The 134,746-nt window shown below is 51.1% G+C and overlaps 11 protein-coding genes across 21 annotated transcripts; 7 read left to right on the top strand and 4 right to left on the bottom strand.

Moving 5' to 3' along the window:
• The first annotated feature begins 24,275 nt into the window (after positions 1-24,275).
• Ier3 (immediate early response 3) lies at positions 24,276-25,527 on the top strand. Its single transcript, XM_075979366.1, has 2 exons — positions 24,276-24,516; positions 24,627-25,527. Exons 1-2 carry the CDS (start codon positions 24,307-24,309, stop codon positions 24,897-24,899), a joined length of 483 nt encoding a protein of 160 aa, XP_075835481.1. The 5' UTR covers positions 24,276-24,306; the 3' UTR covers positions 24,900-25,527.
• Positions 25,528-25,883: 356 nt separating this feature from the next.
• Flot1 (flotillin 1) lies at positions 25,884-34,609 on the top strand. Its single transcript, XM_075979344.1, has 13 exons — positions 25,884-26,117; positions 26,408-26,464; positions 26,709-26,784; positions 26,863-26,953; positions 27,118-27,261; positions 27,365-27,484; positions 27,793-27,888; positions 28,055-28,207; positions 31,743-31,924; positions 32,013-32,058; positions 32,454-32,591; positions 32,719-32,883; positions 34,339-34,609. Exons 2-13 carry the CDS (start codon positions 26,422-26,424, stop codon positions 34,366-34,368), a joined length of 1,284 nt encoding a protein of 427 aa, XP_075835459.1. The 5' UTR covers positions 25,884-26,117; positions 26,408-26,421; the 3' UTR covers positions 34,369-34,609.
• A 1,527-nt stretch (positions 34,610-36,136) lies between these two features.
• Positions 36,137-39,625, bottom strand: Tubb (tubulin beta class I). Its single transcript, XM_075979343.1, has 4 exons — positions 39,401-39,625; positions 37,985-38,093; positions 37,513-37,623; positions 36,137-37,381 (listed from the first exon to the last, which is right to left on the bottom strand). The coding sequence occupies exons 1-4, from the start codon at positions 39,455-39,457 to the stop codon at positions 36,324-36,326; spliced, it is 1,335 nt and encodes a 444-aa protein (XP_075835458.1). The 5' UTR covers positions 39,458-39,625; the 3' UTR covers positions 36,137-36,323.
• A 3,115-nt stretch (positions 39,626-42,740) lies between these two features.
• Mdc1 (mediator of DNA damage checkpoint 1) lies at positions 42,741-59,162 on the top strand. Of its 3 annotated transcripts, none has more exons than XM_075979302.1 (15): positions 42,746-42,813; positions 46,352-46,487; positions 48,225-48,605; positions 48,689-48,764; positions 49,277-49,968; positions 50,555-50,620; positions 50,740-50,829; positions 52,972-53,691; positions 53,797-53,840; positions 54,889-56,601; positions 56,670-56,792; positions 56,869-57,051; positions 57,309-57,434; positions 57,528-57,638; positions 58,700-59,162. In XM_075979302.1, exons 2-15 carry the CDS (start codon positions 46,355-46,357, stop codon positions 58,865-58,867), a joined length of 4,626 nt encoding a protein of 1,541 aa, XP_075835417.1. In that variant the 5' UTR covers positions 42,746-42,813; positions 46,352-46,354; the 3' UTR covers positions 58,868-59,162. The 3 variants fall into 3 exon arrangements, with proteins under 3 accessions (XP_075835419.1, XP_075835417.1, XP_075835418.1); XM_075979303.1 differs by lacking the exon at positions 42,746-42,813 and adding an exon at positions 42,958-43,113; XM_075979304.1 differs by lacking the exon at positions 50,740-50,829 and having other exon boundaries at positions 42,741-42,813.
• A 3,337-nt stretch (positions 59,163-62,499) lies between these two features.
• Positions 62,500-66,132, top strand: Nrm (nurim). The gene is made up of 4 exons (XM_075979365.1): positions 62,500-62,699; positions 64,127-64,323; positions 64,944-65,120; positions 65,288-66,132. Exons 1-4 carry the CDS (start codon positions 62,567-62,569, stop codon positions 65,567-65,569), a joined length of 789 nt encoding a protein of 262 aa, XP_075835480.1. The 5' UTR covers positions 62,500-62,566; the 3' UTR covers positions 65,570-66,132.
• Positions 66,133-66,536: 404 nt separating this feature from the next.
• On the top strand, positions 66,537-76,696 carry Ppp1r18 (protein phosphatase 1 regulatory subunit 18). Of its 2 annotated transcripts, XM_075979331.1 has the most exons (4): positions 66,537-66,937; positions 67,936-69,506; positions 74,321-74,534; positions 75,820-76,696. In XM_075979331.1, exons 2-4 carry the CDS (start codon positions 67,941-67,943, stop codon positions 75,837-75,839), a joined length of 1,800 nt encoding a protein of 599 aa, XP_075835446.1. In that variant the 5' UTR covers positions 66,537-66,937; positions 67,936-67,940; the 3' UTR covers positions 75,840-76,696. The 2 variants fall into 2 exon arrangements, with proteins under 2 accessions (XP_075835446.1, XP_075835445.1); XM_075979330.1 differs by lacking the exon at positions 66,537-66,937 and having other exon boundaries at positions 67,319-69,506.
• A 2,415-nt stretch (positions 76,697-79,111) lies between these two features.
• On the top strand, positions 79,112-91,079 carry Dhx16 (DEAH-box helicase 16). The gene is made up of 20 exons (XM_075979306.1): positions 79,112-79,472; positions 80,946-81,190; positions 81,292-81,457; positions 81,705-81,761; positions 82,156-82,410; positions 82,504-82,707; positions 82,784-82,978; positions 83,264-83,374; positions 83,504-83,619; positions 84,947-85,157; positions 85,327-85,425; positions 85,535-85,687; positions 87,213-87,353; positions 87,493-87,655; positions 87,859-87,977; positions 88,113-88,180; positions 88,507-88,669; positions 88,936-89,097; positions 89,459-89,632; positions 90,863-91,079. The coding sequence occupies exons 1-20, from the start codon at positions 79,266-79,268 to the stop codon at positions 90,989-90,991; spliced, it is 3,138 nt and encodes a 1,045-aa protein (XP_075835421.1). The 5' UTR covers positions 79,112-79,265; the 3' UTR covers positions 90,992-91,079.
• Positions 91,080-91,126: 47 nt separating this feature from the next.
• C7H6orf136 (chromosome 7 C6orf136 homolog) lies at positions 91,127-96,483 on the bottom strand. The gene is made up of 6 exons (XM_075979359.1): positions 96,277-96,483; positions 94,739-95,143; positions 94,361-94,449; positions 93,988-94,188; positions 91,499-91,568; positions 91,127-91,418 (listed from the first exon to the last, which is right to left on the bottom strand). Exons 1-6 carry the CDS (start codon positions 96,346-96,348, stop codon positions 91,305-91,307), a joined length of 951 nt encoding a protein of 316 aa, XP_075835474.1. The 5' UTR covers positions 96,349-96,483; the 3' UTR covers positions 91,127-91,304.
• Positions 96,484-96,679: 196 nt separating this feature from the next.
• On the bottom strand, positions 96,680-110,334 carry Atat1 (alpha tubulin acetyltransferase 1). Of its 6 annotated transcripts, XM_075979334.1 has the most exons (13): positions 109,850-110,334; positions 109,396-109,456; positions 109,225-109,316; positions 109,048-109,108; positions 108,821-108,934; positions 108,605-108,706; positions 102,748-102,793; positions 102,565-102,633; positions 100,400-100,471; positions 99,974-100,217; positions 97,471-97,550; positions 97,342-97,384; positions 96,680-97,044 (listed from the first exon to the last, which is right to left on the bottom strand). In XM_075979334.1, exons 1-13 carry the CDS (start codon positions 110,095-110,097, stop codon positions 96,861-96,863), a joined length of 1,416 nt encoding a protein of 471 aa, XP_075835449.1. In that variant the 5' UTR covers positions 110,098-110,334; the 3' UTR covers positions 96,680-96,860. The 6 variants fall into 6 exon arrangements, with proteins under 6 accessions (XP_075835449.1, XP_075835451.1, XP_075835450.1 ...); XM_075979336.1 differs by lacking the exon at positions 97,342-97,384; XM_075979335.1 differs by lacking the exon at positions 102,565-102,633.
• A 40-nt stretch (positions 110,335-110,374) lies between these two features.
• Positions 110,375-116,443, bottom strand: Mrps18b (mitochondrial ribosomal protein S18B). Of its 2 annotated transcripts, XM_075979360.1 has the most exons (7): positions 116,314-116,443; positions 115,120-115,228; positions 114,914-115,011; positions 114,729-114,797; positions 112,215-112,281; positions 111,410-111,469; positions 110,375-110,873 (listed from the first exon to the last, which is right to left on the bottom strand). In XM_075979360.1, exons 1-7 carry the CDS (start codon positions 116,434-116,436, stop codon positions 110,584-110,586), a joined length of 816 nt encoding a protein of 271 aa, XP_075835475.1. In that variant the 5' UTR covers positions 116,437-116,443; the 3' UTR covers positions 110,375-110,583. The 2 variants fall into 2 exon arrangements, with proteins under 2 accessions (XP_075835475.1, XP_075835476.1); XM_075979361.1 differs by lacking the exons at positions 111,410-111,469; positions 112,215-112,281.
• A 144-nt stretch (positions 116,444-116,587) lies between these two features.
• Ppp1r10 (protein phosphatase 1 regulatory subunit 10) lies at positions 116,588-131,649 on the top strand. Of its 2 annotated transcripts, none has more exons than XM_075979307.1 (20): positions 116,588-116,720; positions 117,249-117,763; positions 123,375-123,492; positions 124,084-124,170; positions 124,298-124,433; positions 125,168-125,219; positions 125,988-126,065; positions 126,206-126,379; positions 126,552-126,657; positions 126,745-126,857; positions 127,250-127,350; positions 127,635-127,782; positions 127,882-128,040; positions 128,127-128,373; positions 128,505-128,568; positions 128,668-128,862; positions 129,129-129,204; positions 129,449-129,562; positions 129,700-130,464; positions 130,604-131,649. In XM_075979307.1, exons 3-20 carry the CDS (start codon positions 123,386-123,388, stop codon positions 130,711-130,713), a joined length of 2,832 nt encoding a protein of 943 aa, XP_075835422.1. In that variant the 5' UTR covers positions 116,588-116,720; positions 117,249-117,763; positions 123,375-123,385; the 3' UTR covers positions 130,714-131,649. The 2 variants fall into 2 exon arrangements, with proteins under 2 accessions (XP_075835422.1, XP_075835423.1); XM_075979308.1 differs by lacking the exon at positions 116,588-116,720 and adding an exon at positions 116,811-117,039.
• The last annotated feature ends 3,097 nt before the right edge of the window (positions 131,650-134,746 follow it).

Genomic DNA, 134,746 nt, shown 5'->3' with positions numbered 1-134,746 from the left:
TCCTCAGACCAACAGCCCCTGAAGCAAACATATACACATAAAATAAATGAACCAAGCATCACCTATCCAAGAAGACTCTGCGGGGTTGGTGTCGTACGGGCATCAGGAACACGGATCAAGCAAGAGGGTGCCCTCCTTGGTACATCAAAGGAGAAGAAAGCCCTCTGCCTTCAGTCCCCACGTGAGAAGTGGAAGTTGTGGTTTGAAAACCCCTCCCTGATCTCTAATCTCCAAACGAAATCTAGCCTGGGACATTTCTAAGAGATACAGTCAAAGATTGCTTGGGGAGGGAGAAGGGCACCAGCAAGATTTAGAAACTGAAGCTTGATACAAGTCCCAAGATCTGTCCTAGCCTTCCTCTGGATGAGATAAGCGTCCACTCCACTGCGTCCTCAGCACCCACCCACTGCACCCTCAGCACCCACCCACTGCGTCCTCAGCATCCACCCACTGCATCCTCAGCACCCACCCACTGCATCCTCAGCACCCACCCACTGCATCCTCAGCATCCACCCACTGCACCCTCAGCACCCATCCACTGCACCCTCAGCACCCATCCACTACATCCTCAGCACCCACCCACTGCACCCTCAGCACCCACCCACTGCACCCTCAGCACCCATCCACTGCATCCTCAGCATCCACCCACTGCGTCCTCAGCACCCATCCACTGCGTCCTCAGCACCCACCCACTGCGTCCTCAGCACCCGTCCACTGCACCCTCAGCACCCACCCACTGCGTCCTCAGCACCCACCCACTGCGTCCTCAGCACCCACCCACTGTGTCCTCAGCACCCACCCACTGCATCCTCAGCACCCATCCACTGCATCCTCAGCACCCACCCACTGCACCCTCAGCACCCGTCCACTGCATCCTCAGCATCCATCCACTGCATCCTCAGCACCCATCCACTGCATCCTCAGCACCCATCCACTGCTGCGTCCTCAGCATCCATCCACTGCGTCCTCAGCACCCATCCACTGCATCCTCAGCATCCATCTACTGCATCCTCAGCACCCATCCACTGCATCCTCAGCACCCACCCACTGCATCCTCAGCACCCACCCACTGCATCCTCAGCACCCACCCACTGCACCCTCAGCACCCATCCACTACATCCTCAGCACCCATCCACTGCATCCTCAGCACCCATCCACTACATCCTCAGCACCCATCCACTGCATCCTCAGCACCCATCCACTGCATCCTCAGCACCCATCCACTGCATCCTCAGCACCCATCCACTGCATCCTCAGCACCCATTCACTGCATCCTCAGCACCCACCCACTGCATCCTCAGCACCCACCCACTGCACCCTCAGCACCCACCCACTGCACCCTCAGCACCCACCCACTGCGTCCTCAGCACCCACCCACTGCATCCTCAGCACCCATCCACTGCATCCTCAGCACCCACCCACTGCACCCTCAGCACCCACCCACTGCACCCTCAGCACCCACCCACTGCACCCTCAGCACCCACCCACTGCATCCTCAGCACCCATCCACTGCACCCTCAGCACCCACCCACTGCATCCTCAGCACCCATCCACTGCATCCTCAGCACCCACCCACTGCACCCTCAGCACCCACCCACTGCATCCTCAGCACCCATCCACTGCACCCTCAGCACCCACCCACTGCATCCTCAGCACCCACCCACTGCATCCTCAGCACCCACCCACTGCATCCTCAGCACCCGTCCACTGTGTCCTCAGCACCCACCCACTGCATCCTCAGCACCCACCCACTGCATCCTCAGCACCCATCCACTGCACCCTCAGCACCCACCCACTGCATCCTCAGCACCCTCAGCACCCACCCACTGCATCCTCAGCACCCACCCACTGCATCCTCAGCACCCACCCACTGCGTCCTCAGCACCCACCCACTGCGTCCTCCACAGGATTTCTCTCCGGAGAGGACTGAGTTGTTTAGGGCTGAGATGTAACTTGGGAAGGGGACAGCTGACTCCCCTTGGTCCCTCGGAGTTGGACCTACAGGAACTGCCCCAGCCACTCCCTGCTTTTGCTTCCCCTTCCCCTGTGCAGATCTGGGCCTGGTGACTCCACCTGCACTGTCCGGGGAAGATCCCACTTCCCACCTCATGTCCCTCGCTCATCAACCAGGACCCTGAGATGTGGTTGGAGGAGGCTTCCTCCTGATCTTTCTGATTCAGACGCTGAACCCAGAGTGAAATTCTGTTGTAGGAAATCATAAAAGTCTTCATTTCAAAATCACCTGATACTGGAGAGATGGCTCAGTGATGAAGAGCATTGTCTTCCTCTTTAGAAGAATTAGTTTGGGCTCCCAGAACCCCATAACTCACAGCCACCTATAACTGGAGTTCTAAGGGATCTGTCCCCATTTTCTGGCTTCTGACACCAGACATGCACATGGTACAGAGACATACATGGAGGCAAAACACCCATACACATAAAACAACAGCTGGGTGTTGGTGGCCCACGCCTTTAAACCCATCACTCAGGAGGCAGAGGCAGGCGGATCTCTGAGTTTAAGTCCAGGCTGGCTTACAGAGCGAATTCCTGGATAGTTGAGACTACACAGAGAAACCCTGTCTCAGAATAAATAAATAAATACAAGTGAATAATAAAATATTTTAAACAAGTAAACTAAGTCACTATGCATCTAAAATGTAGAGCCAGTCAACAAGGGTCCCAGGGGCTCCCCTACACCCCTGTGGTGGCCCCGGACTGATGTGGGGAAGAAGGAGACATTACCCTAAAGAAACAGCTCCAGACTGGAAGTAGCGCTTTCTCAGGAAGATGAACACGCACCTAGAGACCTGGGTTCCTGCCACAGCTGAACTCTTGGACCTGAACCTGGGCCAAACCACTTTTCCCCTGAGTCCCTTTCGCTGAAATCCTCTCGATAGCCAGTTTAGAGCAAATCACACAGTTTATGTGAGAAGGAGATGCTGGACCAGAAAGCATCCTTCCTTTCACGGACATCTACAGTAGTAACCCTATCCATGTTTTCACTCGGGTTCCAGCTGCCCCTGAAAACAATAGATGGAAAATTCCAGCGATAAACAATTCACACGTTCTGCTGCTTTGAGTGGCGTGATGAAATCTGGTGCTGTCCCACCCAGGATGTGATTCATCTCTGGTTCAGTGGATCCATCCTCTATACGCTGCCTACCCTGCATCATCACGGTCCTGTGACCCAGGGTCCCCTCGGGGAGAGGAGCCTTCTGACACGTCAAACGGTCAACAGTAGCCAGTGCTGTCACAATGCCTGCATCAAGCACCTCAATTCATCACGTCACCGTAAACGCCAGGATGAGTATGACACAGTGGGCTACCTTTTTTTTCAAGTCAGGGTTTCTCTGTGTAGCCCCAGCTGTCCTGGAACTCACTCTGTAGAGCAGGCTGGCCTTGAACTCAGAGATCTGCATGCCTCTGCCTTCCGAGTGCTGGGATTAAAGGCATGTGCCACCACAGCCCGGTCACAGTAAGCTATTTCAAGAGACTACATCACATAATTTTTTCCTACACTATTACAATAACTATACTATTTATTGCACTTATTATTCATCTATCTGTGCCTCACTTATGAGTTAAACTTCATCATGGGTACACACATATAAGAAAACGTATATTTTGTGGATTCGGCACCAGTTTAGACATACATGGGAGGTCGTGGAACATGTCCCTCTACCGTAAGGGGCAACTACAGCATTTTCCAAAGACAGCCCCTGCTACAGGCTCTCCTGGGCACGTGACTGACACTCTGCTGTGGGGGCCCATTCTGACCAATGGGGTGTGAGGAAAGTGATACAGTTATTTAAAAAGGGATGCTATCAGGCTGGGAGGATGGTTTGGTAGGCGAAGGCACTTGTCACCAAGCTTGACACTAGAGGTGGATACGATTCCTCTCTGACCTCCATTGATACGCATTGATATTCAATGTAATAGTAAGTAAATCAATGTAATAAAAAGCTGGAGAAGAGGAGGAGGAGGTTGTTAAAAGGCAGGGAGGGTGTAGTTCCAGCACCCAGGAGGAGGCAGAGGCAGGTGGCTCGCTGTGAGCTCCAGGCCAGCCAGAAGCTATGTGGAGAGACATAGAGAGACACTATCTGTCTCAAAAACAGGAAGAAAACGTCAGCCTGATTCAGAGGCGACAGCTCCACCCCAACTGAGTCTGACCCCCAAAACCCACAGTGCAAGGACACAACCAACTTTACAGAGAAAAAGTTGTTGCCGGACACCTTTTTTTTGGTTTTTGGTTTTTCGAGACAGGGTTTCTCTGTAGCTTTGGAGCCTGTCCTGGAACTAGCTCAGTAGACCAGGCCAGCCTCGAACTCACAGAGATCTGCCTGCCTCTGCCTCCCGAGTGCTGGGATTAAAGGCGTGCGCCACCACCACCGGACACCTTTAATGGCAGCACTCAGGACCCAGAGCTGGCAGATCTCGGTGATTTCAAGGCCGGTCCATTCTACTTAGCAAGCTCCAGGACAGCCAGAGCACACCCAGAAGGACCCTGTCTCAGAAACAAACATAAGAGTTGTTTAAGGCATTCTTGGTTATTGAGCAAGTTCAAGGCCAGTCTGGGATATATGAGACCCCATCTCAAAAAGAGGTGGGGTGTCACTGGGTGCCTTTATTTGTTCTGCTTCCTAATGTGACCATAACAACGAATAAATCTCCTTTTTCTGCTTTTACTTTAAAAAAAAAATGGGACTAGAGGGACAGCTGAGCAGTGAAGAGAACTCGTTCCAAACACCTGCACTAGGCAGCTCACAACCACCTGGAACTCCAGCCTCTCTGGGCACTCAGATCCACACATTCGCATACACAGACATTCTCACATAAATATTATTTTTTTAAATATTTATTTATTTATTATGTATACAATGTTCTGTCTGCCTGCAGGCCAGAAGAGGGCACCGGGTCTCATTACAGATGGTTGTGAGCCACCATGTGGTTGCTGGGAATTGAACTCAGGACCTTTGGAAGAGCAGGCAATGCTCTTAACCACTGGGCCATCTCTCCAGCCCTCACATTAATATTATTAAAAATAAAATAAGTATTTAAAGTGACATCAACCATGGGGCTGAGGTGCAGCTCGGTGGTAGAGCATCTGCACAGGTAACATGAGGCTTGGGTTTGAGCCCCAGTACTGGAGGGCGGGGTGCTGTGCCTCGTCTCTTAGCAACCAGCCAGCATGCAAGAGAAATGCAAAGTAAAACAAACCAGACCCATTTCTCTTTGTTTTGATTTTTGATTTATTTAACTTTATTTTATGTGCATTGGTGTGAAGGTGTCAGATCCCCTGGAACTGGATCTTCTGACAGTTATGAGCTGCCATGTGGGTGCTGGGAATTGAACCCGGGTCCTCTGGGAGAGCAGTCAGTGCTCTTAACCACTGAGCCATCTCTCCAGCCCCTTGTTTTGATTTTTGAGACAGGGTTTCTCAGTAGGTATGGAACCAGACCTGGAACTCGCTATGTAGACCAGGCTGGCCTCGAATTCACAGAGATCTGCCTGCTTCTGCCTCTGCCTCCCAAGCGCTGGGATCAAAGGTGTGTTCCACCACCAGCAAAGCCCGAGCTAGCAAAAACACCTCAAAGCCTTCTCCACGCTCCTTGTCCTTCAACATAGCCCCTCAGTTTCCAGTCCTAATCAGAGCCCAGTTACCACAGTGGAGACCTGAGGCCCCACAACAATAGCCAGAACCCAGTACCCACTAGGGTGGAGGAGGTTGTGGGTGGTCCCAGTTGCTCATGGCAGGGGCAAGCCTGGCCCTACCGTTCCGCTCTAGTGCCACACCTGCAGGATGGCAAAGCCCGTCGGATGCCGCTAAGTTGGGGTGGTTTGCTGGGTGCATGGTGCCACCAGACCATGAAGTAGTTTTAGGTCAGTTGAACAACTTGTGAATTTCATCTAAAGGTTCCCTTGAGAGTGGGGCTGTAACCCCAGCTACTTGGGAGGTTAAGGCAGATGGCAAGTTCAAGGCCTGCCTGGGCTACAGAGTGAGCTCAAGACAAGCCTGGGCAGCTTAGTAAGACCTTGTCCCAAAATTTTAAAGAGTGTGCTGGACGGATGGCTCAGCAGTGAAGAGCACTGGCTGCTCTTACAGAGGATCCGGGTCCAGAGAATCTAATGCCTTTTCTGGCCTCTCCAGGCACTGCACGCACTTAGTGCACACACATCTATGCAGGTAAACACGCACACACACCTAAAATAAAAGTAAACTTAAAAAAAAAAACTGTAAGAAGCTGAAACTACAGCTCAGGGGAAGAGCTCTTGTCTAACATGTGTGAGCCCAAAGTTCAGCCCCAGCCCCAAAAAGGAACAGAAAATAAAGCGCCCTGGGGAAGGTTCGAGTTTATCATAATGTCAGGCCACGGACCAGACCGTGAGCTCACTGCGGCCTCTCACCCAGTTTGCCTCAAGCTCTTCTCTCAAAGGCCAACCACTGAAGAAAAACACTTCGACCTTTTCTCCCACTCAGCCTCCCTCAACATCATCCTAACAAAGAGCCGCTCACCACACAGCATGCTTCCCCTACCAGCCTTTTCTTCCACCGCGTCAACGTCTTTTGAAAGGAGCACCCTCTGTCCGTCTGTGACCTTCTAAGAGCTCCAAGATCGTTCGAAACGTCACCTGTGTGCCATGGTCCCCCAGTCCAACCTGGGCATCTATTTCCATTCTTCAGATGTGAACCCTGACCTTGGGCCTCCGGGTTCACATTAGCCATTGCCAATCGTCTGCTTCCTTACGACCTCAAATCCAACACAGGCTGTAAGGGTGAGCTTCACTGCTGCCACATGGGCCAAGATCCTGTTCCCAGCACTCAGCCACCTCTTGTTGGCAGCCTCCCTGGAACACACCTCATACACACACACACACACACAGCCCTTGCACCAAGGTGAACCTAACTCCTGACCCTCTGATGCAGTTTAAGTGTGCACCAGCTTAGCTTTCTCCCCTTTACCATCCCATTTCCCTCAGTTTCTCACTCCTGACAGCGCTCTCCAGTGAATCCCTCGAACACAAGTCCCTGCTGATAGTTGTGCTTCTAGGTAACTCAGTCTCAAACACCTACCAAGTCATGTTCTTTTCCCTTTCTTCTCGGGAGCCTGGCCCTCAAGCCCCATAACTGGAAGTTCGTTATGAGACCATCCATCCATCCCAATGCGTCTCCTAGCAACGGCTTCTCACTTCTCATCCATTCCCTGCTACTTCCTGTGTCTCTTCCTCCTCCACCAGGTTCAGCACGCATGTGTGTCAGATTAAAATTCCAAAATGCCTCTGCCAGTTTGTCTCCATGCAGAAAAGTTCACTGCCTTGAGGAACGAAATGGCAAGAGATGAAAGGTTTTTCTGTGTCCTTTCCAAGATCCTCACAGAGAGCAGGCCTCCGCCTTATTTACTTAACCTCATTTGTCAATGTTCCTGTCTCTCTTCCAGTTAGCTCCTTTAAAGCACAAACTCCCCTTCTTCCTGGCAGACCAGCTTGCCTTTCCCTCTCCCACAGGTTTACAAGTACTGCTCCTTTGTGGGTGGGGTGGCTGCCTGCCCAAGCCATCCCAGGATCCACCTTCTCCTCCCAGGTCCCACAGGACACAAGGTCAACTCCGTCTTCTCTAGACCTCCACCTGCAGCCAGACGGGCTCGGGACTTCACTGCAACCCGCTCAAAGTACACACACCTGTGAGCTTCTTCTGTCAAGGGTCTTAATAGGAGTGTGTCCCCCCACCCCATTGGCAAGAGGATGGAGCTACCAGAGTCAATACTAAATTGCCAGGGGTTGCCAGGATAATTCTGACGGCCACTTGCCACCAAACCTGATAACCTGAGTTTAATTCCTGGACCACACACACAGAATTAATTATTCATGTGCATACTGTGGTACACATGGGAGCACACATGGGAGCATCCACAGGAGCACACACGGGAGCACACACGGGAGCACACATGGGAGCACACACGGGAGCATCCACAGGAGCACACACAGGAGCACACACACTCAAATAAACATAAAAAAATGACGAAGCAGGAGAGATGGCTCCAGGGCTAAGAGGACTGGGGCATGGTTCCCCAGCTCCACATTCAGCTCACACTGCCTGCAATCCCAGTCCCCTGACCTCCCTAGGCACCAAGCATGTATGTGCACATGCATCTCAGACACACGTAAACACGCATGAAAATAAACACACCCTTAGAAACAGTAACTAAAAGAACTGTAAGTCCAACATGGTATCCCCTGGCCCTGGGGACAGCAGCAAGGGCTAGAAGACAGACGGCTAATTCAGTTCACCACGCACAGGCCCCGTAACAAACACGTCCCAGCCAGGGCCTCCTTATCCTTACGTTCAGTACTGAGAGGAAGAAAAGCCAAAACTGTTTAGCCATTCGTCTTCTTAGGAAAAATCCAGCACAAAGGGCTGGAGAGATAGCTTAGTGGTTAAGAGCAGTGGCTGCTCTTCAAGTCCCAGCAACCACATGGTGGCTCACAGCTCTCTCTATCTCCAGTTCCAGGGGATCCAATGCCCTCTTCTGCAGGATCCTGAATTCATGTGAGGCACATAAGGTCCCACACGCATAAAAATAAAAGATAAATAAATAACTTTTAAAAAATCCAACACAGATAGGTTTATTTTTATGTATCTTTTTAAACAACTTTGGGCCTGGTGGTGGTGGAGCACGCCTTTAATACCAGCACTTGGGAGGCAGAGGCAGGTTCTGAGTTCAAGGACAGAGTGAGTTCCAGGATAGCCAGGGTTACAGAGAAAGACCTTGTCTCAACAACAACAACAACAACAAAAAACCTTTGGTAGATTCATTGGCTACCCCTAGCAGGGGTGGGGGTGGGAATGCTGTGTGTGTTCTCTGAGTTCCGGCCATCCTACACCCATTCTCTCCTCCTCTGGTAACAGTGGTGTCCTTGTGAGGCGTTACCTGTGTGCACTGCCCGTAATTCTAGTGGAGAAAAGGTAGGAGGATCATGACTTCAAAGTCCGTGAGTTCCAGGCCAGCCTGAGTTTCATAAGACCCTGTCTCAAAACACCAAAACTATTGCTGCCCATGGTGGTTCACACCTTGATCCCAGCCCTGGAGAGGCAGAGGATCGCTGTCACTTTGAGGCCTGTTTTACATACCAAATTTCAGGCCACGCATGTTGCATAGTAAGAACCTGTCTCAAAATCAGCAGCTACCGCAAAAGCCAGGCATGGCGGCACATTCCTTAAATCTCGAAACCTGAGAGGAGCGGGAAGATTGGAACCTCACGTTCAGGCTGAGCTATAAGAGATCCTGCCTCAAAACAAAAACAAAACGCCAGAGAGCTGTTAATTAATGTGTCCTTTTCCAATTATTTTGGATTTTGCTTTATTGAAATGGTGTCTCAAGTACCCAGGCCATCCTTGAGTTACTCACCCCCTGCGTCCACCTCTGTAGTGTGAGGATTATCGGCTTGCTGTAGCTTTTCTGAGACAAGGGCTATCCTGCAGCCTAGCCTACAAGGGCTATCCTGCAGCCTAGCCTGGACTTGAACTCAGTGTGCTGGGATCACAGGCCTTGCAAGCACTCCTGGTAGGCGTCTTCTCCTTTTTACCCTGTCCTGACCTCAGATGACCAGAGACTCCTGAGGCTTTAAATGGTCACCACGAACCGAATACCACACTGAACACTGGGTGGGTTGTGGGGAATTGCTGCAAGTTAGAAGCCAATGTGGGCTACACAGTGAGTTCCACTGCAGCCTGGATTACAGAATGAGACTCTGTCTGTCTCCAAAATGCCAAAAAATCAGGCCTGGAGAGAGGGCTTGCTGCTCTTGTAGAGGACCTGGTTCGGATGCCTAACATCCATGTGAGGTGGCTCACAATCTCCCGTAACTCCAGGTCCAGGGGATCGGACACCTTCTTCTGGCCTCCATGGGCACCCACACATGTGGCATACCTTCACACAAACACAGATAGATAGACAGACAGACAGATGATAGATAGATAGATAGATAGATAGATAGATAGATAGATAGATAGATAGATTTTTCAGATTAAAATCTTTTAAAATGTTTTATTACTTTGTTATTTTCTGTTTGAGTGTTTTGCCTGAATGTATGTCTGTACACATATGTGTGCCTGGTGCCCTGAAAGACCAGGAGAGGTTGTCAGACCCCACAGAACTGGAGTTTCAGACAGCTGTGAGCTACCATGTGGGTGCTGGGAATTGAACCTGAGTTCCGTGGAAGAGCAGCCAGTGCTCTCAACAAATGAGCATCTTTCCAATTCACTAAATAAAATCAATTAATTAGATATGCTAGTACACTCCTTTAGTCTCTGCACTTGGGAGGCAGAGGCAGGTGGATCTCTGTGAAAGAAAGAAAGAGAGAGAGAGAGAGAGAGAGAGAGAGAGAGAGAGAGAGAGAAAGAAAGAAAGAAAGAAAGAAAGAAAGAAAGAAAGAAAAAGAGAAAACCATGATTGGGCACCTGGCCACCCCCTTGCAATCTCAGTGCTGAGGAAGTGGAGACAGACTCATGTCTGGGACAGGATGCCAGCCAATCTTGCCCAATGCCTAAGTTCCAGGCCTCAGTAAAAGTTCCTGTTTCAAAGAAAAACGAGGGTGTGGAGGGTGAGGAGGGTGGACAGAAGTTGACCTCTGGCCTGCGCAGGCTCACACAGAGAAAGAAGAAAAGTAAAAGCATTGGGAAAATATAAGGAAGCTGAGGTGAGAGGCTCAGAACCTCAGGATCTTTCCTAATCCCTACTGGCAAGAAAGTGGCTGTGTACCAGGCTGGGCAAGCCTGCTCGGAGGGTGAGGCTGGGCTTCTTGTGTTCCTCGCAGCAGGAGCTGAGGGCAGAGCTGGAATTATATAACCGTGTTGGGTTGGGTGCTGGTACAGGCCAGTGGAAACTCATCGTGGATAGGGTTATGAAATAAAGGCAGCTCGTGCTCTATTGCAGCTGGGTGTCCAAACCACTGTGTCGAGAGTTCTGTGAATGCATGGGGAGGGGGCAGTGCTGGATTTGTTTTTAATATGCTGATCATTTAGATGGAGAGAAAAGAGACCACTAAGTATTGTCAATCTGAATTTTATCTTCTAGAAATTAAAATAGATTTTTCAATTATCTCCTTAAAAACTACAAGGGAAGCTGGGCTGTGGTGGCGCACACCTTTGATCCCAGCCCTCGGGAGGCAGAGGCAGGTGGATCTCTGTGAGTCTGAGGCCAGCCTGGTCTATAGAGCAAGTTCTAGAACAGCCAGGGATACACAGAAAAACCCTGTCTCGGAAAACAAAACAAAAAACACCAAAAAGAAAAAAAAAGGAAGAAAAGAAAAGAAACTCTAAGGGAAAAAATGGGCAAGTTTTATTTTCAGTAAGAGAGCAAGGAGTCTCATCCAGGTTGGTGTCACAGTGACCCTCTTGCTGACTCTGCTTCACCCAAGACCCTGTGCCATGGTCCGGGAATTCCGGGACATTTGCTTTCTGCCTTAGCATTCCAATCACGCTCAGCCAGCTCTGTCACGGGCTCCATCTCCCTTTTTTGTTCTGTGGGGAGTGTGTGTAGGGGGTGAGACAAGGTCTCACTGCGGAGAACAAGCTGACCTCATATGTGTAACAATTCCCCTGCCTCAGCTTCCAAGCTCTGGGATTCATAGGCACTGGCCCTCATGCCTAGCTCTGTTGCATCATCATAGGGGGAGAAAAGTACTTGTTAGGGTCTAATATCCGAAATAATGTTCGTTACTATGTGTGAGATGGACGCACACGGAAATATAGAACACTTTTATGTAGATATTCTTATCACTTATAATCCCTTAACTAGGTTAGAATTTTATTTTTATTTTTTATTTTTTTTTTATTTTTTCAAGACAGGGTTTCTCTGTACTGTTGGAGCCTGTCCTGGGGCTAGTTCTATAGATTAGGCTGGCCTCAAACTCACAGAGATCTGCTTGCCTTTCCTCCTGAATACTGGGATTAAAGGCATGCGCCACCACTGCCCGACCTATAAACATTTTTTTAAAAGACAGTCTCACTATGTAGCCCTAAATTGGCTTGGAACTTGATACACAGACTAGGCTGACCTCAAACTTCTTCTAACTCCCCAGTGCTATATTTAAAGGTGTGTGCCCTATAACTGGTCCAGGAGCCGTATTTCACGTCCTAACCTCCCTATGCTCTTAGTTGAGAGGCATTGACAGTCAGTCTGCGAGTGTGGAGTTCACAGCACAAATAGCCACCCTGGGGCCTGCAGCCTTGTCCTCCGCCACACGCCTGTGTCCTCTAGGGCTGCTGGGAGGATTGCGGCGCTCACGAGCTCAGAACGCTCTGGACTAGTTGATTTTCCAGATGGCCAGTGAGAATGGGAACTCAGTGGCCTGGGTTCCCTTTCGCACTCTGGGCTTCCTTTCCATAGAAGTGTGGTCATGGATGTGACCGTAAGTGTGTTTCCCTTTCTTCAGAGATTTCTTAGGAAGTGGTTTCCAGACTCTTGAATAGTCAGTGGAAGAAAAGAAAAGAGAGGGGATGAACCTGACTCTTGGAAGAAGCAGAAAAAAAGAAAAGAAAAGAGGAGAGGGGATGAACCTGACTCTCGGAAGAAGCAGAAGAGCTGGGGATGAGGCGTGATGGCGCCGTACATCGCTTGCTTGGCGCGTCTCTCTCTGGGCTTATCCTCAGCAAGGCACACAAAATTAACCCCATTGGTTTGCACCCATGTATTCCCAGGTCCTCTCCAGCCTCGTGTCAGTACCACGTCTTTCTGTGAGATGGGAATGCTGTGTCTCTGCTCTTTCCTGCCAGGTCACCAGCACACTTGCTGATTGATCATTATTGGCTCTAATCTTTTTGTGTTTAGACTAATTGGTTTTGTTTGTTGTTGGTTTTATTTTTTTTTAAAGACAGGTCTCCTGTAGTCCAGGGTGACCTTGAACTCATGATTCTTCTGCCTTTGCCTTCTGGCGCTATGCCCTCTCCCATGGCTGCAAATGGTCCTCTGAAATGATCTCGAGACCTGTAAGAGTCTCACCTCAGTTGAAGGAAAGTTCATACTCACTGGCTGTCTTGCCCCCCAAACCAGGACCCAAGCTAGGGGTACTGACTTCTCCCCAAGGGCTGGCACTGGGTCAGAATAACCAACCGGATAACTGTAGCCCAGGGAGTTATATACACGACCTTTGAGACTAAGCCTTTAGAGAGGCACAAACCACCAAACCTCAGCCTGAGGGCAGTGAGCAGCACGCTGCAAGTCTGAGGGCCTCAGAGAGGCAGGAAAGCAAGAGCATAGTGTAGTTTTGTTCCTGAAGCCAATGTTCCTGGGAGCCAAATCCAGCTTGCCTCAACCAGCTCTTCAGTGCCTCCAGGGCCCTCTCCCAAAAAATGCCAACAGAGGGCCAACCTTACCTTCTCCAGAGCTCACTGGAAAAGGAAATGGGTTAAAACGTGGAAGTGGACCATAGTGAACCGGTTCTAGCCTCCATCTCCATCCTACCCTGCTGCAGCCCATGTGCCAAAACAGGGAGACCTGGATTCAAACCGACACCCACTGTGTGGATGTATAGTCTTGAGAAAGTCCATCAACCACGAAACAAAGACATAGACAGTAACTGTGGGGGCGAGGTTAGATTTCAGCCCTTAGCTCCGTGCCTTTACGCAGGGCGTCGTGTGCGCTGCAGGACCTGGGCTGGTAACGTCACACACACCCAGCACTGGTGTGAAGCCAATGGGGAGAGGCTGGTGCTGAAGCTGCTGTGAGCTCCCAGGATGTGCAGGTCTGAAGAAGCTTCTGGTAACATGCCAGCCCATTTCTGTCCCCTGAGGTAACCCAGGTAGGAACCTGTCTTTGACAAAGAAAATGCTTTGGCTTGTATTTTTAAAGCAAGACTTTACCTCGGGGACATTTCAACGCCATCTCTTTAACAGTCTTGCAAAACTGGGCGTGGCGATTGCAACCTTGCCCGTCATCAGGCGAAAGCAGAAAGTTCGAGACCTGAAACGCAAAGTAAGGCCTAGCTCAAGAACCAAACCACTTTGGGAAAAAACAGTTGACAATTTTCCTGAAGTTAAAAATATACCAGTAAGCTGGATTTGTGGCTCAGTGGTGTGATGTTTTCCTACTAAACAAACAAAAATAAGGGCCCCAGAGAAACCAGAGGTTAAGAGCACTTGCTGCCCTTGCGGAGGACCAGGCTTGGATTCCCGGCACCCACAGGTCAGCTCACAAACACTTGTTACTTCAGTTCTAGGGAATCCAGCGCCCTTTTCTGACCTCCGCTCACTAACCACATGATGTACATACATATAGACACTCACACATAAGATACACATTAGATGAAAATAAATACATCTTTTTACACAAAAAGAGAGTAGGCCAGGTGGTGGTGGCACACACCTTTAATCCCAACACTTGTGATGTAGAAACAGGTAGATCTTTGTGAGTTCGAGGCCAGCCTGGTCTACAGAGCAAGTTCCAGGACAGGATCCAAAGCTACAGAGAAACCCTGTCTCAAAAAAAAAAAATCAAATAATAAAAAAGAGAATAATAGCTGGGTGATGGTGGCGCACACCTTTAATCCCAGCACTCAGGAGGCAAAGGCAGGTGGATCTCTGTGAGTTCGGGGCCAGCTTTGTTTACAAGAGCTAGTTCCAGGACAGCCAGGACTGCACCGAGAAACCATGTCTCAACCCCCCCCCCCCCCGCAAGAGAGAGAGAGAGAGAGAGAGAGAGAGAGAGAGAGAGAGAGAGAGAGAGTAACAAAACAGGGACTGGAGAGATGGTCTTATTAAGAGCACTGACTGGAGAGATGGTCTTATTAAGAGCACTGACTGCTCTTGCAGAGGACCCATCTATAATTCTTAGTACCCTTATCTGTGGATCACAACCTTCTGCAACTCCAGTTCCAGGGAATCCAGCACCTTCTTCTAGCATCCATGAGCACTAGACATGTATAAGGTGTATTTACATACTGCAGGTGAAAGATTTATACACACACACACAAATAAATCTCTTAAAGAATAAATTAGATCTAAAGAGATGGCTCCGCAATTCTAGGCACCCACACGGCGGCTCACAACCACCTGTAACTCCAGTTCCAGAGGATCTGATGCATCCTTTTGACCTACGTGGGTACCAGACATGCATATGGCTGGAAAACACTCAGACACATAAAATAAGTAAATCTTTTCTTAAAGCTTTTAGGACAAAAAGTATCCCAAGAGAGAAAATAAAAAAATATCCAATTATTCAGTTTGCGGGAGTCAGTTGTCTCCTTTACCGTGTGGGCCGTGGCAGGATTGGCAGCCAGCTCTTCCACCCTCCGAGCCATCTCGATGGCTCAATGGTTTCTTAAAAATCATCATTACAGTGCATTTATGTATTTAGTGTGCTGTGTATAGGTGCATGCACGAGAAAGAGGGAAGTAGACAGGAAACTCTAAGAACTGATTCTCTCCTTCCATCATGTGGGACCTGGACGAAATCAGGTTTTTTAGGCTTGGAGGCAAAGTACCTTTGGGCACTGAGGCATTTCTTCTGTCATTGTTTTTTTTGTTTTTTTGAAACAGTGTCTTGCTATGTCATCCTGAGTGGCCCAAGGCTCTATACTTAAATCAGACTGGCCTAGAACTCAGAATGAGCTTCCTGCCTCAGTCGGCCAGGTGATTACCAACACTTAGCTTTTGTCTTTTGAGTCAGGGTCTTGTGTAGCCTCGTAGACTTCAAGCTCACACTACACACACACCTGGATTTCGGAAGGTTCTTTGTGGCCCATCACTGTCCTCATTTCTGGTAGTGAATAGTTCTGAATACCAACATCATTAGGTAAGTTGGTCTCGGCTGAGATTCAGCAGTTCCAAGTGTGGCTCAGCTGCGCGGGAATGTGGGAGCCCCTGTTTTCTTTTCTGAACTGCGGAATGTAGCTATACAACCACTCCTATATTCTGGGGTTCATCTTGAGATTCAGCAGACAGGAGCAACTCTAAATGTGCAGGCATCATCCAGGGAGGGAGTTCAGCGCTGACCAAGAGAAAAGCGCATGCTGTCCTCCACGTTCCCCTTGTGAGCCACCCACCCACCGTGCTGGGTGAGGCAGGGAAAGTCGGCTCGGCTCGGGAGCCAGGATGACGGCAGCTTCAGGCCCAGACACTCTAGGGAAACTGTGAGGCGGGGAGAGAAAACCCGAAGGGGAAACAAAGCTACATCCAGTCTACCCGGCCCAGCTTCCTCTTTCATGAGGTCACAGCCAAAGCCAAACTGGGGCGGCAGGGTGCCAGGGATTTAGTGAGGTTGTTTTTTCCCTAACTTGGTTCTGAGTCACATGGCATCTACTCTTCCCAGAAAACCACGCCAGGGCTCACCCTTGGCAGCAGATCAAGCCTGTCCTAACACGCGATCCCCGCTGGCATCTGGCCAGCCCTCTACGGAGCATCACCTCTGGCCCCAGGCCTCCCTGGGAGGGGACATTCCCTTCGAACCTTTAAAGAAAAGGGCCTTTGGCGGTTGTTGTGAAAGGGGGAGGGAGGCACGTCTGACTTTCGGGGATCTGTGAGAGATGCTGCTGAATCATGGGGCTTCGGAAATAGACCTCGGCTGGCGGCTGGCGAGCCTTCGGTGAAAGGCCTTCGACTGTAGAGGTCAGTCGCCAGTAAATACAGGGTGCCGGAAAAGGCAAGAGACGACTTTATTCCTTGTACCTTTCCCCCATGATTATATTTTGATCACGTCTCAAAAAGGTGTGCGGGGGTGGGGGAGGCTGTGGCTCAGCGGGAGAGTGCCCCCTAGGTTCAGCCCCCTCTCCAATGGCTGACGTGGGAGTAGTGAAGGGAGCGGCAGACGGACTCCCACATGATTCGGTCTCTAGCTCAGTCCCTGTTGACGCCCAGCTCTAGGGGGCTGCGGTGTGGCTCACTGGGAAAAGTGCTGGCCAAGCTGTGTAAGGCACTGGGTTGAATCCCACCCCACCCACCAGGGGGAGCTTTAAAATTTCAGTTAAGCCGAGTGAGGAACACTCAGGAGGCATAGGCAGGGAGGTGAGGGAGCATCACTATCACTCTTTGGCCTTTTGGCTAAAATCAAGAAGAACTGGAAGCCAAGCTGAGCTACAAAGCAAGAACTGTGTCAGAGAGCTGTGTGAGGCCTTGTAGAGTAGTTGGTAGAGTGCTGGCCTAGCATACAGGAGGCCCTCAGTTCAAAGTCCAGTACCCCATAAACTGGGCATGGTGGTCACACTTGCCTGTAACCCTAGCATTCAGAAGGTAGAGGCTGGAGGGTCAATCAGTTCAAGGTCATCCTCAGCCCTGTCAGAGTTCAAGGTCAACTTGGTCTACACTAGTCCCTGCCTTTTTTTTTAAACTCGTGTGAGCGTGTGTGTGTGTGTGTGTGTGTGTGTGTGTGTGTGTGTGTGTAAACATTCCTGCCACAGTATGTGAGTGGAAATCAGAAGACCATCTGTGGGAGTTGGTCCTCCCCTTCTACCATATTCCCACTATTCCTGGGAACAGGAAAATTGGAAACAGCAGCCAACAAAATGGACAAGTCAACCTTCATAGAAGGATAATCTGGTGCCGGACTGTGGTGGCACACGCCTTTAATCCCAGCATTCCGGAGGGAGAGACAGGCAGATCTCTGTGAGTTCGAGGCCAGCCTGGTCTACAGAGTGAGTTCTAGGACAGGATCTAAAGCTGCAGAGAAACCCTGTCTTGAAAAAAAACAAACCAAAGTAAACAAACAAACAAAAGAATTATAATCTGGCAAGAAAGAAACTGAGAGTCAAAGAGAAAACCTAGTCCTGAAAGCTGGTTTGGGAAGGCTGCCATGGTGGGAGAGCAGGGGTGTGGAGAGTTGGATCTCGGTAGACTCCAGCTCACCTGAGATGCAGCTGGACAGAACTGGGCTGGGCCAGGCAGAGCTGCGTCATGGAGCAGGTGGTCCACTTACTGCCGCAGCTCGCCCGGTGCTCCAGGCACACTTGCTTCGCTTTTACATCATAGGAAATTGCCAGGGCCTGGTCGAAGCTAACAGTCGGCTTCAGGGGTCATTTATTAACTGCCTAAGACACACGCTGTGCTCTACTCCTGTCAGGGAGTGTACGCCTCTGGCCAGAATTGTTCCTGCTGGACTGTGTGCGCAAGGGTTGAGCGTGTAAAATCGCTTGCATTAGCTGAGCAAGAAGCAGGAATGCAGAAGCCTCCTTTCTCGGTGATAAACAAAGAACCACAAAAACTGCCTGAGATAGACAGCGAGGGGAAGGGAGAAGGAACTGCAGATTGCGTCTCCTAGAATCTTACCGAGTTAGGCTGCTTTCCTGCTGGAGCCCGCTCACAGTGCCCATCTTTGCTCCCAAAAGCTCCTGCCCCCAGACTCACAACAATGGCTGCTACCCAAGTTTATTTATTATTTTTGGCTCTTTCTTCGGGGGTGAATAGGGTCACTAGCCTCCTTCCTCTGTCCTTTTATTTTTTGCTTTTTAGTCGGGGTCTGTCCATGTAGACCTGGCTATCCAGGAACTTGCTATGTCAATAGGTTGATTCCAACTCACAGAGACCACCTAGCATTAAAGGCGTGTGCCGGCGTACTCAATTCATTTTTTTTTCTAAGATTCATTTTATCTTTAATTCTGTGACTGTATGTGTGGCTATTGGGGTGTATACACACATGAATGCAGGTGCCCCTACGATCAGAAGAGGCCACTGGGTGTCGAGCTGGAGTAAGCTTGTGTGAGTTGCTGGTTATGGGTGCTAGAGACCTCTGGAAGAGCAGCAAACGCACATGACCACTGAGCCAGCGCCTTGGTTATTTTTAATAGTGTGCATTCATTGTCTAGAGGGAAGGGTTTTGTTTTATTACGGCATTATCTGTATCGTATGCTTTGCTCAGATTCACCTTCCTCCTCCTCGTCTTCCCACTGGCTCCTTTCTCTCAGTGAATCCCTGTTTCTTCTTTCATTTTCTTTTTTAGGTTTTATGATCTCGATAGCAAATGTGAGAGAAAGCATGCAGCATACCTTGTAACGTGATGATAACTTGTGCACCAAGCATTTAATCTCTGCCTAACTGAAAGACCAGTCCGCCCACTTGCTAATTGAGGAAACAGGTTTTCAAAGAGTAACCGGCCTAGCATGGCATGGTTAACAAATAACAGAACCGGATTTCCTCAGTGCCACTAGCTTGTAATATGTTCCTTTTGCCTCCCTTGGTTACCGCCTCAAACTTGTCTCGGTCAGCAACATATCGACATGCCGTGCGAGTAGGAGCCTTTGGCTGTCCTTCTCAGCCCCCAAATCTCTGGCTGCGTCTCTCTGCCCTGCTTCTCTATCTCAGAAGCACACACTTTCAAAGGTCTACTGTTCCCCTCTTCTGTCTGCAGCCATTTCCCAGGTCCCTGGGTTGCCTTTAGGCTATGGAAAGCCACATTGTGGCACTCCAGGTGGGATGCAACCCTGGCCTAGTCCTGGTGAAGGAGAAGGTAGGGGCTTCTTTATCTGCAGGAGGGGCAGATGAACCTGAGCCACAGCTGAGTAGACCCCAACTTCTACTTGGAAGAGGAAGCGCAAGCAAGGTTCTGAAGGGATAAACCTGGACAAACACCGGAATGAAGTTTGGAAGGGACAGACTGGAAACCATGTGTTCAGGGCTGGAGCAATGGCTCCGTACGTACGAGAGCTAGCTATTCTTCCGAAGGACCCTCATCAGATCCACAACACCCACAGAAGCTCACAACCTTCCGTAATTCTAATCCCAGGGGATTGGCACTGCCTTCTGCCCCCAAGGGCACTGCACATGGTGTATAGACCCACATACAGGCCAAACATCCATACACACGAAACAAGTGGGGTTCTTTGTTTTTCGAAGGTAAAACTTTGTATTAACCCCATCGAGGCACCAGGCCAGCTACTGAGGATACCAGGGAGCCGCATGGAGGTGAAGAGCGTGTGTGACTTGTCCACTCCTGAAGATGAGATTAGACCCAGCCTTGGGGTGTAGTTCAGAGGTGGAGTACAGGGTGAGCATTCAACAAGTTCTGGGTTCAATCTCCAGCACCAAAAGAATTATTAAAGACGTAAACCAAGATATAAAATTTTTTTCCAACTACTTTTGTTGGTTTGTGAAGTAAAACAAGAGGCTGAGAAGGGGGTGCTGGTGGGAGACAAGACCCCAGGTCAGAGGGAGGAAATGAAGGAGCACGCTGGCCTGGGAGAGGAAGGGAAGCCAGGGGCCTGTGTCTCTAGGATGAGAGCACTGGGCACTGGCCCAGCTCATGTTCTCAGCCTCTGGTACTTCCTGGCTTTAACTCCCCCCAGCCCCCACTCCCACGCCTCCTCCTTGGTTTAATGACTCACTCTCTACCTTCCCCAGCTTCCTGGGTGGCAGATTCCAGAGTCTCCAGAGACTCTGGACAATGGGATGAGACTGAGGGAGAAGGAACCGCAACAAGCTGGGTTCTCTGGGTCATCTCGCCACCCCGTGCTGCTACAGCCACAAGAAATGTCCCTGTTTGGGGAGGACGGTAAAGCTAACTAGGCCCAGCTGGAGCCAGAATTCAGATGTGGGAGTTTGTGTTGAAACCTGAACCCGAGGTCTCTTTTCTTTCCCCTCCCTGACTGAAGCCCTGAAGAAATTTTCCATCACAAACAAGTGAAGCATTCCTAACCTGGGGGGCTCCCCCTCTCCCCCACCAAACAGTTTCCTCTCATCCTCTCCATGTGTGAGTTACCCGGGAGGAGAGTGTGGGCAGGTGGGCAGTAGCCTCCGCTCAGGTGCAAACCTGGGGACACTGGCCGATAGGCAAGGCAGATATGAGAAGGAGGGTTGTTTCCCCTACAGGAAGAGGTGTATGTGATGTGGGAGCTGTCCCCCGTGTTTAGATGGGGATACTAATCCCAGGAAACCGTCACATACCCAGCAGTGAAACCTCTACTTATAGCACAGGTGTGAGGCTTATGTGCTTTCCTAAGCATCCTTGGTTGAAAAAAAAATGCCTGTGTGTTTCCTGTTTGGTGTAAACGCAGTTCTAGGGCTGACAAGATGGCTCAGGAGGAAAAGGTACTCACTACCAAGCCTGGAGGCCTGAGCTCAGCCCAGTGAAGCCCACATGGAGGAAGGAAAGTTCTCCTGTGACCCATCCACCCCCAAATAAATGTAATAATAATGTTTAAAACTTCCAGGTTAAGTTGGAAGCCATGGCAGTGTATGGCTTTAATCCCAGCACTCGGGAGACAGGCAGGTAGAGCTCTGAGAGTTCAAGGCCAGCCTGGTCTACAGAGCTAGTTTCAGGTCAGCCAGGACTACACAGAGAAACCCTGTCTTGAAAAGTCAAATAAATAAATAAACAGAAAACTTCTAGGTTGAATATAGCTCAGTGGTAAAGCATTAGCCTAGCAGACAGAGGCCCCATTTTCAGCTTCCAGTTTTTTGGATTTTGTTTTTAAGTTTAAAAAAAGAAATTTCAGCTTTTCCTTTAAAAAAAAGTTTTAATTAGCCAGGCAGTGGTGGCACAGCCTTTAATCCCAGCACTCGGGAGACAGAGACGAGACAGTCGTTTCTCTGTGAGTTCAAAGCCAGCCTACTCTACAAAGAGAGTTCCAGGACAGACTCCAAAGCTACAGAGAAACCCTGTCTTGAAACACACACACACACACAAATTAATTAAATTTATTTGTTCTGGGCTGGAGGGATGGCTCAGCGGTTAAAAGCACTAACTGTTCTTCCAGAGGTCCTGAGTTCAATTCCCAGAAACCACATGGAGGCTCGCAACCATCTGTAATGAGATCCGGTGCCCTCTTCTGACCTGCAAACATATTTGCAGGCAGAACACTGTATACATGATAAATAAATCTTAAAAATAAATAAATCTGTTTTTTATGTGTGTGTCTGTGCACCCACGTGCATCTCTGGTTCCAGAGATCAGAGACACTATTAGAGCCCCTGGAACTGGAGTTAAGGGTGGCCACCATGCAGATGCTGGTCAAAGCCAGATCCTCAACAAGAGCAGAAGCTCCCCAGCTTTTCCTAAGACACTGTTTCTCTGGGAAGTTTAAAGGAACATATTCATGTTCCAGAAGCCTGGAGGCCCTAGCCAGTCTGAGAATATTATGTGTACCCTTATAGCTCTGTATTTTCATCTTTACTTAGTAAGATTATTGAGGGCTAGAGAGAAGGCTCAGGAGGTAGGAGCAGTTTGGCTCCCAACACCTATAACAGGCGGCTTATACCCAGAGTTCCAGGGCTTCCAGCACCCTCTTCTCTCTCCTTTGGCTCCACTGTGCTGGGTTCTATGAAGGACAAGCGTGTGTAGTACAGCTTCTGACCGAATGATGGGACTCACATGTACTCACCGGGCTCAAAATGAGATAAAGTTCTGGGCCAGGCTCACCCTGGAGCCAGTTCTATTTTAAGGCTCCTACGTGTTCTTTCTCCGACGATACGCCAATGTATTTACCCAAATCACCCAAATCTGGTGATCTCATGCCAGCAATGTGTCTTCCGGTCTTGTTTTGGGCTGCTGTTACCTTTACCTGAGCCCCTCCAGTAGCTCATGGCCCCTTAGTCCCCATCCCAGACAGTTCCCAGCTTAGACTGCTCTTCTCCTGGATTGTGCTCCAGTCTGGGGTCTGCCCTGTGAGTGCTCCTCTCTGTCTAGTTCCTCACCCGCCATTAGCACTTCCCAGGAAACTTACTGTGACATTGCTTTCCTCCAGATGAGTCCTGTACTTTTCCAGCTCCGTTTTTTTTCCACAGTCACCTCTTCCCATCTGAATGTGTCATATCCCACCTATTGGGTCATCTCAAAGGTCACTCTTGGCTGAAGTCTTCCTTACTGATTAGTCAGAGATGAACACCAGCTCCTCGGGGTCCCCTCTGATAGTCTTCTTAGGACCCTCAGAAGAGTTCTGGTCATGGCTGCCTTGTAAGCCCAGACCAAAGTGACAGCTGTATCTGGCTTGCTTCCCTCCTGCAACGCTAACCTGGGAGCTTTCAACAGCACATATATATTTGTATGTAATTTGATTATTTATTCGGATGTGTGTATGCGTGGGCATATGTAGACCACATGTGGAAGTCAGAGGGTGGCTTTCTAAGAACCACTTCTACCATGTGGATCCCAGGGGTCAAATTCGGGTCATCAGACCTAGCAACAATCACCTCTGAGCCATCTCACCTGGCTTTTTTTTGGGGGGGGGGGGTTGTTTGGTTTCATTTTAAAACATTTCACTTTTATTTTATGTATATGAGTATTTTGTCTGTCTGTCTGTCTGTATGTGCACTGCATGCATACTTGGTGCCTACAGAGTCCAGGAAAGGGCACCAGATCCCCTGGGACTGATTGTGAGCTGCCCTTTGAGTTCTGGGAACTGATCCCAGGACCACCGCAAGAGCAGCAAGTGCTCTTAACCACTGTGCCATCTCTCCAGCCCCTTTTTTGTTTTTTGTTTGTTTGTTTGTTTTGAAACTGATCTTGCTACGTTCCCTAGACTGGTCCCAAACTCCTGGGTTCAGGATACCCTCCTTGGCAAGCCTCAGGGAAGAGGGTCACAGTTTCATATTGTGCTGGGTGACTTCCACAACACCTTTACTCAAACTGTTGTGGGTCCCCCGAAATGTTGACTTCTGTGTCCAGGAAGAGAGAGGTCTCCAAAGCAGCAGAGAATTCCTGTGGGTTCTGAATGATGCTGCCTGCGACACACGGCACGATGTCTCACAATTTTAGAAAGCTCTTCATTTTATGGCTCATTCTGTGACCCATCCAACAGAGGCTGCTGACTTCTTGTCCCCGCTCTACCCCTCTTTGAATAACTTCACCGGGTTGTCACTAACAGTCATTGCACACACGTGTGTGCTTGTGAAATACATGTGATGTGTGTCTGCGTTCTCACGTATGCCTAGGCAAGCAAAGCTGGGTCTGTGGGTTTTAGTGTGTTCTTAGTCTTCTTGGAAGTTTGTGCAATTTTTCTACGCATACTTCCAAGTACGTGGATGTGTTTTCTGTGCTCCCTTGATCTTGCGGGGCGTCTCTAACCATGGTGGCTGAACCATCTGCTACACGTCTGAGAGCCCCCTCTAGACACCGCATGTCCGGACATGTGCTTACTTCCAGCGATTGCACCCACCCGCATTCACTACTTCGGGGCAAAAAACGTGCACTGGGGCACCTAAGGAGTAGGCAGTCAAGGCTCCACCTACACTTTTTGCTTCCTCCACGGAATTTCCAGGCCTTCGCAGCCAACTGCTCCCCAGCTGAGAAGGGCGGAGTTCCGTGGGACCGTCCCCTTCTTTGACTATATAACTAGCGCCGCCTCGCTGGAGATCTGCATTCTTCCTCACTCTCTGCACAGCGCTGAAACTATGTGCCACTCACGCAACCATCTCCACACCATGACCGCCCTGCGGGCCCCGGCTCCGGCTCCCTCCGCCAGCTCGGAACTCCGGCGGGGCTCCGGTCCCGAGATTTTCACCTTCGACCCTCTCCCGGAGCCGGCGGTAGCGTCCGCCACGCGTCTGAACACTTCCCGCGGACACCGAAAACGCAGCCGAAGGGTTCTCTACCCTCGAGTGGTGAGTATCGCCGGAGTGGGCATCAGGGGCTCGCGTCGCTGTGGTACTTACCGGGAACAACTAGACGCGGAGACCTTGATCTGACTTTTCCCTCTTTTATCTCTTCCCAGGTCCGGCGCCAGTTGCCAACCGAGGAACCCAACATTGCCAAGAGGGTCCTCTTTCTCCTGCTCACCATCGTCTTCTGCCAGATTTTGATGGCTGAGGAAGGTGTATCGCAGACCCTGGCCGCAGAGGATGCTACCGGTGCCGCGACACCTGAACCCATCTCTGCGCCCATCACTGCGCCGCCCTTCTTCGAGCCCTTCAATCTGACCTCCGAGTCCTCGGACTACGCTCTGGACCTCAAAGCTTTTCTTCAGCAACACCCAGCGGCCTTCTAAATGCGACCGGTCACACTCAGTCCGAAAAACCGAAAGAGGCACCAGCCGTACCTGGTGCGCCAGAGCGTATCCCAAACTGGGATTTATAAGGCAACGCCAGCTCAGAACACTACAGCCAAGATGCCAGTGCTTGGGGAGCCCGAGGCACCGTGGTCCCGGCTAGGCCTCCTGGAGAAGGACAGAGGCCTTCCCAGTGTCCTAATGAATATTTATGTATTTATGTATATCCTCCTAGGTGAAGGAGGGGGTGTATGTAATATTTATTCTAATTTATGCAGGGGTGCGAGATATGCCCCCTTGCTGTAACACAGATGTCTGGATTATTTATTAATGAGTTATAGGGTCGGGGAGACAGAGTGGCGGGAGGGAGCACCTAGGAGTTAGACTTGGTGGTAGTTCGTAGGTTTAGGGTAACACTCCGTCTTCCAGCACCCCAACTCTGTAGTCTGTTGTAAGGCTTTCGGCAGACCCTTGGGAATCTGGTCTGTGGCCTTTGAGGTCTCCCTGGTTGCTTCTCAGGGGCGGCTGCGGGAGTCTTGGGTCCATGAATAGTCAGAGGGCGGATGTCGGGGGTCGCCTAGTATGTTCTGTGAACACGAATAAACTTGATTGCCGGTTATTATTATCAGCAGTTCTCCAAGTGTTTTTTTTTTCCCAAGCGACCAAAAATTAAAAAGACGAAAAATAAAAAAAATTAAAAAAGGAGGTGGCGAGAGGATGTGACTAGGTCCCTGGTCCGCACCCCTTCTTGGGGCCCGAGCTCTTTTTCTTGGAGTTCCAGACCTATATCCGGTCACCGGATGCTGTCATACATTGCTGGGTCTGCGGTTTTCCCGGTTAGCCGGTAGTGTGGTAACCTGCTTACTCACGGTGGACGGCGGGTACCCAACGACCTGACATGGAGGGCGTGGCCTCGTGGGGCGGGGCTTCCTCGGGAGGGGGTTGCTGAGTGGGGAGCGCCTGAGGCGCCCTGCACAGCAGAGAGGTGGAGTGCTGCGGACCCGAGCGGGGCCTGCCGGGAAAGGGGCGGACCGAGGGGGTTGGTCGGGGGCGGGGTCGCGTCTGCTGCAGCAACAGGGTGCGGTCTGGTTGGGGGCGCCAGCGCAGCTTCCAGTTAGCTGGGTGCCCGAGCTGCCCTTGCCTCATTCTAGGGCTCTGGGCGCCTCCGCGCGCGCTTCCCAAGACCCCCCAGTAAGGTTGCTACCCGCGTAGCGGAAGGTGAGTGGGGAGGGGAGGCGGAGCCACAGGCGGCCGAGTAGAGGGGAGAATGCGGAACGGTCTGCAGACCCCTGGGCGCGGGAGAGCTTTGTGGGATGGAGGGGCTAGGGGGCGCAGGAGAGGAAGGCCGTGAGAATCAGCAGACACAAGGAAGTAGTCTCTGGGATCTTAGGACTGTCGTGGGGCGCTGAAGGGACTGGGCGGTGGCACAGGCAGAGCGTGCTCCTGATGGAGGAGGAGGTGCCACAAGGCCCCTTCCCCTCTGCAAAGGCTTTCTCTCCATCCCCCAGCCGCAGCTTCAATCATGTTTTTCACTTGTGGCCCAAATGAGGCCATGGTGGTCTCCGGTAAGTCTTGTCCCAGCCCGTGACACCCGCTCCACCCCTAAGCCCCCCTCCTCTCCTTACCAGCCCCAACCTTCTGGCCACGGTGGGCGCAAACCACCGTGATTCCCAGCCTCTATTTTCCAAGAATGCTTTTGTAATGCTGTGCCTCAGTTCCCAGATTCTCCCTTGAGTGTGTTCCACCCATCACCCTCACCCTGTAGTCATTTTGGCTCTGCCATGGCCACATTATGCCCTCACCTTACAGGGTTCTGCAGGAGCCCCCCAGTCATGGTGGCTGGGGGCCGAGTTTTTGTCCTGCCCTGCATCCAACAAATCCAGAGGTAGGTAGTCACAGAACCCCGGGAGACAACCGATTTTCCTCTCCGCTCTTTCCCTTACTGTCTCTCCTTTCCCCCTAGGATCTCTCTCAACACACTGACCCTCAATGTCAAGAGTGAGAAGGTCTATACCCGCCATGGGGTCCCCATCTCAGTCACGGGCATTGCCCAGGTGAGGCTGTCAGAGCCTTCCTCCCAAAGCCCACACCCACCTTTCCCTGGCCACTGAGTACCTCTGACCACAGACTTCTCTAATCTGCCTTTCTGCTGCTCTCACCTCCTCCAGCCGCGCTCCCAAGGCGCCCACCTTTCCTCCTCTCTCTACTGTGGCTGCAGGTGAAAATCCAGGGCCAGAACAAGGAGATGCTGGCAGCCGCCTGCCAGATGTTCCTGGGGAAGACAGAGGCCGAGATTGCCCACATTGCCCTGGAGACGCTGGAGGGTCACCAGAGGGCAATCATGGCCCACATGACTGTGGAGGTGGGACTGGGGGATACCAGGCTGAGTGGCACCTGAGGACCAGCTTGTCTGTGACAGATGATGAGTCTGACCTCCTCCTCCTCCTCCTCACTCTTCTCTCTAGGAGATCTATAAGGACAGACAGAAATTCTCAGAGCAAGTTTTCAAAGTGGCCTCCTCAGACCTGGTCAACATGGGCATCAGCGTGGTTAGCTACACCTTGAAGGACATTCATGATGACCAGGTGAAAATATACAGTTGAGGCAGGCTTGGTGGCTGGAGCTCGTCATCCCATCCCTGGGGGTAGGTTGTGGGAACTAAGGCAGAAGGGATCCATAGGTCATCTGGGCTGCATCGTGAGTTCCAGGCCAGACAGCCAGAGCTACGTAATAAAGAGACCCTGTCTGGGAAAGCAAAGAACAAGTTTAGTGGTAAAGCACTGACCCAGGTGGCATGCTGGGCCTCTGGTTCAACCCCTGCACCACAGAGCAGACAGAAGCCTCGACCCCCTCTTTCAAGCCCTCCCAAGACTCTGTTTTCGTTCTCCCACAGGACTACTTGCACTCTTTGGGGAAGGCTCGTACAGCGCAAGTCCAGAAGGATGCTCGGATTGGGGAAGCAGAGGCCAAAAGAGATGCCGGGATACGGGTGAGGGAGATGGGGGCTGCTTGGTCTCCGCTGGCTTCTTAGACACCCAGTGGACAAGGGCACAAGGGGGTTTGGAGGGTCCAGCTGGGTCATTGGGGGTGACAGTACAGACATCTGGCAGAGAGCAGGCCCTTACCCTTTGGCCTTTCTCGTTAATCTGACCTAGGAGGCTAAGGCCAAGCAGGAGAAGGTGTCTGCCCAGTGTCTTAGTGAAATAGAGATGGCCAAGGCACAGAGAGACTATGAGCTGAAGAAGGCCACCTATGACATCGAGGTCAACACCCGCCGAGCACAGGCTGACCTGGCCTATCAGCTACAGGTAAGTGGACCAAACTAGGCCAGTCTGGGCTGCCCAGTAACCCTTCTCTCTTCTGTCTGGACTGGAAGAGACTTGGATCAGTTTTGACCCATCTTCCCCATATGATCAGTGACAGAAGAGTCTCGGGCAGAGGCAGGAGAGGAAGCTCAGTTGGCAGACATGCTCAATGGCACACATGTGATCCCCGCACTCCCCAGGCCGGGGAGACAGAGACAGGTAGATCTTGGGGGATCACCAGTCAGCTGGGCTAGCATAAATCGTTGAACCTCAGGCCAGTTGTCTCAGTTTAAAGGTAAATGGTGCCTGGAGAGGAATGTCCTCTGGCCTCCCAAACACACATGTACAGGCACACCTATACATGCATGTGTATCTGCACACACATGTAGAATAGAGCATTCAGCTGAAAACCTCCCAAAAAAGAGCCGGGTGGTGGTGGCACACTCCTTTAATCCCAGCACTCAGGAGGCAGAGGCAGGCGGATCTTTCTGAGTTTGAGGCCAGCCTGGTCTACAGAATGAGTTCCATGACAGCCAGAGCTGTTACACAGATATACCCTGTCTCAAAAAACAAACAAAATAAGAAAGAAAGAAAAAAAAGAAAGAAAGGAAGGAAGAAAGAAAAAGAAAGAGCCAGGTGATGGTGGCGCACGCCTTTAATCCCAGCACTCGGGAAGCAGAGGCAGGCAGATCTCTGTGAGTTCGAGACCAGCCTGGTCTACAGAGCTAGTTCCAGGACAGGCTCCAAAGCCACAGAGAAACCCTGTCTCCAAAAACAAAAAAAAAAAAAAAAAAGAAAGAAAGAAAGAAAGAAAGAAAAGCCATAAATCTGGTTGATCAAGAGGGTCACCATGTTTGGGCTAGCCTGTGCCTGTCCGTGAGGGCAGCTGCAGGTAGAAGCCAGAGTGATGAGCCACCCTGTGCTCCATTCACCAAGCTGTGTGTTAGGAGTCTGCACCTGTTCAGAAGAAAAGAAGTTTTCTCGCACTTGTGGAGGGTACCCCAAAATTTAATCAAAGAAGAGGGTGAGAAGGAAGCAGACGTGGGCCTTGAATAGTAGAAAGTGCTCTATGGGCAGCCTTTGAATTACAAGAGGAATAGCCGGTCCCTGTCATTCATGGGTTGCACAGTTGCGAATCTGCCTGCTCGCTGGGATTAGTGGGCCCCCAATCCGTGCTTGCAGCATTCGTGTAAAGCAGGACAGGCACGGGATGCTGAGGAATTCTAGTTCCTGAAGCCGTCTGCAGATGAGCTCAGACTAGAACATGCTGCCTTGTGTCAGCTCGCGGGCCTCAAACGATTTCACCTGGTATCATCAAGATCATTTCTGCATTTTTGGGCTTTTTGTTAGTAATCTTGCTGTTTCAAATGACTCTTGGGACTGAGGGTATAACACACTCACACACTCACAGTGAAACAACACTCAAGTAGTACTAAAGTGCCATGTGGGGTCCCTTAGTGCCAACGCGGTGATGAGAAACCACACCCAAGTAGTACTAAAGTGCTGGGTGGGGTCCCTTAGCGGCGCCGACGCAGTGATGTGCCTTATGGAGAAAGTGTGTGCTAAGTTACCTTTGTTCAGACAGGAATTCAAGTACAGTTGGCTACTGTTCCGCAGGAGTGCAATAGAAGGCGTCTTTATTACTGTTCTTTTGTTCTTCAAGACAGGGACTCACTATATTCCTGTCTGGTCTGGAACTGACTATATAGACCACTGACTGGCCTCAAACTCACCTGCCTCTACCCTCAACCGAGGGCTAGGATTAACATTGTGCACCACCATGTCTCACACGGTAACCCAAACCAGGCTCAAACTTGCAGCAAGCCTCCTGTTTCAGCCTCTTCCTTTTTTCTTTAAGATTTGTCTTATGTAGATGATGCTCTATTCTGCATGTACAAGTTTATACAGAAGAGGGCACCAGATCCCACTGTAGATGGTTGTGCGCCACCACGTGGTTGCTGGGAACTGAACTCAGGACCTCTGGATGAGCAGCCACTGCTATTAACCTCTGAGCCACCTCTCCAGCTCCCTATTTCAGCCTCTTTACTGCAGGGATTACAGGCGTGTCCACCATGCCTAGTATAGAAGGTATCTTTTGGGTTTTCAAGACGTGATTTCTCTGTGTAACCCTGGCTGTCCTGGAACTCACGGCTCCACCTCTGCCTCCCGAGTGCTGGGATTAGGGGCATGCGCCACCCACCTGTCTAGAGGGTATCTTTTAAACAAAAACACTTAAAATTAAACATTGATTGGCTAATAAAGAATGTAGACTAGGCTGCTCCTTGAACTCACAGAGATCCTCCTGCCTCTGCCTCCAAATGCTGTGTTAGCCAGCTTTCTTGGGCTGTCAGCCCCCAGATCATGACATGTAGACTTACTATTAATTATGAATGCTCGACCTTAGCTTAAGCCTGTTTCTAGCTAGTTTTCTATTTTTGTGTTAAAGTTAGATGAACCCATTTCTGTTCATCTCCCTGTCGCCCCAGGCTCGTTTACCTCATCTACATACAGTCTTTTCCTGCTTCCTCCATGCCTGACTGGCTGGACCCCTCTTCTCTCTGCCCGCCTGCCCTGCGTATCCTTCCTAGTCCTAGCTGTTTTCAGCTTTTTATTAGACCAAACAGATACCTTGGACAGGCAAGCCGAACCAGCAACACATCTTTACACAGTTAAACAAACACAGCATAAACAAACGCGACACATCTTTACACAGTTAAACAGATATTCTACTCCACAACAGCTGGGGCTAAAGGTTCACTGCAGTCCTGTGGTAGTCAAGCACACCTTTAATCCCAGCACCAGCATGTGGGAGGCTGAGACAGGGAAATCTCTGAGTTCAAGGCCAACGTGGTCTACAGAGTGAGTTCCAGGACAGCCAGGGCAACACAGAGAAACTCTGTCTTGAGGAACTATAAAAGTAATAATGAGGGGAAAAAAAGAGAAATATGAACATACACACACAATTTGTGGAAGCTGGTCACAGCGGTTGCTGCTAGGAAGGGAACCAAGCGGTTTGAGGCAAGAGGGAGGGGGGAGCCACTTTTTCCCTATCTGCTTCTTCTTTTGAATTTATTTTGTGTGCAAAAGATGGGGAAAAAATACCTGCTGGCAGGGTGGAAAAGGCGGTAGTGACCATTGAGCTTCCCCTAAGAATCGCAGAGGGAAGTGTACACAGGACTGTGGAGGTGGAAGATGATCACCAGGGGCTCAGTGTACTCTAGAGAGTTACCCACGTGGAAGACCTGGGAGGGACGCTTAGTTTCACCCAAGGGAAGCCCGGTACCTGGTCACAACCTTACAACCTTACCCATTCTAATGCTAAGGCCTTTACCTGCTCTTAATTCTGTCCCTGAAATGGATCCCAGTACCCAGTTGACTGAGCAGACCAGGAAGTGACTTCATGGGCCTTTTCCACGCCGTACCGCTGGCTTTTCTGCCGGGCTCGGTGTGTGTGGGGAGGGGTGGGGTTTTAGGGCATCTGAGGGAGGGGTAGGGCATCTGCTCCCCAGGCCTGCCTAGAGTGCCCCTTGCCCTCTAGGTGGCCAAGACCAAGCAGCAGATCGAGGAGCAGCGGGTGCAGGTGCAGGTGGTGGAGCGCGCCCAGCAGGTGGCAGTGCAGGAGCAGGAAATCGCCCGGCGAGAGAAGGAGCTGGAGGCCCGCGTGCGCAAGCCTGCGGAGGCTGAGCGCTACCGGCTTGAACGCCTGGCGGAAGCAGAGAAGTAACGCCCCTTTCCCGCGCCCCTCCTGCCCCCTTGACAGGCCGGCAAAGTGGGTCCTGCAATGAGCCCACTTCCCTTCTATCCCCAGGGCCCAGCTGATCATGCAGGCAGAGGCCGAAGCTGAGTCTGTGAGGGTGAGTTAGGGCATGACTCCTGTTTGGCACAGGGAAGGGCTTGGTCAGGGTTTCTTATTCCTTTTTGCTTGTTTTGGGTTTTTGAGACTGTCTCACTGTGTAAAACAGCAGACTGGGTTCAAATTCACACAGATCCGCCCTCCTCTTCCTCCCAAGTTCTGGGATTAAAGGCATGCTCAATTGCACCCAGCTGTCTATTTTTTTGTTGTTTAATATGGAGGACAGGATGGTGCATGTACCAGATCTCTTCTTCCATACATGTGAGTCCCGGGGATTTTGACTTAGGTTGTTGGCCTTGCCGACAAGCACTTTACCCTTTGAGTCAACTCATTGGCCTCGGAATTTCATATTCTTAAAGAGTGCCGTCATTCTCAAATACCCTGTACCCTCTACAGATGCGTGGGGAAGCCGAGGCCTTTGCCATAGCGGCGCGCGCCCGTGCGGAGGCTGAGCAAATGGCTAAGAAGGCAGAAGCCTTCCAGATGTACCAGGAGGCTGCCCAGCTGGACATGCTGCTAGAGAAGCTGCCCCAGGTCTGGGAGTGGGTGGGGCTCTGGGAGAGGGGTGCCAACTGTAAGCCAGCGACCAGAGTGAGGAATTCCGGTCAGTAGTTGGGCGAGTTTGATGGGCAGTGTGGTCTGAGCTATCTGTACTCACCAGGTGGCAGAAGAGATCAGTGGTCCCCTGACCTCAGCCAATAAGATCACGCTGGTATCTAGTGGAAGTGGAACAATGGGGGCAGCCAAAGTGACTGGGGAAGTCCTGGACATCCTAAGCCGCTTGCCAGAGAGTGTGGAGAGACTCACGGGCGTCAGCATCTCCCAGGTGAGGGTGGATGCTGCGCGGGCGCGCGTGTTTGTGTGTGTGTCATGTGATACAGTAGGCTAAGTGCTTGATGGGCATCCAGGAGCCCAGGAAATCACAGACGGTGCTTCCTTGGTGCCCAAGTCACCCTGCTGAGGACCCAGGTTCAATTCCCAGAACCTACCATGTCAGGTTCTTTCTTGCTTGGCAAGTTCCAGGCCAGTGAGACCCTGACAACAAATTGGTGAACAGTGCTTGAGGAACAGCAGCTGCGGTTATTCTTCACCTTCCAGACACAAGAAAACTCCCTCCAGCATGTTAAATAGTGTGCCCCTACCCCCACGGCTGGGAAGCAGAACTTCAGCCAGACTGCCTGGGCACCACAGGAGAGCAGAGAATTGGCTGCTGCCTGGTGATAGCTCATTTCATGGCAATCATTGCTTTCCTTGAGTTTACCCACTGTGGGTTACGGCAAAGGTCAGAATGATGTAAGTCACAGCCCCCTTGCCGGGGCATTGGGGAGATTGCCTCCAGAGTGCCTAGGGCAATGTTGTGTGTGCCACAAAAACATGTAGTTGGGCGTAGTAGTATAAACTCTACTCTCTGCACACGGGGGGCAGAAGCAGGCTGATCTGTAAACAAAAACATGTAGTTGGGCGTAGTAGTATAAACTCTACTCTCTGCACACGGGGGGCAGAAGCAGGCTGATCTGTAAACAAAAACATGTAGCTGGGTGTAGTAGTATAAACTCTACTCTCTGCACACGGGGGGCAGAAGCAGGCTGATCTGTAAACAAAAACATGTAGCTGGGCGTAGTAGTATAAACTCTACTCTCTGCACACGGGGGGCAGAAGAAGGCTGATCTGTGAGTTTGAGGCCATCTGGGGCCACATAATGTGACCCTGTTTGGGAGGCTATTCTGAAACTCACTCTGTAGACCAAGCTGGCTTCAGACTCAGAGATCCACCTACCTCTGCCTCCTCAGTGCTGGGGATAAAGGCGGGCACCACCACTGCCAGGCAAGACCCTGTTTTGTTGTGTTTTTTGAATTAAGGTTTCACTGTGTAGCTTTGGAGCCTATCCTTGAACTCAAGAGATTCACCTGCCCCTGCCTCCCGAGTGCTGAGATTAAAGGTGTGAGCTACCACTATCTGGCTAAAACCATCTTGAAAATAAAAGTAACCTTCACCAAGCTGGGTTTGTTGGACCATCCTTGAAGCCTGAGTTAGGCTCCTTGCTATGGAGAGTATGCAAAGCTCTGGTCCCTCTGACCTTCAGTGACAGATCTCCCTGACTACATTGATGCCTGAACTTGCTTTGTAGACCAGACTGGCCTTAAACTCAGAAATCTGAGTAGATGCCACCTCACCTAACAAGACCGTTGGCCTTTTCAGTGGCCTCCTGAACCCATCCTTCCAAGTGGTTGCTGGGGAGAGCAGGTGCCTAGTCCCACGAGTGCCTTTTTTTTCCCTCTAGGTGAATCACAAGCCTTTGCGGACAGCTTGAGCCATCAGCTGCAGTGGTCATTGCATGCACCTGTCCTGGCCCTGAGCATGCCTTCTGGCAGAGGTGCACCATATCTCCTTGCCAAAGTCTGTGCCTTGCCTTGGAGGGGTCTGCTCCCTTCTCAGCCCATTGCCAGTGTCCAGATTTTCAAAATCTGGTGCCTGGCACCAGATTTTACAGATCCCACTTAAGCCCATCCCAACTATTTAACTTCCTGATTAAACTAGACTGTGTGAACCTGTTTGGAGGCTCCTTTCTTCACCAACACCAAAATGACCCTTGTTAAATAACCAAGCACTGATAGTTTGCAGCATGCCAGAAGCATGAGAATCACAAATTTCACATCAGCCTGAACTACCCAGCAAGAACCCAACTCACTGGAAATGGGCTGTGGGGCACACTGGGCATCAGACTCCTGCAAGGAATTAGACACCATCTGGGGTACCACAGCAAATACCAGAGTTCGTGACACGGTCTTCATCTGTAACCGTAACACCCTTTATACATTCAAAGCCCATTATGCTAATACAGCTAGCATTGTGGTAGCCCCAGCCCGCAGAGACAAAGCCCCTGACCACCGGTAAAGGAATCACAGGTTAAAACCTAGTGGTGGCAGTGTACTCCTTAATGCCTGATGCTGAGAGGCAGAGCCAACCTGATCTAGAGTTCCAGGACAGCCAAGGCTACAGAGAAACCTGGGGAGGTGGGGGACTAGCCCCAGAGGGATCTGGAATGGGCTAGAAGTTTGAAAATGGGAGTCAATTCACAGGCACTAATATGGCCCAAGCAGCTCTGCACCCCACAACCCTCTGCTGAGTGCTGGCATTTGAGGTCTGCCTAACCTTGCTTTACTAGCTGTCTTCCCCCTCCCCCAGAGAGCTAGCAGTCACCAGCAAACTGCTGGGAACGCAAAGGCAGACCTAATCACCTAGTTAGGGGTAGCCTGGGCACATTAGGTCAGTGCTAGAGCACAGGGCACTGTCTGATAGGATGGGACTTTGCTTACCAAGAATTCGAGATAAAATGAAGTCCCGTGACATCCCCATGCGCTGGGCCCCAATGCCTCTACCGTGACTTGACCTCACCTTGAATGATCACACCTCACACCTTTTTTCCAACTCCCATTTATTTGTCGGCTCTTGGGGCAATGTCATCTTTTCAATATGAAAAAAAAGCAGCCAAGTTCAACACAAAAAAGAAGGGTAGGACCAAACCAGGAAGAAAACGGCAGAAGCAGAGACAGGTCCCAGATACCCCGGTGGCAGCACACCTTTCCAGGTTTGGAGGTCAATGGACGGGGCGGTTTCTGGACAGCCAGAGACCAAGGCTCTGTTCCACTCCCACCTTAGAGAAAGAAGGAATACAGGGAAGACACCTCCAATGGCAGATTTGGCTCAGGACAGCTGGAGGTTATAAATGGAGATAATACTGTTAATCCTTCCCCTGAGGCTGAGAGATGAGGCAGAGAAAAACCTGTCAATTGAAAAAGCCTCAGTGGATTCCCCTGTGGAAATGGCCTTGACTGGAAAACCCGCCCCTCTCTTCCCAGTGACCTCTACCTGGCACCCTTCCCTTCCTGATCTCCTTAACTTTAGGACGGTGGCCACTATCTGGGTCTTTAGTAATGGACTCTGGAGCAGAACTCAGGTTCCTGGGGAATATAATGGAAACATTGACAGTCATGAGAAATGGGTACCAGAAGGAAACGGGGCAACACTCAGAATGGCAGAAGTGTAGGTTTGTCAGAGTGGAAAAGAGAAAGGAGACATTCCACAAACAAATATTTATTGAGCGCCTACTGTGTGCTGGGCACCGTTCACTCCCCCCCCCGCCCCAGTGAAAAAAACGAAAAAACAGGACAGAGGCAGCAGAAAGAGAACTCTGAAGGAGAAAAATGGGCAGCTGAAGAAAGCTGAGGGAACTAAGCAGCCTGAGGTGATGCGGGGCTCTCTGCCTTAGGCCTCTTCTTCTGCCTCCTCCCCGAAATCCTCCTCCTCTTCCGCAGTGGCATCCTGGTACTGCTGGTACTCGGAGACGAGGTCGTTCATGTTGCTCTCGGCCTCGGTGAACTCCATCTCGTCCATGCCCTCACCTGTGTACCAGTGGAGGAAGGCCTTCCGGCGGAACATGGCTGTGAACTGCTCCGAGATGCGCTTGAAGAGCTCCTGGATGGCCGTGCTGTTTCCGATGAAGGTGACTGCCATCTTGAGGCCACGGGGTGGGATGTCACAGACCGCCGTCTTGACATTGTTGGGGATCCATTCCACAAAGTAGCTGCTATTCTTATTCTGCACGTTGAGCATTTGCTCATCTACCTCCTTCATGGACATCCGCCCGCGGAAGACAGCTGCAACGGTGAGGTATCGGCCGTGGCGGGGGTCGCAGGCAGCCATCATATTCTTGGCATCGAAGACCTGCTGGGTAAGTTCAGGCACAGTGAGGGCCCGGTACTGCTGGCTTCCACGGCTGGTGAGCGGGGCAAAGCCGGGCATGAAGAAGTGGAGACGCGGGAAGGGCACCATGTTGACAGCCAACTTTCGGAGGTCAGCATTGAGCTGGCCCGGGAAGCGGAGGCAGGTGGTGACACCGCTCATGGTGGCGGAGACGAGGTGGTTCAGGTCTCCGTAGGTTGGCGTGGTGAGCTTGAGGGTACGGAAGCAGATGTCATAGAGGGCCTCGTTGTCAATGCAGTAGGTCTCATCAGTGTTTTCGACCAGCTGATGGACGGAGAGGGTGGCATTATAGGGCTCAACCACGGTGTCGGACACTTTGGGTGAAGGCACCACGCTGAAGGTATTCATGATACGGTCGGGGTACTCTTCTCGGATCTTGCTGATGAGCAGGGTGCCCATGCCAGAGCCTGTGCCTCCACCCAGAGAGTGGGTCAGCTGAAAGCCCTGCAGGCAGTCACAGCTCTCTGCCTCCTTCCGCACCACATCCAGAACGGAGTCAACCAGCTCAGCTCCCTCTGTGTAGTGACCCTTAGCCCAGTTGTTGCCTGCCCCAGACTGACCTAGAATGTGGACATGAAGAAAATTAAAAGCTTAGTCACTAAGACAGAAGAGACATACATGAATATCACTAATCTTCCAACTTTTGGAATAATCCCCCTTGGTATATGAAAATAAATTTTATGTAACTCACCAAAAACAAAGTTGTCTGGTCTGAAGATCTGGCCAAAAGGACCTGATCGAACGGAGTCCATGGTCCCGGGTTCTAGATCCACCAAGATAGCTCGAGGGACATATTTGCCACCTAAAGAGATTCAAGTAGACGTTTGAGAGCCCTCTGCAGTGAAGATCAATTTTGGGTGGGAAATGCCACAAGCCACTAAACTTGTCATTCCAGGAACTGCCACCTGGTGGCAGTAGAACTTATCTCTGGCCCCTTATGGTGGGTGTCTAATGGAAAAGGGAGATTCTTCATGCAAACGGTTTAAGTTATTTAATGTAGGAAATCAGGGCATGGGGATGCCCCCTTACGTCCTGCCCTTGGGAGGTAACCCGATCTTTGTAAGTTTCAGACTGCAAAATCAGACCCTGTCTCGATAGCGTACGGTTTAAAAAAACCCGGGAAATGTGTTAACAGCGAAAAAGGAGCGGATTTTCGCCCTTACCTGTGGCTTCATTGTAGTAGACGGAGATTCGGTCCAGCTGCAGGTCGCTGTCTCCGTGGTAGGTACCGGTGGGGTCGATGCCGTGTTCATCGCTTATCACCTCCCAGAACTGCACAGGGAAGAGCAACGAGCCGTCAATGGCTCAAGTCCTAAGGGATGACTCCTCGCCCGCATTTCAATTCTAGACATGCTCAAACGAAGCAGAGGTGCAGAAACTGCAATTCCGTTATCTGCCTGCCAAACCTCCACCAGGGAAAAAAAATCACCGCATTTGTGGCTAGGATTAAGTTCTCAGGGGGCTGAGGGTTGCGAGCATTCATATGGACAGACGGACTGGACAGCCACCCGCCCATTTGACCAGCACCCAGCCAAGCGCTTCAGGATGGGCACCGCCCCTCTAGGCCAGCACAAAAGAGGGTTGGGGGAGAAAGGTGCGGCCACTGCAGTCGCCCACCCCTTACGCGTTCCACGTGACTGCGGTGGCGGTCCGGTCTTCCAGCAGCCCACAAAGGCGGGAGTAGCGTGGGCGGGGCCTGGCACGAGGGGCGGGACCAGTGCGCCCCCGCCGGCTAAGGCTGCATTGTCCCTGCGCGCCACGGGCGGTAGCCCCGCCCCCGGAGGGTCCCACCCTTCGGCTACAATTTAGCGGCCGCACTTCCTCCTCCCCACCCCTCCCCCGCTACATTGTAATTGCGCGCAAAAGAAAAAAAAGCATGGCTGCAGATATTTTTTCCTTTGCTAGCTTCCCTCTCCTAAATAGTCTCTCGCACACACACTTCGTTCCGAGACTTATAGACACACAAGCCTCTCACTTTTCCATGAGGTCACACCCTAAGATTTCTTAAAGGCAATGAAAAGTAAAAGTAGCCCCCACACAGAACCATCATCTACCTAGAAGCTAAATCAAGCCTGGGGGTGGCGAATGCTCTTCGGTCTCCAAGCCTTTGTTGAGAGGTAACGCGCACCGGACCACGTCGTAGGGATCTCTGCAGCTGCCCGCCCAACCTCTCCCCTTCCCCCTCCAGCCCTGCTCCACTAAGGCCCTACAGGCGGGGTGGGGGTGGCGCAAGGGGAAAACCTCGCTTTGGCTTTGTCTCGGATCGTTTCCGCATCTCTCCTCTCCAGTTCTCGAACCGTTAGAAAACCCCTCTAAATAGGTACTTTACAGTTCCACAGACTCCCGGTTCCCTAAATACTTAAGTCTCTTTTAACGGCTTTCCGAAAATGTGCCCAAGAAAAAATATTTCTCAATTTCTCAGCATCAGAATGCTAGCCACAAATATGGGCTATATTCATACGTGCAAACTTTGAGGGGCAAAGCTAACGAATGGAGAATGCAAGCCACTGGTAACATTACCCATGACTAACCTGGATTTTTCGTGCTCACATATTTCACCTAAATTTTAAAATCCTTACCTTAGCACCGATCTGGTTGCCACACTGTCCGGCCTGGATGTGCACGATTTCCCTCATGGCTTTAAGATAGGTACCGAGCAAGAAAAGATAGTTATTTTTCTTTCTGGGCTGGTCTCAGGCTGAAAGGATGGAACGTGGCCCCGGAGGCTGCAGCAGCGAGATGCGACCACGACCGCAGGAAGGTTCTAAGAGGCAGGAGAGGCCGGCGAGCGCAGGAGGGAAGGCGCGCAGGGCGGGGCGCGCGTTCGCGCGGTCGGGGGGCGGGAGATAGGCGGGAGCCCCTGGTCGCAGACAAAGCATCTCCAGCCCGGCGCTGATTCGACCACTCGATCACGTGCGAGGCGACCATTGGTCTAGGAACCAGTGGCGAGCGCAGTCCTTTTCGGGAGTTGTAGTTCTCTATTGTTGTCCACGCTGCAAAATGAAGTTAGGCATGGGTGGGTACTGTGGGAGGCTTAGTGGGTAGCTTGCGCGTGGGTGTGATTGTGTTTATTTTTAAGGGAAAGTGACCTCTCACAAGATTCCTGTCCTCTAGTCCTGAGAGAGGTTTTTTGTGCTAAGAAGTTTTGGGAGGTCTGAGGTGTCCTCAATTGGGAGATGGGATAGGCACGCCCAGCAAGCTGCCCACCGCAGTAGATCTGGTCAGGGCAGACTGCATAGCTCAGCGGAAAGTCCCGAGAAATGTGGCGTCCTGCCCTGATACATTACTATCTAGCTCTTTGTGGTCCCAAGACAGGAACTTCAGTAAGCACCACTCACTCCCTCGCATCCCTCCTGAAGAAAAGGATTGTCCTCCTGTTTCTAAGGGAGTTGTCCCAAGGATGTTTCGAAAGAGAAACAAAATTGCAAGGACTTTTCAGACTAGAAATGTTGCCTGGGAGGGATGCTCATAAAGGGTGAAGGTGTAAATCTGTGCGTGGGGGTGGTGAGGTGGGGTTGAGCCTTTAGGACAACGGTGAAGACATCCTGGTCTTCTTGTCATTATAGACTGTGAATTAGAATTCCTAATTGAATATCAGCGTCTTCCGGTGCCTTTCAAGACACCTGGGCTTTTGGTTGGTTGATTTTATTCACTAGGCGTGGCTGTGGCAGAATCCTGCAATTGTGAAAAAGGGGATAGGGGAACTGAATGGACTCAGATCAGAGCCCATAAGCTTCCCAGGGTTTCATCTGATAGAAACTAAGTACCCTAAAAGGTGTAAAGGGAGCCAGGCAGTGGTGGCGCACGCCTTTAATCCCAACGCAGGAAACAAAATGATTAACTAGAGTCAGAACAGGTGTGGTTCGCACTGTTGTTTTCCAATTTAGAGGCCGAAGGATCTGAGGAAGTTCAAGGTCAACCTGGGCTAATTAAGAGAGTTCCTAGACAGCCCGAGGTGCAGCTTCAGACTGTAAAATTAGCTGTGCCCAACTTCCCAAGCAGTAGAGAGTTGAAGCAGGATTCTTGACATTGAAGGCTAACCTGGTCTACAAAATGAGAGTCGGTCTTGAAAACAAAACACATTCAGCTGGAGAGATGACTCAGCAATTAAGAGTATTTGCTGTTTTCGAGAAGACCCAGGTTCAATTCCCATCACCCACAGAAAGGCTTTCAACTATCCATGAGTCCAGTTCCAAGGGACCCAACACCCTTTTCTGTCCTCTGCAGGCATGTGGAACACAAATAGTGCACAGACAGCTATCCAAGCAAGGTACTAATACACATAAATATCTCTTTTTAAAAAATAGGAAACTGGGCAGTGGTGGCGCACGCCTTTAATCCCAGCACTAGGGAGGCAGAGGCAGGCAGATCTCTGTGCGTTCAAGGCCAACCTGGTCTACCGAGCAAGTTCCAGGACGAGCTCCAAAGCTACCGAGAAACCCCGTCTCGAAAAACCAAAAGAAAAAAGAAAATGAGGAAATATGCCGTATATGCCTTTAATCCCAGCACTCAGGATGATCTTTGTGAGTTCGAGGCCTGCTCTGGTCTCCAGGACATGCTCTAAAGCTACAGAGAAACCCTGTCTCAAAAAACCAAAAAAAAAAAAAAAAGAGGAAATGAGGCTGGAGCGATGGGTCAGTGGTTAAGAGCACTGGTTGTTCTTTCAGAGGACCTGAATTCAATTCCCAGCATCCACATGCAGCTCACAACTGCCTTTAACTCTAGTTCCAGGGGATCTGATACCTTCAGAGCAACACATAAAGTTAAATGAAATATTTAATAGAGAGCTGTGATAAGCAGTATGTAGAAGTGTTTTGGCCCAGACAGAGGCTGGAGGACCAGGGAGTTCGAGGCTGACCTGATGTGTCAGTTCTAAGCCTCACTATGCACATCGGTGAGGTACACAGTGAGACCCTTTCTCTGTCAGAAAGAAAATGTATCAAAAACATTGTTAATATTCAATCAATACCCAGATCAAGTCATCTTTTAAATAAAAGAACATTAAATAGCACTAATGTCGCCTTGTTCATTAAAAAATGTTTTGATTTTGGTGATGCTAACAATAAAAGTAATTATTTTTGGTTTCTTGAATTTGAATTTGTCCCATAAACAGTAGGAACATGGGGAAGGAATCCAACTTAGAGCTTCAACGTATGTCGATTTTATTGTGAACATACCGAGAGATAACCGATGGGAAAGAACTCTAAACTACCCAAGTCCAATTTCTTGCTATGCTTTCATCTTTTATTATGATAATGAAATTATCTTATCATATTTTTCCCTTTTCCGTGTTTTGAAAGATGACACCTTTGAAGTTTTAGCAAAACAGTTTGCCTAGCCACGTTTGTTTTATTTAGGATTCTCCATTTAGGAAGGTGACCTCAAAATGTCCGTCATCTTAGACATATATATATTTCTACTAAGCAGTCCAAACCAAAAAGAAATGAAATTCCTCTGCAATGGAGAGTTCTCAAGAGCCACGCCTACGGGCAGTTTTCCAATCTGCAACCTCCAGCCACGACTGCAGCCTGCAACCCCTCATTTCTCTTGAGCCGGCCGGCGCCATTTCTGGGATGACCGAGAAGGGCGCTCTGGCCCCGGGACGACGTACAGCCCTTCTAGCCGCCGGCAACTGGCGCCAGACTCTCTGGTAGGCATTTGGAAATCTGCGCGGGAAGTGTGCGGGTAGATGACGTCGCGCCGGTGGGTTGGGCCAGGGCGCTGGCCAATCACCGGGCCGGGTTCTTAGGTCCCACCCCTTCCCGTCCCCCGCGTTTCCTCCGGCGTGTTTCCCGCCGCTAGCCACACTTTAAAGCTGTGAGGGGCGAGGCAGGGGCGGGGCTTCCTGCGCGGGATTTGACTCAATCGGCGCGCTCCGACCTGTGAAAGACAGCTCCGGGAGCCAATCAGGGCATCGGCCCTCTTCCGGGATTCGCGTTCCCGCCACCCTGCCGGCGGCCGTTACTGGTGGCGCGCGCGCGGGGTTTCGTAGGTGAGTTCGGCCGCCCGCGCCCCGCTTACCTCCTCCAGGCCTCCCGCGGGCCGGAGGGGCGTGCCTTAGGTGTCACTGGGCGGAGGTAATGTGGGCTGCCCGTTTAGATCCTCAGGCTAATTACGGCCCCGGTGTAGGTTCGGTGACGCGGAGTCTTTAGGCCACGAGGGAACACACTCGCGCGTGGGTCAGATTGGAGCGAGAGTCGTAGGCATCGGCTGGGTTGACAGGACGGAGTTTCCTTCTTGGGGTTCCCTACTTTCCCTGTCAACGGTTTCCCCATGTGTGGCATCTTTATAGGTAAAACCTACCCATGCAATTTTGAATTTTTGTCTTTAATTTTTTCCCTTAGTCTGGAGCTCTGGAGATGGAGCTCCTATGAGAGCAGGGTTTATTTTGGTTGAGGCTGTGTGCCAAATACCGCGAAAGGGACCAGGTGTCCATAATGTTGTAGAGAAGCCTGACCCCTGTGTGGGGGTGGGGAGATGCAGATACAGTCTCACCTGTTCCGATCTGGAGGGATTTGTGAAAGACGTGTTTGAATTTAATCCAAACATTGTTGAGATCACGTAGGCTATTGCCAAGGCGTTACCAGGATCCTTAAAACTCATCTGTGTCGTTTCTCATATGAAAAAGTAATGGTTATATCTACAGGATTCTTCGGAAGAATAAATCAGTCAGTCAACTTAAAGTATTAAAACAGTTTGACCCGGGCAAGGTGGCACATGCTTTTAATCCCAGCATTCAGAGCAGAGGCAGGCGCATCTCTTAGTTCAAGCCCAGCCTGGTCTACGGAGTGAGTCCCAGGACAGCTAGGGCTACAGAGAAACCTGTCTGGGGGCGGGGGGGGGGGGGGGGGGGGGGGGGGGGGGGGGGATGGAAACAGTTTTTAACACACATACGTCTCTATGTTGCATCTGTGGTTCTTTGCACTTCAAGCTGAGGTATACTGACAAGAGTGTATAAACTATGGACTTTGTACAGTTCTCTGTGTCCTTAGTGGTTAGATATAAAATAGAAAACAGTATATTTCTTATAGCAATTTCTCAACACCACACTTACACACAGGCGAGGCTTGGTTCTAAGGAAGGTGTCAGATCCCCTGGAACTTGAATTACAAACTTATGAGCTATGTGGGTTTTGGGCACTGAACCCAGGTCCTCTTGAAGAGCATGTTGAACTCTTTCTTAACCACTGAGCCATCCCTTCAACCGCTAAACTTGCTATTTTTTTATTTTTATATTTTGTTTTTTTGAGACACGGTTTCTCTGTAGCTTTGGAGCCTGTGCTGAAACTAGCTCTTATAGTCCAGACTGGCCTCGAACTCACAGAGATCCACCTGCCTCTGCCTCCCAAGTGCTGGGATTAAAGGTGTGCCACCACTGCCCAGCTCGACTTGCTGTTTTTTTTAAAACAGGGTCTTGTTTGTTTGTTTCGAAGTGGGGTTTCTCTGTAGCCTTGGTTGTCCTGGAACTCATTCTGTAGATCAGGCAGGCCTCGAACTCACAGAGATCCTCCTGCCTCTGCCTCCCACATGCTGCAATTAAAGGCGTGCGCCACCTCCGTCCAACTTAAAAAAGGGTCTTAACATGTTGTCCGAGAGAACCTGGAGCTCCTGGACTCAGGCAGTTGCACTGCTTCAGCATGCTCAGTAGCTGGTGCTGTGGACTTACACCAACTCAATCCAGTTTCTCATGCTTTTATATACTTTAAAGTCTAGCTCAGTGGTAGAGCATTTGCCTTGTGTGAGGCCTAAGTTTAGTCTCTGGTACCTAAAATCCCATAAAATACCCCTTTGTATGTAATGGTATTCTTGGACGTTAATTCTCTGTCATGACCAAAAGTATAAATATGCACATATGTATCATTTGTTTCATTTTGGAGGACAAGGTCTTAGTACCCAAGGCTGGTTTCCACAGACAGGGTCTAACTACATAGACTATAAATACAGGACTAACCTTGAACTCACAGAACTCTGGCTGCCTCTGCCTCCCAAGTGCTATACCTGCTATACCACGTGTGTATCATCGTGCCTGGCTAAGTCTCCCAACTCTTCATCTTCCTGCCTCAGCACCCCAAGTGCTGGGATTACAGACATATGACAACATGTTTGAATCAAAGATTTTTGTTTGTTTGTTTTTAGACAGGGTTTCTCGGTGTAGCCCTGACTGTCCTGGAACCCGCTATGTAGACTAGTCTAGCCTTGAACTTGGAGATCACCCATCTCTACCTCTCAAGTGCTGGGATTAAAGGGGTATGCCATTTACTACCTAGCCCCCCAAAAATTTGTTCTTTTTTATTTTGTATTAGTAGTTTTAAGTGTTGAACATATGCCCTCAAATAACGCAAGGCCCTGCCTGATGTAGACAGAGTAAGGGCGAAAACAGTAAACCAGCCACACCAAACAAGAAAGGCAAAGCAGGTGTTAGTGACAACCCAGGCAAGTCTCAGGGCGCTTCCTGCAGGTCACAATGAGAGAGAAAGAGGGAGGGAGGGATGGGAAATATGACAACACCAACTAGATCAGGAACAGGAATGCGGACTGCATAAGAAGCAACACATGCTTCTCTGTGCACATAACTGTGTAAGTGCACACGTGCACAGCCACACGCACAAAAGCATGTGCACGTGTTTACGTATTTGTGTTAAGTGTGTATGACTGTAACACACGTGCATGTGACGGTTCATATGGATGCACACATGCACGCCTGTAACTGTACATATGTGTGCACTCATCGGGATCTCCGACCTAAAGGTCCCCACAGACCTCCCCTTCTGCACTGGAAACAACAGTGAGGTGGCCGTCAGGAAACCGGATTCGCAGGGCTGTCCAGCGGAGGGCTGCAGCCTGCCCACTATCCTAGCACTGCAGGCGGAATCTGTGGCGATGGTGTGCTGGGGAAAGGAGAGGAGGGAGAAAGGCACCTTTGGGCTGAGCCTAAGAAGTCACCAGTTGCCTTCGAACTCCCTGGAGCTTTGTACTGGGACTTTCTACTGGTCTAGCTCTGGTAAACTAGGAAAATGGTGTGTGTGTGTGTGTGTGTGTAAGCTGGCCAGCAGGGGAATGGCAGACTATGAGAGACGAATGTAAGCCGGGCAGTGGTGGTGCACACCTTTAATCCCAGCACTCGGGAGGCAGAGGCAGGCAGATCTCTGTGAGTTCGAGACCAGCCTGGTCTACAGAGCTAGTTCCAGGACAGGCTCCAAAGCCACAGAGAAACCCTTTCTCGAAAAAACAAAAAAACAAAACAAACAAAGAATGACTGACAGAAAAGCATCAGTCACCTCATGGTGGCTCCCATCTTTAATCCTAGCACTCAGGAGACAGAGACAGGTGGATCTTTGAGTTTAAGGCCAGCCTGGTCTACAGAGTGAGTTCCAGGAGAGCCCTACATAGAGAAACTGTGTGGAAAAACAGAAAAAGAGAAAGAAAAGCACCATCTCCATATGTATCCAGGCTTACCTCCAGTTATGATTTTCTCTATAAGCGCTTATATAAACTAATAACAGGAACAATGATAATGTGTTTTCTTTACAGATCATGGAAAACACCCAGGTTATTGATTGGGATGCTGAAGAAGAGGAGACAGAAATATCCAATGGGTCCCTGGGGCATAGCTTGGAGCCTATAGGGCGGCTACGTCTCTTCAGTAGTGCTCATGGACCAGAAAGAGGTCAGGGGATTGTTGGCAGCTGAAATATGAATATGGGTTTTTTCTTTGCCTTAGAGGTTGTTGGATCATTGGTAGAACTTTATATGTTTCAAAAGGGATATGAATAATTATTCTTTTTTTTTTAATTTTTTTTTCCCGAGACAGGGTTTCTCTGTAGCTTTGGAGCCTGTCCTGGAACTAGCTCTTGTAGACCAGGCTGGCCTTGAACTCCCAGAGATCCGCCTGCCTCTGCCTCCCGAGTGCTGGGATTAAAGACGTGTGCCACCACCGCCCAGTGTGAATAAATAATTAATTCTACTAGGGATTACAGAGAGGCCATGTGATTCAGGCCTGCATTTTCTAAGAGTTGATTTTCTTTTGCTAGAAAATTAAGAACTTGAAATAGAAATGCAGTATGGGCCGGGCGGTGGTGGCGCACGCCTTTAATCCCAGCAGTTGGGAGGCAGAGGCAGGCGGATCTCTGTGAGTTCGAGACCAGCCTGGTCTACAGAGCTAGTTCCAGGACAGGCTCCAAAGCCACAGAGAGACCCTGTCTCGAAAAACCAAAAAAAAAAAAAAAAAGAAATGCAGTATGGGCGCTGAAGAGATGACTCAGTGATTAGAGTACTTTCCTGCTCTTGTAGAGGACCTGCTTTACAGTCAGAGCACCCACATGATGGGTCATATGAACTTGTAGCTCCAGGGCACCTGCACAGACATGGTGGACATACACTCATACAGGTGCACACAAATACATAATTAAGAAATTTCTTTTTTGTTTTTTGGGTTTTTTTTTGGTTTTTGAGACAGGGTTTCTCTAGCTTTTAGAGCTACAGAGAAAAAACTCAGCCAGGCATATAATTTTTGAAAAATTAAAATACATTGTGGCCTAGAAATGGGTGTTGGTGATTGTGGAAGGACAATGGATATGTAATACAACTGAACGGTATATTCACAATGATTGAGATGCTTATATTTATATTGTCTATGTTTTTGTGTTTCTATGTAGTTCTTTCTGTCCTGGACTCACTATGTAGACCAGCTTCAAACTCAGAGATCCACTTACCTCTGCCTCTCAAATGCTAGAATTAAAGGCCTGTGCCACTACGCCCAGCCGTATTGTGTATTTTATCCAACGGAAAACACCCCTTGGGCATGGTAGTGTCTGTGACTCCTGTATTGAGGGGGTGAATCTAGAGTTTGAGGGTAACCTAGACCACATAGTAAGTTTGAAACCAATCTGGGCTGTAATAATAATGAGACCCTGGATCAAAAACACAGCAAGGGCTATAGTTCAGGGAAGAGTGCTTAGCTAGCATGCATAAAACTCTTGTTTTCAAGTTTGAGCAATTAGAAAACAAGAATAGTGTGAGTAGATAAAATACTGCAGATGAGTAATGATTGTAAGTGCTCTTTAGTCAGGTGGTGGTGGCGCAAACCTGATTTTAATCCCAGCACTCAGGAGGCAGAGGCAGGCAGATCCCTGTGAGTTCGAGGCCAGCCTGGTCTACAGAGCTAGTTCCAGGACAGGCTCCAAAGCCACATAATGAAACCCTGTCTCACTCCCCCCCCCCCAAAAAAAAAATAAACAAACAAAAAACCCACTCTGACCAAAAGTAAATGCTCTCCTATGCTGGTTATTTTTTAATCCCTGTAAGAGCTTTGAGTGAATAGTAGGGTACCATCTTTAGGCCAGGACTCCTCTGATTTTAATATTTCTGTTTGACCTATTCTTTTATATTTCTTTTCAATCCTTAGATTTCCCTCTCTACCTTGGCAAGAATGTAGTTGGCAGAAGCCCTGACTGCTCTGTGACCCTGCCTTTTCCATCCATCTCTAAACAGCATGCCATAATTGAGATCTCTGCTTACAACAAAGCCCCTATCCTCCAGGATTGTGGGAGCCTCAATGGCACTCAGCTCGTAAAGCCCCCTAAGGTCCTAACCCCTGGAGTGAGCCATCGTCTGAAGGACCAGGAATTAATTCTGTTTGCAGACTTTCCCTGCCAATACCGTCGCTTGGATGGTCCTCCACCTTTGGTCTCTCGGGGATTTCTAACTATAGAAGGGACCCCCAGAATACAGGGAGAATCTCAGACCTCCCGAGTTTTACTGGCTGAGGACTCAGAGGAGGAAGTGGGTAAGTTTGTGCCTTGGGAGTGTGTGTAAATAGACAGGGATGGAGATGTAAGCTTTCCATTTATTCCTTCCCGTTCCTGCCAGATTTTCCTTCTGGAAGGTGTGTGGCAAATGGATCAAGAAATCCAACATCCCCATCAGCAACAGTTGTTCCGGAGAGGTGAGTACCAAAGCACCAGATAACCGAGTCTTTCATTTTGTTTGGCAATCCTCTGGGTTCAGTTTGAGTGTTGAGATAACAGGTTTGAGCCATCTTACCTGGTTTTAGACACCTGCATTTTTGAATAAGGAGTTAAAGTGTCAATCTTGAAGAGATGAGATGACTTTTTTTAAAGATTTATTTATTTATTATGTATACAGTGTTCTGTCTGCATGTATGTCACCAGATCTCATTATAGATGGTTGTGAGCCACCATGTGGTTGCTGGGAATTGAACTCAGGATCTCTGGAAGAGCAGGCAGTGCTCTTAACCTCTGAACCATCTCTCCAGCCTCCAAGATGATTCTCTTGAACGGTGGAGCTGAGAGCCTAGGCATAATCATTTCCTCAGCTAAATTAAATTATGATGAGCATTTCATACTCGGTGGAGACAGGAAAAGCAGCTGCCAGCAGTAGAGTGCCTGCTCTTACGGCACTCATGGAAGTTATCCTGTGGATTCTTTGTCTTTGCAGTGATGAAGAGGCATCTTCTCCAGCCCCGAGAGTCCCTGGGCTGTCTCTGCCCTTTGACGTGGGCAGTGACACAGATGAAGAGCAGGGTCAGCAGCCGGCAGTGGGGGGATCCTCTTCAGCTAGGGCAGGTGCTGCTGCTGCAGAGGCTGAGCAGCCTGGAGTTAAAGGAATGACAGCTGGCATTCAGGTTGGGTCAGTTCTGGAGAGGAGCCTCACTCTTGGGGAGGACAGTGACACAGATGTGGAAGGAGAGGGGGTTCCTATGACCCCATGTGTAGGTCCTGGGAAGAAGAAGCAAATCCTGCTTGGAGTTGGTACAGAGGACCCTGGAGGACCTGGAGTGGGACATGTGCAGGGCAGCCCAGCCTCAGCTGTGGAGGAGAGCAGGGTGCCAGTGGCTGTCCCTTCAGAGACAAACCACACACCCATGGTGATTGACAGCGACACAGATGAGGAGGGTGAAGTCTCAGCAGCACTCACCTTGGCCCATCTGAAAGAGAGGGGAATTACTTTGTGGAGCAGAGACTCGGGCATGGAAGAGGTCAAGTCCCAACCCCAGGTCCTTGTAGAGCGAAGCCAGAGTGCCTCTGGAAGAGACAGTGACACGGACGTGGAGGAGGGAAAGAGAGAAATGGTCCCTGACAGCCCCATGGACGCAGAGAGCCAGCCTCCCCATAGAGCCAGAGATGGAGGTGAGGATGTGGACATGAACTCCCCTGGTGGCCACCTAGAGGGAAATCAGGCCTCCTCTGCCACAGTAGACAACAATGCTACACAAGTAGAGGAGGAAGTCCCGCCAGAGCCAGCTGTTACCCTAGGGGAGAAGCACCAGCTGCCTCTAGAGGAAGCCCAGCCTTCTGAGGAGGCCTGGGAAGCAGCTGTGGGGGAAGGCTCCTCTTCAGCAGTGGCAGATGTAAGAAAGAGCCAGCAGCCGGTAGAAGAAGATGCTGGGAGAGAGTGTGCCACAGCTGTTTCTGAGGCGGAGAGCACTCTTGAGGTGGGGGCCCAAAGCAGGTGGTGGTGTATATGGGTACTCTAGGGGATCCCACACAGCCACAGAGAGAGGGAGCACAAATGGGCAGAACCAAGACTGCCCTCTGCTCTGCCCTTGACCCTTGAAATAGGCCGTCTATAAGGTTAGAGGAGAACTGTAAAGGTCTTGAGGATGATGCTCTGCCCTTGACCCTTGAAATAGGCCGTCTATAAGGTTAGAGGAGAACTGTAAAGGTCTTGAGGATGAGAGCTGATACTTTACCTGTCTCATATCTCTTCCCACAGAATCTGACGATCTCTGCCTTCCAGCTACCCAGTGCTTTGTAGAAAGGGAGAGCCAGAGCTCAGAAGGTGAGGACAGTAGAAGCTGGTGATTAGACTGGTGGTCCTTGAAAGACGGTACGGCCTAGATGGGGAGTGGGGCCTGGCATTCTGGGGGAGCTGTGTTCCAGCCATCTTTTCTTGTGCAGCTCAGAGTTTGGAAGATGAGCCTACCCAGGGCTTCCCATGTACTCTGCCCCAAGAGCCTGGGCCTTCCCATCTTAGCCTTCAGACTCCAGGTATAACAAAGCCTCTCTGAACCCTCAGCTTCGTATTCTTTCTTGTTTTCTTCCTCTACATCCTTTCATGGTCTGTCTTGTTGGGAACTGTGGACCCCCAGACCCTGAATTTTCTGTAAACAACTTGTTTTCTTCTGCTTGCAGCTGCTTTGAACACAAGACAGGAGAGTGGTTTCTGGTGGGCTTGCAGCTGAGAGTTAGGGCATAGCCATTTGTCAAGGAGACCCTATATAAGCTGCCCTGGAACACAATACAGTGGGCATTCTTGAGGCATTTGTGGTGTTCTTGTTTCAAGAGTGACGTGTGTGTGTGTGTGTTTCAGTCGGCAGCCCCTTGCCCAGCTTGCGAACCTTGCAGTAGTGCAGGCAGTACGCTACAGCCTTATTACTGTAGTACAAGAAGTACAGTCGCTGCAGGACCATAGTACCACGTAGCACAGGAATTACAAGTCTTATTTTAAATTTATCTATTTTTATGTGTATGAGTGTTTGCTTGCATGTACTTACGTTCACCATGTGCATGCCTGCTGCTCACAGAGGTCAGGAGAGGTTGTCTTCGCCCCTGGAACTGGAGTTAAGAACAGTAGTGAGTCACCATGTGATTTCAGAACTGAACCCAGGTCCTCTGCTAGAGCAACCAGTACTATTAAATTCTGAGCCATCTCTCCAGCCCCTCATTCATTTTAATTTGCTTGTTTGTTTGTTTGTTTGGAGACAAAGAGTTCATACAGCTGAGGATGAGCTTGAACTTCTGGTCCTCCGAGTGGTGGGATTATAGGTGTCCTAGGATGGACAGGGCTTCATGAGTGCTGGATGAGCTCCAGCAGCTGAGCTGCATCTCCAGCACCACCATTCATACTCTTTTGCTGTTCCACTGGTGCTCTCCATTTCGTGAGGAAAAGAAATCCATAGCAGACATGAGATACACACTTGGGACGCAGAGGCAGGAGCTCAGAGCTAGCCTAAACTATATAGAAAGTACGTTAGACCTTGTCTCAAAAAAAAGAAAAAAAAGATGGAGCTGGGGCAGTGCTGGTGCACACCTTTAATCCCAGCGCTCGGGAGGCAGAGGCAAGCAGATCTCTGTGAGTTTGAGGCCAGTTTAGCATACAGAGTGAGTTCCAGGACAGCCAGGGATACACAGAGAAACCCTGTCGGTGGGGGGGGGGGGGGTCAGGGAGATGGGCTAGAGAAATGGCTGAATGGTTAAGAGTGGTAACTGTTCGGAGGACAAGAGTTCAGTTCTGGCTCCCATGTCAGGAGCTGACAACTGTACGCCCAGCTTCTGGAGATCCATGGGCACCCACACACATAATATACGCACATACATGTAAATAAAAATTTAAAAATACATCTTAAAAGATAAGACAATAAGGCGTGTGATAGCACACGCCTTTAATCCCAGCACATGGGAGGTAGAGGCAGGCGGATCTCAGTAAATTTGAGGCCAGCCTGATCTATAAAAATGAGTTTCAAGCCGGGCGATGGTGGCGCACGCCTTTAATCCCAGCACTCGGGAGGCAGAGGCAGGCGGATCTCTGTGAGTTCGAGACCAGCCTGGTCTACAGAGCTAGTTTCAGGCCCGTCAGAACTGTTACACAGAGAAACCCTGTGTCAGAAAACAAAACAAAACAAGACAACAAATAAAAGCAGGTTACTGGGCCTTACCCTGATTCTAGTTCAGGAGATTTGGGATTGGCCCAGAAGTCAATTTTTCCCCTCTGCAGGGGAACTCAGGGCCTTACACATGCCCAGGAGTACTCTCCTCGGGCACATACCCAATCCTTGTTTTTCAGAGATTATAATCTCCTAGAATAGCACGTAGTGTTTTAACTGCCACCCTGTTCCAGGCTTGCCTTTAGTAACCCATTTAGCCATTTGTGAGTGTGCCCTAGCTCTTTGCCTTATTGCCTTTAAAAAAAAAAAAACTTTATTTAACTTTATTTTATGGGCATTGGTATAATGATGTCAGATTCTCTGGAACAGGAGTTACAGACAGCTGTGAGCTGCCTATGTGGATGCTGGGAATTGAACCCGGGTCCCCTGGAAAAGCAATCAGTGCTCTTAACCATTGAGCCATCTCGCCAGCCCCTTATTGCCTCCTTTACCTGCATCCCCATCTCCTTTTTCTGATCCTCTCTAGGTGCAGGTGCCCTGGATGTGCCTTGGGAGGTTTTGGCTACACAGCCATTTTGTCTGAGAGAACCTGAGGCCTCGGAACCCCAGCTCGTCGCCACCCACCTTGAAGCTCATGGATCTCCTCCATCTCTACCTAGTGCACCACCAGGACACCAGTATTTGGTTCACACAGAGCTGTCGGGAGTTCAAGGCAGAGAGATACAAACTATGGAGAAAGCCATGGGTATACCAAAGGAAACAGCAGACAGGGTGACCCCTGAGAGAGAGCCATTGGAAAGGAAAGTCAGGGAAAGAGCATCAGACAGTGAGAGAGAGGATGTGATGGGGGAGGAACTACCTCAGGTGACAGAGCACAGAGAGCCAAAGACGGTGCTGGCTAGAGACGGACAGGAGTCTAACAAGGGGAAGGGTGGGGATCCTGAAGGAAATAGGGAGAGTTTGAAGGTAGAAATGGAGATGTCCAAAGACACACAGAAGAGAGAGAGAGAAGTGGGGAAGACAGAACCAGAGAGAGAATGGGAGCCAGCTGGTTTAGAAGTGAACCTAGATAGAGGGGTGGCTGAGGGAGGGAGCCATGATCAGAAAGAGCAGATTGCCAGTCCAACACTAAAGCCTGGACTTGGCATGGGGGACCTTGAGGGACTGACATCAGCCCCGCCAGTCTGTGGGAGCCAGGGAGATGGAGGCAAGGGAGACCCCGTGAGCCCCGGGAGGCAGCAGAGAGGTAAGTGAGGTCGAGGGAGGCAGTGTGCTGTGCAGCCCTCATGGCATTGGTCCTGCACTGCGGCTGCACAGAACTCAGCCTCTCCTGTTTCCACTCTCTGACTAGGCCGCTTGAGTTGCAAGATGATGTCTGCTGGAAAGGCTTCCGGGGTGAGCTAGCTCAGCTGCTTTTTGTCCTGCCCCTACTTCACAAGTCACCCCCAACCCTGGCAGCTTCTTTGTCTACCCAGCCTGCCTTTTCTCACTGCATGTACATTTGTGCATGGCTGAGGGTTTGTGTTTGGGGAGGTGCATGAGGAAGCCAAGTAACAACCTGTATGGTGTTCATCAGGAACCACCCAACTTTTGGGAAGGGTGGGAGTCAGGACCTTGAGCTGGGTTAGAATCTGTTAAAGTAGACTAGGCTGCTTGGCCAGCAAGGTCCCGGGACCATCCTGTCTCTACCCGCCTGGCTCTGGGATCGCAAGCTTATGTCACGATCCCTGACTTTTTTACATGGCTTCTGAAGCTCAGATTCAGATCCTAGTTGCTTGCCTTGGTTACTGAACTCTGCAATCCCATGTTCTCCGTTTTCTTCATCACTCATTAGTTGACTTCTGTTCCTGTTCTGCCACCCATTGTTCCCAAGTGGCCGTTTTCCTTTATTGACTCAGAAGTCTGTGCTTCTGCCCTCTTTGCCTACCCACCAGTGCAGAACACTGGACTAGAGTTATGAAGAGAGAGAGGCCTCTTATGGTATCCAAAAGATTGCTTCTTCTCCCAAGGAGTTCCTAGCCTAAAGAGAGGTCACAGAAAGAAGTGCCAGTGAGCATGTCCTGACCATAAATAGAATCAAAGCCAGACATACTAATGGGCCTGTCATCCCAGTACTGGGCAGGAAAGGCAGGAAGATGGGTGGAGGGGGGACACAGCAATCACATGAGAAAGATCAAGATTCATGCCCACCTCTTTCTTTTTTTTTTTTTAACTAGTTTTATTTTATAATTCATTGGTGTTTTGCCTGCATGTATGTCTATGTGAGGGTGTCAGATCTTCTGGGAATGGAGTTACAAACAGGTATGAGCTGCCATGTGGGTGCTGGGAATTGAACTCAGGTCCTCTGGAAGAGCAGCTAGTGCTCTTAATCACTGAGCCATCTCTCCAGGCCCACTGACCTCTTTCTTGCTACCTTTTATCACTTGCCTCTCCTTCTCCTCAGGGTGATCCAGAACCCCAAGCCCATTGCCTGCTTTCTCCAGTGCCTGAAGCTTCAGCTCCACCTCAGAGTCTCCTCACCTCTCAGAGCCCAAAGCAGTCTCCGCCTCCACCTTTGATGTCTTCCCCTTCTGAGCCACACCTTCCTGAGAGTCTTCACACAGAGCCTCCTGTCAGGCCTCGGCGGTCCTCCAGGATGACCCCCTCATCCTCTGCTGCCCTTAAGCCTTACACTGCCTGCCCCACAGACCTGCCTGCTGCCCCCAGACCCACATCTCAGGTCACTCGGAGCAGGGCAAATAAGTCCTCTGCCAGGACCCCAGAAGTGATTGTCCCTATAGACTCTGAGCTCCAGCCTCCCACCTCCACAGAACAACCTGCCATCCCCGGACCCACATCTCAGGTCACTCAGGGCAGCACAGATAGTTCCTTTGATAAGACACCTGAATCAGTTCTCACAGGTCCTGAAATCCAGCCTCCCACCACAGAACAGCCTGTTAGCCCAAACCCTACACCTCGGGCCACTCGGGGCAGGCCAAGTAGGTCTTCCATCAAGACTCCAGAACTAAATGTCCCCACTAGCTCTGAACTCCAGCCTCCCACCTCCACAGAACAAGCTGTCATACCTAAGCCCACATCTCGGGCCACCCGGGGCAGGGCACGTAAGTCTCCTATCAGGACCCCAGAACCAGTTGTCCCCACTGTCTCTGAAATTCATCTTCCCACCTCCACAGAACAAGCTATCATACCTAAACCCACATCTCGGGCCACCCGGGGCAGGCCACATAAGTCTATCAGGACCCCAGAACCAGTCGTCCCCACTGGTCCCGAACTCCAGCCTGTCATCTCCACAGAAGAGCCTGTCACCCCTAATCTCACATCTCGGTCCTCTCAGGGCAGGTCACGTAAATCTATCAGGACCTCAGTTGTCCCCACTGGCCCTGAATTCCAGCCTGCCATCTCCACAGAACAGCCTGTCACCCCTGAGCTCTCATCTCAGGGAAGGGCACGTAGGTCTTCTGTCAGAACTGAAGCCAGCATCTCTACAGCCCCTGAGCTTAAGCCTTTCACATCTAGAAAACCTCCTGCCCCCAAGCCCACAGCTCTGGGCACTCGGGGAAGGACATGTAAGCCCTCCATTGAAGAGTCTAAATCAGTTGAACCAGTAGCCCCTAATTTTGATCCTCCCATCTCCACAGACCATCTTGTTACCCCCGAGGTGACAGATCAGAGCATAACACTAAAGTCTTCACCGCTAAATGCTTCCACAGTGTCCACTACCCCTGAAATGGAACCTGGTCCCCCAGAGCCCGTTCCTCAAGGCAGTCGCCGAAGGAGGCGCAAGGCTGCGGGGAAACAGGGCTCCCACGTAGTTCCCATTGACCGTGAGCCTCACTCTGCTCCCTCTAAACCCGAGTCCCAGGCTTCAACCAACCAAAGCTCAGGGACATTAGAAGAAGCTGAGTTGATCACAGTCGCTCCTGAGGCTGCCATTGCTCAGGTTCCAGAGACCCCCCCTCACATTCTTCTGATGCAAAAGGAAGCAGCTGGGAGATCAGGGCTCACTCCCAAACCCCAGCCTGAGGCCTCTCGAGTCCACAAGGAGCCCTCCACTACCACAGACTCACCACTTCAGAAACGTCCCCGAAGACAAGTTCCCCAGATGACCATCGTCCCCAAGGAAGAAGATCCTCCAGAAACACCAGTGAAGGAAGAGGTAAGAGTCAGCCCCCTAACTAGGAGCAAAAGCTACAGGACTCAAATGCCCACTGACAGGATTTTCAGCCTCAGGAGAGAGCAATTCCGGTACCAGGCAAGAGAAAGAGGGGTCGTGTGGAAGATGAGACCCAGGGAAACCCAAGTCGAAGCCGGCGGGCTAAACCTAACCAAGAAGCAGTAGCTCCCAAGGTAGGAAACCAGGGCTGGGGGCTGAGGTGAGTGCAGCTGATGTGGGTGCTGTGACCATCTTCACACCGTCCCCTAGGTCCTCTTCACAGGAGTCGTGGATTCTCGTGGAGAGCGTGCAGTCCTGGCTCTGGGAGGCAGTCTGGCCAGCTCAGTAAATGAGGCCTCTCACCTGGTCACCGATCGCATCCGCAGGACAGTCAAGTTCTTGTGTGCTCTGGGGAAGGGTATCCCCATTCTCTCCCTGAACTGGCTGTATGAGGTAAGAAGATGGTGAGTAAGGAAAGACTGCTCACCTACCCTCAGGAAGCAGTGACAGGAGCGGAGGTGGGGAAGGGCGTGTTAGTGAGACAGAGGCTGCTTTGAAGAGGTTTATTGTAAGAGCCTGAATGACTCGGTGGTAGCACACTTGCCCAGAGTGCTTGAAGTCTTGGGTGAGTCCTCAGCACTGGGAAGGAGAAAGAAGACATAATGAGTTCTCTTCAGATGAACCGTTGTTCTGCCTGTTCTTCCCCTTAGTCCAGAAAGGCTGGTCACTTCTTGCCGCCTGATGACTACTTGGTGACTGATCCTGAACAAGAGAAGAATTTTAGCTTCAGCCTTCGGGATGCCCTGAGCCGGGCTCGGGAACGGAAATTGCTGGAGGTGAGGGGCTGCCTTCTGCAACATGCCTGAGTCCTACCCAGTGGCCTTCGCCTCTCCGTGCAGACACCTGTCTCCACCTCTCCTCTTTGCTAGGGCTATGAGATTCATGTGACCCCTCGCGTGCAGCCACCTCCAGCTCAGATGGCAGAGATCATTGGCTGCTGTGGAGGCACCGTCCTGCCCAGCATGCCCCATTCCTACAAGGTATGATGGGCGTGTGCACAGCCTGAAGGGGGGCAGCGAGGAGGTGGTGGGGATGAGGACAGGGTGGAGACAAAGGCTGACAGGAGTGAGGGAAGAGAGCTGCTGGCACCAGTGGATATATACTCATAAAACAGCAGCCTGGACTGCGCGTGACTGTTCCCCCACCCAAATTGTTTTTTAAGATCTATATTATGCACAGAGAATAGGGGCCATCATGTGAGTGCTGGAAACTAAACCTGTTATTGCGAACCATCTCTCCAGCGCCCTTTTTTTTTTAATTAAAAAAATCCATATTCTTTGTGCCCATATTCAGCAGTTTCGATTATGTATCCTTTTTTTTAAAAGTCTGTAATCAGGGTGGCCTCAATCTAGCATCAGCCCCTTACACTTAACCCAGCAGTTCTCGACCTTCTGACACTGCTGGAGGGTTTTTTTGGTTTGGTTTTGGTGGGAGTTTTTTTTTGTTTTGTTTTGTTTTTCCGAGACATGGTTTCTCTGTAACTTTGGAGCCTGTCCTGGACTAGTTCTGTAGACCAGGCTGGCCTCAAACTCACAGAGATCCTCCTGCCTCTGCCTCCTGAGTGCTGGGATTAAAGGCATGCGCCACCACCGCCTAGCTTGGTGTATGCAAATTATAATTATAAAAACAGCAATGGGGGCTCACATGGCAGCTGCTTGCCTAGGTAGCATATATAGCAGCTCTGGGTTTGACGCCTAGCACACATAAACTGGCCTGTAATCCCAGCATCTGAGGTAGAGGCAAGAAGACCAGAAGTTCAAGATCATCTTTAGCTACGAAGTAAATTTCAGGCCAGCTCAGTATGAAACCGCTTTTCAAAAAAGAAAGTGGAAGGTAGGCTGATCTGTTTTGAGTTAACCTTTGGGGCAAGAATACTTGATAGGCAGGGCAGTGTACTTCATGTATGCTTTGTATGTTTGTGCGCGCATGTCTGTGTGTATGACTGTAGATATATATAGTCTCGGTTCTGAGGCTGCTTAGGGCATCCTGATCTGTTCCTAGGTTCCTTTCTTCCTAACTCTGTCTCTTCTGCTCCTCACAGCCTCAGCGAGTTGTCGTGACCTGCACTGAAGACCTTCCTTGCTGTGCTGTCCCCACTGGCCTGGGGCTGCCCCTCCTCTCTTCTGAGTTCCTCCTGACTGGAGTGCTGAAGCAGGAAGCCACACCAGAGGCCTTTGTCCTCTCCAATTTAGAAATGTTATCTTCCTAAAAAATACAAATCTACCAGCAAACACTCCTAGAAAACACTTGGAAAAGAAACATAAATACACAATTAAGACCCAGCAAGGTAGTCCACACCTTTAATCTGAGCACTTGAGAGGCAGAGGTAGGCAGATTTTTGTGAGTTCCAGGCCAGCCAGGGCTACATAATAAGATCCTTTCTCAAAAAACAAATAAACAAAAAACCCTCAGGCCTTCACAAAGACCTAAGGTATTGGGAATGTACGGGTAAGGCCACAGAGCTTTTGAAAAAGAAAAAAATAAAAAAGGACTTTTTTCCCTAAGATGTCCAGTTTTAAATTGTCCAAACCCAGGCTGGGGGTAGTTGTGTGGCAGAGCACTTGTCGTCGTGGTGAGGGCCTGCTTCATCAGCGGCCTGCAGCTGCTCTGGTGGAACGGCTGTTCCAGGCCCAGCACCCTGGTGGGCCTGTTCTTTGGAAGCTGTCACTTCCCTTTTCTTCCCAGGATTCTTGTTTGTTTTGTTTTGTTTTAGACAGGGTTTTACTGTAGCTTTTGGAGTCTGTCCTGGAACTAGTTCTTGTAGACCGGTCTGGCCTCGAACTCACCGGAGATCCCCCTGCCTGTTGGGATTAAAGGCCGAGTGCTGGGATTAAAGGCGTGCGCCACCAGTGCCTGGCTCTTCCCAGGATTCTTACTTTACTAAGTAAAGCAGCTCCCAGGAGTGCCTGACTGAGAAGATGCAAGTGGCTCACGGCATGCTTTCTGGTCTGTGACTGGCCCAGTTAGAAAGGGTGTTCATGTGCTTTTGCAATGCTTGCTGTTAGCTGTGGTCGTCTCTGTAGGTCGGCGCTCACGCAGCCTGCCTGATGGCGAGTTTCTGGTGTGGCAACACAGTCTGAACTTGCACTCCTTCATCAACATTGATTTAGAGCAAATTGTATTTGTTTTTAAGAGTTGGCCACTTTCCAAGATGTGGAGAGCATGGAACTCTTGGGCACTGCTAGTATTTGGTTTAGCTTCCGCAATGAACAGTTGAAAAGTTCCTTTAAAGTTGAGGGCAAAGTTAGTCACGCGCTCAGTTCCTGTAGTCCCACTACTTAGGAGGTTTGAAGCAGGAAGTTCACAAATTCCAGTTCAGACTGGGCTACAGAGTAAAACCCTGCCTTGAAAAGTTTTTTTTTTTTTTATGTTTTTTGTGGTTAGCTTTCATAATTTTTACGGTAGGTCAGTATTCATTTGACCTACCTGCTTACCATATGACCAGCAATGCTGTTCTTTCTCCTATTGGGAAATTCTATACTTGACCTCTAATCTGAACAGTCCAGGTAGAGGCCAGTGGGATCAGAAGTTCAAGGTCAGCTTTGGCTACTTAGCAAACGAGAGCCCAGTCTAAAACTACAAGACTCAACAGTGGAAAACAGGCACTTGATAAATGTTTTTGTTTTTTTGGGTGGGGCTTTTTTTCTTTATGCTTGATAAGCAATGATTTTGCCGCTATGCCTCATTCCCAGCCCCCTATTACAGAAATAAATACAGAAATAGTATAGATGACTGGGTAGTGTTAACACACCTTTTATTACAGCACTTGGGAGGCAGAGGCAGGTAGATCTCTGAGTTCGAGGCCAGCCTGGTCTACAGAGCTAGTTCCGAGACAGCCAAAGAGGGCTGTTACACAGAGAAACCCTGTATTGAAAAACCAAAAAGAGAAACTGTAGATGTTTGTCCAGCAAAGATGAAATATGCTGTGTGTACCAAAAGGAATGCTCAGACAGGAAGTAAAAACCCAGTATTTGATGATGAGTGTCAGGGACACTCAGGACATTTGATTCTACCTGCGTGATAATATCCAGGATGGGTGAATGCACCAAGTTAAGAGTACATCAATGCATCCCAGACTCCAAGGATGGGGAGAGTTTCACTGTGGGAAGCCAGAAAGAGGAAGTGGTTGTACATAGTGCAGAATATCAAATGCTACTGTACTAAATGCTTCTTTGCTACACGACTTTCATTTCAATAAAAACATAGTTGCTAGCTTTGTATACTTTTCTGCTGTGAACTGTGTTAGAAAACTACTTTGGTGGAGTATATATAGCCTGCTTTCTCTCTGTGTGGTAGGCGTCATTTTGAGCCCTGCTCTCGCTAGACAATTGTTTTACAACTCCTTTCTACCCCAAGTATATGCTGAAACTTTATGATTTTTCTTTTGGGGGGGTGGTGCTGGGGGTTGAATCTAAGGTAAGGCTTGCAGCAACACTGCTCAAGTAAATGCTTCACCATTAAACTGTAGTCCTGGACCTTTGTTAATATAGTGCCTGTGGAAACCGGAAGTCAGCCTTAAATGTCCTTCCTCAGGAGTCCATTTTTTCTTTGAGACAGGGTATCTCACTGGGACTTGAAGCTCCTGGTTAGGCTAGGCTGGCTAGGCCACTGAGCCCTAGGCATCTGCCCTTCTAGGTCTTTTTTGTAAAAAAAAAAAAAAAATTTATTTATTTAGTATACAATGTTCTGTCCGTGTGTATGTCTGCAGGCCAGAAGAGGGCACCAGACCCCATTACAGATGGTTGTGAGCCACCATGTGGTTGCTGGGAATTGAACTCAGGACCTTTGGAAGAGCAGGCAATGCTCTTAACCTCTGAGCCATCTCTCCAGCCCCCCCTCCCCTTCTAGGTCTTGAATTATGAATGTTTTTAAGGTTGAAGCAGGATAAAGAGAAACCGCAAAGCTTAGTGCAATCCTCGTTTTCCACCTACACGCCCTTCTGGGACCGCTCAGAGCTCCTAGAAAAGTGGAGTTAGACTGGTGCTCCCGTGCAATCCTGGCACTTGGCGGCAGAGGCAGGAACATCAATCAGCTCAAGACTATTCTCAGCTACATAATTGCCAAGTTTGACACTAGCTTGGGCTACATGAAGATTCTGCTATTTAAATAAGTGGAGAGAGCAGTATGCAGACAGAACCTCCTCAAAACTCAAAAAGACTGATATCTCGGACGCAGCCCACTCAGTACAAATTTCCCAAGCCGAGCGCAGGGTGGGGAGGAAATGCGCTTTACAATGCATGGCAGTTTGATCCAGAGGCTGTGGGAGCGCCCAGGCTGGGTGCTGCTAGGATGTTCCTCTATCCCTCAACTTGAGGGCCTTGCCTTTGCTTGTCTTGGGTATTTTTATCTCCCTGGCCCTGCCCTATCTGTAAACTAAAGGAATAAGTTCGTGTCTTCTGAGGACCATGTACTCGGATAGCTACAGTGGGGACAGATCCTTTCACCACCTGGTCTTTTTTATTTCTTATGGCCCTTTTGGACCGGGTCTCCATGTGTAGTCTAAGCTAACTTCAAATCTCCCTGCCTCAGCCTTCTGAGTACTGGAATTACAGGCACAAACCATTACGAACAGCTCTAAAACGACCACTAAACAAAAAAATCTATGTTGGGCTTGGTGGCGCCGCCTGCAACCCCAGCAGACCAGGGACTGAGGTCTGGTTTGCACGCAAGGGAGGCTCTGTCTTCACTTTCCACTCCACATGAACACCGGCCGCACTGAGGTTCGACCCACGCGGGTGGCTGCAGAGCCGCTGCCCTGACGACGACTAGGGTTCCAGGCTCCGCGCTATGACGCGCCTCTCGCGGTCCCCGCCCTGAGGCCAGCACCCCACGAAGGCGGGACCTGGGCGGGGCCAGCAGCCGCGGGAACCCCGAGCCCGCCTCCTCCGCAAGCTCCTAGGCGCTCGCCATGGCCCCGGCGCTGCTGCTGGTCCCGGCGGCCCTCGCCTCCTTTATCCTGGCCTTTGGCACCGGAGTGGAGTTCGTGCGCTTCACCTCCCTGCGGCCTCTGCTCGGAGGGATCCCGGAGTCCGGTGGTCCGGGTGAGCCGCAGGGATCCTGGGCAAGCCGAAGCGGAGAGGAGGAGCCAGCGCAGCGTGGAGAGGGCGGGGCGTGGAAACAAATGACAGGGAAAGGCCAAAACTGCGAGGCGCCAACGGGAAGGGAACAGAAGGCTAAATCAGAAACTCCAAGATTAGTCCGTCCTGTGTAGAAGCTGGGGAGTGAGGACTGACCGAGTAAGGGCGCGGTGGGGGTAGCGTTTGTGGGGAGAACTAGGAACGGGAAAGATGAAAGGAGGAAACATTAGAAAACCGCGACAGTTGGCCCTTGGTAGCTCACACCTTTAATCCTAGCATTCCAGAGGCAGAGGCAAGGCGATCTCTCAGTTCAAGGCCCGCCTGGTCTATTGAGTAAGGGTTATGTATGTAGAGAGACCCTGTCTCAGAAAAACAAAAAAGAAAACTACACCAAAGGCGATTTCTCTAACCTTGCTCTGTGTGTGTGTGTGTGTGTGTGTGTGTGAGAGAGAGAGAGAGAGAGAGAGAGAGAGAGAGAGAGAGAGAAAGAGAGAGAGAATATGTGGAGTGTGTGCTTGTGTTTCTGTTTGTGTGTGTGCAGGTGCAGCTGAAGGGAGCCTTGAGTGTCTGTCTTCAGGGTCTAGCCACATTATTATTATTTTTTTTTTTTTTTGGTTTTTCGAGACAGGGTTTTTCTGTGGTTTTTGGAGCCTGTCCTGGAACTAGCTCTGTAGACCAGGCTGGTCTCGAACTCACAGAGATCCGCCTGCCTCTGCCTCCCGAGTGCTGGGGTTAAAGACGTGCGCCACCACCGCCCGGCTTTAGCCACCTTATTTTAGACAGGGTCTTACTATGTACCCTCAGCTGGCTTGGAACTCAAAGGTCCACCTGCCTCCGTCTCCTATGTATTTTGGGGACAGATTCTGTCACTGACACCAGAAGCCTATCAACTAGGTCAGATGGGTCCCCTGGATCTGGGGTTATAGATGGTTGTGAGCTGCTATGTGGGTGCTGAGAAACAAATTGGTTCCTCTGGAAGAACAGCAAGTGTTCTTAACCGCCAATCCATGACACCAGCCCCTCTGGAGTTCTCCTGCCTCTGTCTCCCCAGCACTGAGATTATCGGCATACCCCACCATGCCAGGCTTTTTGCAGGGGTGCCAGGGATTGAATTCAGGTGCTTACATAGCACTACATGGACTGAACCATCTCTCCAGCACTCCCGCATTGGTTTTAATAATGACCCTGCCGGCATTCTAAGAATCTTCCCCAGAAGAAGGCTAGAGAAGATGGGAGATTGAAGGAACAGGAAATTGAACTGGGCTTGGCCTTGACAAGATCTTGAAAACTTCAGGGACATGGAATAGGGCTCCAAAAGAAGATGAGGGAAAGGGGAATGTTCTAGCCTTAACTGATCCTTTGTCCCTGTCTTCCCTAACCAACTCCCTCAGATGCCCGCTATGGGTGGTTGGCTGCCTTGCAGGACCGAAGCGTTCTTACCTCCCTGGCTTGGGATCTTGGGCTTCTGCTATTGTTTGTGGTGCAACATAGCCTCATGGCAACTGAGACAGTGAAGGCGTGGACATCCCGGTACTTTGGAGTCCTTCAGAGGTCACTGTACGTGGCCTGCACTGCGCTGGCCTTGCAGGTATGAGGCCTTGGCCACGGGAGACATAATTCGTGGCGTGCTTACACTGGAGGGACAAGATGAGTGTGTAAGAAAGCAGAAGATGCAAATCTCAGCTCCTCCAGAGCACATGCTCCATTCATCAGCAGAGTCCTGTGTTTCTGATATTCCGCGGCACAGCCTGAGGAGTCTCACCCTTGCAACTTTGTTCATGTTGTCTTGCTTCAATTTGTTTCTTTGTTTCTCTGCATATCCCTGGGTGTCCTGAAACTTCCTCCTGCCTCCTTGAGATCCACCTGCCTCCGCTTCCTGAGTGCTGGGATTAAAGGCCTGCGCCACCACTGCCTGGTTTGCTTCAAATCTTAAATCCTTCTTAGTTCGGGTTTTCCAAACCAAAGACGCCTTCCAATTAGTCTTCTCACTGGGTGTTTGTCATAGGCTAGTTTGGTAGGCATCCAGCAGCCCCCATCCCATCCGTTTTGTAAACCCTGTATAGAAATGGATCATCCTCATATCCTCCATACCCCATCCCGAGCTCTCTTCATGATAAATATTTACTGTTTATACTCAGAGGAAAGAGCGGTAGGTTACTGTGGAGCCAGGGAGATCACTGGCATGCTTGGTTTCTCATCTTTCCCCAGCTGGTGATGCGGTACTGGGAGACTGTACCCAGGGGCCCAGTGTTGTGGGAGGCTCGAGCTGAACCTTGGGCCACCTGGGTGCCCCTCCTCTGCTTTGTGCTCCACGTCATTTCCTGGCTCCTCATCTTCAGCATCCTTCTGGTCTTTGACTACGCTGAACTCATGGGCCTCAAACAGGTGAGGATCCCACATCCCTGCCTGAGTCTACCATTCTCTCCCTCCCATACTCTGATTGCTCCTGGTTCTCTAGTCCCTTGCCTCCTTGTCTGATCGTTTCTGGCCTTGAGGAGGATGCCTGGGCCAGAGGCTCTGGCTTGACTTCGGGGCTCTTCCCTCTCTCCTAGGTATATTACCACGTACTAGGACTGGGTGAGCCGCTGGCTCTGAAGTCTCCTCGGGCTCTGAGGCTCTTTTCCCACCTTCGACACCCAGTATGTGTGGAACTTCTAACGGTGCTGTGGGTGGTTCCCACCCTGGGCACTGACCGCCTCCTCCTGGCTCTTCTCCTTACCCTCTACCTCGGCTTGGCTCACGGGCTTGACCAGCAAGACCTCCGCTACCTTCGGTCTCAGTTACAAAGAAAACTCCAGCTTCTCTCCAGACCCCAGGACGGGGAAGCAGAGTGAGGAGCTAGCTCCATTTCTAGGGCCTGTTCTTCCTCACAAATCAAAAATCCCTTAGCTTCCAGACCGTTTGATACAGACCAGAAGCTGGAAACCATGTGCTGAAGGGGCTGTCACTTCCCCTGCTTGAGACCTCAGTTCCAGGGTCCAGATCCCCTACTCTAAATTTAGAGTTTCAGTCACTGGCCTCCAGGGTCCATTTCTCACCAACCAAGAGTGGGTACAAAGTCATGTCATCTCTTGGGGTTAACACAAGGCCTTGAGCACTCCATCCTCTGGTACTGTTATTGGTTCTGCACCTCAGGGACCCCCTTCCTAGTTTCCACTTCAAGAGCTATGCCAGGGCCAGCCTGCAAAGTTTGCAGGTAGTGGATATCTCTTCCCCACTCCTGCCATCATTTCTCCACCTCCTTATAGGTCCTGCCCTACAGATCCTAGATGTCTCCTGTTTTTTAACTCGGTCTCCTACCGCGGTGTCTCCCGTTTGTAACTCGGGCTGACTCAGGGCTCCCTGCTCTCTCAAAGGATATGCGCTGCAGAAAAATTAAAAATTTCTACGTATGGTACCCAGTTGTCTGTCCATGTCTTTCAAGCCGCCGGACCAAGTGTGGGAAGGAAGCTGAGGCCAAGTTCTTGTGGCAGCAGCCTCTGGCGACCGCTGGGGTGGGGCCACACCCCACGGGCCCGCCCCCATGTCCCAGTCACCCAGTCCTGCTTCTTCCAAATATTACAGTTTCTCCGCGTAGAGATCAGGGAACCCATGGGAGACAGAGTATCTCTGGGAGGGGAGCGAACTCCCAAAGCCATTTTTCCTTAGACTCTGGGGCCTGGCAGCCGCCCACACCACCACGGTAACAAAGACTGGCCAGGGAAAGCCAAAGCACGGGGAGGGGCGGCGAGTGATGGGAAGGGCGGGTCTGACTCCAAGCAGCTGCCGCTTCCTCCCCGTGTCCCTCAGGGGGCCTGAGTCACGGGCCGCCGCCCCGGGTCGGCCAGCTGGAGCAATAGATCTGGACACCCAGCTTCTCCAGGGCTGCCAGAGGAAGTGGGTGAGGGCCTCTGGAGACAGAAAACGAAGAGTTGTGGATTGCCACTGCAAGAGAGGAGTGCCACCAGAGTCCCACGCGGGAAGGAGGGCAGAGAAGCCCCGCCCTTCGCCCGGCTCCGCCCTGCGCCCCCTTCCCTCGCCCCATTGTCCGTAGACAAAGCGGTCGCCGCCCCCGCCTGGCCCCCGTCTGAGTCTCCGTCCCTCCTCCTAGGCGCCCTCTTCCCTCCTCCTCTGCTTCCCACCCTCCCTCCAGATCTCCCTTTGACTCTCTCCTCTTCCAACGCCTGGCTCCACCGCACCTCCTCCTAGGGACCACAAGGCGTGTAAGTTGACTGTGGGGCTCCCACTTTAAGAGAAGTGTCTCCTGATCTCCCTTGGAGTGCCTCCCCTTTGTGCAGAGATTGCATGTCCGTGCAGTTCCCGCGGGTGCATGGCCCTCTGGGTCAAGGTCCCCCTGAGAGCGGGGTCCCTGGTTGGGGACAGCAGAGGCATGAAGCTGGTCCTCCGAGCGTCCGGGTCCTAGGGCGTAGTTGGTGGGGAGGCAGGCGAGGTTGAAGGGACTGGACGCGGGTGGACGCCAGAGTTATGAGAATGCGTAGGCAGCACACCCGCTCGGGTACCAAAAGTCCCCGAGGAGGGTATTTCCCCTGACCCGCCTCTGGGGCGGAGTACGCGGTAGGGTGGGGGCCGGACTGAGGGGCGGGGCCGAGCGCAGCCGGGAAGGCAGCCGGGACCTGCGGGGCCCGTGCGAAGAGGCGCCCGCTCCCTTGCCGGCTTTCCGCTCTCCCCTTCTTCCCCGGACCTCTGCCCTCTACATCTATCCTCACCTTCTCACATCCCCTCCGCCCCCTCCGCCCCCTCGCCAGCCGGTTCCCTGTTCTTCCTTCCCACTTACCTCCCCTGGGTACCGGGGGTAGGCAGCCTCGATTGAACCCGCTCACTTCTCAGCCCCAGTTTCCCCGTCTTCTCTCTCTCTCTCCTGCTTTTCCTTCCCTCTCTTTCTCAAATCTTAGGGACTGTCTAGTGCCTACAAACCCCCAATCTGGCGCTGCCTCTGCCCGGAATCTCGACTCTTCCTCTCCCATTATCCCCACCCCCAACTTGGCACCCAGCTTTTCTCTTCACTTTTTTAGCTCTCGCCTCTTCTGCCCTCCCTCCTCTCCCTGTTCCCCTCTATCTTCATCCTTAGTTCCACTGTCCTCAGTTCTTAGTCTCTTCCCGCATCACTTCCTCCTCTCCCACCCCCATTCTCAATCCCCGGACCCCTCTGAAGCCTACCCTTCCTGTTCCTGTCCCCCAGTGCTCTCTCCTTCACTTCCAGTGATCATGACTGCTATCCCAGATTGGAAGCTACAGTTGCTAGCCCGGCGGCGGCAGGAGGAGGCAGCAGTTCGTGGCCGTGAGAAAGCAGAACGGGATCGCCTGTCCCAGATGCCAGCCTGGAAGCGGGGAATCCTGGAACGTCGCAAGGCCAAGTTGGGCCTGCCTCCTGGAGAGGCGAGCCCTGTGCCTGGGACCGCAGAGGCTGGACCTCCGGACCCAGATGAATCCGCTGTCCTCTTGGAGGCTATTGGGCCAGTCCATCAGAACCGATTCATCCAGCAGGAGCGACAGCGGCAGCAGCGGCAGCAGCGAAATGAAGTACTTGCTGATAGGAAGCCTGGGCCTCTGGAGGCTCTAGATCGGAGATCAAGTCCTAGTAATTTAAGAGAGCAGAGCCCCAAGGGAAGAGAGTCAAGAGAAGAGAGGCTAAGTCCCAGGGAGGCCAGAGATAAGAGGCTGTTGACAGGGGGAGCCCAAGAGTCATGTTCCAGGACTTCGGACGCTCGAGACTGGAGGCAGAGCCCTGCAGAGGCTCAGAAATGGAGGCTGAGCCCTGGAGAAACTCCAGAGGAGAGTCTGAGATTAGCAAGTCCCGGAGACGACAGTCCCAAGAGAAAAGAGGTATTGGAAAGCAGACTGAGCCCCGGGGAATCTGGCGACCAGAAGGCCTGCCTGACAGAGGCCCATAAATGGAATCTTGACCTGAAAGAACCCCAGGAACAGAGCTCAATACAGCTGGAGGCCACAGAGTGGAGGCTGAACTCAAGAGACGAGGGGAAAGACTACTTGGAGGAGTGTGGGAGGAAGGAAGAAAAACCGAGTCCGGGGATTGTCCTAGAACACTCTCCAGTGACGAAAGAGGGCCAAGACACCATCTCTGGAGAAGTGGAGACTGCTGCTGAGGGGAGACCTAGCCCTGTGGAGGATGGAGACAGGATCTCAAGACCCACAGAAGGCTGGAAATGGACCTTAAACTCTGGGAAAGCCCGAGAATGGGATATAGAGACACGAACTCAGAAGCCGGATCCTCCAGCATCTTCAGAGAAGCACCTGGGGCCTTCTGGTTTGGAGGCTGAAGAGGAGGCTAAGAAGGAGGAGGCGGGGGCTCAGAGCAGGCCTCTGAGAGCCCAGCAGAACCTCCGCTCTGGGCCCTCCCCCCTCCCACCAGAGCACGCTGGGGCTGGGACGGAAGGCTCCAGACAGCAGGAAGAGGAAGCAGCAGAACCCCGGCCCCCAACGACAGCCCCTCTGTCTCCCCCACCCCCAGCCCCAACTGCCCCCCAGCCCCCTGGGGATCCCCTCATGAGCCGTCTGTTCTATGGGGTGAAGGCAGGACCGGGGGTGGGGGCCCCCCGCCGTAGCGGACACACCTTCACTGTCAACCCACGGAGGTGTGTGCCCCCTGCCAGCCCAGCCCCACCGGCCACCCCAGCTACAGCTGATGCTGCAGGGCCTGGATCCGGGAAGAAGCGGTACCCAACTGCTGAGGAGATCTTGGTGCTGGGGGGCTACCTCCGTCTCAGCCGCAGCTGCCTTGTCAAGGGGTCCCCTGAAAGACATCACAAACAGGTACTGCGTAGAAGTCTCCTTCTAGCTCTGACTGGATGGCTTTTTAAATGTTCCTGTCTTCTACTCTTTACTCCTGCCACCTCCCTTCCTCCCCTGCACACACACCCTTCCTCCGGCTATCCCTCCTTTCCATTCATTTCAGAGCACCAAGGAGTCTGCCCAGCAGTCAACAGCTGTGTTGGGGTGTGTGGTTTTCAGGGTGTGTCCGGCCCTGGTCCTTCTCCCTCCCTCATGCTCAGTCCTCCTTTTCCTTTTGAGCTTTTGATCCAGGCAAGCCCGGCTGGTAAGAGAGATGAGACTACCTTTGTGAAAACGGGGTGAATATACCCGGGAGGGCAGAGAATGTTGAGGCAAGAAGTTCAGGGAAGTTGGAATGAGCGTCTCAGCCCCACGAAAGAGGAGACTAGACCTACCCGAGGACATCCCAGGACGGAGGGGCGAGTGAGATGGAGCTGAGCTGGCTGAAGAGCAGAGAAGAGGCTTTTAGACCCCAAGTCCCCCCCCCCCCCCCGAGAGGCATACAGAGGCCATTTGAAGTGGGTGACCTCGGGGTTGCCTGTTCCCCCCAACTGGGCAAATGTTAGACAGTGCTTTCCTTTTCTCTGGGGACAAGCAAAGCCTTCTCCTCTTCCAAAATATCCCAGTCCCTTCCCCCATCTTTCCTCCCTGGGCTTCCCTTCCCCCACAGAACTGGCTCAGCCTTGGTTTTCCCCTCTGTCCCTCCTCCCCCTGGCCTCTCCCTCCCCTTGGGGTAGAAAAAGAGAGAAGTTCATTTGCACTGAACTGAACACAGGCTGGCCCTGGCCCTGTGGGAGTTGGGGGCAGGGGTGGGGCCGAGGCCAGCAGAGGGTCAGAGGTTAGACTGGAATGCAGACCTGCAAGGAAACACTGGCCAGGGTAACTTTCCCTCTGGCCCCGGCCCAGCTCCTGCCTCCTAAGCACCAATCAGTTTTCTATGTGAGAAAAATCTCTGGAGAAAGAAAGGGCCACACTCAGCCGCCTCAGACCCAAAGATTCCCCACCCAACACACATCTTCTCAGGGCCTGCCCGTGACGCCTGCTCCTGCTTATTCTCTGTAACCTGTGTGTGTGTGTGTGTGTGTGTGCGCGTGTGCGTGTTTGGTGTCAGTAGGAGATCATAAGGCCCAAAGATCAGGGCTGAGCTCAGGGATCATTTGATTCTCCCCATGCATCTTTTTGTGTTTTTAATTTATGGACAGAGTATTCATTGTCACGATAGCATTATTGAATATGACTTTTGTTCTCTCACCTCTGTCCCAGCTTCACTAAAGCTCCAGCCCTCCCGGGGTGGCACCTAGGAGTGCACCCTGAGCCCTCAGGCTCCTATTGGCCCTCTCTTCTCTGTACTTGGCAGATATAAAGGAAATTCTCCCAGGGTGAGGCATGCAGAAAAGTCACTTCCTCCCTGACTTGTGACTTTGGGAAGTGAGCAGAGGGAGGCTCGAGGCTTTGTGGCCCAAACCTAGGAACCATCTGGGGGAAGCCAAGGAGCCTAGGTGCGGTGCAGGACCTGTGATGGTCACCATACCTAGGTCATCAAGTAGGAGGGGCGGAAGTAGACCTTCCAAACAGGAAGCCTGGGGTGGGGGCCGGAAGGCTGGTGGGACAGAGTGGGAACACTGGGCCTGGGGGCCTGCCAGAGCTGTGCTCAGGATGTGGTGAGAGAATCAGGAAACAGCCTCACTGGGGTGGGGGTGGGGAGGAGGCAGCCAAGTTCCCTAGACATGACTGTCTACCTCCCTCAGCCCTCTTTCTAAGTCCACACCTGCACCTCCCAACCCTGTCTGTCTGTACAATCTCAGCAAGGATGACTGTGCCTACCTTGCGCTGTCCCAGCCATGACCACCCCCCCTCGTCCCTCACCCTTCCTGAATAGTTCCTTTTCAGGCTGCTTCATCAAACTGATTCCTGCCACCACGAGAGACACCACGCCTGCCTTGGTAGCTGGTGCTCTGCCCCTGCAGACTCTTGGGCTAGAGACCCGCCCCTCCTTCCCTGGCCCCCTTGTGACCTTATATAGCTGATGAGAGAGGTTCCAGTGAGTCACTTCCCTCTCTGCGCACCCACCCCCCGCCCCGCGCGCCCCATTCGGGTTATGCATTCCTGAGAAGCCCAGTCAGAAGCTGGGGGGAAGTGAGGCAAGGGGAGGCGGTTGACAGAAGTAGATATTGAAGTAGATGAAGGGACGAAAAGAACCGTTTTACAGAACTAACGATAAACTACAGCTCTGGCGTGGGGGGGTTGCTTAGGAAAGGAGAGAGGATGGGCTTCTACAAATTTGGGCAAAGCTGGCAGCAACAGAACCAGTATGGGTCCCTTTCCAGATGCTGTGAGCCATCTGGAGGCTGTCCCTCGATTCCACACCTCCCCTGATGTCTAGACAAACCTTTACCTTAGGCAGTGTGACAACCTGTAAACTCCTTTCGTGGCAGCCACGGACAGTCAGCCTTCTGCAAACATGATTTCAACTAAGCACAGACCGAAAATATTCAGGCCCTCCAGGCTGGTGGTTCAGACTTGTAATTCCGTCTATGGTGTCAAGCTCAAGGCTAGCCTGGGCTAATTTAGTGAGCTCCAGTCTCAGACATAAAAAATTAAAAAAAAAAAAAAGACTGGAGAGTTGGTGCAGCCTTTAAGAGCACTGGCTGCTTGCAGGGAACCTGGATTCAGGTCCCAGCACTAAGCGGTGGCTCGCCCTCCTCCACCCCGGTTCCAGGAGATCTGATATCTGATGCCCTCTTCTGGCCGTCTCTGGCACTGAATGCACATGGTGCCCTTACATGCCAGCAAAACACTAAACATGGAAAAAAAAGTTTCTAAAGCGTAATAGACTTGAGAATGTATGGGAGTGGCTGCGTGAGTCATATGCAACACTGTGCCTTTTTATGTAAGGATCCGAGCGCTTGGGCATTGTGTGTGAAGAGGTTTTACTATAAACTCCCCCCCCATTTTCTTTTTTTTTTCTTTTTTTTTTGGTTTTTCGAGACAGGGTTTCTCTGTGGTTTTGGAGCCTGTCCTGGAACTAGCTCTTGTAGACCAGGCTGGTCTCGAACTCACAGAGATCCGCCTGCCTCTGCCTCCCGAGTGCTGGGATTAAAGGCGTGCGCCACCACCGCCCGGCCCCAGATTTTCTTTATGTGCATTGATGTGTATGTTTATGTGAGGGTGTCGGGTTCCCTGAAATTTTAGTTACAGACAGTTGTAAGCTGCTATGTGGGTGCTGGGAATTGAACCAGGGACCTCTGGAAGAGCAGTCAGTACTCTTTAACTGCTGAGCCATCTCTCCAGCCCCCCCCCCCTTGTTTGTTTTGTTTTTGTTTTGTTTTGAGACAGGGTTTCTCTGTAGCTTTGGAGCTTGCCCTGGAACTCGCTCTGTAGAACAGGCTGGCCTCAAACTCAAAAAGATCCACCTGTTTCTTCCTCCTGAATCCAAGTGCTGGGATTAAGTGCGCCACCGCTGCCTGGCTTCCCCCAAGATAGTAACAGGTTCTTTCATGGGTAAGGATATAAGTGCTTATGCAAATATTAGTACTAGGGTATGTGTAATAGGATCAGGACATAGAGCAGGATGCAAGTGTGGCAACTTCCAAACAGGATGCCCTGAAGCAGAGGAGTCTGGGGGATAATTGGGGGGGGGGGGAGAGTCTCCCAAATGCCCGGAGGCGGAAGTGCATCTGGGCAGCTGGAAGGAAATCACCCTGCTGCCTTTGTGTAGGCTCTGGATGTTGTTCAAAGTGAGATGAAATGAGAAGCCATTGCAGCTGGGCAGAGGCAGAGGCAGGCGGATCTCCGTGAGTTCAAGGCCAGCCTGGTCGCCAGTGCTGTTACACCGAGAAACCCTGCCTCAAGAAATAAACAACAACCAAAAAGAAGCCTTTTCAGGGTTAGGGTTTGGACCCTTTCTTAGGGACCAAGGTGTCACGTCTCTCTCATTCAGCCCCTAAAAGACTTGCAGACACGGGAGGTCACATGGAGGCCCTGGGGTACGGGCCACAGACATCCTGGAATCACCTGTTTATCTCCCTAAACCCTCTAGTTTGCAGGCCTAATCCCACTGTGTCCTCCCGGGGGAGGAGGGCAAAGGGAAGGGTGGAAGGACTCTGAAGACAGCCTGTGTTTTTAAGGATTTCTGTCTCTCTCTGGTCCTTTGCTTCCTCCTGCCTCTTTTTGTGGGTATCCTCTGGCCTCCTCTACATCCCTACCCAGCATGGTCTACAGAGCGAGCTGCAGGATTGCCAAGGCTACACAGAGAAACCCCTCTCTCGAAAAACAAACAAATACTTATGTATTTATGTGTCTGAGTGTTTGCCTACTTGTATGTGTATATGCACTACATGCATGCCTGGAGCCTGCAGAGGGCCTCAGTCGTGTTTTCTCTGGAACTACAGATGATTGCAAGAGGCCTGGTACTGAACCAGGTCCTCTGGAAGAGCGTCCAGTGCTGACCGCAGGCCGGAAGAGGGCACCAGACCCCATTACAGATGGTTGTGAGCCACCATGTGGTTGCTGGGAATTGAACTCAGGACCTTTGGAAGAACAGGCAATGCTCTTAACCTCTGAGCCATCTCTCCAGCCCCTGAGCCATTGTTTTGTTTGATGTCATTTGAAGGGGAAAAAAAAAAAATCAAGCTGTAAAAGAAAGTCGAATCCCCAACTGGAACAGGGTAGGGGTGGACACAACGAACTTTGGGGTGCTTAAGACCAGCTGCACTCGAATCTGCTCTCTGCGCCCTCCCTCCCTGGGGTGCTTTAGTAATGAACTTGCTTCCTCTCCCCTCTCTTCCCACCCTCAGCTCAAGATCTCCTTCAGTGAGACGGCCCTGGAGACCACGTACCAATACCCTTCCGAGAGCTCGGTACTGGAGGATCTGGGCCCGGAGCCTGAGACCCCCAGTGCGCCCACCCCCTTGGCGTCACAGCCTGATGACGACGACGAGGAGGAGGAAGACGAGTTGCTACTGCAGCCTGGGCTCCAGGGCGGGCTGCGCACCAAGGCCCTAATCGTGGGTAAGCAGTTGGCGGGCGGAGGGCGCCCCCTGCTGTCCATGGTGTGGTGTTTTGAAGGTGCTTGGCCTGATTCTCTCCTGCAGATGGAGTCTCCAGATTTCAAAACCAGAGCTCGCTAGTTCTCCAGATCTCCAGTCTGGTTAAAAATACCCGAGTTGGGTCAGACGGCCTGGAGTATGAATTCCAGCTCGTCTGTTACTTACGGTGTGATCCCGGATCCATCTGGGCTTAGTTTCAATTTATCTTGTGTGGGGTGTGCACGCCCACACTCTAGGAATTGAATCCAGGGCTTTCAGCATTTTAGGCGAGTGCTCTGATCAGTATCCCCAGCCTTCATTTTATCATTCTTTGCTGGTTTGAGACAGGGTTTCTCTGGGTCGCCCTGGCTGTCCTGGAACTCACTCTGTGGACCAGGCTGCATTTTGTCATTCTTTTAAAATACAGTTAGTAACTGTGTCCTGGGCTTCAGAGTGTGTAGCTCAGTGGTAAGATCGCTGCCTAGAACTGAGTGTGGTGGCTCATCCTGTCACCCCACCACTCAAGCTGATGTAGAAGTACAGGAACAACCTGGTCTACACCGTGAGTTCCAGGGCAGCTTGGGCTGTACAGATTGAGACCCTGTCTAAAACGAATGAACAGACAAGGCAGTGTGTCCTGCTTTAACCCCAGTGCATGAACATTCGATAAGATCACTACCTCTTGAGGTGGTTGGAGAATCGAGAAAGTGCCGGGTGGTGGTGGCGGTGCACGTCTTTAATCCCAGCACTCAGGAGATAGAGGCAGGTGGATCTCTGAGTTGGAGGCCAGCCTGGTCTACAAAGTGAGTTCCAGGACAGGCTCCAAAGCTACAGAGAAACCCTGTCTCGAAAAACCAGAAGAGGGCTGGAGAGATGGCTCAGAGGTTAAGAGCATTGCCTGCTCTTCCAAAGGTCCTGAGCTCAATTCCCAGCAACCACATGGTGGCTCACAACCATCTGTAATGACATCTGGTGCCCTCAGAATATTGTATACATAATAAATAAATAAATATTTTTTTTTAAAAAAAACAGAAGAAAAAAAATCAAGAAAGCAAAGCACCTGGGACTGATATTAAATTACTTAACCTTTGCTTGAGATGATTGTGAGATCAAACAAGATACCCAGCTAACTGCTGGTGACAGGCACACACACACCGCACACACTGTGAAGGACTTCTACCTGCCGCTCTTCAGCTCTGGGTTACGTGGGGAGGCTGGTGGCAGAGGCTCTCCCCACTTCGCTGTCTTGATCACTCCTTCTTTTGTAGATGAGTCCTGCCGGCGGTGACCATCTTCCAGTCTGGGCCTGTACCTCCCCGCTTCCCATACCTGAAGATCCTGGAGTTCAGAAGATTCAGAGCCGACAGACTCTGGCAATGAGCCTGACAGGGAGGGGCTGTGAGCACATTCCAACTTGCTTCTCCCATCCCGTTTCTGGGGCAGAGCCAGTAGCCTATATTTACCCCTACCCCAAGGTCCCCTGTGGGTGTGGTCACGTGGGCTGGAGCATCCTCCGTGAGCTAACAGTGAGCGTTAGGTCCTCGGCGGAACATAGGGTTCACCTGGGTTTGAGATAGATGGAACACCTCTAGCCCCATGACAGGGTACACTGTCCCCACAGCCTTTGACTTCCTGCCACTCCCGGGGACACTCAGGATTTAAGCATTCACCTCCCTGGGAGGTCTTGATCCCACTCCATCCACAAGCACCCTTTTCCTAGGTCACTGCCCCTTTGTTTACAGCCTCCTCCTCCTCCCTTGATCACAGCCTGGTTTACATACCCACCAGCTCCCAGTCCCGCCTGCCAAAGTCCCAGGTTTACAAGCTCTGCCTACCCGGCTTCCCGAGGAATCCTCTACCCTCCTCTTGTTTTATTGAGAGTGACCTGGGGAGGTGTGTGGCTTTCTTCACCTTTGCTCAGTATTACTGTGCCTCAGTTTCTCCCAAGAGAGAAGGCTGAGGGGTCCTAATTCTGAACCCCATGAGAATTATTTAATTCTGTTCCTCCACGTGGTTCATATTGAATTGAATTGCAGCGTGGGGGGCACTAAAGGAGGTGCCTCGTTTCTCGCCTATTGCTCCTTTATTAATTGCCTGATTTGTTTCTTTTTGTAACTTTCCATAATAAAATGGAGCTCTTTTCAATTCTCTTGCTGCTTTTTTCTTTTTAAATTTTCCTTTATTTCTATTTTGTGTGAATGAGTGTCTTGCCTGCGTGTATGTGGTGTCTGTGGAGGCCAGAGGATGTTGGAACCCCTGGAACCCTGGAACTGTCTGGGGTGCTGAGCATCAAACATTCCCTAGAAGAGTAACCGATGCACTACTTAACCACTGAGCCATCTCTCCAGCCCCAGCTCTGTAGACCAGTCTGGCCTTGAACTCACAGAGATCTGTCTGCCTCTGCCTCCTGAGTGCTGGGATTATAGGCGTGTGCCATCATCGCCTGGTCTCTTCCTCTTTATTAATTAACTTATTTTGTGTATAATTATGTTTTGTATGCTTCCAGCTCACCGTCCCCCCGCCCCACCCTTTTTTTGAGAGTAGGTGTTACTGCGTGACCCTGGCAGGTTGGAACCTACTGTGCAGAACAGGGTGATCTGGAACCCAGAGGTTCTAGGTTGGAACTTACTGTGCAGAACAGGGTGATCTGGAACCCAGAGGTTCTAGGTTGGAACTTAATGTGCAGAACAGGGTGATCTGGAACCCAGAGGTTCTAGGTTGGAACTTACTGTGTAGAACAGGGTGATCTGGAACCCAGAGGTTCTGCCTCTGCTTCCAGAGTGCTGGAATTAAAGGCTTATACCACCACATCTGGCTTTAAAAAAAAAAAAGTCTTGCCGGGTAGTGGTGGCACACACCTTCAATTCTAGCACTCTGAAAGGCAAGCAGATCTCTGTGAGTTTGAGGCCAGCCTGGTCTGCACAGTGAGTTCCAGGACAGGCTCCAAAGTTACACAGAAAAACCCTGTCTCAAAAAAAAAAAAATCTTTACAAGGACGGGTGGAGAGATGACCTGGCAGTTAAGAGCACTTGTTCTTGCTGGGCCAAGCTCCAGTCCCGAGCACCCATAGAGTGGCTCACAGCCGTCTGTAAATCCAGTTCCATGGAACCAGACATTTTCCTGTCCTCCCTGGGCACCAGGCACACATATGGTACACAGACGTACATGTGGTCAAAACATTCACAGCTGGGCGATAGTGGCGCCTCTAATCCCAGCACTCGGAAGCAGAGACAGGCACATCTCTCTCAGTTCGAGGCCAGTCCGGTTTAAGGAGTGAGTTCCAAGACAGCCAGAAATGCTCAGAGAAACCTTGCCTCGAAAAAAAATTTACAAAAAAATAAATCATATAGGAGCTGGAGAGATGGCTCAGGACACTGGCTACTCTTCCCCAACATCAGTACCAGCAACCTTTCACTACTTTTGATTTGTATAGAAATTACATATTTCATCCAAGTGTGATACTGTCTATAATCCCAACACTTAGGAAGTGGGGTTAGGAGGATTTAGAGTTCGAGGTTGTCTTTAGCTGAGCAGTACACACAAAGCCAGCAGGTGCTGCCTGAGACCCTGCTTAAGGGGGCGTGGCTGGAGAGAAAGGGGGCGTGGCTGGGGAGACAGACGGCTCAGCAGTTAAGAGCAACTCCTTGCATGGTGGCTCATCTGTAACCACCGTTTTAAGAGAGCCAATGCCCTCTTCAGGCTTCTGTCTGGTATACATACTTGCAAGTAAAACTTTTTTTTTTTTTTTTTTTTTGTTTTGTTTTGTTTTGTTTTTCGAGACAGGGTTTCTCTGTGGCTTTGGAGCCTGTCCTGGAACTAAGCTCTGTAGACCAGGCTGGTCTGCAAGTAAAACTTTTATATATACATAAACAAAAAATCAGAAAGAGGGGCCGGAGAGATGAGTCAGTGGTTAAGAGCACTTGCTGCTCCTTCAGAGGACCTGCTTTTGGTCCCCAGAAACCACATCAGGCAGCTCACAACTGTCTGTAACTTCAGCTCCAGAGAGACACCATATCCCTGATCTAAAGGGCTCTTCCACACACGTGGTGCATAAATAAAATAAACACCTTACTTTTTAAAATTAAGATATCAGAACTCCTACCCAACTTACATATTGCTATTAAGTAGCTTTAAATTATTTTTAACATTTTTAATTATGCGCTTGTGTGTATGTGCACACGAGTGCAGGGGTCAGTAGAGGCCAGAGGTGTTGGATCCCCCTGGAGCTGGAGTTACAAGTAGTTGGTTACGAGAAAATGTGGGCGCTGGGACTCGAACTCGAGCTCTCCGAGCATTCTTCCCCAGCACCTTATTATATGTCTTGTTTCCTAAACCTGATTCCTACCTATTCCTTTTATCCCACGCGATGGGATAGTCTCCTACATAGGGCCTTGTGTTCACTGAGAGCAGCATTTGCGCACCGACCATCAGGGGGCAACAGAGGGCTTGTGTTTGAAAACCTGGTCCCCGGAGTGTCCGCAAAGAGCCTGCGCGATTTGAACCCTCCCAGCCACCGTTAAGCTCGATCCGGAAGAGCTCGACTCTTTCCGGGTTTCGCGGCTTTGAAAGCCAATTTGGGGCTACCCAGTCCGGCACTCTGGACTAGGACTGTCTACGGCCGCCGGCGCGGGCCCGTGGCGCTGCAGATCTCTCCTGGCCCCGCCGCCGTCCTGGCTGCTCTGCAGCCTGCGCGCCCGAAGCGGGACGCGTCGCCATGGCGACGCCGGCGGGGCTGGAGCGATGGGTACAGGAGGAGCTGCACTCGGTGCTGGGGCTGAGCGAGCGGCACGTCGCGCAGTTCCTGATCGGCACGGCGCAGCGCTGCGCCTCGGCTGAGGAGTTTGTGCAGCGCCTGCGCGACACCGAAACGCTGGACCTGGGCGGGCCGGCGCGGGACTTCGCGTTGAGGCTCTGGAGCAAGGTGTGTGCCGCCGGGGCGGGCCACTCGCAGCTCAGGGGGACCGCTTCACGTACACGCATCTTGCGTTTCGAGACCGAGTGTAGCTGTCTCTTGTAGGGATGTCTGGAACTTTGAAAATGTAGTACACAAGCTGGCTTCGAACTTGCAGAGAGACCCACCATTCCTGGCTCCGCCAAACATCTGTCTTTCTCCCCTGTTACCTAGCTACTGTGGTAGGTGCGGGGCATACAGCTCTGTGGAGAAGACTTAGGAGAGAGGGATCTGCGAACATCTTTAAACCTAGAGCCCTTGTTAGTTACCCACATACTCCAGGGCTGAGGATGTCTCTCAGGTGGTAGAGTCTTGTCTAGCATACAGTAAGTCTTGGGTTAAGTTTCAAGTCCTGGGAAAAAGTCACTGAGAACAGAGCTATGGGAATTAGCAATTAAAAGTTAGGATGGAGGCTTAGCAGTTAAAAACCCTTGCTGCTCTTCCAGAGGACTTAAGTTCCCAGCGGCCAGCTCTAGTGGCACACAACGACCTGTAATTACAGCTCCAAGGGGATCTGATGTGCCTTCCGGCCTTTGCCAGGGCTCCATACCCATACACATAAATGGATAACAATAAATCTTTTTTTTTTTTTTTTTTTTTGGTTTTTCGAGACAGGGTTTCTCTGTGGCTTTGGAGCCTGTCCTGGAACTCGCTCTGTAGACCAGGCTGGTCTCGAACTCACAGAGATCCACCTGCCTCTGCCTCCCGAGTGCTGGGATTAAAGGCGTGCGCCACCATCGCCCGGCAATAACAATAAATCTTAAAAAGAAAGTGGGTTGTGGAATGTAAACTACTTGAACTCTGAGCCTTTTTTTTTTTTATTCTATTGTGGGACTGGAGAGATGACTCAGAGATCAAGATCGCTGGCTGCTCTTCCAGAGATCTCTGGTTCAATTCCCAGCACCCACATGGCAGCTTACAACTGTCTGTAACTCTAGTTCCAGGGAATTTGACACCCTCACATAGATACACATGCTGGAAAAACACAAGGCACATAAAAGTAAAAATAATCATTAAAATTTAAAAAAATTCCATTGTGTGTGGATATCAGAGGACACCCTGTGGGTGCTGGGTCTCGCTCTCCACCATAGGGTAGTTTTTAATAATCATTTGATAGATGGGTTCCTGGAAGGAAGTTCAGAAGCAGAGGGCCCTGTTGAGCTGAGAACATGGAGCAGAGAATGATGAAGATTGGTTTAAGATAAAGGCAAATGAGCCGGGCGGTGGTGGCACATGTCTTTAATCCCAGCACTCAGGAGGCAGGCGCAGGTGGATCTCTGAGTTCGAGGCCAGCCTGGTCTACAGAGCTAGTTCCAGGACAGGCTCCAAAGCTACAGAGAAACCCAGTCTCGAAAAACAAAGACAAACAAACAAACAAAAGATAAAGGCAAACGAGAGTGGTGAAGTCAGGAGCTGCCACACCAGCGTGTTTTCTACTGGCAGGTGCCACGGAAGGCCGTGGTGGAAAAGCCAGCTCGGGCAGCTGAGCGAGAGGCCCGCGCCCTGCTGGAGAAGAACCGTTCGTATAAGTTGCTGGAAGACAGCGAGAGCGATGAGGAGGCAGTGGGCAGGGACGCGAGCAGTCTCCAAAAGAAGCGGAGAAGACGGAAACACCTCAGGAAGAAACACCACGGGGAGGAGGAAGAAGAAGAGGAAGAGGTTTCCGAAGTAGGAAAGGGAAAGTCAGGGTAAGTCTGAAGCGAGGAGAGAGGGAATCGGAGCAGGTGTTTGGTTGCCGGGAGGATAAGCTTCCTCGATACCCCTCTTTGACGCGCTGGGCTGGGTTCAGGGGGAGTAAGTCACCCGCGGAGGACAAGCCAGCCTCAGAGGATGAGTGGGAGCGGACGGAGCGCGAGCGTCTTCAGGACCTGGAGGAACGGGATGCCTTTGCCGAGCGGGTTCGTCAACGGGACAAGGACCGGACCCGGAATGTTCTGGAGCGGTCAGACAAGAAGGTGAGCTAAAGAACGATAAACCTGGATGTGGTTGCAGAGATGTCTCTGGGAAGACAAGGGTTGTCGCTAGGCTTCCTGTGTGGCGCAACAGGGTCCTGTGGGCTTTCTGGTTAGGGCTCTCCCTGCCTGGTTGAAATCACAGAGGCTCCTCACTGAGAAGGGCAGTGAAGGACGTTTGTCATTCTGAGGGAATGGTCAGAGACGTGGGTATCTTTGGCCTCATGACCCTCTACTTGATTTCTTCTAGGCTTATGAAGAGGCTCAGAAACGCCTCAAGATGGCTGAGGAAGACCGGAAAGCCATGGTGAGACCCTGTGTTCAAGAAGCAAGATCCAAAGACAAGAGAAAGACTGATGGAGTTGTTTGGCCATAGCAGGAAGTGTTTCAGAGGGATTCCGGTGAAATGCAGGTGGATGGTCAGTCTCTAAAAGAGGGGGCCTGGATGACAGGAACCAGCAAAGAATGGGCTTGGTTTGTAAAAAGAAGAAAGTGACAAACCCTCTTGACTCTGTAAGATCAAGTCATAGTGTTTGTAAATAAAATCTGACTTTTCCTGTCCCCAGGACTTGATGCAAACACGAAGCAGCTAGTATCAAATGTCTCACTGCTGTCCTCTTTCGAGTTTCCCACACTCCTCTTGTAGGGAACTGTGTTGCTGCTCCGGTAGGATGAGGATTTGACTGTCCTTCCCAACCCAGGTCCCTGAGCTCCGGAAGAAGTCTCGCCGAGAATACCTGGCGAAGCGGGAGCGGGAAAAGCTGGAGGACCTGGAAGCAGAGCTGGCTGATGAGGAGGTCCTCTTCGGGGACGTGGAGCTGAGCCGCCACGAGCGCAGGGAACTCAAGTATAAGCGACGAGTGAGGGACCTGGCCCGGGAGTACCGGGCGGCCGGCGAGCAGGAGAAGCTGGAGGCCACGAACCGCTACCATATGCCCAAGGAGACTCGAGGCCAGGTGAGGGAGCCCTTGCTGCTCCTGAGCGAGGTGCTTGTGGTGGCTGGTCCGGGCCATTCATCTTCAGGCACGTCGGTTTGCCTCTCTCCATAGCCAGCTCGAACTGTGGACGTCGTGGAGGAGGAATCGGGTGCCCCAGGAGAGGAGCAACGGCGCTGGGAGGAGGCCCGGCTAGGTGCCGCATCTCTTAAGTTTGGGGCCCGAGACGCCGCCTCGCAGGAGCCCAAGTACCAGCTGGTGCTGGAGGAGGATGAGACCATTGAGTTTGTCCGTGCTGCTCAGCTCCAGGGTGACGAGGTGAGAGGAGGAGTCTGGGATGTTGGGAGGGCCCTCTGAAGATGGTGGGGACTTCACTCTCCACCCCCTTCCTCAGGAGCCGACCTCAGCTCCAGCCCCATCAGCCCAGGCCCAGCAGAAGGAATCCATCCAGGCCGTGCGCCGCAGCCTGCCGGTGTTCCCCTTCAGAGAGGAGCTCCTGACCGCCATTGCCAGTCACCAGGTCCTCATCATCGAAGGCGAGACTGGCTCTGGGAAGACCACACAGATCCCACAGTACCTCTTTGAGGAGGTCAGTCATTGCAGCCAAGGCCCAATGTCGCCAAGGGCCCAGGCCTTGAGTCAGACCTGGCAGACCTTTGTGTGATGGTTGGCGGAGTCCTGTCCTGTCCTGTCCACCCAGTCATGAGGCTTTTCAGACAGGCTGGGGGAGCTGACTCGGCACCCCTCGGGGCCCTGGTTTTCACTCACCTGTTCTCTCCTGACTTAAATCTTTCGTCTCTTCTCTTCTCCCTGCCTTGCCTGGCTCAGGACAGCATCTCTGTCAGAGGATTACCTCTTTCTCCTCTCCTCTTAGGGCTACACGAAGAAGGGTATGAAGATTGCGTGCACCCAGCCCCGGAGAGTGGCGGCCATGAGTGTGGCTGCCCGAGTGGCCCGCGAGATGGGTGTGAAGCTCGGGAATGAGGTGAGTTCTTCAGGGATCCAGGAGAGGGAAACCTCAGGTCTGGGCCCCGGTCGGTCGGTCGGTCCTTCTTACCACCTCGCCGTCTCGGCACCGGTCGGTCGTCTTTACCGCCTCACCGTCTCTGACTAGGTTGGCTATAGCATCCGGTTTGAGGATTGCACGTCTGAGCGGACCGTTCTGCGCTACATGACAGATGGGATGCTGCTCCGGGAGTTCCTCTCTGAGCCTGACCTTGCAAGCTACAGGTACGCTTGGTACCTGCCTTTCTGTGGATGCACGGCCCAATTGCTGGGCTGCCTGCTCCCCCCAACTTTCTTCCCGGAGCAGGTTGGCTGCTGTCTGTTCACTTAACACACCAGTTCTTTTTAGTGTATTGAAACACGGTTTTGCTTTATAGCCCAGGCAGGCCTGGAGCTCACTGTGTAAGCTGAGCTGGTCTCAGTCTTGTAGTCTCAACACTGAGCTCATGAGAAAGAGCCACCATGCCAAGCAGTGTGTGCTTTAAGACATGGTCCCACTCCACTTCTGCAGTAGAATAGCTGTTCCCGACTGACCCAGAGATGTCTGACTTCTTCCATTTCTGCTTCTAGGCAGTTTCCTGCCTTTTGGCTTTATTACATTTGAAAAGAAAATTTTGCTGGGCAGTGGTGGTGCATGCCTTTAATCCTAGCACTTTGAGGCAGAAGCAGTCAGATTGCTGAGTTTGAGGCCAGCCTGGTCTCCAGGGTGAGTTCCAGGACAGCCAGCACTGTTTCACAGAGAAACCCTTTCTTGAAAAACAACAACAACAACAGCAACAACAAACCCCTATTTTTGTGTGTGTGTATGTAAGTGCATGTGTATGCGTGTGTGTGTATATGTGTGTATGCGTGTGTGTGCAATGGCATATGCAGTGGATCAGGAAGCAGCCTGCAGGGGTCCATTCTCCCCTTTCACCACGTAGCCTTGATGGCCAGCACCTTTACTGTTGGATCATTTTACCCGTACTATCTTGACTGCTTTTCTTTTTTTTTTTTAAATATTTATTTATTTATTATGTATACAATATTCTGTCTGTGTGCCTGAAGGCCAGAAGAGGGTGCCAGACCTCTTTACAGATGGTTGTGAGCCACCATGTGGTTGCTGGGAATTGAACTCAGGACCTTTGGAAGAGCAGGCAATGCTCTTAACCACTGAGCCATCTCTCCAGCCCCCTCTTTTTTTTTTTTTTGGTTTTTCGAGACAGGGTTTCTCTGTGGTTTTGGAGCCTGTCCTGGAACTAGCTCTGTAGACCAGGCTGCTCTAGAACTCACAGAGATCCGCCTGCCTCTGCCTCCCGAGTGCTGGGATTAAAGGCGTGCGCCACCACCGCCCAGCTTGACTGCTTTTCTTGACCAAGTCCAGGATGGGTCATAGCTCACAGAACCCTGGTCCTTCTCAGCATCTGTCAGAATCCTATGACTGGAATACTTGACTCCTCCCCCTCCTCCTTTTTAGTCCTGCCCGCTCCTTAGCCCCGCCCCTCTCCCATCCAGCTCCCTGCTTTCCCTCACTTTCCCTTCTCCCTCACCCCTCTCCCCTTTCCTCCCCCAGTGTGGTGATGGTGGACGAAGCCCACGAACGGACTCTGCACACGGACATTCTCTTCGGGTTAATTAAGGATGTTGCTCGATTCCGCCCTGAGCTCAAGGTCCTGGTAGCTTCAGCCACACTGGACACGGCCCGTTTTTCCACCTTCTTTGATGACGCCCCCGTCTTCCGAATCCCTGGACGCAGGTTTCCAGTTGACATCTTCTATACCAAGGTGCCCCTTGGGAGGATGGCGTCACTGTGAGGCGGAGGAGCTGGGGCCGGTTTAGGATGCTGTCCAAGGGAAGGGTCTAATGTGACACCAGGGTGGGGGTAAAAGACATGCTGAGGAGGGAGAAGAGTCTGAGCTGGTGGCCCTTTGTGACCCGAACCTTCCTCCTCAGGCCCCAGAGGCTGACTACCTCGAAGCCTGTGTTGTGTCTGTGCTGCAGATCCACGTGACACAGCCCCCTGGGGATATACTCGTGTTCCTGACAGGGCAGGTATGCGCTGTGGTGGGAAGCGGGTGGGTGGGTGGACTGTTTCAGGGAAGGACAGGGCTGGTGTGTGGGTCCTGTGACCAGGACTCCTGCCCTCCTGCTCTCCATCCAGGAGGAGATTGAGGCTGCCTGTGAGATGCTTCAGGACCGCTGCCGTAGACTGGGTTCCAAAATCCGGGAGCTCCTGGTGCTGCCCATTTATGCGAACCTGCCCTCCGACATGCAGGCTCGCATCTTCCAGCCCACACCCCCCGGGGCCCGAAAGGTCAGTGGGGGAAGCCTTTGCCCCTCACCCTGCTGCCCAGGCAGTGAATATCGAACAGGGCGTATGCTGCCCTTGTTTACCCGGCTGTTGGGCACAGCTGAGGCGCAGCCAGGCCCTCACCTTCCGGCCGGAGAGAAGTGAAGTTAGCAGTAGCTGAGAGATAGCGAAGCTTCAAGTTTAGTGGGCTGAGGAAGCCTATGTTTGCCAGGACATAGGGTCAGAGTGACCCTTGATAAAATGGCTGGGAGGACCCGGAGGAAAGCAGGCGTGCCTGTGAAGTCAGGAGTGGGTTTGAGGGTTTTGAGTGCTTCCGCAGCCAAAGCTGTAACAGCCCTGTCTGTCCTGGAACTAGCTCTGTAACCAAGGCTGGCCTCAAACTCACAGATCCGCCTGCCTCTGTCTCTCAAGTGCTGGGATTAAAGGCTATGCCGTCATTGTCTGGCTTCACTCAGATTTTAAAAACCAAAGGATTTTAAGTAGACTTATGGTTCTCATTGAGCAAATATTTATCGAGGGCTTGGGGATGTGGCTCAGTGTAAACACGCGCTCAGCATGCATGAGGCCCCGGCGCCGAGGCCCAGGACTGCTGCGCGGGGAGGATATTCCGATAGGCAAAGTAAGACTTACAGTCTGGTGGGAGGAGACGTAGGCGTGTAAGTCTGTGTCAGTTTGTACTGAGGACAGTGAAGAGATTCAGGACAGCACGGGAAGGTGGAAACAGAATCAGGGCTGAAGGGAGGAAGAGCAGAAAGTCTATTTCCAGTGGTGGAGGGAGGCTGCTCTCCAAAGGCCAGGGTGGAGTGGAGGAAAGAGGGGGTGGCCCAGGCTGCTGTCCAGAAGGACTGCTCTGCTGACAGACAGGCTGGTGTAGATCATCTCATAGGAGAGTGTGCCTGCAGGAGTCACTGGGCAAGCACACATGGAGGGCGTGAGCAGCCCAGGGGGGTGCGGGAGGGCGCTAGAGGGGGGGATCAGGAGTCACTGGGCAAGCACACATGGAGGGCGTGAGCAGCCCAGGGGGGTGCGGGAGGGCGCTAGAGGGGGGGATCAGGAGTCACTGGGCAAGCACACATGGAGGGCGTGAGCAGCCCAGGGGGGTGCGGGAGGGCGTTAGAGGGGGGGATCAGGAGTCACTGGGCAAGCACACATGGAGGGCGTGAGCAGCCCAGGGGGGTGCGGGAGGGCGCTAGAGGGGGGGATCAGGAGTCACTGGGCAAGCACACATGGAGGGCGGGAGCAGCCTAGGGGGGTGCGGGAGGGCGCTAGAGGGGGGGATCAGGAGTCACTGGCGCGGAGGGCAGGAGCAGATAGTGGTGGAGAGGTAGCGCAGGGTCCTTGACATCCCATCCTCCATCTCTGAAGAAAACCCCTAAATTCAGTTTTACTTCTTTGGTATGCCCCTCTGACTGCCACTCCAGACCTGCCTCACCTCATCGCTTGGCCTTTGGACGCTGTCCCTCATTGCATTGAACTTTCCCAGGTGTCTAGTGAGCTGGTCACTGGCTGACTCTGTCCTCTCACTTAGGTGGTTGTGGCGACAAACATTGCAGAAACCTCGCTCACCATCGAAGGCATCATTTATGTGCTGGACCCAGGGTTCTGCAAGCAGAAGAGCTACAATCCCCGGACAGGCATGGAGTCTCTCACCGTCACGCCCTGCAGCAAGGTCAGCCCGCATCTCTGTGAGGTCCAGGGAGGCAGATTGTCCCCCAGAGTATTTGAGGACAGAGTTCAGTGGTCTAAATACTCCAGACTTTTGAGTCAACACCGCCCTGGCCATGTGTTTGCCTCGGCTTTCTTTCTAGGCCTCAGCCAATCAGCGGGCTGGCCGTGCAGGTCGGGTGGCTGCAGGGAAGTGTTTCCGCCTGTACACGGCCTGGGCCTATCAGCATGAGCTGGAGGAGACCACAGTTCCTGAGATCCAGAGGACAAGCCTGGGCAACGTTGTGCTACTGCTGAAGAGCCTAGGTGACTGGGCTGCCCGGGTCCTCCATCCTGCCAGGGTGGGTGGGAGGCGGGCGCTGGAGCTGGTGTGGGGGGGACTCTAGCTCGGGGAGGACTCTATTCCAGTCTCCATCCTGCCAGGGCGGGTGGGGGGCGGGTGCTGGAGCTGGTGTTGGGGGGGGGCTCTAGCTCGGGGAGGACTCCCTTCCACGCTCCCTTCTCTCCAGGGATCCATGACCTGATGCACTTTGACTTCCTGGACCCTCCGCCCTATGAGACCCTGCTGTTGGCTCTGGAACAGCTGTATGCGCTTGGAGCCCTCAACCACCTTGGAGAACTCACCACGGTGAGGAGCCGGCATAGGCTGGGACAGGGTGAAGGAGAGTCTGAAGGCTCTGGGAACCCCTGAGTGTTGCCAAGGACTCTTGTAGTGGTGGAAGAAACCTGAGGAAAACCGGCCTCATCTTTCCCTTTCTTTTAGTCTGGTCGAAAGATGGCAGAGCTGCCTGTGGATCCTATGCTGTCTAAAATGATCTTGGCCTCCGAGAAGTGAGTCTGACCCACCCAGCTCCTGGCACAAACTGGCCACACCGTCTCGGTCTCAAGTGCCACCTCTCTCTTCTCTTCATGTTTTTAAATAAATGTTATTTAAGATATATAAGAAGTCTTAAGCCGGGTGGTGGTGGCACACATCTTTAATCTCACTTGGGAATCAGAGGCAGGCGGATCTCTGTGAGTTCAAGGCCAGACAGTTCCAGGACAGCCAGGGCAGTTACAAAGAAGTAAGACAGAGAGAGCTCAGAAACCTCCGTCCATCCGTTCTCATTTGTCCTTTGAGGTCTGGCTGTGACCTCATCTCTTGCTGCCCTCCCCAGGTACAGCTGCTCAGAAGAGATCCTGACAGTGGCCGCTATGCTGTCTGTCAACAACTCCATCTTCTACCGTCCCAAGGACAAGGTCGTCCATGCAGACAACGCCCGCGTCAACTTCTTCCTCCCTGGTGGGGACCACCTGGTTCTGCTAAACGTGTACACACAGGTCACTGGGAAAGGGGGATTTGGGAAGCGTGGGATACTTCTTTTTTGAAAGATTTATTTATTATTATGTACACAGTCCTCTGCCTGCATGTAGAGGGCACCAGACCCCATGACAGATGGCTGTGAGCGACCATGTTGGGTGCTGGGAATTGAACCCAGGACCTCTGGACGAGCAGCCAGTGCTCTTGGCCACTGAGCCATCTCTCCAGCCCCCAAGGATGGGATCCTTCTGTCCTGATGTTAAAGCTTAGGCCTTCGTCTTGGCAGTGGGCTGAGAGCGGCTACTCTTCCCAGTGGTGCTATGAGAACTTCGTACAGTTCAGGTCCATGCGCCGAGCCCGGGATGTGCGAGAGCAGCTGGAGGGGCTCTTGGAGCGTGTGGAAGTCGGCTTGACTTCCTGCCAAGGAGACTATGTTCGTGTGCGCAAGGTCAGGGTTCTTGTTAATGTTTTGTCTTTTTTTTCCTCTTTTTGTTTTTTTCAAGATGGGGATTCTCTGTGTAGTCTTGGCTGTCCTGGAACTCGCTCTGTAGACCAGGCTGGCCTCAAAGGTGGAGATCCACCTGTCTCTGCCTCCCAAGTGCTGGGATTAGAGACATGTGCTTCTTAAACCCACTTCTGCGGGCACACAGCAGTTCCCCTGCCTCAGCTCTTTCCTGGTGTTTACTGGAGCCTAGACAGTACGTCAGTGGGTTCCTCACCTTTCTAGTTCTCCAGGAAGCTGAGCTCAGAGGTGGTAAGTGGAAGGCCCCCAGATGGTGCCTAACGATATTTTCTCGCCTGCTCCTTAGGCCATCACTTCGGGTTATTTTTACCACACGGCAAGGCTGACTCGGAGTGGCTACCGCACAGTGAAGCAGCAGCAGACAGTGTTTATCCATCCCAACTCCTCTCTCTTTGAACAGCAGCCACGCTGGCTGCTCTACCATGAGCTTGTCCTGACAACAAAGGAGTTCATGAGACAGGTGAGGGACCCGCTTGCTCAGGTGGGGAGAGACCGGAGTTCATGAGACAGGTGAGGGACTCCCTCGCTCAGGTGGGGAGAGACCGGAGTTCATGAGACAGGTGAGGGACTCGCTCGCTCAGGTGGGGAGAGACAGGAGTTCATGAGACAGGTGAGGGACCCGCTTGCTCAGGTGGGGAGAGACGGGGAGACAGTATGCTGGCATCTTAAGCTCAATTCATATTTCTGGGACTGGCATTGAAACAAGGTTTATTAGTTTAAATGTAATCAAATTTAATGTATGCCTGGGGTGTAGTCAGTGATAGTCCTTAGCACCATTACAAATAAATATAAAAAATCTTTTCTTGCAATTGTTAATGCCTTCCAAGATCTGAGAATTGTAATTCATTCAATAAATAGTTGAAGCTGTGTCTAAAGGCACAGGTCTATAGTCCCTGCTGCTCAGGATGGGGCAGGACGACACACATTCAAGGTCTGCCTAGGTAACGTAGAATGTGGGTCTGGAGAGATGGCTCGGTCATTTAGAGCACGCACTGCTGTTGCAGAGGACCCAGGTTCAGTTTCCAGCATCCATAAATCAAGCAGCTCACAACTGCCTGTACTCCAGTTCAGTTCCAGGGGATCCTCCGTCAGCCTTGCCTGGTCTCTGCAGGCTCTGCACTCATGCACACTCAGACACCTACACACACATATCAAAAGAAATAGAACTAGAGAGATGGTTTCGCAGTTAAGAGCACTGACTGCTCTTCTAGAGGACCTAGGTTCAATCCCCAGCACCGAACATGGTGGCTCACAACTGCCTCTAACTCCAGTTCCAGAGGATCTGACACCCTCTTCTGGCCTTCTTGGGCACCAAGTATGCAGGTAATATATAAACATGTGCAGGCAAAGAACCCATACACATAAACAATGTTTTAGATGTGGAAGAAACTTAGAGGGAGAGCTGAGGATACCTCAGTGACAGTCTTCTGTAGCAAGCACGAGAGCTTTGGTTCCTCTCCTGAATAAAGAAAATGTGCACTCAGTAGTGGAGCTGGAGAAGCAAACGAAGCAGATGACATCTGCCCCGACAGAAGGCTTCTCGGGACACCTGCTGTCCAGAGCATGTCAGGGTGTGTCTGCCGTTGGCATGAAACAGCCTCAGTCAGAGGGGAAAGAAAAGCCTTTTTAACCACACAATGAAGATTCTGGCTGGAAGTAAAGGAATCCTACTGCTCTGTTCCCTCGTTAGGTACTAGAGATCGAGAGCAGCTGGCTTTTGGAGGTGGCTCCTCACTACTACAAGGCCAAGGAACTGGAAGATCCCCATGCTAAGAAAATGCCCAAAAAAGTAGGCAAGACACGAGAAGAACTGGGTTAGAAGATGACGAACGGACTGGACCACACAGCTTCCTATTTCTTCCATACTTTATTTAATACCTACTAAATAAAATTATTTTTGGAATGAAGCGTGTGGGAACTTTGGGACCCAGAGAAAGTGACATGAAACTGTACCTTGTTGTTTCCTTAAACTTTATTATTTACAAATTAAATTACACAGCAGCTTTACACAGCATGAGATGGGAAGAAGGCAGGAGAGTGGAGGGGAGGTGGCCGGCTCTGGACATTCCTGTCCACCTTCACCTCCTCTTGTGCGCAGCAAACTCTTCATGACGCCTCCACCCAAGTTGGGCTCAGGCCTTGGAGCACAAGTGTAAGTTGGGCTCTGGTTCTGAGAGCCCCAGGGCCACCAGAGCGCCTACCAGCAGCTTTTTCACAGGCGTCGAAGGTGAGTGTGAGGGCGTCAGCTGCAGAGACAGGTTAATGAGGCTGGGGGTACACAGACGGTTCTACCCTTCACCCCACCCCACCCAGTCCCAACACTCACCTTGTCTAGGTGATGACGGCAAATGAGGCCACTGGAATTCAGGTAGAAGGTGGAATAGGCATCAAAGGTCCTGGAGAAGGGAGAAGATTTTTGAGGGGGGGGGCGAGTCATCCTGAGACTTAAGCATTTGTTAAAACGAGTTCCTAAGGGTCACGTGGGTTCCATCACCTGAACTGCTTTTCTTGAGCAGGATCTTGAATCCCAGGCTGACTTCCTACTCTCAGCTTGAATACTGGGACCATCAGTCGCTCCACTATGCCCAGCCACCTAATAATAATTTAAAACTCCTAATGCTGCCGGGTGCAGGTGGTGCTTGTCTCTAATCCCAGCACTCGGGAGGCAGAGGCAGGGGGATCTCTGTGAGTTCAAGGCCAATCTGGTCTACAGAGCGAGTTCCAGGACAGGATTCAAAGTTACAGAGAAACCCTGTCTTGAAAAACAAACAAACAAACAAACAAAAAAACCCAAAACCCCCCTAATGCTCAGGTTGGATTCAGAGCAATTAAAAGCAATTAAATCATAACGCCCCTTTTACAGAAGACCTAGATTACTGCTCTGTGCAGCGAAGTTGGTGGCCCATCATTGTTTTACCATGTGGGTGGGCGGGCTGGTGCATGCGCCAGAGCAGAGGACGATCTGGGGAGCGGGTCCCCCTCCTCCCAGCATGTGGGTACCGGGTATTGAGCGAGCTGCTTGTCAGACTCGGAAGCAAGCGTCTTACCCACTAAATCATCCACTGGCCCAGAAACCATTTAAATACTGACAAACAATGGTGGAGGCTGAGCCTAATAAGTTTGGGGGATGTACCAGCCAGAAACTTAACCACGTTGTTCACCCAGGGTCGTGAAACTAAATTTAGGATGCAGTATTTTTATTCATTTGGTTTTTGAGATGGTTTCATATAGTCAACTCCTGATCCTCCAGGGAACGGGAATATTTTGTTCATTAAGAACGTATCATGTGTCAGGTCCAAGTAGCATAGAAGAAACTGAAATTCAGGGATTTCTTCTTTTCCTTCTGAGACAGGCTGACCTAGAACTCACTGTGGAGACTAGGCTGGCCTCAAACTCAGAGATCTGCTTGTCTCTCCTCCCCAGTGCTGGGATGAAGGTATTTATCAACACCACCCAGCTGGGGTTTGTCTGTTTGTCTGTCTGCCCCTTCCTTCCTTCCTTCCTTCCTTCCTTCCTTCCTTCTTTCCCCCCCTTTTTTGTTGTTTTTTTTTTTTTTGAGACAGGGTTTCTCTGTGTACAGTCCTAGCTGTCCTGAATGTACTTTGTAGGCCAGGCTGGCCTCGAACTCACGGAGATCCTCCTGCCTCTGCCTCCCAGGTGCTGGGATTAAAGGCGTATGCCACCACTGCCCGGCTCTGACTGGGGTTTCTTAATAAACACAAAAATCTATTAATTTTATTAAAAGTAGACTGGACAATCGATATGGTTTTGAGTACAGGTACTTGCAGGCAAGCCTGTATACTGAGTTCAATTCCCAGGATCTACACGGTAGAGAGAACTGATTCTCCCCAGCTGTCTTCTGAACCATCACTTACATGCTATGATGTGTACCGCCACATGCACACCCGACCCTTAACTTATGATATGTGTACTACACATGCACACAAACACAAACAAATAAAAAAGTTTTTAATGATTTTTTTAATATTTATTTATTTATAATGTATACAATGTTCTGTATACAGGTGTGTACTCCTGAAGGCCAGAAAAGGGCACCAGATCTCATTACAGATGGTTGTGAGCCACCATGCGGTTGTGGGAATTGAACCCAGGACCTCTGGAAGAGCAACCAGTGCTCTTAACCTCTGAGCCATCTCTCCAGCCCCCCCAAAAATTATTTTTTAAAAAATTTTAAAAAATAGACAAAGTCTCTACCCCCAGGAAATTTTAAGATTTATTTATTTATTAAGTATACAATGTTCTGTCCGTATGTATGCCTGCATGCCAGAAGAGGGCACCAGACCTCATTTCAGATGGTTCTAAGCTACCATGTAGTCTCTGGGAATTGAACTCAGGACCTCTGGAGGAACAGCCAGTGCTCTTAACCACTGACCCCTCTCTCCAGCCCCTCCAGTTCCCCTCAGGAACTCTATAGTCAAATCAGAATAACTCAAGCACTGTTGGGAAACAAGATTGTAGTGGCATTTCATAAATAAAGCTTGCCTGAAGATCAGTGAGTAAAACAGCCCCACTGGTCAGCCTTACAGAGGTGACACACACTTTTAATCCCAGCCCTAGAGAGAATTTTAAAACGAGAGGAGACAGTTCTCAGACATTCTTATTCTAAGATTCCTGAAGGTAGCATGGCCACTTTGGACTGAGGTCGAGATAGGAGCCAGTGGCTGGCTGTTCTGCTTTTCAGATCTTCAGGTTGAACCCCAATTTCTCTGAGTTTTTATTAATTGTGCATCACAAGATGACCAACTCCCAAACGAGGACCATTAGGAAAGTCACTGCAGCTCGGGCCCCTCTTACCGGTAGAGCTCCTCTTTATCACGCCTGTAGAAACGCAGGAAGAGCATGTGTATGGGCAGACCTACGAGCCTCCAGCGGGCTTGCAGGGTCCAGTTCTCAGGGTGGCGGGTCAGCTGTAGAATCTCCAACCGAAACTGTGCAAAATAGTTCCAAGCCAGGAAGCGGCAAAAGGTCAGGGACATAACGTACCATGTCCGGCCCCTGTGAGAATCAAAGGCACAGGGGCATCAGGACTACAGAACTAGAAAGCCAAACTGGCTTCTGTCCAAGGAGTGGGGAAAGAGTCTCGAGAAGGAGCCTAGAACCTTCTCTGAGACAGAGCTCGAGTGTCGAGCACTGGGTCCTCTTCTCCCTCCCTCACCCCGACTCTCACTTGGTACGGATGTTCAGGATCTCATTGGTGAACTCCACATCCATTGAATAGAGAGTGTAGTCATGGGAGCGAAGAAAGAGAGTAGGAAGCTAGGCGGAAGAAGATGGAGTCAGCCCAGTCTGGCCTTGAACCTGGAATCTTCTCCCTGTCACCCTGGTTTGGCTCATTTCTCGGTTATCTATTTTTAGGGTCTAACTTCCACTCCCCCCTACGACCAAAAGGTCATCTCCAGTTTAGCTGTCCTTCATTCCGACCGAGGGACACCTGTTTCCCCAGGAAGCTACTTCACGGCACAGTTCTACGCCTGCCCCGTGCTGCCATGATTTTAGTTGGCTAACTTGCCTCCATATTCTTTCCCACCCCCGATGGACTGCTTACCTCGTGTCTCAGTTTCTCATGCATGACAGCCAGGTGCTCCTCCATACTCTCATCTCTTGACGGGGTGTCAGGGGAGGGACGGGAGGCTCCTGGGGCTTGGAAAGGTATCAAAGCCCCAGGATAGGGGCAAGGGGGTCCCTCAAAAAAAAGGCTCCTAAGCCCATCCAGACAACCATTATGCAACTCAGGTCCTGGTCCCTCCTCCCTCTTTCCCAGAGGAAGAACCACCCACAACGAGTTGAGAGCCTGAACCTGAGAGAGAGGTGGTGGGAGAGCCTGAGGAAGAGGGTGGGTGGGAGGATGTGGGGGTGTGAGTGACCAGAGAAGAGGAAGAGAGGGAGAAGCGGGTGGAGTGGAGTGGGACCACATGGGTGGGAATGGTAGAGTCCGAGGAGAAAGCTGGTCCTAGAATAAGAACAGAAATTAAAAAAAAAAATCAGATGTCTAAGCTAGTCATGGCGGTATTAGGGAGGCAGAGGCAGGACTGCCCATGAGTACCCAGCCAGTAAGACCTAGTTTCAAAAACCAAACAAATTAAATAATGCTTCACTGAAGCTGGGCTGTTGACGAGCTGCACACCCTACCTGCCCCTCTGGCAGAAGAGGGAAGTACTAGAGCAAAGAGGATGGCCTCATCACTATCTCCAATGCACACACAAGGAAAGGGAGCCACATGACAGCAGGACCAGGGCCACCTCCCCAACTTTAGAAAAAGCACCTTTACATTTCCAATCCCCCCCACCAGTCGGAGCCAGTTTTGCATCTCTGACTTCACGAATTAATAAGAATATGTTTTATGAACGAATGAAGAACCAGCTTATTGTAGCATGGATGAAATGATGTGACCCACACATATCTGTGTTCCTGACTCTGAAACTGTGCTGGGCAAAGAACACGCAGGTGAAAGGTACGAATGTTCCGACTCTACTGGAACCTCCATGACTCTCTCCCTGCACCTCAGTGACAGTATGAGGACTATACAGGATAAGGGAACTATTATCATTTTGGGCTCCTCGGAATGACGTAATCCTGGCCGACCGCTGAGGCGTGAACTCCTACGGTCGCTAACTGTTACTACAAGGATGGCAGGTCACCCTAGGTCACGACTGATTCCAGGTCCCTTGGCTCCCGGGGAACCCCAGGGGCAGGGGTACTCCGGTGCCCGGCCTTGCCCTCCAGGGGCCTTCCCTGCCGGGGGCGTGGCACTCGGGAGCCCGGACGGGTCCGTGGGGCCAGACTAGCAATCGAGGACCGCTCCGCAGGTGCAGCGCAGGCCCGCAGTTCCGGTCTCTCCGCCCTGCCCTTCAAATCACCTCCAGGCACAGGTAACGGCGGGAGGCTGGCGCGCGGCGCTGCACCTCACCGGGGACGCCGGTCCCCGGACCCCGTTGATCTCCGCCAAGCCCGCGCCCCCTAACGCGTGCCGCGCCGGCCTGGGAAGGGGCTGCGAGGGCCATTGCGCCTGCGCGGCGCTGCGCCCCGCCCCTCGCCGGCTCCGCGGAGGGTCTTCCTCCCGCCCCTCGGCCGCCTCCGCCTCACCTGGGGTCGAGCCTGGTAGGCACGGAGGCAGGGCCCGAGGCGCCGGGCGGCCCCCCGACTCGGGCGGTACATGGTGTTCCGGGGGTGAGCGGGCGCCTCCCCGCGTCCCGTCTCCTCACTGGGCAGCGCGCCCCGGGGCCGGCTCCGTGAAGGGGAAGCAGGGAGGGGGCCGGGGCCGAGGGAGGGAAACGGAGACGCCGTGCGCCTGCGCAGTGTGGGCCCGCAGCCGCCGAGGGACCGCTGCTGCGCGGGTTGCGCGCCTGCGCTTGGCGTACCGAGGTGCTCCAAGAGCGCCTGCGCAGCCTCTGCCGGACCTGGCGAAGTATGCGCGAAGGTAGAGCTGAATGTGGTGTAATGAGGGGTACGTGAGCTGAAGCTACGACAAGTCACTTGTTTCAATGGCTATCGAGATAAAAAATAAATACTTTTATTGCTCTGGTTAAAAATAAGATACAAACGATCTGAAGCTGACAGGCCTGTTGAATGAATGAATGAATGCATCCATTGTGAGGGCCGAGCTTTGGCTGTGTCCTGTAGTGAAGGAGAAATAATACGGACTTGGAGAGAGTGCCAGGAGACTGTGGTCACCAAGGCCTGGTGCTGCGGCGTTCCTGAAGGTTTCGAATGAACCTGGCGTTGATTATGTCCCCACCCGCCATCCACGACTGAGCTGGTGGAGCCCGGACTCTCGGAGCAACTGTGTGCGCAGTAGCTTCCTCCCCAGACCCATCCTGTAACAAGACCTGATCCTCACTGAGCGACCTGGACCTGGTGGGCGGGGAGAGGAGAGCAGGTTAGAGTTGCTAACGGGAGCTACTGTTCTTTCAAGGTCGCAGAGAAGACGTGTTGGGTTGTCAGGTCAGACTGGGACAATTAACAGGTCCAAACTTGAGACCATGGCAGAGGGAAGCACCAAAGCTCAGCCCATGAGGAAGAAGACTTAGTGCGGTGTTAGGTAGAAAGATGCGTGGGAACCGGCACCCGGTTCACAGACTTAGAGGAAGCGAGTGAAGTTAGGCGGTGTCAGAGGTGCTGGCAGCTGTTAGGGGGACGTGTGGACCTCACCTATCCTCTGCTTCCTCTTCCCCCTGCTTCCGTTCTTGGCTGCCTGTGGAAATACCAGGCATCTGGGGAGACTGTAGTAGTGTGTGTGTGGCCCGCATGATTGGAGAATAAGAAGGAGTGCCCACTTACCTGTACCCAGGGATGAGGTATGAATTTCCCCATGGCGGCTGTAGTGGCAGCTCTGAGCTACCAGCCCCTGGGGAGTCCCCCTGTAGAAGAAATGGGAGATGATGGGGAAGAGGCTCAGGAGGAAAGGTGGCATGGAGGGGTTGGAGAGAGGAGGAGCAGCATGGGAACAGAACAACGGGCAGCTGTCACCCAGAAGGATCCTATCTAAGCTTTTCCCAGCAAAGGTAGGGGAGGGCTCATTTTATACCTCACGATTTTCTGACACATCCCTGCTGTCTTGCTTTATTCCAATTGGGGTGATGTGATCCAGTTATGTCATCAAAACACTCATGCATGCAAGAGAAGAGCTTGTTGGACCATGTGACCTGATGTTTGGAAAACATGGTTGCCCTTAGATATAAGAAATCTCAGACCAGGCTGGAGAGATGGCTCAGAGGTTAAGAGCACTGGCTGCTCTTCCAGAGGTCCTGAGTTCAATTCCCAGCAACCACATGGTGGCTCACAACCATCTGTACTGAGATCTGGCACCCTCCTCTGGCGTGTGGGCATACATCGAGGCAGAATGTTGTATACATAATAAATAAATCTTTAAAAATAAAAAAAAGAAATCTCAGACCAGAATAAAAAGGCAGAATCTAGGAGAAAAAGGCTGTCTTTTCACGGGGGTGACAGACTCTGTTGGACTATTATTATTATATTACTATTACTGAGACGGGGTCTCACTGTACAGCCTTGGCTGGACTGGAACCTGCTATGTGGACCAGGCTCCCTCCAAACTCTTATCAAGATCTGTTCGCCAAGAGCTGGGCTTAAAGGCATGTGCCACCATGCCCGGTGCCCTGTGGGGATGGATGTAGGTAGGACTCGTCTGTCTTAAGAGAGCACTGAGGGATTAGTGGGGCAGACATGAGGAGGACTGGCCAGGGGAAGGAGGTAGACGTCGTGGGCGGGGAGAGGACCTAAGGTTCCCAAGTGGATAGCGAGGTCTACATACTTATTGCAACTCTAGGATAGAACCAGCAATAAAGACCGGGCAGGGCAGACTGAGAAGGGGGTGGGTGGGTGGAGGCGGCCCTGAGCTCAGCTGCAGATCTCAGATCTGAAGATGAGAGGAAGAGAGGTAGGGGCCCCAGGAAAGTAGGTGAGGCACAAATGAAACTTAACCGCTTCTCACTGAAAATGTCAATTTAGAAAACAGAAGAATCCACACTTTATTGAGACAACACTGAGAGGGAGAAGAGCCAAGTGGGGAGAGGGAGGTCCTGCTCCCAAGGACTTGAGGGAACACGCGGGGCACCTGATCTACCACGCAGTCAGAGGGCGGGGGAGGGAGGGCAGCAGAAGGGTGATCCCCACGTCATCTCAAGACAGTCTCCCGGGTCTGTTTAGAGGGAGGCAGGGAGGTTAGAGGGGAATCCAGGATCTAATGGATCAGGCTTATCTTCAAAGACACAGCTAAGTGGTCCTGGAGTTTGCTGGGATCTACTGCCAAGAGAGGCTCAGGTTATCTGAAGTAAGTGGTGTTGTCTGTGGGTCTCCTGTAGAGACCCCAAAGCAACACCTGAGACATCTACACGACACTCGGAAAGTAAGAGTTTGGCAATGTTGGGAGGACCCTGCTGGGAAGCCAAGGGGTCCTTGTCCAGGCAGCCTGTCAGCTTGGAGGCTGCCGTCAGCAGACGAATGGACAGGTCTGTTTGGCAGCAGGGTTAGAGCCGCCAGTGGGCACTGTGGAGGGAGTATCCCTGGCAGGGAAGGCCCTTCTTCCTTCCCTGATGGTCTGGAGTCTGACCGTAAGCAGACTGTGCTTCTCTAGGGAGTCAGTAGGAGCAGAGTGGGCTGCCTGTGGGAGAGCATATGCCGGGGTGTGGGGGGTGTCTTCTGCCGTAAGAAAATCTAGAAAGTGTTAGGCTGTTTAGAACCCTGGCAACCCAGCTGTTCAGGGAAGGGGAAGAAAAGAATCCTGATGGAAGAGTGGGTTGCAGGGTTTGGGAAAAGGGCAGCTGTCAGTATCGACTCTCATCAGAGCGGGGAAGGGAGCTGTGGAGGGATGTTATGGATAGGAGGAGGGGAGAGGGAAGGCAGGGAGAGAGAAAAACAGAGATGTCAGAGGCAAAGAAGAAGCTAAGAGGAGACATAAAGGACACACCCACTCCCTGCCTGTCTGGAAGGGCTCTTGGCACAGAGGCCCTGTCCCTGGAACCCAATGGTTCCCAATCTGTGAGACACATGCCTACCCCTGGCAAATGTCAAGCCAAGATTTCCCCAGTTTGAAAGGCTCAAGGCCCCCACCCGATGGATCCTGTCTTCCTGTTCTTTTGATGACCCTCGGAATACCACTCTGGTCCCTGCTCTATATAAACCCCGGCAGACCCGTGTCACAGAAATTTGTGTTTCTGGTAAAGATTGCACTGTTTGACATTCCTGGGGGTTCATCTTATCCTTCACCGTGGCTCCTGACTTTTAGACATCCCGAGGCTCCCAAACTTGCAGGCCCTCTTACCTGGTGCGTCTGCGCTGAGCTGGGCTGCCCCCAGGGTCAGAGGCCAGCAGAAGGCGGGCAGTAGGGTGTGGGGGGCAGAGACGCAGGGAGCGCAGCAGCTCCTGCTCTGGCACAAAGGGTCGGAGGGGACCCCGATCCGGCGAGTTTCCCAGGCTGCTAGAGCGTGGAGGTGGGTGAGCTGGTGGTGTGGCCCGGCGAGGGGCCCTGTTCAAGGGCCAAGGAGGCTCCACAGCCACCTTCAGGACTGGGGAGCGGGTAAGAGAGAGAAGAAAGGGGAGAGTCACAATAATAAACGTCAGTCAGGAGAGGCAGCCGTGGCCTTTAGTTTATTACTGTCTCGGGCTACCTTCCCTTCACCACTCCCAGCTCCTCCCCTGGCCTCCCCGCCGCCAACCCTTCTCCCCACCCCCCTCCCTACCCCCTTACATTCTCTGTCACTGGAGGAGTATGGCTTAATGTCTCCCTCTGCCCTTTTGGGTGGCAGCTTCCGCGCTGGAGCTGGTAGTAGGGACACAAAGAAGTTTTAGGAGATGCACGTTCCACACCTCCTCCCTGCCGCTTCCCCAAGATCCCAAACTTCCGCTCCCCGACACCACAGCTCCTCCTGGGAAAGCCAGAACAGAAGCCGTGCTGTGGCAAAGCCAGCACACCAGAGGGAGTCGGGGAGGAATGCTGGAGCACTTTCGGGGGAGCCAGAAGGAGCAGGCCAAACACGGAGTTTCAGGAGAAAGATCCAGGGGAGGCTGGGGCCTGGGAAACACAGGAGAGGATGGCTGAGGGGAGGTGAGCTCTTACTGTCCGTGGGTGTTGTCAGGCCCCCCTGGGGTTCTGGGGCAGTGGAATAGTCCCAGCTGGGCCAGTGAGGACCCTGGGTCCCTCTAGATGAGATGGACAAAGCCCTTGGTTAATTGGGAATTGTTCTGGGGAGGCGGGGAGAGGAGGTGCAGAACCTCTCCTTTCTGTATGTAAAAGATATGGAGACTGAGGTTTATTAGGTTTTAAAATGGTAATAAAAGAATGTGGCGGCCGTGCCTTTAGTACCTGCGCTGGAAAGGGAGAGGCAGGTCTGACAGGCATGGTGAGTTCCAGAGTGAGGCCCTGCCTCAGAGAACACACCTGTAATCCCAGCATTCAGGAAGAAGAGGCAGGTGGATCTCTGAGTTCTAGGCCACTCTGGTCTACATAGTGAGTTCCAGGATAGTCAGAACTATACAGAGAGATCCTATCTCAACCCCTTTCTCCCCAAAAAGAAGAGAAAAAAATGTGGGCATCTACAAAATGGCTCCAGCAAGCGGGAAATACTATATGGCAAGGGTGGGTTACCTCCCTTTCTTAGGTTCTGCATTACAAACAAGGATGGAGACCCCAAGCAGCTCTCTGTGGGTCTGCATCCATTTCAGATGGAAGCTCAACCTTACTGCCTGCTGGACAGTAGCCTCAGAAACCGTGGCGGGTCATGGACATGATGGGCCTCTGGGAGCCTAGGCTAATACTAACAAGGAGCAATGAGCTGTTCTTTGGGCCACGGTTACTAGGCCAAGGGGAAGGTAACTAGCCACAAGGCTATCCCAGGAAGGAGGCCATTCTGCCTGGGCCATGAAGCACCACACCACTGGTGAGGGCTGTGCCCTCTCCCTGAGGATGTTCTGCAGAGGGAACAGGGGAGGCAGGAGGCAGCCTGTGAGTTTCATGCCAAACAGGCTCGATTTTTATTTATTTATTTAGAGACAGGTTTCTCTGTGTATCCCTGGCTGTCCTGGAACTTTGTAGACCAGACTGGCCTTGAACTCACAGAGATTCACCTGCCTCTGCCTCCCAAGTGCTGGGATAAAAGGCGTACGCCACCTGAATGTTATAAATTTTGAGCTTTCTCTTCTAAAACACATATTAAATCTTTGGACCGTTCACATCACGACACCATGGAACAGAAATCAAAGGACTGTTGGGTTCACTCTCCTGTCCCTCCCTGAAACATTTACAAAGTAATTTGATTTAGGCCTGTTTTGAGGGAGCTGACCTAGAAAAGAGGCTATGCTGGCATCAGTGGTCAGCCAAGGTCTGAAGGGGCTTGCTTCCTGAGAACCCTTGCCAAGAACGGGGCTGGAGTGCGCCTCTCCGAGAACGGGGCTGGGGTGCACCGGACCAAGGACGGGGCTGGGGTGCACGGGACCGAGGATGGGGCTGGGGTGCACCTCGCCGAGGACGAGGCTGGGGTGCGCCTCGCCGAGAACAGGGCTGGGGTGCGCCTCGCCGAGAACAGGGCTGGGGTGCGCCTCGCCGAGAACAGGGCTGGGGTGCGCCGCGCCCAGAACAGGGCTGGGGTGCGCCTCGCCGAGAACAGGGCTGGGGTGCACCTCGCCGAGATCAGTGTAGTTAGTGCATGTGCTTCAGCATTAGCGGGACCTGAGTTCCTTCCAGTTATAAAATGCACGAGCTTCCAGCAGGGCTCAGGCAAATAGAGGGGACAGCTGGGTACGCGGGTGGCTTTAGGGTATTCTGAATTGCAGCAGATAGCACCGCGCACGCAGGAACCTCTTGAAAAAACGAGACCTCACTGCCCTTTAATTCCACCCAGTCCACGCAGGCTTTACCAGCGGGTGTGGCATCGACCTCAGCAGCACGAGAGTGTCGAGTTGCCCTCAGAGAGGCAGTGGGGGGCCCTGTGAGGAAGGAAGAGGGGGTGGCCCTCAGTGGGGGGCCAGTGGGACCAAGAGCCCACCTCTTTCCTTTCCCTCTCCCCAACTTGTAGACGAACGCAAGGTAAGGAGACTTACGATGCTGGTGGGCAAAGAAGCCTTCAAAGATCACGAAGTTGTTCACCTGGAAGACGAAGCAAACAAAGCCTCAGCACACAGTGGGTCAGGACGGCCACAGGGGTGCATGCTTGCCCACCATGGGGCCCTGGCATCAAGCCTCAGTCCACATACACTGGGTACTGTGGCACATGCCTGCTATGCTAGCCCTTGGAAAAGAAAGTAGGAAGGTCAAGTTCAAGGTTAGCCTCAGCTACACAGAGAGCTGGAGGCCAGCCTGGGCTACATGAGACACTGCCCCAGGAAACAAAAACAAAGGGCTGGAGAGATGGTTCAGTGGTTAAGGGCACTTGCTGCCCTTGCAGAAGACTGGTTTATTTCCTAGCACCCACCATGGCAGCTCACAACCATCTCTAACTCCAGTCCTAGCCCTTCCAATGCTATTTCTGACCTCTTCCGTGTTTACCAGGCACACCTGTACTGCACATATATTCATGCAGGCAAGATATTCGTACACATAATAAAATAAATCTAGCCAGGCAGTGGCATCACATGGTTTTAATGCCAGCACTACAGAGTCTGGTCTACAGAGTAAGTTCCAGGACAGCCAGGACTACAGAGAGAAACCCTATGTCAAAAAAACAAATGAACAGGGGCTGGAGAGATGGCTCAGAGGTTAGGAGCACTGACTATTCTTCCAGAGGTCCTGAGTTCAATTCCCAGCACCCACATGGTGGCTTACAACCATCTTTAATGAGATCTGGTGCCCTCTTCTGGCCAGCAAGCATACAGTCAGACAGAATGTTGTATACATAATAAATAAATAAATCTTAAAAAGAACCCAAATGAACAAAAACATATCTATTTTAAATATTTTTTAGAGAGAAAAACAGCTGGGCATGGTGGTGCACGCCTTTAATCCCAGCACTCGGAAGGCAGAGGCAGGTGGATCTCTGTGAGTTCGAGGCCAGCCAGGTCTAAGTTCGAGGCCAGCCAGGTCTACAGAGTGAGTTCCAGGACAGGCAGGGCTGTTACACAGGGAAACCTTGTCTCAAAAATCCAAACACGCTGGGTAGTGGTGGTGCATGCCTTTAATCCCAGTACTCAGTAGGTAGAGGCAGGCAGATCTCTGTGATTCCAAGGCTAGCCTTGGGTACATAGCAAGTTCTAGGACAGCTGGGGCTGTTACACAGAGAAAACTTGTCTCAAAAAAGCAAAACAGGCCGGGCTGTGGTGTCTCACACCTTTAATCCCAGCACTCGGGAAGCAGAGGCAGGCAGATCTCATTGAGTTTGAGGTCAGCCTTATCTACAGAGTGAGTTCCAGGACTGGCTCCATGGCTACTCAGAAACCCTGTAGAAGAAAGAAGACGAAGAAAGAAGAAGAAGGAGGAGGAGGAGGAGGAGAAGGAGAAGAAGAAGAATTAGAAGAAGAAGCAGCAGAAGCAGTGGCACAGAACAGTTGTCAATCAACAGAATAGAATCAAAGGTGAAGGAATAAACTTACATGTCCATGGTCATGTGATTTTCAACAAAGATGCCAAGATCACTCATTCAACAGGGAATAAACCAAAGTTTCTTTAACAAATGGTTCTTGGAAAAACGAAAATCCCCAAGAATCATGATCATAGCACAGACACAGAGTAAATGAAGGGGCAGCGGAGACACTGGTCTGCTGGGCCCTTTCATTCCCAGCATCCACATGGCGGCTCACAACCATCTGTGTTCCAGGGGATGCAATGTCCTATTCCCACCTCTGCAGACACTGCATGCACACAGCACATCTACATACATGCAGGTACTCATACCTACAAATAAATCTTAGCCAGAGCTCACAGGATAGAGGACATCTCTTGACATACAAGCTAGCCGCTCCACTTGCTTGTGGAAACAGCATATGTATAGCTCTGGCCTGTTCTGGAACTTGCTCTGTAAACCAGGCTGGCCTCGAACTCACAGAGATATGTCTGCCTCTGACACCCAAGTGCCGAGACTAAAGGCGTGCGTCACCACCGCCTGGCTTTGATTTTGCTTTTCACACAGTAGAAACCAAAGCCTTTACAGTGACCCGTGTGGGCCTCAAGTGTGCTCCCTTCCTTTCACCTCGGCTCTCATCATTTGCATTCCTTTTATAGCACCGACCTGGGCATATTCTCACTGTACAGCTGTACCACACCGACCTGGGCATATTCTCACTGCACAGCCGTACCACACTGACCTGGGCATATTCCCACTGCACAGTGCATATTCTCACTGCACAGCCTTACCGCACCGACCTGGGCATATTCTCACTGCATAGCCTTACCGCACCGACCTGGGCATATTCTCACAGCACAGCCGTACCACACCGACCTGGGCATATTCTCACTGCACGGCCGTACCACACCGACCTGGGCATATTCCCACTGCACAACAGTACTGCACTGACCTGGGCATATTCCCACTGCACAACAGTACTGCACTGACCTGGGCATATTCTCACTGCACAGCCGTACTGCACTGACCTGGGCATATTCTCACTGCACGGCCGTACTGCACTGACCTGGGCATATTCTCACTGCACGGCCGTACTGCACCGACCTGGGCATATTCTCACAGCACAGCCGTACCGCACCGACCTGGGCATATTCTCACTGCACGGCCGTACCACACCGACCTGGGCATATTCTCACAGCACAGCCGTACCACACCGACCTGGGCATATTCCCACTGCACGGCTGTACCGCACCAACCTGGGCATATTCTCACAGCACAGCCGTACTGCACTGACCTGGGCATATTCTCACAGCACGGCCGTACCACACCGACCTGGGCATATTCCCACAGCGCAGCCGTACCACACCAACCTGGGCATATTCTCATTGCGCAGCCTTAGTACTGGCCACTACCTCTCTGGGACACTGGGCCTCACACACTTTCTTCACGCTGTTGCACAAATGAAGGAGCTTCTCAGTGACAGTGTCCTCCCGTATCTCACTCACCCGCACCAACAGTGGTGTCATTTTCTCACAGCACTTACCCTTACCTACAGTAAAGACTTTCAAGGAAGTCCTGGACCTCACTCTGTAGACCAGGCTGGCCCTGAACTCACAGATCCGAGTGCTGGGGTTAAAGGCAGGCACCACCTTACCTGGCCCTAGAATACACTATGTTTGTCTGGCTCCACATTTAGGAAGCAGGTTCTTCTGATGGTTAAGGACTCCTAGTGCCCACAGCAGTGAGCGCGTTAGTCACCCGTCTCTAACTCATAGTCACTCCCGTGATAAACAAGCTCCCCGCAGAGCTGGGATGTCTGTTTTCTGTGTTGTCCATAAATACTGACTAAATGAGAACACAAGCTGCTTCAGTCTGGGGATGAAAATGAAGTGAACAACATGTCCAGGTGTGGTGGAGAACCCAGCCTGATTTACCTAGGTAGCTCCAGGACTGTCAGAGCTACACAGAGAGACCCTGTTTCAAAAAAGCAACAACAGGAAGGGAGGAAGGGAGGGAGCCTGATCAAGGATAACAGGCCATGAAGTGGCTCAGAGAGTAAGAACCCTGACTGCTCTTGCAAAGGACCCAGTTTAGGTTCTCAGCACGCTGGCCTCAATGGTTCCCACTCACCACACACATATTCTCACGCAGGCACACTCACATACACACAGATATAAATAAAGAATGGATAATCTTAAAAAAGAATAAAAATAACCAGTGAATACATATAAATGTGGGTAAGTGCTATTGGCAGGATGAATTCCCACAAGTGTGGTGATCCAGCAGTTAGGAGTTTGGAGCAGGAGAATTACTGTGAGTGTAAGGCCATCCCGGGCTACACTGGGAGTTTCAGGTCAGCTGAGTTGCAGAATGACAACCTGTCTAAAAACAGACGAGCAAAAGTTCCCTGAGGCAGAGGTAGGCAGATCTCTGAGTTCCAGCCAACCAGCACTACACTACATAATGAGACGCTTGCAAACACGAGCCTGTCGAAACAACAACCAGCTGTGCATGTGGCGCCCATTTCATCCCGCACTCTGAGCTGACACGGGCGGATCTCTGTGAATTTGAAGTCAGCCTGTTCTTCTAGTGAGTTCTAGGACAGTCAGAGCTATATATAGAGAGAGACCCCCCCATCTCAAACAAACAAACAAAACACAGGAAAAGAAAAAAGACAAGAAGACAGGATGGGGCTAGAGTGGCTCAGTCATTAAGAGCACTGCCTGCTGTTCCAGAGGTCTTGAGTTCAATTCCCAGCAACCACATAGTGGCTCACAACCATATGTAGTAACATCTGGTGCCCTCTTCTGGCCTGCAGAACACTGTATAAATAATGAATAAATAAATCTTTAAAAAAAATTCTTTAGGGGGGGAGAAAAAAAAAAGGAAAAAAAAATTCTTTAAAAGACAGGATGAATGTTTCCAGAACATGTGGCAGCGTGAGAAGAAAAGATTTAATTGTAAAAATAAATCACACTGGGCTATGTGACATAATCCTAACTCTCAGGAGGCTGAGGCAGGAGGATCATCAGTTTGAGGTGGGCAGGCTAAAGGAGGGGTTATGCAGCAAGTCTCTTTCAGAAATAAAACAGCTGGGTATCAAGGTGTACCTGTTATCCCCATAACTCAGGAGGTGGAGATAGAGAGTCACCCCAAGTTCAAGGCTAGCCTTAGCTACACAGTGAGATCCTGTTCCAAAAATCTGTGGCACCCTGGACACAAGTACAAATAAACAAGACTAAAGGGCTTCAGCAGATCGTGTGTGTGTGTATACATGTACACGTAACAACTATAAAGAGGAGATAATGTGGGAACATGGGAGAAGCTGAAGGGGTAGCAGTGCTATAGATACAAGAGTATGAAGTTCTCAAAGAAAAATTAGCTGAGGTGGTGGCACACCCCTTTAATCCCAGCACTCTGGAGATAGAAGTAGGCAGATCATTGTGTGTTCCAGGCCAGCCTGGTGTACAAGGTGAGTTCCAGGACAGCCAGAGTAACCCAGTGCAAACTTACTTGAAAAAGTAAAAGTCAGCGGCTGGAGAGCTGGCTCAGCTGTTTTCAGTGCTTGTTGCTCTCACAGAGGACTAAGGTTCAGTCCCCAGCACATGGTGGCTCACAGCCATCTGTAACTCCAGTTCCAATGGTTCTGACCTCTCCCGACCTCTGTGTGCACAGGTACGGACATGATGCACACATACACATGCGGGTAGAACATTCACACACACACAATGACGTAAGCCTAACAGAACAACCCAAGGTAGGACTGGCCAGATGTCTCAAGTTCAGTTCTCAGGACCCACGTGGCAGAAGGTGAAAACTGGTTCTCATGTCTTTCATCTCTACACATGAACAGAATTGCACGGTAAGAAAATAAAATGGAGCCTGGAGGTGGTGGCACACGCCTTTAATCCCAGCACTCGGGAGGCAGAGGCAGCGGATCTCTGTGAGTTCGAGGCCAGCCTTGTGTACATAGGGAGTTTCAGGACAGGCTCCAAAGCTACAGAAAAACCCTGTCTCAAGAAGAAAAAGAAAGAGTGGGGGAGGGGGAAGGAAGGCAGGCAGGAAGGAAGGAAATGTAGATCCCCTAAAAAAGGGGAGCAGAGGGCTGGAGAGATGGCTCAGAGGTTAAGAGCACTGACTGCTCTTCCAGAGATCCTGAGTTCAATTCCCAGCAACCACATGGTGGCTCACAGCCATCTATAATGAGATCTGGTGCCCTCTTCTGGCATGCAAGCATACATGGAAGGAATGTTGTATACATAATAAATAAATATTTAAAAAAAATAAAACTAAAAAGAGGGGCAGAGATGCAGTTCAGCAGCAGAGCACCAAGTATAGCCCGCCCAAGGTTCTAGCTTTGCTCCCAGCACCACGAGGTGCTGCCTCTGTGTGGAGCCTCTAACCTGTGGGACTGTGGTTTCCAGGTTGTAGTGCTTGTTCAGGAACTTGAGCAGCTTTGGTGACGGTCGATCGATGGCCAGCTGGTGTGGTTCAACTCGCTCTTTCTGCAGGAAACCGGAGACTTGGGGGCAGGGGGGTTGAGGGGGAATTGGGAGCCTGGCAAGGGAACACGAGGGAAATGGGCCCCTGTGGGGCAGGCTGCAGGGCCTGGCTGGTACCTGTAACATGTACTGAAAGAGCTCTCGCCCGTGACCGTGCCGTTGCACTGACTCATGGATGTAAAAGTCCAGAATGCAAAGCGGTTCCACCTCGTTGTGCGCTTCACGGTCATCCTATGGCGCCGAGAACAAACGCGTCTTCTTAGGAGCCAGGCCTCTTTGTTACCCACCCCACCCCATCCTCCTCCACCAAAGCTTACAAATGCCCAGTTTGCAGCAACACTCACCAGTACAAAGAGTTTCTTGTATCCAACTTTGAGGAAACCAATGATGGCTCCTTTCCCTGCCCTGTGGGACGGGGAGAAGAATGAACGGGCAGTAGCAACTGTCTGGGACAGACAGTAAAGAAAGGAGGACAGCGAGGGATAAGGGGTTGATTCAGGTGGACGAACACTAGAACTCACGGTCGGGCGGAAATATCCTTCAGTATATAGACAACATGGCGGTTACTCTGCATCCTAGAGGCGCTGGTGATGGGTGCAGGGAGATGCTGGGCCTGCAGACATGAAGACACACTCTCTACCGGCCCCTTATTTGCCACCCAGTTTCCCTTTACTCCTGGAGGTGCCCCATACCTTGGCAGAGGCCTTGCCCAGTTCGTCTATAATAGTCATGATTTGCTGCTGCAGATCCACACTAGAGAGAGAGGGGGCCGGTCAGCTATGCGCCTGGGTCACAGGGCCTGAGGAGTCACTCCTGGCAGCCTCCATGGGCTCTCTGCCTTTGCCTGAACTCGACCTCCCCTTCCACCTCCCCTCCAGGCAGATCCCAAACTGTCAAGATTATTGTGGGGCAGTGGGAAAGGTGGGTCGCCCATAGCCTCAAGGTGAGACCACATAGGGCCAAGGGGTGAAAGGCTACGGATGCTGGCCGATTAATCCAGCAAGGTTCAGGGTCAAAGGTCACCAAAAACCAAGCTGTGAATGCAGAAAGAATGGCCAGGAGTCAGTGAGAAGGGGGCGTGGTGCCTTGACCAGGTTTGGAAAGGAACCGGGACAGAAGGGCCACGGGGCGGGTTTGAAATGTCACCGGGCCGGCGTTGTGGTTCCGGGTCGGCGGGCCGGAGGCCGCAGGTGCTGGTCCAGCACGGTGATCCGCTCCGGGAACAGCGCATCCACATCGAACGGGAACTCCATGGCCCATTGTGCGGGACCGGACACGCCCCACACAACGTCACTTCCGCTACCAGGAGCGCACACCCTGTCTTTATTTCCAGGACCCGCCTCCAAGGATCGTCCCGCCCCCACAGCGGGGTCCAGCAGCCTAGAAGACCCCATTTGTCTGGCCAAACTGGTGGTCTCCGAGCAACAGGACTCCTCTTGTCGGTCTGTGCCCCTGTAGAAGCCAGGGCAACCAAGCAGATTTCACCGGGACTGGACCTCGGAGAACAGCTAAGGGGACCCACAAGACAGGATCGTCTTCATGCACCCTTTCCTTGCTGGAGTTGCAGGCAGGGTGAGTTTGGCCAAACACACTCCCACCGCACAGCAGCCAGCACCCCAACTCATACACTTCACCCCCATGCTCTGAAAAGTCAGCCCAACGGAAGCCAGGGACAGAAGAGTCAGCTTTATTGTAGAAACGCTGGGCCAGCAGGTTTAAAATAGGAACAGACTTTCAAGTGCACACCAGTCCAGACTCCCGTTCATATCAGAACCCCTCTCCAATTTCTCACGTGTTTGTCCTCTGCAGCAGTCACTTCCTTAGGGTCTCAGACACATGCCATCACAGAACCCAGACACTATCCCTCCCGGCCCATAAGCCTAAGCACTCTGGGAGCCTGTCTGCTCGGCGGAGGTTTCTGCTGCGGGTGCAGCGGGCACCTGTGGCATCGACTCAGGTGGGGGGCCACTTTCTTCTAGGAGGTTTCCTTGATAGAGCCGGCGAAGGCGGGACAGTTCTCTCTCTGGTGGCTGTTGCCAGCTGTACCACGGGTACCAAGGCTCGCCGGACAACAATGTGGGGGCTGGCGGAGTAACACTGACAGCTCCATGAACAGTTCGGAAGTCACCATCTCGGGGCTCAACCTGGGGAATGTAGTAACTGAGGAGACCTAAGGAATTAAAGGAAATAAGGGAGGATGAAGAAGGGGAATTCAGATCCTGGGACAAGAGAAAGGCACCAGGATGGAGGGACCAACTAAAAAAGTACCAGGCACATTTCAGGCCAACCACTGCACAACCAGTGGAGAAGGAGACAACAGCGCTGCCCGGGCCCCTGCAAAGCTACGTTCAGTCTCTGTACACGCTGCTCACTCATCTGTGCAAAGGTGCTGTGTGTCAGCCAGGTCAGAAGACGACAGAATTGAGAACAAAGAACTCAAGACTGTCAGGATTCAGGATACACAGCGTAGAGCCACCAAAAAAACCATTGCTTCCTCTGTGTCACATGGAGTCGGTCCTAGGAAACACTGCTTCCTCCGTGTGAGATGTAGCAGGTCCTAGGAGCCAGCAATCTGCAGCTGGGACTCCAGGCTCCAGCACCACACCCAATTCAGAAGAAACTCCAGGAGTCGGGGGAGCACATAAGCGCCTTCCAGCCCAGTCACTGCTACACCTGAGAAGACCTTCCCCCCTTGCTCTCACTTACCACACTCCCTGGCTTTCTGGATGGCCTGGGTCAACTTCTTGTGCTGCTTCATACAGACCCCTAGAGACATCAGAGTTAGCAAAAGTCTTCTATACAGAGACAGTTAGCTGACTGTGGAGGAGCTGGCTTTAAATGACTCCTGACCTTCCTGCACAGCTAGTTTCCCATCGGCCTCATCTGTAGCTGCCTGAAAAGACGAGCTCAGATGACCAGCCCTATAGAGATGTCACCGAGTGAGAAAGCCTGCAGACAGGCCAGATGATGATTCAATGGACAAGCGGCTAAAGGCTTCCTTGGACAGTCCACAGAGAAAGATCCCATAAGGGAAGAAGTGATTTCAAACCAGGGAGTGCGGTCAGAGTAGCAATGATCAGCCTATCTCCTCTCCATTCTGGAGACTGATAGTAAAATCTTCCTCACAAAGGACCTAATTCCGGGGCCATGTTCTCCCATAAACAGTGAGCTCAGATTATTCTTGTCCTTCCTTCTCTATGATATGTGACATTCAACTTGGCTTGGAAGCAGCTATGGACTACATGAGAAACTGGACATGGCCACAGGCCAAGGGTTATCTGTTTTCTGTCTGGCTGTCTTGGAATGCACACTAAGTGGACCAGGCTGCCTCTGCCTCCACCGTCCCAGGGCTGGGCTCACCTGAGTCTTTTGAGCACACATAACTATTCCAGCCTAATGAGTATCCTCATTAGTACAATCTCCAAAAGCTGCAACCACACTTCTGTGCGCTACATATACGAGCTACCGCACACCTACCACCCAACAACATAAACAGGAGAGCCAAGCTAACCTGTATACGGGGCGTGGAAGATGATTCCCGTGTGGGCACAAACGAACTGTTCCAAGAGTTTCACATTCTGCAGGGGAGAGATGGACAGACACGTGGTCTGGAGGCTGCGTGCAGACACCTCACACACCTACAGTTGCTACATCCCAGCACTTAGGAGCAGAGCAAAGTGGCTCTCTGAGAGTTGAGGCCAGCCCCATAGCTGCCCTGTGTGTCTCTTGATGCTTCCTTCAGTTTTAGCCTCATCAATTCATTTCACATAAAAGCTGACATTCTGGCACTCAGGTATGGAGAAGCATGCTTCAAAATGTACACCTTTGGGTAAAAAATTGGGGACAGTCATCAACAGAAACAATAAGACGGGTATGTAATGAGTAAGCAATACAATAGCATGCCGAATATAGTGCATAAAATACAGCATGTAGCTAGGATCAATTTAACAATTCTAATTGCATAAAACCAGGCAAACCAATCACAGGAGGTGAGCAGAGAAGAAGCAGACACACCTACCAGCATGCCCAGCCTAATCCCTGCCTCCTTTTCCTAACCTCCTGCATACAAGAGACTGGGAAGCATCCTCTGTGATGCTCTGGAAGGACATGAACCTCATCAACAGACATCCAGGATCCCCAGCATCCTCAATGCGCAGTCATTGCTTTGGCTCCCATGAGCACCTATATGGTGGTGGCGCACGCCTTTATAATCTCAGCACTCAGGAGGCAGAGGCAGGCGATCTCTGAGTTTCAGGCCAGCCTGGTCTACAGAGTGAGTTCCAGGACAGTCTCCAGAGCTATGCAGAGAAACCCTGTCTTGAAAAACAAAACAGGGCAGTGGTGCATGCCTTTAATCCCAGTACTTGGGAGGCAGAGGCAGGCGGATCTTTGTGAGTTCGAGGCCAGCCTGGTCTACAGGGAGAGTTCCAGGACAGACTCCAAAGCTACAGAGAAACCCTGTTTTAAAAAACCAACCAACCAAAAACACCAGGCCTTATCATTTTGAAGTGGGGAGGGGAGAGGAAATCTCCTCTCGCCTGTGCTCTAGCCCTAGGCCCCAGCATCTCACACGGGAGGCCAAGCAAACAGCTAAGCAAGGAGACAACCCGAGAACTCAGCCTGCTGAGCCAGGAGGACAGTGAGCTGAGCTCAGCTTGGGCCATATAAACAGACCCTTTCTCAAAAGACGAAAACGGAGGAACGTTCCTCACCCCCTCTGCCCCCAAAGAGGGCAATATATCTGTTAATAACTGTAGTAGGTAGATAGATAGGGCACTTTCCCTTGAACCCCTCCTGACTTTGGAAGTTTTTTTCAAGTTAAGTTCTTTCCCTTAAAATAACAAGTTGACCTCTGAGCTAGGTGTGGCATCATCACACACTAGCACACACCCTTACTCAGAGCCCTTAGGAAGGCAGGAGGACCAGGAGTTTAGCTGTGGGGCTGGAGATGCCTTTGTGGTTAATAGCACTGACTGCTCTTCCAGAGGACGCGGGTTCAAATCCCAGCACCCACATGGCAACTCGCAATTGTCTGTACCTAGAGTTCTAAGAAATCTAACACCTTCATGCAGATATGGATGTAGGCAAAACACCAAGATACATAAAATTAAAGAAAATCTTTTTAAAAAAATTAGCTACATAGCTAACAAGTCCGAGGCCACTTGGGATACTTAGACCTTGTCTCATCCTTAGAAGTCATTTTTGTAACTGGTGTGGTAGGGGATGACAGAGCCTGAACTTGGAACTCATACTTCTGCTTTAGTCTTGCCAGTGTGGGATCACAGACATATGCTAACCAAATCTGCTTTCAAATACGTGTCTTTCTGTTTGTTTTCTAAGACTGGTTTTTCTATGTAGCCCAGCCTGTTCTCAAACTCAGAAAAATCTGCTGGCCTCTGCCTCCTTAGTGCTGGGATTAAAAGCCTGCATCATTGAGTCCAGCTCAAATGTGTGTGTTTTTTTGTTTTGTTTTGAGAAAGAGTTTCTCTTTAGCTTTGGAGCTTGTCCTGGAACTAGTTCTGTAAACCAGGCTGACCACGAACTCACAGATCACAGAGATCTGCCTACTTCTGCCTCCCTAGTGCTGGGATTAAAGGAGTGCGCCACCATCTACCGGCAAATGTGTTCTTTTCTTTTTCTGAATTTTTTCGAGACAGGGTTTCTTCGTAGCTTTTTTGGTTCCTGTCCTGGAACTAGCTCTTGTAGACCAGGCTGGCCTTGAACTCAGAGATCTGCCTGCCTCTGTCTCCTGAGTGCTGGGATTAAAGGGGGGTGCCACCACCGCCCAGCTCAAATGTGTTTTTCTTACTCGGAATTTAGACTATGAATTTTAAGAGAGTGAACTAAATCCTCGTAAGGAACTCCACAGCAGAGCGTGAAAGCCTGTAAAGAGGGGTGTTTTTACAATGGCAGCGTTGGGACTGTGAGCATACAGGTACAAAAACACGGGAGACACATCCCGATAATTTCCTTAGCACTACAGAGAGGATCCAAGTCTCAATTCTGGATAAAAGATTCTGCTTACCCTAAAGTCAACATGCAACTTGTGATCGCGGCAGATGGGGCAAGGGTTCCCAGCAACTTTATTTTTACGCTGTAGAAAAGAAACTGGAGTTAAAAACACAAAACATAGTCACAGAAAGGACCGATGTCACCCACCCTATGGCCTCCTTGTCACATCCCACCACCATGAAAACCTTAAAATCTTACAATGCATGTCTTTCGGGTCCGCTGTGGCGGTATACCACCTTTGTGGTTGCGGCGGTAGTCAGCCCACACAGGTCGAGAACCGTAGCGGTCCTGGTATTCTGAAATAGAGACCATATGAATTTATTCATTCATGCAGGTGGTATGGATCTTCCCTAGCCAGTTACTCCAGGCCCCACTTTTTCTCGCTTCCCCCCAATCTGGGGTACCTTCTGATTCCAGGTATTTCCAAGGCTCATTCTCATAAGGGGACACAGGAAGTGAGGATGGAGAACCTTCTTCCGGAGGATCTTTAGTGCAAAGTGCCCGGAGGGGAACCTATAAAGGGAGTCACATGAGAGGGTGAGTTAAGAAAAGGATATCACTATTTAGTTTATTATTCTTCGGGGAGGAGGGATATGTGTCCAAAACATCAGAATAACTCATCAGAAAGAGACACGACTGGAGCATTTCTTCTGGTGTTAAACTGATACCTCTCTAGCTCCAATGACAAGGCAACCAGATAAAGGAATAATCAGGGTGTTAGGGGGGTGGCAAACAAAGATCTGTGCTTGATGGGCATTAGTTGGATCTGGTGAAGAGAGAAAAGATTGCTAACCTTTCGGAAATAAGATTTATGGAGCGCAGGGGATTCATCAGACAAGGGAGAAAAAGCCAAAGGCACTGTGTTGCCCAGTTTTAGAAAATGCTGCAGGTCAGCATTCCACAGGGCAAAACAAAATCTGAGTGCTAACGCCAGCTTGAACGCTACCAAGCCTGTTATTACTTCGGTTGTGACCTCTGTCACCACTCTTTAGTCCCACTTTAGGGAGTGTCGTCGCGACAAGCCTTCAAGCTATTTCTCCCTGCCCTGCAAGAACCTCCAGGGTGGTGAGTACCTTAGCCTAGAGGGCAACTTCAATCCAGGGAGCAGAATAAACGCTCCTGCAAGCTCTAGTAAGAAAATGATGTGTTAGCAGGTGGGGTAGGGAGTCGTGGATCACGCCTTAATCTGCTGAGTGTAGGCAGAAAGATCAGGAATTCAAGGTCACTTTAAGAGGTCAACCTGTCTACCTGGGCTGAGTGAGAGTTTCCGGAATACCGGGGGATGGGGGGAATTAAAATTAGGATCCTTTGATACGAGGACACTTCCAACAACAAAGTTAGAAATTAGTTGTGCATGTCCAGGAGCAATCCAATCACCTCATCCTTCTGTCTGGTACTTAGGGAAGACGACTTGTAACCCAGGATCTTCCCCTAAGGCTCAGTAGTAGGAAACGCGCGCATTGGGGGACACAGAGGGTGGTGCAGGACGGAGACGTAAACAGACGGGAAGAGCTGTGCGCCTTGAATCCTCGCCGCGGGGCGAAGGCGGAAACGCGCAGACAGCGTGGGGATGCGGAGAAAGCCCTCCGAGGGGTTACCTGCACGCCATAGGAACTTCGCAAGAGGCTAGGCAACAGCCTCAGCAGCGTGCGCGGCACGGAGGCAGCCATCTTGACGCACGGCCGGCGTACGGCCGGCCCGAAGGCGGAGCGACTGCGCATGTGCGGGGCCTGGCTAGGGCGGGGCCGAGGCGGAGGCTCGCAATGCGGAAGCCGGTGCTCACGTGCGTCAGGACGGAAGCGTCGGAGGGCGGGGCCGGCAGAGGAGCCACGCGACTTTGAGCTGCGTCACAATCGAAGCGGCCGTCGAAATTGATTTTCGCCCGGACCGGTCACGGTGACTCATAGATGCCATGCCTAGCGTATGACCCAGAAGGAGTTTCGAGGGCGATTTGGGCCGGGCCGCTCTTAGTGCGCACGCGCCGGGTCGCGCCGACCAACCCGGGGTGAGGCTCGTCCTCCGGGGCGGAAGTGGTGGAGGCGGGGAAGAGGGCGGCGCCGGACGCGGCGGTCACGCGCTGGCGCGGAGGGCACTGAAGGAGACGGAAGTGGAGGGGGCAGCGAGGGCCGGGGCTTCCCGAAGGCTGAGGGGCGGCGTCCAATCGGCGGGCGGCCTGGCCCTCGCGGTGGCCAATCAGCCTCCGCCTCGCTCTCGATGCCTCGCGCCGAAGGCGTTTCTCCATCACGTTAGGGTGCGTTGGGCGGCGGCCGGGTATAAAAGACTCCGCCCGAGCGGGCGGCCGCCATTCTGGGGTTCGTTTAGAGGTAAGTTTGGGTGCTCCGTCGCTTGGACGGTAACGTTTTTTCCGAGGACGGGCGGCCCGGGGAAGCGGAGAGGGGATGGATTTATTCGGCAGCCGCGCTCTGCCGAGTGCCGCTGCGTTCTGGGACGACGAGAAATGGCACGTGGGGATGTTTTAAGGCGACCCGTACTGATTACACCTTTCTCCTTTTGTGTTCTTTTTTTACCCCAGGTTGAATTTTCTCGGAGAAAGACAGGCCGGCCATCAGGAAAACAAACAAGCCTCCGCAACGTCTTAAGCCCATGAAAGGATCCTGAGAGAGGGGGGAAAGGGAAAAGAGCAGCCACCAGCCCAACCACTTGTGTCTTCTACCCCTTCCCACCTATTTGCCCACCCCACCAGCCCACGCTGCTTGGGACTTGAGATCTGTGGCAGAAGGACCGTCACCACATAACTGCAAAAAAACCACCCTCCCCGCCCAAACCCACCCAATCTCACTCATCCAGCATTTCCTTTTTGGAATCGACTCAGGATTTTTTTCAACGACCCCCCCTCCCTAAATGGAGTTGGGTGGGGGGAATGTGAATACTGAGTTGGTCTTTACTTTTTTAAGAGACTTTTTGATCCAATGAGGCCCCCCAAGTAATTGAGTTTGGGTCCTGGTTGGTTGTTTTGGTTTTTTTCCTCCAAAATTTTACCCCTCCCCCCCTGAGCCCGTGGTGCTGACGTCGCAAAAAAATTGGATAGTAAGTGTCGAATTTTCAAAAACCAGCCTTGCAACAAGAAATCAACGTTTCCCGTTGTGAAACCAAAAATATGAGAGGAAGCAATGAGACCATAGAACAAATGTATTGTACCGGAGAAGGGCCATTCAAAAGGTCCTGTGGGTCTAAGCAGTCTTTGCTCTCTCCCCTACCACCTGCCTCTTCCCTGCTGTGGAGCAGGCAAGGAGAGGGTGCAGGGAGGGCCAGCAAGTGAGGATATTGACGGTTAACCCTTGATAATCCAGCAAATTTCCAGACTGCCAAAGCATAAGCCTTTGCTATTATAAGGAGGAATGGTTACCTTCCTCTGGTTAGCAGTCTTCAAAAGGGTTAATGAGCTCACATACAAAAGATGGTGGATCTTGTGGCCCAGAAGTCCCACTTCTTTGTGTGTGAGACAAGCAGAGCGCCTTTCAATTTGCCAGATTAATAAGCAATCTGTACATAAAGATTGCAGGGTAAGGAGATGGGCAGAGAAGTATTAGCTGGCTATGTCTTTTAAAGTGATGGTTAAATCCTCTCAATTTTAATGTAATTTGCTTGGGGTATATTGTATGGTTAAAATACGTGGCAATCTAGGAATAAAGATTGCAAGACACTTAAATTTAGGGCAAAATAATCTTAGTATCAAGTACATACAATATAACATTTGGGGAGGTAAAGAATGTCTTGTAATTGTTTCAGATTGCATAGGTTATTTAAAGGCAAAAGTGATTTAACATTTGAACTTGATACTTTTTAGTGGTTGGTGGATACAGTTAAGAGGGTGGAAAGGTTGGGGATGTGAAAGCTCAGAAGTATAATTTTAAAAAGCCATTAGTGCAATTGAATGCTAGCTTTCTAGATTTGTGTCGTTAAAAGAGTTTTTTTTTCTCTTCCCTGCTTCAAATATGGCAACTTTTCCTTGTCCTTTTGTCTTCCAAGCGGCGTTGCAGGTTGTGTCTTGACCCATTTTTCTCCTGTCCTCCCACCTCAACCCTATTTGTTGAGGGGTCCAAGTCCTCCCCCTTTCCGGTTATAGGGAGGATCGGGGTGGTCGGCGGTAGTAGCAAATTGAACTTCAATTGCAAATTCAAATTCTTAACCCGCAGAAAATTGTATACTAATTGATTTTACTTTCAGTAAACTCTTTTAAACTGAATTCAAGTAGGTCAGATTGAGGATGGGGGCGGAGGTATGGCTTCTGTTTTTTTATTTAGTGCTTTATAGTGTACGTAAAGCTACCGGCAGATCCGGATGGCTTTTTAAATTTTGAGTCGTCCTCTCCATAACAAAATGGCGTCCCTCTCCTTTGTTTTTCTCTTTTGCCAGTCAGCTTAGGGCTGTCCTAGAAACTTGGTCAGGGGGAGGAGCCACTTTGAAAGGTGATGTAATCAGCTTGCTTCCTCTGAAAACTCCACCCCCAAGCAGATGCTTTCTCTCCCTGTGCAGACTGCTGCTGGGGAGAATACGCGTTTCGTTTCTCTTACCTCTTATGGAGTATCTTATAGGGATAAGAACTTAATGAGAACAGGATTGAGACTGTCCTAATGGTGAAGTTGTAGTTTGTGTGTTTAACAATCAGCCCACTGCTTTTATTTTCACCTCCTCATCACAAGCTTGGACATGCACCTTGCTTCATTCAATTGACAGGTGTGAAAAGCTAAACTCAAACTGCTTTAGGGTTGGGAGACTGGGGCAAGACACAGGGCTTGTAACTGGAGTAGACAATTGGGCCTGCTGGAGCTGGAATGTGCCATTCTGCTCAAAGCCCTTGTGCTTCCGAATGTCTGGGGGAGGGTTGGTACTTGTAGGATTTCTTATAAATCATCCTTATTCTCACCTCTCAGTTTGGGAATAAACTCTTTGTGCTCAGTGCCATCACCTCTGCAGTTGCTTAGTTCCCGTATGTTGGCACTAGGATGAGAAGTGAATCTTTAGGAAAGGAGGCTGCAGTTGTAAACTCGAGGCAGGGGGAGTCAAGCTACGGTTTCTGGTAAGCAAAACATTTCTGGTATTACATTTCACAACCTTTCTTTTTTCCAAAGAGCCACCTTTTTGAGTTTCTTTTTCCTTCCTTTCTAAAAAGAAATTCCCTTAAATCATTGAGGAAAAGAATGTCCTCTTGGTCTCCTCCCTGGTCAGTGCTGTGGCAGTCGGTGCATGTTGAAAAGCCACACCCTTGAGGGTGGTATTGGGTGTCTGGTTCTTTTACCTCTTTTCCCCAACTTTTCAAAGTCAAGTCTTTGACAGTTTCTTCTTAAACTTTTCATTTTTGTATTTAAGTCCTGTATTGGAGTGTGGAGTTTTTAGGCAGAGTTTGTAAGCCTTTTGTCCTGTCCTATGGTGACTTGGGTGCTGTAACAGGGCTCATTTCCTGCTGTCTGGGGATTCTCATTATTACTTGGACTTCTGATTGAATGGGAAGGCCTCTTCCATATGTCTATTTACCACACGTCTTTTTTATCTTTTAAGCAGTTTGCCAGGTGTTTCTGCAGCATATCTACCCTGGGAGCTGAACATTCCAGCCACTGGGGCTCCCGACCGCTAGTGAGCAGGGGATTAGTAAAGAAGACCTTCCTTGCATGGGAGATGAAAAGCAAGGCTTTAGGGGGAAGCCTGATTCTTAGGGCGTGGCCATAGTTCTATTTGAGGGTCTTTCCCTGAGGGTTAGGGTGGTGGACATAATTTTACATCTTTATTGAAAGCCAAGTCATCTTCCTGGGACCAGGATTACCTGGTTTTAAGAATAACGATGAGGGAGGAGTAGGGCCTTACTGTGCAGAGGTATAAAATCTGAACCACCTGAGACAGTCCACTCTACTACTGGGTCACACCAGGCAGCTCTTGAGACACTGAGGGAAGGACCAAGGCATTTTGCTCTATGGGGTGCTCAGGTCCCAGCAAAGAAGAACTGGCACTTCTTTGTCCTCTGACAGAAGACCTATTTAAAGCACCCTGGCTTGCATGGGCCTTGTTTCCTGAACTAATTCAGGATTCAGCGGTGCTAGATGTTTAGCGACCAGCCAGTCTGGATGCTTTTCCACCATTTTAAACCAAATAAGTCAAATTCAGAATTTGATATCTCTAGTAAGAATTGTAGAATGTTCCCCAGTGCTTAGAAGATGGAGGTACATCACGGGCTTTCTTCCCTTGTCTCCTTTTGTCTGTGGCCTTCAAGGAGAATAGCAACTGGATAAAAACAAAACAAAACCATGACCTGAGTTCTTTATGGCTACAGAAAGTTTCCTCGGCTTCAAACTGCAGAGCAGGCGTGGGGAGTGCTTGGGCACAGTCCCTGCCCACTCTGGTCAATGCCGCTTTGGGCCTTCAATGTAGGCCTGTTCCAAGCATGATGGATTCTTCCTTTGTTCCTATTGGAAGACCTTACAGCTTGCCTGTGAAAATGGGGACCTGGTTGTAAGGTACTCGGGGGTCCCTGATAAGGAATGAATACCACTGAGGACAAGGCACAAAGAAAATGCACATTTTACTGTGGGGAGACAAGTTCAGTCATCCAGATGTAACAACAGCGGGAATAACCATGCATATTAGCATGTTTGTTTTGTCTCCCAGCTTCCCTTACTGTTGTGCCTTTTTGTTTATACAGACAGGAATTTACAGTACCTAGGTCCTGTTTCCATCAGAGGGCACTAGACAGCTCAGCTTTGTTTCGCTCAAGGTGGCTGTCCTCTCTTTTCTGACAATTGAACAAGGAACATTTGGTTTAGGCTTATTAGTTCCTCGATAGACATACAAAAGGGATAATTTTTAGCTCTGGGTTTCAGTCAACCATGTTCAGAAGGTCTGGAATGAAGTAATGTTTAATCCAAGACTTGTCAAATTGCATACATTGTCATTTGGGGTTATAATAGGTTTATGTATGTATAAAGATTTAAAAATTTCCTGGGCTGGATTGCTTAAATGTATTACTTTGGGCCCATTCAGTGCTTTTTCAGTGTAACAGATGGGAAATCTGTTACTATACCGGAAACTCACAAATCACTGCTGTCTTAAGACAGGGAGGTTTCCTCTCTGTACATGTACACATTGAGTTTGTCCCCTGACCTGTAAATGTTCTTGACCGTTTTTCTCCTTTGACCTCAGGTTCCAGGGTATTGGGTGACAGCAGTTAGCAGGTTTTGTTCAATGCTTAGCACCTCTTCCTGTGTTGAGCCTGCAGGCTTCAGCCTCCAGAGCAGATACTGCTACCTCCCCCCTCCCCCTTTCCCTGGGCCTTTTTAACACTAAATTTTTATCTTGTTGTATGTGGAGAACCACTCTTGTCTTTGACATCCTCTTAATCAGGTTAAACATGTCTAAGCCAGGAAAACAGCCACACTTGTCACACGTCTTTTCTGCTTTGAGAACAGACAACTGTTATATTGCAAGAATCCTATTGTTTGTTTTTTTGTTAAAGCCTGGTGCTCATCCTTGTAAGGCCACCTCTGCTGCTTATGTGATGAGATGCACAGGGACCCTCGCCTTTGTCCTGGTGGTCCTGGTGCTCATCCTTGTAAGGCCACCTCTGCTGCTTATGTGATGAGATGCACAGGGACCCTCGCCTTTGTCCTGCCCGTTGTGGCCTGGTGGTGAGGCTCGTGGTTTTGGTTCTCTGAAGCTAGTGATTGAGTTGTGGCTAAAACTCCTGATCAGAGCCGTATCAGCCCTAATTATCTCTCTGGAGCTCTGGCCTAGAAATCGGTCCCTTTCCATGGAGTGTAGCTTTTAACTTGCTCCTTTCCCAGCCTGATCTGGTGTCCACTTTCCACAACTTCACCTTCATTACTTTTGATGGTTCCTTCCCCATCTCCAGTTCTCTCGGCTTTGGGTTTTTCTTGGGAGTCTTGGCCAGTGGTGAGTTTTGAGGTCAGGTTTGCATCTTTGCTTCTGAAATCACAAGCCGAGTTTCTCCTGAACTTTGGAACAATAAAAGCTTGTTTGGTGTTTGTTAAGTGAGTGGCATTATTCAGGCCTAATGAGAGCCTGCCTACTTTGTTCAGTCACTCTTGTTCTGAGCGCTGCTGAGTTCCCTGGGGAAGGGCCCTACTCAGTCAGGGCTGACTTGTTTTCTCATCAACTACCTCAGCTGACGCATTCTACCACTTGTGCTTATGACTTAAGCATCCAAGATAAAAGGGAATTGATTTCTGGAGAGAGGGTGATTGATTCTTGAAAATTTTTACCCAGATACCCAGGGTTGGCTCGATTACCTTAGGAAGCTACAGCTGCCCCCTTATCAAAATTAGCAGCTGCCAACTGGAGACAGGACCTTGGAAGCATGAAGAACTGAGCATCTTATCTTGGGTCTTAGCCCACTCTCCTGAAATGTAACTGTTGTGGAAAGGGTTTGTTTAACTGGGAATGAGAGGTAGGCTGCCAGGGCCTTCACTCACGTTACCCTTCCTGTCAATCCTGCATTGACCCCAAGCTTAAGTCGCCAAGGCTGTTTTGTGAGCACAGACTTGATTTTACTGACCTAGAGAATAGTGCAGTTGAACATAGATTAGTTACTTAGTCTTAAATATGCCAGTAGGATTTATTAGAGGCATAAGTTAGTGGGGCTGTCTTTGCTATCATATATCCTATGGATTTTTTTTTCTTTTTACCTCAGAAACCACCATCATGGGTTCAGGTCCCATAGACCCCAAAGAACTTCTCAAGGGCCTGGATAGCTTCCTTACTCGGGATGGAGAAGTGAAGAGTGTGGATGGAATTTCTAAGATCTTCAGGTAAGTCTGCCTTTCTGGGGTTTCTAGTCAGAAGAGGAGACTACTTGTGACTGAGTTGAAATGAGTAATAGAGAAGAATAAATGGGAAAGGAAGAAGCCACATGCAGGCAGATTGTGACAAGAGGAACATGGCCATTGGCCATGACAGAAGCTGGGGATTTGTTTCATAACCCCAAGAGAGTTATGGGATGCAACCAGGGGACCTATAACAGAATTCTTGGTTCTGTTTGGGGTCATGTGCCTATCCAAAATGTCTTTTTCCTTCGGAGATCTGAGGTTTTCCAGAGAAAAGCAAACTACTGAGGCAGTCTTAGATTCCCAGGGGAAATGTGTGTTGGGACAGGAGGGATGCTCTCCCAGTGACGGCTGCCTTCCATCCTGTGGAGCAAAGAGAGTCATCAGGGGGCACCAGGACTCCCAGGATTAGGTCCTCTGCTGTGGGCCATGAGCTGGCATAGTATTCCTCGTGCCTGTCATCCCAGCACTCAAGAGGGGAGGCTGGCGTGGGCAGTGTGACAGGACCCTGACTGGGACAGTGCGGTGCTGAGAGCAGGTGCTCTGCTCTGCATCTAACGTGACTCCTCCTTGCAGTCTGATGAAGGAAGCACGAAAGATGGTGAGTCGCTGTACATACCTGAACATCATCCTGCAGACCCGGGCCCCAGAAGTGCTAGTCAAGTAAGTGGGATTGGAGGGGCTGGCATGGGGGAGGGGAGGCATAGGGTTTCTGGGTCACCAGACATGTGAGCTTGCTAGTTCTAAAATTAGGAAAGGATTAACAGATTCTGACTCCACCTGCCTGCAGGTTTATTGATGTTGGTGGTTACAAGCTTCTGAACAACTGGTTAACATATTCAAAGACAACCAACAACATTCCTCTCCTACAGCAGATTCTGCTGACCCTGCAGCACCTCCCACTTACTGTGGACCATCTCAAGCAGGTACCGCCATGCTACATCACCCACGCTTCCTTTCTGGGTTAGCCTAACTGATTAGAACCACTCCAGTCTGGAATTTGTGAAGTAGAATGGCAGGGAAAAGTGGGAATTGGGGTGGGAAGACTCGATGTGGGTTTATTTCCTTTATCAGGTGTGTGGCAGAACCCTTTGTATATCTGAGGCTTGGTTTCTCATCTCTAAAGTGGGAATAAGTTGTTTTGTGATTGGGTCTAGGCTAGCCCTCTACCAACTGAGTTGTATTGCCAGCCGTCATAACTAGGGTTCTAGGGTTAAGTAAGAATGTTTCTGTAGCTGGCATGGTGGCTCTCACGCCTTTAACCCCAACATTTCGGAGGCTGGGACACATGGGTCTCTGTGAGTTCCAGGCCATCCAAGATTATAAAGACAGACCCTTTCTTTGTTTTGTTTTGTTTTTTCAAGACAGGATTTCTCTATGTAACAGTCTTGACTGTCCTAGAACTCACTTTGTAGACCAGGTTGGCCTCAAATTCAGAGATCCACCTGCCTCTGCTTCCCAGGTGCTGGAATTAAAGGCGTGTGCCACCACTGCCTGGCTGAGAGACCCTTTCTTTAAAAAAAAACAACACAAGTATCTACAGGTTTTGGAGCCTAAAGTATGCCACTATTGTCAAAAGGTGGCATAGTTAGTGAGCACTGAGTGAGCTTGTTCTAGTCCCTGCATTTACCTTTCTGCCATTTCCTTCCTTCTCTTATAGAACAACACAGCAAAACTCGTGAAGCAGCTGAGCAAGTCAAGTGAGGATGAAGGTGAGTGCCACTGTCACCTGGACCTGGGCTCCCCAGTGTCTCTTTTATGTAATGGCAAGAGACTCGTGCCTTTGCCTCAAAAGTGCAGGATTAAAGGCGTGCGCCACCACTGCCCAACTTGTTTCTCTCTTAAAGATTTAAGTCAATTAATCCAGTCCCTCTTCATCTCGATTCCAAATGAAACTTACTCATTTCTAAACATTGAATGTGCCTACCAGAAAATACTTCTATAGGAGTGGTTCTTTGGTTTTTTTGTTTTTTTTTTTTTTTTTTTGAGATAGGGTTTCTCTGTGTGACCCTGGCTGTAACACTGTAGACCAGACTGGCCTCAAACTCACAAAGTTTGCCTCCCAACTACTGGAATTGAATGCATGTGCCACACCACGCCGCTCTAATTCCTTTAGCTATTTAGAGTTGCTTGCTAAATGAGTCTGCATGACTGCAGAACTGCGAAGGAGAGCTGCTGTGGCCACGTCCTCCAGGAGAGGCTACAGAAAAGTTCTCATATCCCTTAGATTATCAGGTGTCCGTTTTCTCTGTATAAACTGCTTCTTAGCATGAGTGCATGCTGGTGTGTTCCTACTTCACCGTTCCCCACAGCAAGTAGTCCCTTGGAGGCTTTTTAGTTTCTCTGTTTTAAAGCACGCCATATTAAGGCTTTTTTTCCCATTGAACAAATTTAACAATTTTTAAAGCATATTTTCTGTTACTGAAAATATTAATGAATTATTACTAATTAAGTAGTTTTTTTTCCTTTTTCACTTGCAGAGCTCCGGAAATTGGCCTCGGTCCTTGTCAGCGACTGGATGGCTGTCATCCGCTCTCAGAGTAGTACCCAGCCTGCAGGTAAGCTCCTTGGCCCTGTACCCCATGTGTTCTCTTCCCGTTTAGACTGCAGCTCTCAAGTGTCCCTAGGTTGGTTCTTTGCTTCTGGCAGTCTTCTCTGTATTGAATGAAATTCTCACCTGCTTTGTTTTTCCATACAGAGAAGGATAAGAAGAAACGGAAAGAAGAAGGGAAAAGCCGAACTACGCTTCCTGAGCGACCTTTGACTGAGGTGAAGGCTGAGACCCGGGCTGAGGAGGCCCCAGAGAAGAAGAAGGAGAAGCCCAAGTCACTGCGAACCACGGCACCCAGTCATGCCAAGTTCCGTTCCACTGGTGAGGCTTTGCGGGCATCAGTGTGTGCAGCCAATAGTCTGATCGTAACTTCAGGCTGTGAGGAAGCAAGAGGCTAAAGGAAGAGCTGGGGGAACTTAACTCAAGGCTGGACCATCTGGGGGGGCAACAGTGAGGGTCAAAGTTGAACTGCCATCAACATGTTTCTCCCCAGGACTAGAGCTGGACACCCCATCTTTGGTGCCTGTGAAGAAGAACTCCAGCACTGTGGTGGTATCAGACAAATACAATCTGAAGCCCATCCCCCTCAAGCGGCAGAGGTATGAGCTCTGGTGTAGGTTCCTATGGAGGGGGCCTTTGGAGAAAAGGGAGAGTTGGGGAGGTTGTTGACTGTCCCTCTTTTGCAGTGCCACAACTGCTCCAGGAGATGCTGCCCCACCTGCAGAGAAGAAGTATAAGCCCCTTAACACAACCCCCAACACCACCAAAGAAATCAAAGTGAAGATCATCCCCCCACAGCGTGAGTCCTCCTGGAGTGCCCTCGGCACAGAGTGGGGGAAGGTGTGCCCTTCACCAGTTTCCTTTGCTTTGCCTTCGATCTCTTGGCGTCCTAAAATTTTGTGCCTCTGGAATTGCCCTTCTGTAAGAGTCACGTTAGATAGGTGGCCGGAAAGTGTCCCTCTCAAGTGATAACCTTATCACCTCCCTCCCTCGTGGCTGGACCCTCTGGTGTTTTCAGCAGCTTGTTTCATGAATTTTGCATTCTAAAACTGTGATCAAAGTCATGGTTGCCAAAAGAAAGATTAATGGGAACTTCCTGTGTGAACCCTGCTTCCTTGTCACTGTGGGCAGCGGACCTCACTGGAACAGGATTGTGAAGGAAGTTCATTCATTGCGCTCTTTTCCCTGTAGCTATGGAAGGCCTGGGTTTCCTGGATGCTCTCAATTCAGCTCCTGTCCCAGGCATCAAAATTAAGAAGAAGAAGAAGGTTCTGTCACCTACTGCTGCCAAGGTATGAGCTCTGGCAGCGCATTTCAGTGACAGGATGTGTGGGGTGACTGCAGGAGCTGTGGGGTGACTACAGGAGCTGTGGGGTGACTACAGGAGCTGTGGGGTGACTACAGGAGCTGTGGGGTGACTACAGGAGCTGTGGGGTGACTGCAGGAGCTGTGGGGTGACTGCAGGAGCTGTGGGGTGACTCCAGCAGTGTGTTCTGTGTGACACTGGACATCCAGGATCCTGGACTTGCCTCTGAGTGTCCTGTAAGCTCATTGGATGCTTTCTCTTTCATAACAGCCCAGCCCCTTTGAAGGGAAAACAAACACTGAACCAAGCACAGCCAAACCTTCTTCTCCAGAGCCAGCACCTCCTGCTGAGCCCATGGACACAGACCGCCCTGGCACCCCGGTGCCGCCCGTTGAAGTCCCAGAGCTCATGGATGCAGGTAGCCTACTCTGCCTGGTTTGGGTGTTTTCTGAAAGACGGGATCTTGGGCTGGATCTTTGGTCGCTTACAGCCTCTTCTGAAATGCGCTTGTTTTCAGCCTCCTCAGAGCCAGGAGCTCTGGACGCAAAGCCTGTGGAGAGCCCTGGTGACCCCAGCCAGCTGACTCGGAAGGGCAGAAAGAGGAAAACTGTAACGTGGCCTGAGGAGGGCAAGCTGAGAGAGTATTTCTACTTTGAACTGGATGAAACTGAGCGAGGTGCGATGCAGCTCCGTGCGTAGGTTCCTAGAGTCTGAGCACAGGCAATTTCGCTCATGCTCAGTCGTCCTCTGCCTCCCTTGCAGTGAATGTGAACAAGATCAAAGACTTCGGTGAGGCAGCTAAGCGTGAGATACTGTCAGACCGGCATGCTTTCGAGACAGCCCGACGACTAAGCCATGACAACATGGAGGAGAAAGTGCCCTGGGTGTGTCCCCGGCCTCTGGTTCTACCATCACCTCTCGTTATCCCTGGAAGCAATAGCCAGGAGCGATACATCCAGGCTGAGCGGGAAAAAGGCATCCTTCAGGAGCTCTTCCTGAACAAGGAGAGGTGAGTTTAGGTGTCAGTACCTGAGGTGTGGATTGTCTGTACCATGGGACTGTGATGGGTAGGAGGCACTACTAAGAACTTGCAGGGAGCTGAATTGATGCGATTGTGTTCTTTTTCTCTCTGTCTCACAGTCCACATGAGCCTGATCCTGAGCCCTATGAGCCTATACCCCCAAAACTCATCCCCTTGGATGAGGTGAGTCTTTGGACACAGCAGTGTGGTGGGACGGCGGTGCAGGGTGAGGACACCTCTGTTGTTTTCCACAGCCCTGATTTGTTTTCTTCTCTTCTTTAGGAGTGTTCCATGGATGAGACACCATATGTTGAGACCCTGGAGCCTGGAGTGTCTTGTGGCTCACCTGATGGGGCAGGAGGCTCCAAGCTGCCTCCTGTTCTGGCTAATCTTATGGGAAGCATGGGAGCTGGGAAGAGCCCCCAGGGCCCTGGAGGAGGAGGCATCAATGTCCAGGAGATCCTCACCTCCATCATGGTATGTGAGCCCTCTTCCTCAAGTGATCTCTGTGTGTTGTCTTCAGATTCTCTCTCCCACTCTTCACTCTAGATTTTTTGGATATGTTTGCTTATGTTGTTTGGTTTCAGTTTTGTAAAAAGGTCTCATGGTGTAGCCCAAGCTGGTCTGGGACTCAGCCTGCACCCTGTACCCAGCTTACCCAGTTCTTTGTCTTCCATTTGCATACACGTTCTTGCTTTATCCTGGCTGTCACTCTCTTGAACTGTCATTTTGCTTACTCACAGGGCAGTCCAAACAGCCACCCTTCAGAGGAACTGCTGAAGCAGCCAGACTACTCCGACAAGCTCAAGCAGATGCTGGGTAATCCTAAGAGCCAACCCCAGGGGCCTGGGGAGGACGCCCTGTGGTCGAAGGGGAAACGGGGTTTCCAGATGCTGAAAAGCATGGGACTGTTGCCACTGAGCAAGAAATAGGGTGGGGAAACTGGACAGAGAGCGTGGCTCTGCAGGTTGGTCTGAGATTAGTTGGGCACACTTGTGTGGGGGCCATGCCGTTCTTTTTAGAATTCTCTCTCTGACTGTTGGGCTCCTATTTACATTTGCAGTGCCACATGGACTCCTAGGTCCTGGTCCTGTAGCCAACGGCTTCCCACCAGGAGGCCCCGGGGGTCCCAAGGGGATGCAGCATTTCCCCCCTGGTCCTGGAGGGCCGATGCCAGGTAGGTGAGAGGGATTCAATGGGCTTACTTCATTGTTTCAGCATGGCCACAGCCAGGGATGGTAGGAGGTGGACAAGGTCAGGTTAGAGGTGGCCGCTCTAGAATGTTACAGATAACTGAGGTCTTTTCCTTTCCAGGTCCCCACGGAGGCCCTGGTGGACCAGTGGGTCCACGTCTCCTGGGTCCCCCACCCCCTCGGGGAGGTGATCCCTTCTGGGATGGCCCAGGTGACCCCATGCGAGGTGGCCCAATGCGTGGGGGTCCTGGACCTGGTCCTGGACCATACCACAGAGGCCGAGGAGGTCGTGGAGGAAATGAGCCGCCGCCACCCCCTCCATTCCGAGGAGCCAGAGGAGGTCGTTCTGGAGGAGGACCCCCAAATGGCCGAGGGGGTCCTGGTGGAGGAGGCATGGTTGGAGGTGGTGGACATCGCCCCCATGACGGCCCTGGAGGAGGAATGGGCAGTGGACATAGATCCCATGACGGCCCCGGAGGAGGAATGGGCAGTGGACATAGATCCCATGATGGCCCCGGAGGAGGAATGGGCAGTGGACATAGATCCCATGATGGCCCCGGAGGAGGAATGGGCAGTGGACATAGATCCCATGATGGCCCCGGAGGAGGAATGGGCAGTGGACATAGATCCCATGACGGCCCTGGAGGAGGAATGGGCAGTGGACATAGATCCCATGATGGCCCCGGAGGAGGAATGGGTGGTAGTGGTGGACATCGTCCCCATGAAGGCCCTGGACACGGGGGACCCCATGGCCACCGGCCACATGATGGTCCTAGTCATCGAGGCCATGACCATCGAGGGCCACCACCTCATGAGCACCGCGGTCATGATGGCCACGGAGGAGGCGGCCACCGAGGGCATGACGGAGGCCACAGTCATGGAGGAGGTGAGGGTTCTGTCTCCTGGCCTTCTCTGTGTATAAGGAGGGCAGTTTCTGTCCTTTGTCTTTACACACTGTCTCTGAGGTCTGCGGTGGGAGGGGTGGTCTCTCAGCTGACATCTAACCTTCTGCCATTGTCCTGCAGATATGTCCAACCGCCCCGTCTGTCGGCACTTCATGATGAAGGGCAGCTGCCGCTATGAGAACAACTGTGCCTTCTATCACCCGGGGGTCAACGGACCCCCGCTGCCCTAGGCTTCCTGCCCCTCCCGCCCCTGTGGACTGCAGCCTTGCTCCTTCCACTCGGTTATGGCTTCTGTGAGGCCCACTTCCCCTTTTCTCCAGCTGATGAGGAGCCGGCCCCCTCAGTTCCTACCTGGTTGGGTTCCGGGGGGGTTTCTGATCACTGGTGCACATTGATGTACATATTCCCCTCCAGTCTGGAGAGGAGAGAGACTGGACACACTCTAGATGCTGGACTGCTGAGACGGCTGGCTTCACTTTGTGGCGAGATCTGCCCTGTGCCCCAAACCCCTTCCAGTATTAGCCCCGATGCCTGAGAACCTAACGCTGGTCACACTGGAGACCTCTGCTCTCCACTCGCACACAGTCCATATCCTCACAGGAGTACCATATAGCCCACTGCACTGAGGGCTCAAGCTGGCACCACCCCCCTTGTGCCCGCATGGGCCAGTCACTGGTGAGTCCTTTCTCAAGGAAGACTGCAACTGTTAGGACCCAGGTCTTTGTGGGTCAGCTAGGTTCAGTGATGGCGCATTCACAGCCACATCCAGTTAAACGTAGCTGGCAGAGGTCAGGCCTGCAGTGTTAGGCCACTCTTGCCTGCAGCCATTTTAGAGACTCCATTAAACATTTCCGTGAGACCAGTTTTCATCAGCTTCACCGGGTATACCAGGCCTGACGCACTACATGCACTGCCTGTGGGAGTGGGCTTGCTCCTTACCCCTACAGAACCCTGTCAGTGTGAGGCTTCCTGGGCAGGTCAGCAGGAGTGGTCCTGTCCGTCCTCCTTTCCCTGTCTTGGCATCAGTTGTTTTCTATGAAAACAGTGGGTTGGTTTTGTGCAGGGTCTTGGGTTAGAACCACAATGGATTTGAGGAGTTTTTTCTTTTGATTTTGTATATTTTGTACATTAATAATAAACAGTGGAAAGAGAAGCAGCTTATTTAACCCCTGGTGTGTTTTGACTCTTGCTTTTTTCTGAAACAGGGTTTCTCTGTTAACAGGCTGTCCTGTATTCACTTTGTAGACCAAGCTGGCCTCAAAATTCAGAGATCTGCCTGCTGAGTGCTGGGATTAAAGGCATATGCCACCACCATCCAGTGATTCTTGCTTTTTTTTTTTTTTTTTTTGGTTTTTTGAAACAGGGTTTCTCTGTGGCTTTGGAGCCTGTCCTGGAACTAGCTCTGTAGACCAGGCTGGTCTCGAACTCACAGAGATCCGCCTGTCTCTGCCTCCTGAGTGCTGGGATTAAAGGTGTGCGCCACCACCGCCCGGCGATTCTTGCTTCTTTTAATAAAAGCGGGGTGGTGGTGGAGAGCGGGTTTGGCTTAGAGCACTTGCAGAGGACCGCGGTTCAATTCCTAGCATCTACATGATGGCTTATAATCACCCTAATGCTAGGGTTTTTTTTTTTTTTTTTGGCTTTTTCGAGACAGGGTTTCTCTGTAGTTTTATGTCAACTTGACATCAGCTAAAGTCATCAGAGAGAAGAAAGCTCAACTGGGAATCCGGTAAGATCCAGATGGCCAATGGTGGTGCACACCTTTGTTTCCAGAGGCAGAGGCAGGCAGAGCAAGTTCCAGGACAGGCTCCAAAAAGCTACAGAGACAAACAAAAACCAGAGATAGGCTGGGATTCAACCTGCAGGTCAGAAAAGCAAAACAGCCAACCACTGGCTTCTACCTCTACTTTTTTCCTAAATGGCGATGCTGCCTCCAGGAATCCTCAGAATGAGACTGTGAGAGCTGTCCCTCCGTTTTATAATCCTCTCTAGTGCTAGGATTAAAGGGGTGTACTAGTGTGCTACTGGGGTGTGTGTCACCACTGCCTGCTCTGTAAGGGCTGATCAGTGCAGCTGTTTTGCTCTCTGAACTACAAAGGAGGCGGGAATAGGGTCAGCACTCCCGAGGCCTCTGTTAGCTCCTGCCTGTCAGATTCCTGCCCTATTTGAGTCCCTTCAATGATGGACTAGGTACGGAAGTGTGAGCCAAATAAGCACTTTCCTCCTCAAGCTGCTTTTAGTTGTATTTCATCTCAGCAATAGAACAATTCCGACCCTCTTCTGACCTCCATAGGCACCAGACATATGTGTGATGCACCCACATACTTACAGGGAGACAAAACAGTCATATATGTAGTCTAAAAAGAAGAAAAAGTTGTTTTGCTGAGTTTGAGTTCCATATGGTGGAAGCAGAGAATGGCTCTCACAATTGTCCCCTAACCTCCATAGACTTGCATGTGTATGCCCCCACCATGCATGATAGAACTTTTAGAGTTCAGGTATGATGCACATCTTTAATTCCAATATACAAGAGGCAGAATCCAGCAGATCTCTGAGCTTGCGACCATCCTGGTCTACATAGTTTCAGGCCAGTCAGCCAAAGATTCTGAGTGAGACTGTTTCAAAACCAAAAGCATTCCCCAGGATGTCTAGCTGATGGAACAGGATTTGAAGAGAGGCAGAAGACCTTGAAGGATACAGAGTTGGGGAAGGAGGAGAAACTGAGATGTATGCAGCAAGAGAATGCTGGTCCCGAATGCTTGGTGTTCATGGGATCCCAACAGGATCCCAGGCACACAGGACAAACAGGAGAATTCTGAGACTGCAAGCCTACCAAGTTGGCAGGTGTCTTGACTGTTATTCTGCTTAATGGCCACATGAGGGCAGACCCCTTAGCGTTCACATAGCTAAAAATTACCCTCTCCCACCTTGAGGGGAACCTGTGGTCACAGCTCTCCTCTTCAAGGCCACATCCCTTCTTCTCCTCATCTCCTACAAGCCCAAGACTTTTTCTTCCTTCTGTCCACCCTCCCACCTTCCCTCCCCTCTCTCATTTTTTTGCACCCATATCAGGTGACTCCTAACTGCCTTGAATTGCAGCTCCAGAGAATCCAACACCCTTTTCTGACCTTTGCACACCCTACACCTCTATCCCAGGATATGTGAAGTCACATACAGATACATAGGTAAGAATGAGAAAATCATAAATTAAAAAAAATATGGGTGTGGTCACTAGTGCAGTAACTGACCCTAGAACTGTGAAGTTAGACACCCATACACACAAGATTGATCTTTTCTTTTTTCCCGTCATAAAGACAAGCTGAGCATATCAACTCCACCATCCTTTGGTCCAAGTGTGGTTTCTTGTTTTTGTTGTTTTGGTTTTGGGTTTGTTTTTTTTTTTTTTTTTTTGAGACAGGGTTTCCCTGTGTAGTCCTGGCTGTCCTGGAACTAGCTCTGTAGACCAGGCTGGCCTGGAACTCACCAAGATTTGCCTGCCTCTGCCTCCTGGGGTTACAGGCGTGCACCACTATGCCTGGCCAGTCAGTGCTCTGAACCACTGAGCTATCTCTCCAGTGCTGCCCTCCCCCCACACTTTAAAGATTTATTCTTTTATGCTTATGTTACCTACATGTAAGTGTACCACACGCATAGAAGCCAAAGGAGGGTGCTGGATCCCCTGTAACTGGAGTTACAGACAGCTGTGATCTGCTGTGTGGGGGCCAGCGCTGAACCTGGATCCTCTGAGAGAGCAGCAGATGCCCTTAACCGCCTACAAGTGCTCCAGTGGGCCCACAACATCAAAGCTGGCCTGAGCTAGAGTTGAGGCTAGCCTAGACTACAAAATGACTCCCTACTTCAAAAATCCTCAAAATTTCTGTGATGCTCATCACATGAAACGTTTCTATATTCCCTGCAGGTGTTTAAAAGGGCATGGTGGTGCACTGGTGGGAAGGGGTGCCGGTGCCGCAAAGGCAGACAGGTCTCTGTGTAGACCAGGTCAGCTATGGTCTAGATAGCAAGTTCCAGGCTAGCCAGACCCACACAGCAAGACCTTGTCTCAAACACTAAAATCCAGCTCATGAATAAAATATGACTGCTAATAAAATCGTTTATTCAGACTTTTAGTGACTGTCTTTTTCTCTTTTGTGTTTTTTTTTTTTACGATTTATTTTATGTGCATTGGTGTGAAGGTGTCAGATCCCCTGGAACTGGATTTACAGTTGTGAGCTGCCATGTGGGTGCTGGGAATTGAACCCGGGT

Source organism: Microtus pennsylvanicus, chromosome 7, assembly GCF_037038515.1.
Source record: "Microtus pennsylvanicus isolate mMicPen1 chromosome 7, mMicPen1.hap1, whole genome shotgun sequence".
NCBI classification, from domain to species: domain Eukaryota; kingdom Metazoa; phylum Chordata; class Mammalia; order Rodentia; family Cricetidae; genus Microtus; species Microtus pennsylvanicus.
Note: the sequence above shows the minus strand (reverse complement) of the source record. Positions and strands in the feature narration are given on the sequence as shown.

What these genes read in the sequence shown, in the direction of transcription:
- Nrm (XM_075979365.1), top strand. Translation starts at nt 62,567, where the DNA reads ATGGCCCCGGCGCTGCTGCTGGTCCCGGCGGCCCTCGCCTCCTTTATC. An exon ending in CCCGGAGTCCGGTGGTCCGG is followed by an intron (nt 62,700 to 64,126) that starts GTGAGCCGCAGG and finishes CAACTCCCTCAG; the next exon opens with ATGCCCGCTATGGGTGGTTG. An exon ending in AACTCATGGGCCTCAAACAG is followed by an intron (nt 65,121 to 65,287) that starts GTGAGGATCCCA and finishes CCTCTCTCCTAG; the next exon opens with GTATATTACCACGTACTAGG.
- Atat1 (XM_075979334.1), bottom strand. Translation starts at nt 110,097, where the DNA reads ATGGGGTCTTCTAGGCTGCTGGACCCCGCTGTGGGGGCGGGACGATCC. An exon ending in TCTTTCAGTACATGTTACAG is followed by an intron (nt 108,707 to 108,820) that starts GTACCAGCCAGG and finishes GGTTTCCTGCAG; the next exon opens with AAAGAGCGAGTTGAACCACA. An exon ending in CTCCTCCAGTGACAGAGAAT is followed by an intron (nt 100,218 to 100,399) that starts GTAAGGGGGTAG and finishes CCCGCTCCCCAG; the next exon opens with TCCTGAAGGTGGCTGTGGAG.
- Mrps18b (XM_075979360.1), bottom strand. Translation starts at nt 116,436, where the DNA reads ATGCGCAGTCGCTCCGCCTTCGGGCCGGCCGTACGCCGGCCGTGCGTC. An exon ending in GGACCCGAAAGACATGCATT is followed by an intron (nt 114,798 to 114,913) that starts GTAAGATTTTAA and finishes TCTTTTCTACAG; the next exon opens with CGTAAAAATAAAGTTGCTGG. An exon ending in CTTCCACGCCCCGTATACAG is followed by an intron (nt 111,470 to 112,214) that starts GTTAGCTTGGCT and finishes TGATGTCTCTAG; the next exon opens with GGGTCTGTATGAAGCAGCAC.
- Ppp1r18 (XM_075979331.1), top strand. Translation starts at nt 67,941, where the DNA reads ATGACTGCTATCCCAGATTGGAAGCTACAGTTGCTAGCCCGGCGGCGG. An exon ending in CTGAAAGACATCACAAACAG is followed by an intron (nt 69,507 to 74,320) that starts GTACTGCGTAGA and finishes TCCCACCCTCAG; the next exon opens with CTCAAGATCTCCTTCAGTGA. An exon ending in CACCAAGGCCCTAATCGTGG is followed by an intron (nt 74,535 to 75,819) that starts GTAAGCAGTTGG and finishes CTTCTTTTGTAG; the next exon opens with ATGAGTCCTGCCGGCGGTGA.
- Tubb (XM_075979343.1), bottom strand. Translation starts at nt 39,457, where the DNA reads ATGAGGGAAATCGTGCACATCCAGGCCGGACAGTGTGGCAACCAGATC. An exon ending in CTACTACAATGAAGCCACAG is followed by an intron (nt 37,624 to 37,984) that starts GTAAGGGCGAAA and finishes GAATCTCTTTAG; the next exon opens with GTGGCAAATATGTCCCTCGA. An exon ending in ACCAGACAACTTTGTTTTTG is followed by an intron (nt 37,382 to 37,512) that starts GTGAGTTACATA and finishes TCCACATTCTAG; the next exon opens with GTCAGTCTGGGGCAGGCAAC.
- Ier3 (XM_075979366.1), top strand. Translation starts at nt 24,307, where the DNA reads ATGTGCCACTCACGCAACCATCTCCACACCATGACCGCCCTGCGGGCC. An exon ending in GGGTTCTCTACCCTCGAGTG is followed by an intron (nt 24,517 to 24,626) that starts GTGAGTATCGCC and finishes ATCTCTTCCCAG; the next exon opens with GTCCGGCGCCAGTTGCCAAC.
- Flot1 (XM_075979344.1), top strand. Translation starts at nt 26,422, where the DNA reads ATGTTTTTCACTTGTGGCCCAAATGAGGCCATGGTGGTCTCCG. An exon ending in TGGCCCACATGACTGTGGAG is followed by an intron (nt 27,262 to 27,364) that starts GTGGGACTGGGG and finishes TCTTCTCTCTAG; the next exon opens with GAGATCTATAAGGACAGACA. An exon ending in ACCTGGCCTATCAGCTACAG is followed by an intron (nt 28,208 to 31,742) that starts GTAAGTGGACCA and finishes CTTGCCCTCTAG; the next exon opens with GTGGCCAAGACCAAGCAGCA.
- Mdc1 (XM_075979302.1), top strand. Translation starts at nt 46,355, where the DNA reads ATGGAAAACACCCAGGTTATTGATTGGGATGCTGAAGAAGAGGAGACA. An exon ending in CCCTGAACTGGCTGTATGAG is followed by an intron (nt 57,052 to 57,308) that starts GTAAGAAGATGG and finishes TCTTCCCCTTAG; the next exon opens with TCCAGAAAGGCTGGTCACTT. An exon ending in GGGAACGGAAATTGCTGGAG is followed by an intron (nt 57,435 to 57,527) that starts GTGAGGGGCTGC and finishes CCTCTTTGCTAG; the next exon opens with GGCTATGAGATTCATGTGAC.
- Dhx16 (XM_075979306.1), top strand. Translation starts at nt 79,266, where the DNA reads ATGGCGACGCCGGCGGGGCTGGAGCGATGGGTACAGGAGGAGCTGCAC. An exon ending in CCAAGGAGACTCGAGGCCAG is followed by an intron (nt 82,411 to 82,503) that starts GTGAGGGAGCCC and finishes CTCTCTCCATAG; the next exon opens with CCAGCTCGAACTGTGGACGT. An exon ending in GTGTGAAGCTCGGGAATGAG is followed by an intron (nt 83,375 to 83,503) that starts GTGAGTTCTTCA and finishes GTCTCTGACTAG; the next exon opens with GTTGGCTATAGCATCCGGTT.
- Ppp1r10 (XM_075979307.1), top strand. Translation starts at nt 123,386, where the DNA reads ATGGGTTCAGGTCCCATAGACCCCAAAGAACTTCTCAAGGGCCTGGAT. An exon ending in ACTGGATGAAACTGAGCGAG is followed by an intron (nt 128,041 to 128,126) that starts GTGCGATGCAGC and finishes CCTCCCTTGCAG; the next exon opens with TGAATGTGAACAAGATCAAA. An exon ending in AGATCCTCACCTCCATCATG is followed by an intron (nt 128,863 to 129,128) that starts GTATGTGAGCCC and finishes GCTTACTCACAG; the next exon opens with GGCAGTCCAAACAGCCACCC.
- C7H6orf136 (XM_075979359.1), bottom strand. Translation starts at nt 96,348, where the DNA reads ATGTACCGCCCGAGTCGGGGGGCCGCCCGGCGCCTCGGGCCCTGCCTC. An exon ending in ATGAGAAACTGAGACACGAG is followed by an intron (nt 94,450 to 94,738) that starts GTAAGCAGTCCA and finishes TCTTCCGCCTAG; the next exon opens with CTTCCTACTCTCTTTCTTCG. An exon ending in ATCCTGAACATCCGTACCAA is followed by an intron (nt 94,189 to 94,360) that starts GTGAGAGTCGGG and finishes TGATTCTCACAG; the next exon opens with GGGCCGGACATGGTACGTTA.